The following is a 144,179-nucleotide window of genomic DNA, read 5'->3' on the forward strand; positions in this document are numbered from 1 at the left end:
AAAAAATCACAGCCACAAAAACGATTTTACAAACAAAAATAGGATTTTTGTGCAAAAAAGATTTGTAAACGAAAAAAAATAATATTTTATAATCCAAAACCACAAAAAGTATTTTATAAACCAAATAAAATAATTTGCAATATAAAAAGGATTTCTGAGTTAAAAAAAAAAAAAAAATTATATGAACCTCCCAAAAAGAATTTGCAATATTAAAGGATTTTTGAGAAAACCAAAAAAGCTTCTTTTGGAAAACAAACCACAAAAACGATTTAATAAACAAAATAAAAGATTTGCAAGCACAACAACGATTTTATGAATAAAATAATTTGCAATATAAAAAGGATTTTTGAGTTAAAAAAATAAATAATTACATTTGCAACCAAAAAAAACGATTATATGAAAACAAAACAAAACAAAACAAAAAATCACAGCCACAAAAACGATTTTACAAACAAAAATAGGATTTTTGTGCAAAAAAGATTTGTAACCGAAAAAAATAATATTTTATAATCCAAAACCACAAAAACTATTTTATAGACCAAATAAAATAATTTGCAATATAAAAAGGATTTCTGAGTTTAAAAAAATAAAAAAAATTATATGAACCTCCCAAAAAGAATTTGCAATATTAAAGGATTTTTGAGAAAACCAAAAAAGCTTCTTTTGGAAAACAAACCACAAAAACGATTTAATAAACAAAATAAAAGATTTGCAAGCACAACAACGATTTTATGAATAAAATAATTTGCAATATAAAAATAATTTTTGAGTTAAAAAAAATATATACATATGCAACCAAAAAAAACGATTATATGAACAAAACAAAACAAAAAATCACAGCCACAAAAACGATTTTACAAACAAAAATAGGATTTTTGTGCAAAAAAGATTTGTAACCGAAAAAAATAATATTTTATAATCCAAAACCACAAAAACTATTTTATAAACCAAATAAAATAATTTGCAATATAAAAAGGATTTCTGAGTTTAAAAAAATAAATGAAAATTATATGAACCCCAAAAAAAAGCACTTACAATAAAAAAAGCATTTTGGAGAAAAAGATTTGCAAGCAAAAAAGCTTATTTTATAAACCAAACCACAAAAACTATTTTATAAACAAAATAAAATAATTTGCAAGCACAAAAATTATTTTTGAGTGAAAAAGATTTGCAAGCAAAAAGGCTTATTTTATAAAACAAACCACAAAAAGGAGCTTATAAACAAAATCAAAGATTTGCAATATGAAAAGGATTTTTTGAGTAAAAAAACATTTGCAACCAAAAAAAAAAACATTATATGAACAAAACAAAACAAAAAGCCACCCGAACGCCTCGGGCATGTCCGACCGGTAGGAGGCCACGAGGAAGACCCAGGACACGTTGGGAAGACTATGTCTCCCGGCTGGCCTGGGAACGCCTTGGGATCCCCCGGGAAGAGCTGGATGAAGTGGCTGGGGCGAGGGAAGTCTGGGCTTCCCTGCTTAGGCTACGACCCGACCTCGGATAAGTGGAAGTGGATGGATGGATGGATGGATGTGTGTGACTCGTATCTTCATTGGTATCGTCGAGATCGTTGTTGGATCTATTGTCCTGGGTGAAAGCAACTCTGGGCGGGTGTGTGTCTGGTGAAATGACTTTGTGTTTCTTTGTGTTCCAGGGTGAGTCAGCACAGTAAAAGCACGCTGATGACGGCGGACAACTTGTCCATCTGCTTCTGGCCCACGCTGATGAGACCCGACTTCGAGAACAAGGACACCCTGTCCACCACCAAGCTCAACCAGGCGGTCGTGGAGTCCTTCATCGTGCAGAGCGACTACTTCTTCCACGGCGGCGACGTGGTCGACGGCCCAGCCGGCGGCGGCGGGGGCACCGGAACGCCGCCGCCGCGCTGCCACAACATGGTGGAGGCGCTGCTGCCCCTGCAGCTGCCGCCCCCGCTCCAGCCCCAGCAGATCCAGCACGCCATGGCCCCCGAGCACATCCTCTGAGCGGGGGCCGCGGGCAAACCCCAGCCGACGGTGCCGCCTCTCGCTTCCCAGACTCAAGAACTACAACTTGGAAGCTCTTTTCTGGACGTCCGGCTGACTCCTCCCTTAGCCCCGCCCTGAGCTGAAACCACTTCCGTCTTCCTGCAGGTTCCTCACATTTCACCTGTAACCTTCTTTGACCTCAGCCGAAGACTCCAACTCTTGTAGATAGCCCCGCCCCCCCCCCAGGCCCCCACAATGAAGAGCACAGTGTCAATTTGTGTTTTTATTCTTTTCTTTTTGATATATTTCTATGTTGTCTCATTTCTTAACCTGTCCAGTGTGTGTTTGTTTCAACTCGCCTTCCGCCCAGAAGGTTTGGATTTAGGAGGGAAAAACATTGAAAAAAAAGTTCGGCTTCCGCCGGCCGGCTGATGCTTTTATTTTGAAGGGACAAGCCCCCTCTGCCTCAGCACATGAGCGATGTAACCACTAGGTGGCGTCTGCATGGTTTTACTTCCTCCTCCTGAATGTTCTTTTAGTCGAAAGCTTTTATTTTGTTTTGTTGCCACTAAAAAGAAGTTTATATAAGAATCTAAATAGAAGAATTTATCAGCAGGAAAAGGAAAATGCCGACCGTCTTTGAACGCAGCACGCCGGGTTCTGGAGGTTTGTCAAAAGTGGAACGTGACGAGACGGAGAACGCGGAAGTGGACGGAACAGGAAGTTGTTAGCATGCTAACAAACTGCTAGCGACATGAGGGAACGTAGCAAAGTGCAGTCGGGCGGCCATTTTGTGCCGGTTGCCGCTCTCCAAGTCTATTTGGAAACCTTTGCTGACATTTTGGTTCAAAGGGACGACTTCTTTTAGACTAAAGATGGTTTTGACCAATCCAACTTGAGTTTATTTGACATCTCCAACAACATTTGTCATCATGAAGATCACAGCTGGTGTGTAACATAGTCAGAGAACAGCACCTTCATCCTTTCAAAATAAACTCCCCTTTTTTGCCTACAAAAACCTCTCTTGTCCTTTACCACTCCAAGTACACTTATTTAACACTGCTACTTTATTCAAGTACACTTATTTAACGCTTTAAGTGCACCTACTTTATTAAGATGCACTTATTTATCACTATTACTTAAATATTAAATATATAACATTTATGAAGGATTTAAATTAAAAAAAAAAAAAATTATGAAGGATTTAAATAATACGAATTTAAAACATTTATGAAGGATTTAAATAATAAATTCAATGACAAAAATATACAATTCTTGAAGGATTTAAAAATTTAATATATAATATTTGTAAAGGATTTAAATAATACAAATATAAGATTTATGTGGGATTTAAATATTAGACATTTATAAAGGATTTAAATAATAAAAACAAAACAATTATGAAGGATTTAAATAAATTCAATAGTAAAAATATACGATTCTTGAAGGATTTAAAAATGCAATATACAACATTTATAAAGGATTTAAATAATAAGATTTATGAAGAATTTAAATAAATAAAATAATACAAATATAGGACTTATGAAGGATTTAAATATTAAATATTTAACATTATTGAAGGATTTAAATAATAAAAATACAAGATCTATGAAGAATTTAAATAAATAAAATAAAATATAAGATTTATGAAGGATTAAAAAATTAAACATGTAACATTTATGAAGGATTATAATTAATTTACATTTATGAAGGATTTAAATAATAAATTCAATAATAAAAATGTACGATTCTTGAAGGATTTAAAAATGTAATATAAAACATTTATAAAGGATTTAAATAATAAAAATATAAGATTTATGAAGAATTTAAATAATAAATAAAATACTAAAAATATAGGATTTATGTAGGATTTAAATATTAAATATCTAACATTGATGAAAGATTTAAATAATAAAAATACAAGATTTATGAAGTATTTAAATAAATTAAAAAAATCAAAATATAAGATTTATGAAGGATTAAAAAATTAAACATGTAACATTTATGAAGGATTTAAATAATAAAAACAAAACAATTATGAAGGATTATAATAATTATTTTACATTTATGAAGGATTTAAATACATTCAATAATAAAAAATATACGATTCTTGAAGGATTTGAAAATGTAATATACAACATTTATAAAGGATTTAAATAATAAAAAATATAATATTTATGAAGGATTTAAATCATAAATTCAATAATAAAAATATAACATTTATGAAGGATTTAAATATTAAATATATAACACCTATGAAAGATTTAAATAATAAAAATAGAAGATTTATGAAGGATTTAAATAATACATTAAATAATACAAATATAACATTTATGAAGGATTAAAATAACAAAAATACAAAAATAATGAAGTACTTAAATAATAAAAATGTAACATTTATGAAGGATTATAATTATTTAACATGAAGGATTTAAATAAATTCAATAGTAAAAATATACGATTCTTGAAGGATTAAAAAATGTAATATACAACATTTATAAAGGATTTAAATAATAAAAATAAGATTTATGAAGAATTTAAATAATAAATAAAATAATAAAAATATAGGACTTATGAAGGATTTAAATATTAAATATTTAACATTAATGAAGGATTTAAATAATAAAAATACAAGATTTATGAAGAATTTAAATAAATAAAAAAATCAAAATATAAGATTTATGAAGGATTAAAATATTAAACATGCAACATTTATGAAGGATTTAAATAATAAAAACAAAACAATTATGAAGGATTATAATTATTTTACATTTATGAAGGATTTAAATAATACATTCAATAATAAAAATATACGATTCTTGAAGGATATAAAAATTAAATATATAACATTTGTAAAGGATTTAAATAATACAAATATAAGATTTATGAGGGATTTAAATATTAAACATTTATAAAGGACTTAAATAATAAAAACAAAGCAATTATGAAGGATTTAAATAATAAAAATATAACATTTATGAAGGATTATAATAATTCTTATTTAACATTTATGAAGGATTTAAATAATAAATTCAATAATAAAAATATAAGATTCTTGAAGGATTTAAAAATGTAATATACAACATTTATAAAGGATTTAAATAATACAAATAAGATTTATGAAGAATTTAAATAATAAATAAAATAATAAAAATATAGGACTTATGAAGTATTTAAATATCAAATATTTAACATTAATGAAGGATTTAAATAATAAAAATACAAGATTTATGAAGGATTATTAATATAAGATTTATGAAGGATTAAACAATTAAACATGTAACATTTATGAAGGATTTAAATAATAAAAACAAAACAATTATGAAGGATTATAATTATTTTACATTTATGAAGGATTTAAATAATAAATTCAATAATAAAATATACGATTCTTGAAGGATTTAAAAATTAAATATACAGCAATTGTAAAGGATTTAAATAATACAAATATAAGATTTTTGAGGGATTTAAATATTAAACATTTATAAAGGATTTAAATAATAAAAACAAAACAATTATGAAGGATTTAAAAAATAAAAACAACATCTATGAAGGATTATAATTATTTAACATTTATGAAGGATTTAAATCAATTCAATAGTAAAAATATACGATTCTTGAAGGATTTAAAAATGTAATATACAACATTTATAAAGGATTTAAATAATACAAATAAGATTTATGAAGAATTTAAATAATAAATAAAATAATAAAAATATAGGACTTATGAAGGATTTAAATATTAAATATTTAACATTAATGAAGGATTTAAATAATAAAAATACAAGATCTATGAAGAATTTAAATAAATAAAATAATCAAAATATAAAATTTATGAAGGATTAAAAAATTAAACATGTAACATTTATGAAGGATTTAAATAATAAAAACAAAACAATTATGAAGGATTATAATTATTTTACATTTATAAAGGATTTAAATAATAAATTCAATAATAAAATATGCGATTCTTGAAGGATTTAATAATTAAATATACAGCATTTGTAAAGGATTTAAATAATACAAATATAAGATTTATGAGGGATTTAAATATTAAACATTTATAAAGGATTTGAATAATAAAAACAAAACAATTATGAAGGATTTAAATGATAAAAATATAACATTTATGAAGGATTATAATTATTTAACATTTATGAAGGATTTAAATAAATTCAATAGTAAAAATATACGATTCTTGAAGGATTTAAAAATGCAATATACAACATTTATAAAGGATTTAAATAATACAAATAAGATTTATGAAGAATTTAAATAATAAATAAAATAATAAAAATATAGGACTTATGAAGGATTTAAATATTAAATATTTAACATTAATGAAGGATTTAAATAATAAAAATACAAGATTTATGAAGAATTTAAATAAATAAAAAAATCAAAATATAAGATTTATGAAGGATTAAAAAATTAAACATGTAACATTTATGAAGGATTTAAATAATAAAAACAAAACAATTATGAAGGATTATAATTATTTTACATTTATGAAGGATTTAAATAATAAATTCAATAATAAAATATACGATTCTTGAAGGATTTAAAAATTAAATATATATAGAATTGTAAAGGATTTAAATAATACAAATATAAGATTTTTGAGGGATTTAAATATTAAACATTTATAAAGGATTTAAATAATAAAAACAAAACAATTATGAAGGATTTAAAAAATGAAAATAACATCTATGAAGGATTATAATTATTTAACATTTATGAAGGATTTAAATCAATTCAATAGTAAAAATATACGATTCTTGAAGGATTTAAAAATGTAATATACAACATTTATAAAGGATTAAATAATACAAATAAGATTTATGAAGAATTTAAATAATAAATAAAATAATAAAAATATAGGACTTATGAAGGATTTAAATATTAAATATTTAACATTAATGAAGGATTTAAATAATAAAAATACAAGATTTATGAAGAATATAAATAAATAAAATCAAAATATAAGATTTATGAAGGATTAAAAAATTAAACATGTAATATTTATGAAGGATTTAAATGATAAAAACAAAACAATTACGAAGGATTATAATTATTTTACATTTAAGAAGGATTTAAATAATAAATTCAATAATAAAATATACGATTCTTGAAAGATTTAAAAATTAAATATATAACATTTGTAGAGGATTTAAATAATACAAATATAAGATTTGAGGGATTTAAATATTAAACATTTATAAAGGATTTAAATAATAAAAACAAAACTATTATGAAGGATTTAAAAAATGAAATTAACATCTATGAAGGATTATAATTATTTAACATTTATGAAGGATTTAAATAAATTCAATAGTAAAAATATACGATTCTTGAAGGATTTAAAAAATGTAATATACAACATTTATAAAGGATTTAAGTAATAAAAATAAGATTTATGAAGAATTTAAATAATTCATAAAAACATAAGACTTATGAAGGATTTAAATATTAAATATTTAAAATTAATGAAGGATTTAAACAATCAAAATATAAGATTTATGAAGGATTAAAAAATTAAACCTGTAACATTTATGAAGGGTTTAAATAATAAAAACAAAACAATTATGAAGGAATATAATTATTTTACATTTATAAAGGATTTAAATAATAAATTCAATAATAAAATATGCGATTCTTGAAGGATTTAAAAATTAAATATACAGCATTTGTAAAGGATTTAAATAATACAAATATAAGATTTATGAGGGATTTAAATATTAAACATTTATAAAGGATTTAAATAATAAAAACAAAACAATTATGAAGGATTTAAAAAATAAAAACATCTATGAAGGATTATAATTATTTAACATTTATGAAGGATTTAAATAAATTCAATAGTAAAAATATACGATTCTTGAAGGATTAAAAAATGTAATATACAACATTTATAAAGGATTTAAATAATAATAAGATTTATGAAGAATTTAAATAATAAATAAAATAATACAAATATAGGACTTATGAAGGATTTAAATATTAAATATTTAACATTAATGAAGGATTTAAATAATAAAAATACAAGATCTATGAAGAATTTAAATAAATAAAATAAAATATAAGATTTATGAAGGATTAAAAAATTAAACATGTAACATTTATGAAGGATTATAATTAATTTACATTTATGAAGGATTTAAATAATAAATTCAATAATAAAAATATACGATTCTTGAAGGATTTAAAAATGTAATATACAACATTTATAAAGGATTTAAATAATAAAAATACAAGATTTATGAAGAATTTAAATAATAAATACAATAATAAAAATATAGGATTCATGAAGGATTTAAATATTAAATATCTAACATTAATGAAAGCTTTAAATAATAAAAATAATCAGATTTATGAAATATTTAAATAAATAAAATAATCAAAATATAAGATTTATGAAGGATTAAGAAATTAAACATGTAACATTTATGAAGGATTTAAATAATAAAATCAAAACAATTATGAAGGATTTTGATTATTTTACATTTATGAAGGATTTAAATAATAAATTCAATAATAAAAATATACGATTCTTGAAGGATTTAAAAATTAAATATATAACATTTGTAGAGGATTTAAATAATACAAATATAAGATTTGAGGGATTTAAATATTAAACATTTATAAAGGATTTAAATAATAAAAACAAAACAATTATGAAGGATTTAAAAAATAAAAACAACATCTATGAAGGATTATAATTATTTAACATTTATGAAGGATTTAAATCAATTCAATAGTAAAAATATACGATTCTTGAAGGATTTAAAAATGTAATATACAACATTTATAAAGGATTTAAATAATAAAAATAAGATTTATGAAGAATTTAAATAATAAATAAAATAATAAAAATATAGGACTTATGAAGGATTTAAATATTAAATATTTAACATTAATAAAGGATTTAAATAATAAAAATACAAGATTTATGAAGAATTTAAATAAATAAAAAAATCAAAATATAAGATTTATGAAGGATTAAAATATTAAACATGTAACATTTATAAAGGATTTAAATAATAAAAACAAAACAATTATGAAGGATTATAATTATTTTACATTTATGAAGGATTTAAATACATTCAATAATAAAAATATATGATTCTTGAAGGATTTGAAAATATAATATACAACATTTATAAAGGATTTAAATAATAAAAAATATAATATTTATGAAGGATTTAAATCATGAATTCAATAATAAAAATATAACATTTATGAAGGATTTAAATATTAAATATATAACACCTATGAATGATTTAAATAATAAAAATATAAGATTTATGAAGGATTTAAATAATACATTAACAAATACAAATATAACATTTATGAAGGATTAAAATAACAAAAATACAAAAATAATAAAGTACTTAAATAATAGAAATGTAACATTTATGAAGGATTTAGATAATACAAATATAACAATAACAAAGGATTTAAATTGTCACCAGCTGCTGCCACCTTGTGGTTTCTATTCAGTTTTCCTTTGTTGGTGCAGTTGACCTTGTTAGTTCACTTCATTTCTCCTCTTCCCCTGAGACTTCCTGTCTTCCATCATGTGACGTGCACAGCTGCTCCTAATTGACTATTTAAGCAGCACCTTGGCAGCTGGATGCCACTCCATGATGCCACCCCATGATCTGATGATGCCACTCCTCCCTCGGCCCTCCACATCTGATGAAGCCACTCCATGATGCCACTCCTCCCTTGGCCCTCCACATCTGATGAAGCCACTCCATGATGCCACTCCTCCCTTGGCCCTCCACATCTGATGACTTCCATGCTTGTGATCCTGTGGTGCCTTCCAGCTTGGTGTCTACGTCGGAGGGAGAATCCCACCCAACTTTGTTTTATTTTTATATATATGTACTAGTTTTTATATATGCTAGTTTTTGTGTTCTCCTTTTTGCACCGTCCCCTTTTGTTCCCTCCTGTGAGGAGCATCTTTTGTGAGTACACAACTCAAGTACACTCACCTGTCTGCATCCTGGGGTTCCTCTCAAGTTGGCTTTTACACAATTGTCACATAAATAATACAAATAAAACATTTTTATGAAGAATTTCAATGATAAAAATATAACATTTATGAAGAATTTGAATAATAAAAATATAAGATTTATGGAGGATTTAAATAATAAAAATATAACATTTATGAAGGATTTAAATAATAAAAATAAAACATTTATGAAAGGTTTAGATAATAAAAATATAACAATAACAAAGGATTTAAATAATAAAAATAACATTTTTATGAAGAATTTCAATGATAAAAATGTAACATTTATGGAGGATTTAAATAAATTAAATAATATAAATAGATCTATGAAGGATTTAAATATTAAATACATAACATTTATGAAGAAGTTAAATAATGAAAAATATAATATTTATGAAGGATTTAGCTATTAAGTATTTAACATTTATGAAGGATATAAATAATAAAAATATAACATTTATGGAGGATTTAAATAATAAAAATATAACATTTATGAAGAATTTAAATAATAAAAATATAAAATTTATGAAAGATTTAAATATTAAATATTTACATTTATGGAGGATTTAAATAATAAAAATAAAACATTTATGAAGGATTTAAATAATAAAAATAAAACATTTATGAAGGATTTAGATGGTAAAAATATAACAATAACAAAGGATTTAAATAATAAAAATGAATTTTTTATAAAGAATTTCAATGATAAATATGTAACATTTATGGAGGATTTAAATAATATAAATATTACATTTATGAAGGATTTAAATAATAAAAATAAAACATTTTGAAAGGTTTAGATAATAAAAATATAACAATAACAAAGGATTTAAATAATAAAAATAACATTTTTATGAAGAATTTCAATGATAAAAATGTAACATTTATGGAGGATTTGAATAAATTAAATAATATAAATAGATCTATGAAGGATTTAAATATTAAATACATAACATTTATGAAGAAGTTAAATAATAAAAATATAAGATTTATGAAGGATTTAGATATTAAATATTTAACATTTATGAAGGATATAAATAATAAAAATATAACATTTATAGAGGATTTAAATATTAAAAATATAACATTTATGAAGAATTTAAATAATAAAAATATAAAATTTATAAAAGATTTAAATATGAATTATTTCACAGTTATGGAGCATTTAAATAATAAAAATAAAACATTTATGAAGGATTTAAACAATACAAATAAAACATTTATGAAGTATTTAGATGATAAAAATACAACAATAACAGAGGATTTAAATAATAAAAAATATTTTTTTATAAAGAATTTCAATGATAAAAATGTAACATTTATGAAGAATTTAAATAATAAATTAAATAATAAAAATAGATTTATGAAGGATTTAAATATTCAATATATAACATTTATGAAGAATTTAAATAATAAACATATAAGATTTATGAAGGATTTAAATATTTAACATTTATGAAGGATTTAAATAATAAAAATATAACAATAACAAAGGATTTAAATAATAAAAATAAAAATGTCATGAAGAATTTCAATGATAAAAATGTAACATTTATGAAGAATTTAAATAATAAAAACATAACATTTATGAAGAATTTAAATAATAAAAATATAACGTTTATGAAGAATTTAAATAATGAAAATATAACGTTTATGAAGAATTTAAATAATAAAAATATAACATTTATGAAGGATTTAAATATTATATATTTAACATTTATGAGGATTTAAATAATAAAAAATAAAAAATTATGAACGATTTAGATAATAAAAATATAACAATATCAAAGGATTTAAATAATAAAAATACATTTTTTTATGAAGAATTTCAATGATAAAAATGTAACATTTATGGAGGATTTATATAATAAAAATATTACATTTATGAAGAATTTCAATAATAAAAATATAACATTTAGTCAGTGTACTTGTGTAGAATTGGAAGTAGTAGTGGAGTGTACTTGTGTAGTAGTCAGTGTAGTACATGTCAGCACAGTACAGTATAGTAGAGTGTAGTACATGTCAACATAGTACAGTATAGTAGAGTGTAGTACATGTCAACACAGTACAGTATAGTGGAGTGTAGTACATGTCAACACAGTACAGTATAGTAGAGTGTAGTACATGTCAACACAGTACAGTATAGTAGAGTGTAGTACATGTCAACACAGTACAGTATAGTAGAGTGTAGTACATGTCAACACAGTACAGTATAGTAGAGTGTAGTACATGTCAACACAGTACAGTATAGTAGAGTGTAGTACATGTCAACACAGTACAGTATAGTAGAGTGTAGTACATGTCAACACAGTACAGTATAGTAGAGTGTAGCACATGTCAACACAGTACAGTATAGTAGAGTGTAGTACATGTCAACACAGTACAGTATAGTAGAGTGTAGTACATGTCAACACAGTACAGTATAGTAGAGTGTAGCACATGTCAACACAGTACAGTATAGTAGAGTGTAGTACATGTCAACACAGTACAGTACAGTAGAGTGTAGTACATGTCAACACAGTACAGTATAGTAGAGTGTAGTACATGTCAACACAGTACAGTATAGTAGAGTGTAGTACATGTCGACACAGTACAGTATAGTGGAGTGTAGTACATGTTGACATAGTACAGTATAGTAGAGTGTAGTACATGTCAACACAGTACAGTATAGTAGAGTGTAGTACATGTCAACACAGTACAGTATAGTAGAGTGTAGTACATGTCAACACAGTACAGTATAGTAGAGTGTAGTACATGTCAACACAGTACAGTATAGTAGAGTGTAGTACATGTCAACACAGTACAGTATAGTAGAGTGTAGTACATGTCAACACAGTACAGTATAGTAGAGTGTAGTACATGTCAACACAGTACAGTATAGTAGAGTGTAGTACATGTCAACACAGTACAGTATAGTAGAGTGTAGTACATGTCAACACAGTACAGTATAGTAGAGTGTAGTACATGTCAACACAGTACAGTATAGTAGAGTGTAGTACATGTCAACACAGTACAGTATAGTAGAGTGTAGTACATGTCAACACAGTACAGTATAGTAGAGTGTAGTACATGTCAACACAGTACAGTATAGTGGAGTGTAGTACATGTCAACACAGTACAGTATAGTGGAGTGTAGTACATGTCAACACAGTACAGTATAGTAGAGTGTAGTACATGTCAACACAGTACAGTATAGTAGAGTGTAGTACATGTCAACACAGTACAGTATAGTAGAGTGTAGTACATGTCAACACAGTACAGTATAGTAGAGTGTAGTACATGTCAACACAGTACAGTATAGTGGAGTGTAGTACATGTCAACACAGTACAGTATAGTAGAGTGTAGTACATGTCAACACAGTACAGTATAGTAGAGTGTAGTACATGTCAACACAGTACAGTATAGTGGAGTATAGTACATGTTGACATAGTACAGTATAGTGGAGTGTAGTACATGTCAACACAGTACAGTATAGTAGAGTGTAGTACATGTCAACATAGTACAGTATAGTAGAGTGTAGTACATGTCAACACAGTACAGTATAGTAGAGTGTAGTACATGTCAACATAGTACAGTATAGTAGAGTGTAGTACATGTCAACACAGTACAGTATAGTAGAGTGTAGTACATGTCAACACAGTACAGTATAGTAGAGTGTAGTACATGTCAACACAGTACAGTATAGTGGAGTGTAGTACATGTCAACACAGTACAGTATAGTGGAGTGTAGTACATGTCAACACAGTACAGTATAGTAGAGTGTAGCACATGTCAACACAGTACAGTATAGTAGAGTGTAGTACATGTCAACACAGTACAGTATAGTGGAGTGTAGTACATGTCAACACAGTACAGTATAGTGGAGTGTAGCACATGTCAACACAGTACAGTATAGTAGAGTGTAGTACATGTCAACACAGTACAGTATAGTAGAGTGTAGTACATGTCAACACAGTACAGTATAGTAGAGTGTAGTACATGTCAACACAGTACAGTATAGTAGAGTGTAGTACATGTCAACACAGTACAGTATAGTAGAGTGTAGTACATGTCAACACAGTACAGTATAGTAGAGTGTAGTACATGTCAACACAGTACAGTATAGTAGAGTGTAGTACATGTCAACACAGTACAGTATAGTGGAGTGTAGTACATGTCAACACAGTACAGTATAGTAGAGTGTAGTACATGTCAACACAGTACAGTATAGTAGAGTGTAGTACATGTCAACACAGTACAGTATAGTAGAGTGTAGTACATGTCAACACAGTACAGTATAGTAGAGTGTAGTACATGTCAACATAGTACAGGGGGCGCTGTGCTCTCTGCAGTCATGAGTAGAAGAAGAAGAAGAAGAACTCTTGGCTCTCCCATCCCCCCACCAGGGAAGCACCACGCCCTGCCAGCCAATAGGAGCAAGCCCCGCCCTCTCCATCACATCATCTTCAGTTTCCTAGGCAACGAGGGGGGAGCAGCTCCCATCCCTTCCGTCTCTCTCTCTCTCTCTCTCGCTCTCTCTCTCTTGCTCTCTCTCTCCTCTCTCTTTCTCTCGCTCTCTCTCTCTCTCTCCCCCTCTCTCTCTCTCTCGCTCCCCCCTCTCTCGCTCTCTCTCCTCTCTCTCTCTCTCTCTTTCTCTCTCTTCTCCCCCCCTCTCTCTCCTCTCTCTCTCTCTCTCTCTCCCCTCTCTCTCTCTCTCCCCTCTCTCTCTCTCTCTCGCCCACTGCTGGTGTGAAAGGTGCCGCATCATCGCCGTCGCCCGCTAGCTTGTAGCGTTAGCATCCTCCCCGGACTGTCCCGCCCATCTGGCTGTTCTATTCTGTCCTATCCTGTTCTATCCTGTCCTATCCTGTTCTATCCTGTCCTTTTCTCTCACTGCGGAAGACGAGATGAGGTAGGTTGTGTGTGTGTGTGTGTGTGTGTGTGTGTGTGGAGATGCGGCGAGGTGACACCCTTGTTGTGGCGGCCATGCTGGCGTCCGGAAGGTTCCGGCACGTGTTTCCCCCCCCCCCAAACTTAGCTGACCCGAGTGGTGCAGAGGGGAACGTCTTTTACCCACAATGCACCTGGGCCGGCTTCAAGGTGAGCGTGTTTTTTTTTTGTCGAGGTGGCAAAAATTTTCGCCCCAAAAAGTCACTTCAGGGCGTCCATTTTCAAAAGAGATCTTTGACTCGATGAAAAAAGTTCTCACGCCCCCCACCCCCCTAGATGACATCCTTTTTTCACGCCCCCCCTCAGGTGAATGTTTATTTTTAATGTGTATGTGCCAAAATACATTTGACTAACATGAACAAGACATTAACGCTATGGCATCTCACGCCCCCCCTTCACTCAACACCTAAGGGACCTATTTGTTTCACGCCCCCCATATTAAATATTTAATATTTAAATTCTTCATAAATGTTATATTTTCATTATTTAAATCCTCCGTACATGTTATATTTTTATTATTTAAATCCTTCATAAATGTTACATTTTTATTTAAATCCTTCATAAATGTTGTATTTTTATTATTTAAATTCTTCATAAATGTTATATTTTTATTATTTAAATCCTCCATAAATGTTATATTTTTATTATTTAAATCCTCCATAAATGTTATATTTTTATTTTTTAAATTCTTCATAAATTTTATATTTTCATTATTTAAATCCTTCATAAATGTTAAATATTTAATATTTAAATCCTTCATAAATGTAAAATATTTAATATTTAAATCCTTCATAAATCTTATTTGTATTATTTAAGTCATAAATGTTATATTTTTATTATTTAAATCCTCTATAAATGTTATATCTTTATTATTTAAATCCTCCATAAATGTGAAATTTTTATTATTTAAATCCTCCGAAAAATGTTAAATATTTAATATTTGAATTTTTCATAAATCTTATATTTTTATTTAAATCCATCATAAATGTTATATTTTTTATTATTTAAATTCTTCATAAATGTTATTTGTATTATTTAAATCCTTAATGTTTATTTTAAGTTATTTTAATTTAATGTTTATGTTTTATCTGTATGTGTCAAGCTATACACTATTCAATATAGCCTCTCACGCCCCCCCAAATGTAATATTTATATTTTATTTGTATGTGTCAAGATATACACTAATCAATATAGCCGCTCACGCCCCCCCTGAATTTAATGTTTATTTCATCTGTATGTGTCAAGATACATTTTTAACTAACACTAAGGATGCTACTAGGCTGTTGCCTCTCATGTCCCCCTTATTTTTTATTTGTATGTGTCAAGATATACGCTATTCAATATAACCTCTCACGCCCCCTCAAGATGACATCCCTTTTTCTGCCCCCTCAATTGAATGTTTATTTCTAAAGTGTATGTGCCAAAATACATTTGACTAACATGAACAATACATTAACGCTATTGCATCTCACGCCCCCCCTTCACTCAACACCTAAGGGACAGAATTGTTTCACGCCCGCCCCCCTCTTCCCCAAAGTTAATGTTTTATTTATTTGTATGCATCAAGATAAATTTTCAACCAACACTAAAGATTCTATTAGGCTATTGCCTCTCACGCCCCCTTACTTTTTTATCCTTGTGTGTCAAGAAATACGCTATTCAATATAGCTTTCTCACGCCCCCCCTGAATTTAATGTTTATTTTTTATCTGTATGTGTCAAGATATACGCTATTCAATATAGCCTCTCACGCCCTCCCTGAATTTAATGTTTATATTTTATCCGTATGTGTCAAGATATACACTAATCAATATAGCCTCTCACGCCCCCCTGAATTTAATGTTTATATTTTATCTGTATGTGTCAAGATACACACTATTCAATATAGCCTCTCACCCCCCCCTGAATTTAATGTTTATATTTTATCTGTATGTGTCAAGATATACGCTATTTAATATAGTCTCTCACGCCCCCCCCTGAATTTAATGTTTATTTTATCTGTATGTGTCAAGATACATTTTTAACCAACACTAAAGATGCTACTAGGCTGTTGCCTTTCACGCCCCTCTCATTTTTTTATCCGTATGTGTCAAGATATATACGCTATTCAATATAGCCTCTCATGCCCCCCCCGCCCCAGATGACATTCTTTTTTCTGACACCCCCCCCTCAATTGAATGTTTATTTTTAATGTGTATGTGCCAGAATACATTTGACTAACATGAACAATACATTAACGCTATTGCATCTCACGCCCCCCCTTCACTTGACACATAAGAGAGATCATTTTTTTTACGATCGCCCGTCCCCCCCTTCCCCAAAGTTAATGTTTATTTTGTCTGTATGTGTCAAGATACATTTTTACTAATAATAAAGATGCTATTGCCTCTCACGCCCCCCCCTTCACACGACACCTCACGGCGCACCTGCCCCCAAAAAAGAGGGGCTCGCCGCACTATTAGAGACGCACCGCATCAAAGGGGCCTGTTTGTAACTTGCTCACACTTACATTTTTCTGAGCGACAACATCTTTTCACGCCCCCCCGAGGTTATTGTTTGATTATTTGTATGTATCAAGATACATTTTTAACTAACACTAAAGATGCTATTAGGCAGTTGCCTCTCACGCCCCCCTTATTTTTTAATCTGTGTCAAGTTATACGTTATTCAATATAGCCTCTCACGCCCCCCCAGAATTTAATGTTTATTTTTATCAGTATGTGTCAAGATATACGTTATTCAATATAGCCTCTCACACCCCCCTGAATGTAATGTTTATTTGATCTGTATGTGTCAAGATATACACTATTCAATATAGCCTCTCACGCCCCCCTGAATGTAATGTTTATTTGATCTGTATGTGTCAAGATATACGCTATTCAATATAGCCTCTCACGCCCCCCCTGAATGTAATGTTTATTTGATCTGTATGTGTCAAGATATACACTATTCAATATAGCCTCTCACGCCCCCCTGAATGTAATGATTATTTGATCTGTATGTGTCAAGATATACGCTATTCAATATAGCCTCTCACGCCCCCTGAATGTAATGTTTATTTGATCTGTATGTGTCAAGATATACGCTATTCAATATAGCCTCTCACGCCCCCCCTGAATGTAATGATTATTTGATCTGTATGTGTCAAGATATACGCTATTCAATATAGCCTCTCACGCCCTCCCAGAATTTAATGTTTATTTTTATCAGTATGTGTCAAGATATACACTATTCAATATAGCCTCTCACGCCCCCTGAATGTAATGTTTATTTCATCTGTATGTGTCAAGATATACGCTATTCAATATAGCCTCTCACGCCCCCCCTGAATGTAATGTTTATTTGATCTGTATGTGTCAAGATATACGCTATTCAATATAGCCTCTCACGCCCCCCTGAATGTAATGTTTATTTTATCTGTATGTGTCAAGATATACGCTATTCAATATATCCTCTCACGCCCCCCCTGAATGTAATGTTTATTTTATCTGTATGTGTCAAGATATACACTATTCAATATAGCCTCTCACGCCCCCCCTGAATGTAATGTTTATTTCATCTGTATGTGTCAAGATATACGCTATTCAATATAGGCTCTCACGCCCCCCCTGAATGTAATGTTTATTTGATCTGTATGTGTCAAGATATACGCTATTCAATATAGCCTCTCACGCCCCCCTGAATGTAATGTTTATTTTATCTGTATGTGTCAAAATATACACTATTCAATATAGCCTCTCACGCCCCCCCCTGAATGTAATGTTTATTTGATCTGTATGTGTCAAGATATACGCTATTCAATATAGCCTCTCACGCCCCCCCTGAATGTAATAATTATTTTATCTGTATGTGTCAAGATATACACTATTCAATATAGCCTCTCACGCCCCCCCAGAATTTAATGTTTATTTTTATCAGTATGTGTCAAGATATACGCTATTCAATATAGCCTCTCACGCCCCCCTGAATGTAATGTTTATTTTATCTGTATGTGTCAAGATATACGCTATTCAATATATCCTCTCACGCCCCCCCTGAATGTAATGTTTATTTTATCTGTATGTGTCAAGATATACACTATTCAATATAGCCTCTCACGCCCCCCCTGAATGTAATGTTTATTTTATCTGTATGTGTCAAGATATACGCTATTCAATATAGCCTCTCACGCCCCCCTGAATGTAATGTTTATTTTATCTGTATGTGTCAAGATATACGCTATTCAATATAGCCTCTCACGCCCCCCCTGAATGTAATATTTATTTTATCTGTATGTGTCAAGATATACACTATTCAATATAGCCTCTCACGCCCCCCCTGAATGTAATGTTTATTTGATCTGTATGTGTCAAGATATACGCTATTCAATATAGCCTCTCACGCCCCCCTGAATGTAATGTTTATTTTATCTGTATGTGTCAAGATATACGCTATTCAATATATCCTCTCACGCCCCCCCTGAATGTAATGTTTATTTTATCTGTATGTGTCAAGATATACACTATTCAATATAGCCTCTCACGCCCCACCTGAATGTAATGTTTATTTGATCTGTATGTGTCAAGATATACGCTATTCAATATAGCCTCTCACGCCCCCCCTGAATGTAAAGTTTATTTGATCTGTATGTGTCAAGATATACGCTATTCAATATAGCCTCTCACGCCCCCCTGAATGTAATGTTTATTTTATCTGTATGTGTCAAGATATACGCTATTCAATATAGCCATTCACGCCCCCCCTGAATGTAATGTTAATTTGATCTGTATGTGTCAAGATATACGCTATTCAATATAGCCTCTCACGCCCCCCTGAATGTAATGTTTATTTTTATCAGTATGTGTCAAGATATACGCTATACAATATAGCCTCTCACGCCCTCTTGAATGTAATGTTTATTTTATCTGTATGTGTCAATATATACGCTATTCAATATAGCCTCTCACGCCCCCCCAGAATTTAATGTTTATTTTTATCAGTATGTGTCAAGATATACGCTATTCAATATAGCCTCTCACGCCCCCCCCTGAATGTAATGTTTATTTGATCTGTATGTGTCAAGATATACACTATTCAATGTAGCCTCTCACGCCCCCCCTGAATGTAATGTTTATTTTATCTGTATGTGTCAAGATATACGCTATTCAATATAGCCTCTCACGCCCCCCCTGAATGTAATGTTTATTTTATCTGTATGTGTCAAGATATACGCTATTCAATATAACCTCTCACGCCCCGCGACCCCGAAAGGGACAAGCGGTATAAAATGGATGGATGATAATGCTGCGTCCTCTTCCTCGCTGATGCATTATTTACACCGCGGCCATGTTGGGAACTCCAGGGAGCTTCACGCCCTGTTTGTGTGTGTGTGTGTGTGTGTGTGTGTGTGTGTGTGTGTGTGTGTGTGTGTGTGTGTGTGTGTGTGTGTGTGTGTGCTTTAAATGATTCACTCGGACTAAGTTCACCCTGAAGCCTGTCTGAAGGTTTCCGGAAGTCTAAAGATGACAAAGATTGTTGCCAGGAAGAAATCACAATGAGTTGAGTCTTCAAAAAATGACATCATTGATGACATCACCGATGATGTCATTAATGACATCGTTGCCCACAGCAGAACATGAATCGACAAGGCTGCCATTGTTTTGGTCCACAATGTTATGTTATGTTATGTTGTTATGGAAGTAGTAAATATAACATTATTACTGATAGGAAGTAGTAAATATGACATTATTACTGATAGGAAGTAGTAAATATGACATTATTACTGATAGGTAGTAGTAAATATAACATTATTACTGATAGGAAGTAGTAAATATGACATTATTACTGATAGGAAGTAGTCAATATGACATTATTACTGATAGGAAGTAGTAAATATGACATTATTACTGATAGGAAGTAGTAAATATGACATTATTACCGATAGGAAGTAGTAAATATGACATTATTACTGATAGGAAGTAGTAAATATGACAGTATTACTGATAGGAAGTAGTAAATATGACATTATTACTGATAAGAAGTAGTAAATATGACATTATTACTGATAAGAAGTAGTAAATATGACATTATTACTGATAGGAAGTAGTAAATATGACATTATTACTGATAGGAAGTAGTAAATATGACATTATTACTGATAGGAAGTAGTAAATATGACATTATTACTGATAGGAAGTAGTAAATATGACATTATTACTGATAGGAAGTAGTAAATATGATATTATTACTGATAGGAAGTAGTAAATATGACATTATTACTGATAGAAAGTAGTAAATATGACATTATTACTGATAGGAAGTAGTAAATATGACATTATTACTGACAGGAAGTAGTAAATATGACATTATTACTGATAGGAAGTAGTAAATATGACATTATTACTGATAGGAAGTAGTAAATATGACATTATTACTGATAGGAAGTAGTAAATATGACATTATTACTGATAGGAAGTAGTAAATATGACATTATTACTGATAGGAAGTAGTAAATATGACATTATTACTGATAGGAAGTAGTAAATATGACATTATTACTGATAGGAAGTAGTAAATATGACATTATTACTGATAGGAAGTAGTAAATATGACATTATTACTGATAGGAAGTAGTAAATATGACATTATTACTGATAGGAAGTAGTAAATATGACATTATTACTGATAGAAAGTAGTAAATATGACATTATTACTGATAGGAAGTAGTAAATATGACATTATTACTGATAGGAAGTAGTAAATATGACATTATTACTGATAGGAAGTAGTAAATATGACATTATTACTGATAGGAAGTAGTAAATGTTACATTATTACTGATAAGAAGTAGTAAATATGACATTATTACTGATAGGAAGTAGTAAATATGACATTATTACTGATAGGAAGTAGTAAATATGACATTATTACTGATAGGAAGTAGTAAATATGACATTATTACTGATAGGAAGTAGTAAATATGACATTATTACCGATAGGAAGTAGTAAATATGACATTATTACTGATAGGAAGTAGTAAATATGACAGTATTACTGATAGGAAGTAGTAAATATGACATTATTACTGATAAGAAGTAGTAAATATGACATTATTACTGATAAGAAGTAGTAAATATGACATTATTACTGATAGGAAGTAGTAAATATGACATTATTACTGATAGGAAGTAGTAAATATGACATTATTACTGATAGGAAGTAGTAAATATGACATTATTACTGATAGGAAGTAGTAAATATGACATTATTACTGATAGGAAGTAGTAAATATGATATTATTACTGATAGGAAGTAGTAAATATGACATTATTACTGATAGAAAGTAGTAAATATGACATTATTACTGATAGGAAGTAGTAAATATGACATTATTACTGACAGGAAGTAGTAAATATGACATTATTACTGATAGGAAGTAGTAAATATGACATTATTACTGATAGGAAGTAGTAAATATGACATTATTACTGATAGGAAGTAGTAAATATGACATTATTACTGATAGGAAGTAGTAAATATGACATTATTACTGATAGGAAGTAGTAAATATGACATTATTACTGATAGGAAGTAGTAAATATGACATTATTACTGATAGGAAGTAGTAAATATGACATTATTACTGATAGGAAGTAGTAAATATGACATTATTACTGATAGGAAGTAGTAAATATGACATTATTACTGATAGGAAGTAGTAAATATGACATTATTACTGATAGAAAGTAGTAAATATGACATTATTACTGATAGGAAGTAGTAAATATGACATTATTACTGATAGGAAGTAGTAAATATGACATTATTACTGATAGGAAGTAGTAAATATGACATTATTACTGATAGGAAGTAGTAAATGTTACATTATTACTGATAAGAAGTAGTAAATATGACATTATTACTGATAGGAAGTAGTAAATATGACATTATTACTGATAGGAAGTAGTAAATATGACATTATTACTGATAGGAAGTAGTAAATATGACATTATTACTGATAAGAAGTAGTAAATATGACATTATTACTGATAGGAAGTAGTAAATATGACATTATTACTGATAGGAAGTAGTAAATATGACATTATTACTGATAGGAAGTAGTAAATATGACATTATTACTGATAGGAAGTAGTAAATATGACATTATTACTGATAGGAAGTAGTAAATATGACATTATTACTGATAAAAAGTAGTAAATATGACATTATTACTGATAGGAAGTAGTAAATATGACATTATTACTGACAGGAAGTAGTAAATATGACATTATTACTGACAGGAAGTAGTAAATATGACATTATTACTGACAGGAAGTAGTAAATATGACATTATTACTGATAGGAAGTAGTAAATATGACATTATTACTGATAGGAAGTAGTAAATATGACATTATTACTGACAGGAAGTAGTAAATATGACATTATTACTGATAGGAAGTAGTAAATATGACATTATTACTGATAGGAAGTAGTAAATATGACATTATTACTGATAGGAAGTAGTAAATATGACATTATTACTGATAGGAAGTAGTAAATATGACATTATTACTGATAGGAAGTAGTAAATATGACATTATTACTGATAGGAAGTAGTAAATATGACATTATTACTGATAGGAAGTAGTAAATATGACAATATTAGTGATAGGAAGTAGTAAATATGACATTATTACTGATAGGAAGTAGTAAATATGACATTATTACTGATAGGAAGTAGTAAATATGACATTATTACTGATAGGAAGTAGTAAATATGACATTATTACTGATAGGAAGTAGTAAATATGACATTATTACTGATAGGAAGTAGTAAATATGACATTATTACTGATAAGAAGTAGTAAATATGACATTATTACTGATAGGAAGTAGTAAATATGACATTATTACTGATAGGAAGTAGTAAATATGACATTATTACTGATAGGAAGTAGTAAATATGACATTATTACTGATAGGAAGTAGTAAATATGACATTATTACTGATAGGAAGTAGTAAATATGACATTATTACTGATAAGAAGTAGTAAATATGACATTATTACTGATAGGAAGTAGTAAATATGACATTATTACTGATAGGAAGTAGTAAATGTGACATTATTACTGATAGGAAGTAGTAAATATGACATTATTACTGATAGGAAGTAGTAAATATGACATTATTACTGATAAAAAGTAGTAAATATGACATTATTACTGATAGGAAGTAGTAAATATGACATTATTACTGACAGGAAGTAGTAAATATGACATTATTACTGACAGGAAGTAGTAAATATGACATTATTACTGACAGGAAGTAGTAAATATGACATTATTACTGATAGGAAGTAGTAAATATGACATTATTACTGATAGGAAGTAGTAAATATGACATTATTACTGATAGGAAGTAGTAAATATGACATTATTACTGACAGGAAGTAGTAAATATGACATTATTACTGATAGGAAGTAGTAAATATGACATTATTACTGACAGGAAGTAGTAAATATGACATTATTACTGATAGGAAGTAGTAAATATGACATTATTACTGACAGGAAGTAGTAAATATGACATTATTACTGATAGGAAGTAGTAAATATGACATTATTTACTGATAGGAAGTAGTAAATATGACATTATTACTGATAGGAAGTAGTAAATATGACATTATTACTGATAGGAAGTAGTAAATATGACATTATTACTGATAGGAAGTAGTAAATATGACATTATTACTGATAGGAAGTAGTAAATATGACATTATTACTGATAGGAAGTAGTAAATATGACATTATTACTGATAGGAAGTAGTAAATATGACATTATTACTGATAGGAAGTAGTAAATATGACATTATTACTGACAGGAAGTAGTAAATATGACATTATTACTGACAGGAAGTAGTAAATATGACATTATTACTGATAGGAAGTAGTAAATATGACATTATTTACTGATAGGAAGTAGTAAATATGACATTATTACTGATAGGAAGTAGTAAATATGACATTATTACTGATAGGAAGTAGTAAATAGGACATTATTACTGATAGGAAGTAGTAAATATGACATTATTACTGATAGGAAGTAGTAAATATGACATTATTACTGATAGGAAGTAGTAAATATGACATTATTACTGATAGGAAGTAGTAAATATGACATTATTACTGATAGGAAGTAGTAAATATGACATTATTACTGATAGGAAGTAGTAAATATGACATTATTACTGATAGGAAGTAGTAAATATGACATTATTACTGATAGGAAGTAGTAAATATGACATTATTACTGATAAGAAGTAGTAAATATGACATTATTACTGATAGGAAGTAGTAAATATGACATTATTACTGATAGGAAGTAGTAAATATGACATTATTACTGATAGGAAGTAGTAAATATGACATTATTACTGACAGGAAGTAGTAAATATGACATTATTACTGATAAGAAGTAGTAAATATGACATTATTACTGATAGGAAGTAGTAAATATGACATTATTACTGACAGGAAGTAGTAAATATGACATTATTACTGATAGGAAGTAGTAAATATGACATTATTACTGATAGGAAGTAGTAAATATGACATTATTACTGATAGGAAGTAGTAAATATGACATTATTACTGATAGGAAGTAGTAAATATGACATTATTACTGATAGGAAGTAGTAAATATGACATTATTACTGATAGGAAGTAGTAAATATGACATTATTACTGATAGAAAGTAGTAAATATGACATTATTACTGATAGGAAGTAGTAAATATGACATTATTACTGATAGGAAGTAGTAAATATGACATTATTACTGATAGGAAGTAGTAAATATGACATTATTACTGATAGGAAGTAGTAAATGTTACATTATTACTGATAAGAAGTAGTAAATATGACATTATTACTGATAGGAAGTAGTAAATATGACATTATTACTGATAGGAAGTAGTAAATATGACATTATTACTGATAGGAAGTAGTAAATATGACATTATTACTGATAAGAAGTAGTAAATATGACATTATTACTGATAGGAAGTAGTAAATATGACATTATTACTGATAGGAAGTAGTAAATATGACATTATTACTGATAGGAAGTAGTAAATATGACATTATTACTGATAGGAAGTAGTAAATATGACATTATTACTGATAGGAAGTAGTAAATATGACATTATTACTGATAAAAAGTAGTAAATATGACATTATTACTGATAGGAAGTAGTAAATATGACATTATTACTGACAGGAAGTAGTAAATATGACATTATTACTGACAGGAAGTAGTAAATATGACATTATTACTGACAGGAAGTAGTAAATATGACATTATTACTGATAGGAAGTAGTAAATATGACATTATTACTGATAGGAAGTAGTAAATATGACATTATTACTGACAGGAAGTAGTAAATATGACATTATTACTGATAGGAAGTAGTAAATATGACATTATTACTGATAGGAAGTAGTAAATATGACATTATTACTGATAGGAAGTAGTAAATATGACATTATTACTGATAGGAAGTAGTAAATATGACATTATTACTGATAGGAAGTAGTAAATATGACATTATTACTGATAGGAAGTAGTAAATATGACATTATTACTGATAGGAAGTAGTAAATATGACAATATTAGTGATAGGAAGTAGTAAATATGACATTATTACTGATAGGAAGTAGTAAATATGACATTATTACTGATAGGAAGTAGTAAATATGACATTATTACTGATAGGAAGTAGTAAATATGACATTATTACTGATAGGAAGTAGTAAATATGACATTATTACTGATAGGAAGTAGTAAATATGACATTATTACTGATAAGAAGTAGTAAATATGACATTATTACTGATAGGAAGTAGTAAATATGACATTATTACTGATAGGAAGTAGTAAATATGACATTATTACTGATAGGAAGTAGTAAATATGACATTATTACTGATAGGAAGTAGTAAATATGACATTATTACTGATAGGAAGTAGTAAATATGACATTATTACTGATAAGAAGTAGTAAATATGACATTATTACTGATAGGAAGTAGTAAATATGACATTATTACTGATAGGAAGTAGTAAATGTGACATTATTACTGATAGGAAGTAGTAAATATGACATTATTACTGATAGGAAGTAGTAAATATGACATTATTACTGATAAAAAGTAGTAAATATGACATTATTACTGATAGGAAGTAGTAAATATGACATTATTACTGACAGGAAGTAGTAAATATGACATTATTACTGACAGGAAGTAGTAAATATGACATTATTACTGACAGGAAGTAGTAAATATGACATTATTACTGATAGGAAGTAGTAAATATGACATTATTACTGATAGGAAGTAGTAAATATGACATTATTACTGATAGGAAGTAGTAAATATGACATTATTACTGACAGGAAGTAGTAAATATGACATTATTACTGATAGGAAGTAGTAAATATGACATTATTACTGACAGGAAGTAGTAAATATGACATTATTACTGATAGGAAGTAGTAAATATGACATTATTACTGACAGGAAGTAGTAAATATGACATTATTACTGATAGGAAGTAGTAAATATGACATTATTTACTGATAGGAAGTAGTAAATATGACATTATTACTGATAGGAAGTAGTAAATATGACATTATTACTGATAGGAAGTAGTAAATATGACATTATTACTGATAGGAAGTAGTAAATATGACATTATTACTGATAGGAAGTAGTAAATATGACATTATTACTGATAGGAAGTAGTAAATATGACATTATTACTGATAGGAAGTAGTAAATATGACATTATTACTGATAGGAAGTAGTAAATATGACATTATTACTGACAGGAAGTAGTAAATATGACATTATTACTGACAGGAAGTAGTAAATATGACATTATTACTGATAGGAAGTAGTAAATATGACATTATTTACTGATAGGAAGTAGTAAATATGACATTATTACTGATAGGAAGTAGTAAATATGACATTATTACTGATAGGAAGTAGTAAATAGGACATTATTACTGATAGGAAGTAGTAAATATGACATTATTACTGATAGGAAGTAGTAAATAGGACATTATTACTGATAGGAAGTAGTAAATATGACATTATTACTGATAGGAAGTAGTAAATATGACATTATTACTGATAGGAAGTAGTAAATATGACATTATTACTGATAGGAAGTAGTAAATATGACATTATTACTGATAGGAAGTAGTAAATATGACATTATTACTGATAGGAAGTAGTAAATATGACATTATTACTGATAGGAAGTAGTAAATATGACATTATTACTGATAGGAAGTAGTAAATATGACATTATTACTGATAAGAAGTAGTAAATATGACATTATTACTGATAGGAAGTAGTAAATATGACATTATTACTGATAGGAAGTAGTAAATATGACATTATTACTGATAGGAAGTAGTAAATATGACATTATTACTGACAGGAAGTAGTAAATATGACATTATTACTGATAAGAAGTAGTAAATATGACATTATTACTGATAGGAAGTAGTAAATATGACATTATTACTGACAGGAAGTAGTAAATATGACATTATTACTGATAGGAAGTAGTAAATATGACATTATTACTGATAGGAAGTAGTAAATATGACATTATTACTGATAGGAAGTAGTAAATATGACATTATTACTGATAGGAAGTAGTAAATATGACATTATTACTGATAGGAAGTAGTAAATATAACATTATTACTGATAGGAAGTAGTAAATATGACATTATTACTGATAAGAAGTAGTAAATATGACATTATTACTGATAGGAAGTAGTAAATATGACATTATTACTGACAGGAAGTAGTAAATATGACATTATTACTGATAGGAAGTAGTAAATATTTGGATCATGAGGAAGGTGTAAAATCGAGAGGAACGTATGGACCGTGTGGAACATGTAAATAGTCTAGCAGAGTCTCCTGTCAGAGAGAGTTTCAATTCCCACCTCCGGAAGAACTTTGAACATGTCACGAGGGAGGTGCTGGACATTGAGTCCGAGTGGACCATGTTCCGCGCCTCTATTGTCGAGGCGGCTGATTGGAGCTGTGGCCGCAAGGTAGTTGGTGCTTGTCGTGGCGGTAATCCTAGAACCCGTTGGTGGACACCGGCGGTGAGGGATGCCGTCAAGCTGAAGAAGGAGTCCTATCGGGTTCTTTTGGCTCATAGGACTCCTGAGGCAGCGGACAGGTACCGACAGGCCAAGCGGTGTGCGGCTTCAGCGGTCGCAGAGGCAAAAACTCGGACATGGGAGGAGTTCGGTGAGGCCATGGAAAACGACTTCCGGACGGCTTCGAAGCAATTCTGGACCACCATCCGCCGCCTCAGGAAGGGGAAGCAGTGCACTGTCAACACCGTGTATGGTGAGGATGGTGTTCTGCTGACCTCGACTGCGGATGTTGTGGATCGGTGGAGGGAATGCTTCGAAGACCTCCTCAATCCCACCAGCACGTCTTCCTACGAGGAAGCAGTGCCTGGGGAATCTGTGGTGGGCTCTCCTATTTCTGGGGCTGAGGTTGCTGAGGTAGTTAAAAAGCTCCTCGGTGGCAAGGCCCCGGGGGTGGATGAGATCCGCCCGGAGTTCCTTAAGGCTCTGGATGCTGTAGGGCTGTCTTGGTTGACAAGACTCTGCAGCATCGCGTGGACATCGGGGGCGGTACCACTGGATTGGCAGACCGGGGTGGTGGTTCCTCTCTTTAAGAAGGGGAACCGGAGGGTGTGTTCTAACTATCGTGGGATCACACTCCTCAGCCTTCCCGGTAAGGTCTATTCAGGTGTACTGGAGAGGAGGCTACGCCGGATAGTCCAACCTCGGATCCAGGAGGAACAGTGTGGTTTTCGTTCTGGTCGTGGAACTGTGGACCAGCTCTATACTCTCGGCAGGGTCCTTGAGGGTGCATGGGAGTTTGCCCAACCAGTCTACATGTGTTTTGTGGACTTCGAGAAGGCATTCGACCGTGTCCCTCGGGAAGTCCTGTGGGGAGTGCTCAGGGAGTATGGGGTATTGGACTGTCTGATTGTGGCAGTCCGCTCCCTGTATGCTCAGTGCCAGAGCTTGGTCCGCATTGCCGGTAGTAAGTCGGACACGTTTCCAGTGAGGGTTGGACTCCGCCAAGGCTGCCCTTTGTCACACATTCTGTTCATAACTTTTATGGACAGAATTTCTAGGCGCAGTCAAGGCGTTGAGGGGATCCGGTTTGGTGGCTGCAGGATTAGGTCTCTGCTTTTTAAACATGATGTGGTCCTGATGGCTTCATCTGGCCAGGATCTTCAGCTCTCGCTGGATCGGTTCGCAGCCGAGTGTGAAGCGACTGGGATGAGAATCAGCACCTCCAAGTCCGAGTCCATGGTTCTCGCCCGGAAAAGGGTGGAGTGCCATCTCCGGGTTGGGGAGGAGATCTTGCCCCAAGTGGAGGAGTTCAAGTACCTCGGAGTCTTGTTCACGAGTGAGGGAAGAGTGGATGATGAGATCGACAGGCGGATCGGTGCGGCGTCTTCAGTAATGCGGACGCTGTATCGATCCGTTGTGGTGAAGAAGGAGATGAGCCGGAAGGCAAAGCTCTCAATTTACCGGTCGATCTACGTTCCCATCCTCACCTATGGTCATGAGCTTTGGGTCATGACCGAAAGGACAAGATCACGGGTACAAGCGGCCCAAATGAGTTTCCTCCGCCGGGTGGCGGGGCTCTCCCTTAGAGATAGGGTGAGAAGCTCTGCCATCCGGGGGGAGCTCAAAGTAAAGCCGCTGCTCCTCCACATGGAGAGGAGCCAGATGAGGTGGTTCGGGCATCTGGTCAGGATGCCACCCGAACGCCTCCCTAGGGAGGTGTTTAGGGCACGTCCGACCGGTAGGAGGCCGCGGGGAAGACCCAAGACACGTTGGGAAGACTATGTCTCCCGGCTGGCCTGGGAACGCCTCGGGATCCCCGGGAGGAGCTGGACGAAGTGGCTGGGGAGAGGGAAGTCTGGGCTTCCCTGCTTAGGCTGCTGCCCCCGTGACCTCACCTTGGATAAGCGGAAGAAGATGGATGGATGTAAATAGTGTGGAACGTGTAAATAGTGTGGAACGTGTGGATCTTGTGGAAGGTGGGAGAAGAAGGCTGGCCAAATGTTAGGGAACAGCAGAATCAAGCCCAGGTTCTAGTTTGTTTTCTCCATGTAAGGTTCTTTGTCTCCCTCCAGACTTTGCCCATAAACGCCAGCCAATCACCATGAGTGTCTTGACCCTCTCACCTGTGACCCCCCAGCCGCCCTCCCCCATGTTGACTTCTACCACCCCCACCCTGGACCCCCACACCCCCACCCTGGACCGGGAGGGCGGGTCCTGGGCTGCGACAGGCTCCGCCCACAGGTGAGCCTCCGGCGACCGTGACGCCAGAAAGCGAAGATGATTGTTGCGATGATTGTGTCTGCAGGTCCTCCCACAAGCCGCCGCCCCTCCACTCGGGCGCAGACTGGAAGGTGGTGCTTCACCTGCCTGACATCCACACCTGGCTGAGAGCCACCGCCAGCAGGGTGACGCACCTGTCGCACTCTGTGGGCCAAGATGGCGCCAACAGACACGTGGACGCACACCTGCTGCAGCTCAAGGTAAACCCGAGTGTGTGTGTGTGTGTGTGTGTGTGTGTGTGTGTGTGTGTGTGTGTGTCACTTCCCTTCATGACTGAAAATGCTCTCTTTGGCGTCACCTGCTGGTGGAAAAAGGCAACATTTACTCTGTCAATTGTTTTGGTTCAAACTGGCCCTGTGATGAGGTGGTGACTTGTCCAGGGTGTACACCGCCTTCCGCCCGAATGCAGCTGAGATAGGCCCCTGCGACCCCAAAAGGGACAAGCGGTAAAAAATGGACGGATGGATGTAAACTTAGTAGTGATCAAAGTGAATGGATCCAACAGACAGAGGGCTTTTATTAGGAAGAATGGCGCCATCTGCTGGCTGAAAGACAGAAAAGCAGTCACGCATCAGCGGGGCTTTTCCGCCATCTGCTGGTCATTATGTGGAATTACAACCAGGAATTGTTTTCTAATATTTATAAATATTTATAAATATCAATATTAGCCCTAATCATCCATCCATCCATTTCCTACCGCTTGTCCCTCTCTGGGATTCAATTAAACTCGAGTAGTTTGCATCATTATGAAATGTTATCTGAATATTTGTGAATATCCAGTCAAATTATTATTATTGTTCGTAATATTTATGATATATATGCATTATGTATTTTTTTATTTATTTAAAATATTACAATTATATTGTGACAGACAGTCAGTTAGTCTGCTATGTTGAAATATTTACTACTTCCTATCAGTAATAATGTCATATTTACTACTTCCTATCAGTAATAATGTCATATTTACTACTTCCTATCAGTAATAATGTCATATTTACTACTTCCTATCAGTAATAATGTCATATTTACTACTTCCTATCAGTAATAATGTCATATTTACTACTTCCTATCAGTAATAATGTCATATTTACTACTTCCTATCAGTAATAATGTCATATTTACTACTTCCTATCAGTAATAATATCATATTTACTACTTCCTATCAGTAATAATGTCATATTTACTACTTCCTATCAGTAATAATGTCATATTTACTACTTCCTACCAGTAATAATATCATATTTAATACTTCCTATCAGTAATAATGTCATATTTACTACTTCCTATCAGTAATAATGTCATATTTAATACTTCCTATCAGTAATAATGTCATATTTACTACTTCCTATCAGTAATAATGTCATATTTAATACTTCCTATCAGTAATAATGTCATATTTACTACTTCCTATCAGTAATAATGTCATATTTACTACTTCCTGTCAGTAATAATGTCATATTTACTACTTCCTATCAGTAATAATGTCATACTTACTACTTCCTGTCAGTAATAATGTCATATTTACTACTTCCTGTCAGTAATAATGTCATATTTACTACTTCCTGTCAGTAATAATGTCATATTTACTACTTCCTGTCAGTAATAATGTCATATTTACTACTTCCTATCAGTAATAATGTCATATTTACTACTTCCTATCAGTAATAATGTCATATTTACTACTTCCTATCAGTAATAATGTCATATTTACTACTTCCTATCAGTAATAATGTCATATTTACTACTTCCTATCAGTAATAATGTCATATTTACTACTTCCTATCAGTAATAATGTCATATTTACTACTTCCTATCAGTAATAATGTCATATTTACTACTTCCTATCAGTAATAATGTCATATTTACTACTTCCTATCAGTAATAATGTCATATTTACTACTTCCTATCAGTAATAATGTCATATTTACTACTTCCTATCAGTAATAATGTCATATTTACTACTTCCTATCAGTAATAATGTCATATTTACTACTTCCTATCAGTAATAATGTCATATTTACTACTTCCTATCAGTAATAATGTCATATTTACTACTTCCTATCAGTAATAATGTCATATTTACTACTTCCTATCAGTAATAATGTCATATTTACTACTTCCTATCAGTAATAATGTCATATTTACTACTTCCTATCAGTAATAATGTCATATTTACTACTTCCTATCAGTAATAATGTCATATTTACTACTTCCTATCAGTAATAATGTCATATTTACTACTTCCTATCAGTAATAATGTCATATTTACTACTTCCTATCAGTAATAATGTCATATTTACTACTTCCTATCAGTAATAATGTCATATTTACTACTTCCTATCAGTAATAATGTCATATTTACTACTTCCTATCAGTAATAATGTCATATTTACTACTTCCTATCAGTAATAATGTCATATTTACTACTTCCTATCAGTAATAATGTCATATTTACTACTTCCTATCAGTAATAATGTCATATTTACTACTTCCTATCAGTAATAATGTCATATTTACTACTTCCTATCAGTACTAATGTAATATTTGTAGTACCGCTGTGTGACCACTGGGTGTCAGTAAGACTCCATGGATGTAACGTGACTCTCCCACACTCTTACAAACACTTTATTGACCAGCAGACTTCTGGCCGGCCTTCCAGCTCCTAAGAAAGTCCTAAATCCAGACCAAGACGTGATCCCTCGTTCCTTAGCTCATGTCGGACATTTCCTGACAGTTTCTATCAATCAGTTCTTATCAATCAATATCCATCAATGAGTGTGTATGGATCAGTAGGACTCTGCCGCCATCTTGTGGCCAAAGTGAGTACGACAACAAAGCAGACATGACAACAAAGTCTTTGGAACCTCATTTTAGAACCACTTTCAATACACAACCATCATGGAGCACAATGCACACAACATGCACACAACATGCACACAGCAATCACACAACATGCACACAGCAATCACACAACATTCACACAACATCCACGCAACATCCACATAACATTCACACAAAAGTCACACAACATGCATACAACATTAACACACCATTAAAACAACATGCACACAACATTAAAAAACATGCATACAACATTAACACAACAATACACAACATTCACACATGAATCACACAACAATCACACATTAACACAACATCCACACAACATTACCACAACATGCATACAACATGCACACAACATTCACACGACAATCACACAACATTAACACAACATTCACACAACATATACACATTATTCACACATAACTCACACAACATTAACACAACATGCTTACAACATTAACACAACATTCACACAACATTAACACAACATTCACACAACATTTACACAACATATACACATTATTCACACAAGAATTACACAACATTAACACAACATGCATACAGCATTAACACAACATTAACACAACATGCATACAACAGTAACACAACATGCATACAACATTAACACAACATTAACACAACATTTACACAACATATACACATTATTCACACAAAAATTACACAACATTAACACAACATGCATACAGCATTAACACAACATTAACACAACATTAACACAACATTCACACAACATTTACACAACATATACACATTATTCACACAAAAATTACACAACATTAACACAACATGCATACAGCATTAACACAACATTAACACAACATGCATACAACAGTAACACAACATGCATACAACATTAACACAACATTAACACAACATGCATACAATATTAACACAACATTAACACAACATGCATACAACAGTAACACAACATTCACACAACATGCATACAACATTAACACAACATGCATACAACAGTAACACAACATTCACACAACATGCATACAACATTAACACAACATGCATACAACAGTAACACAACATTAACACAAAATGCATACAAAATTAACACAACATCAACACAACATTCACATAACACTCACACAACATTTACACAACATATACACATTATTCACACAAAAATCACACAACATTAACACAACATGCATACAACATTAACACAACATTAACACACCATGCATACAACATTAACACAACATCCACACAACATTAACACAACATTAACATAACATTCACACAACATTTACACAACATATACATATTATTCACAAAAAAATCACATAACATTAACACAACATGCATACAACATTAACACAACATTAACACAACATAAACACAACATGCATACAACATTAACACAACATGCATACAACATTAACACAACATTAACATAACATTCACACAACATGTACACAACATATACACATTATTCACACAAAAATCACACAACATTAACACAACATGCATACAACATTCACACAACATTAACACGACATGCATACAACAGTAACACAACATTCACACAACATGCATACAACATTAACACAACATGCATACAACAGTAACACAACATGCATACAACATTAACACAACATTAACACAACATGCATACAATATTAACACAACATTAACACAACATGCATACAACAGTAACACAACATTCACACAACATACATACAACATTAACACAACATGCATACAACATTAACACAACATGCATACAACAGTAACACAACATGCATACAACATTAACACAACATTAACACAACATGCATACAATATTAACACAACATCAACACAACATTCACATAACACTCACACAACATTTACACAACATATACACATTATTCACACAAAAATCACACAACATTAACACAACATGCATACAACATTAACACAACATTAACACACCATGCATACAACATTAACACAACATGCATACAACATTAACACAACATTAACATAACATTCACACATTTACACAACATATACATATTATTCACACAAAAATCACATAACATTAACACAACATGCATACAACAATAACACAACATTAACACAACATAAACACAACATGCATACAACATTAACACAACATTAACACAACATTAACATAACATTCACACAACTTTTACACAACATATACACATTATTCACACAAAAATCACACAACAGTAACACAACATGCATACAACATTAACACAACATGCATACAACATTAACACAACATTAACATAACATTCACACAACATTTACACAACATATACATATTATTCACAAAAAAATCACATAACATTAACACAACATGCATACAACATTAACACAACATTAACACAACATAAACACAACATGCATACAACATTAACACAACATGCATACAACATTAACACAACATTAACATAACATTCACACAACATGTACACAACATATACACATTATTCACACAAAAATCACACAACATTAACACAACATGCATACAACATTCACACAACATTAACACGACATGCATACAACAGTAACACAACATTCACACAACATGCATACAACATTAACACAACATGCATACAACAGTAACACAACATGCATACAACATTAACACAACATTAACACAACATGCATACAATATTAACACAACATTAACACAACATGCATACAACAGTAACACAACATTCACACAACATACATACAACATTAACACAACATGCATACAACATTAACACAACATGCATACAACAGTAACACAACATGCATACAACATTAACACAACATTAACACAACATGCATACAATATTAACACAACATCAACACAACATTCACATAACACTCACACAACATTTACACAACATATACACATTATTCACACAAAAATCACACAACATTAACACAACATGCATACAACATTAACACAACATTAACACACCATGCATACAACATTAACACAACATGCATACAACATTAACACAACATTAACATAACATTCACACATTTACACAACATATACATATTATTCACACAAAAATCACATAACATTAACACAACATGCATACAACAATAACACAACATTAACACAACATAAACACAACATGCATACAACATTAACACAACATTAACACAACATTAACATAACATTCACACAACTTTTACACAACATATACACATTATTCACACAAAAATCACACAACAGTAACACAACATGCATACAACATTAACACAACATGCATACAACATTAACACAACATTAACATAACATTCACACAACATTTACACAACATATACACATTATTCACACAAAAATCACACAACATTAACACAACATGCATACAACATTCACACAACATTAACACGACATGCATACAACAGTAACACAACATTCACACAACATGCATACAACATTAACACAACATGCATACAACAGTAACACAACATGCATACAACATTAACACAACATTAACACAACATGCATACAATATTAACACAACATTAACACAACATGCATACAACAGTAACACAACATTCACACAACATACATACAACATTAACACAACATGCATACAACATTAACACAACATGCATACAACAGTAACACAACATGCATACAACATTAACACAACATTAACACAACATGCATACAATATTAACACAACATCAACACAACATTCACATAACACTCACACAACATTTACACAACATATACACATTATTCACACAAAAATCACACAACATTAACACAACATGCATACAACATTAACACAACATTAACACACCATGCATACAACATTAACACAACATGCATACAACATTAACACAACATTAACATAACATTCACACATTTACACAACATATACATATTATTCACACAAAAATCACATAACATTAACACAACATGCATACAACAATAACACAACATTAACACAACATAAACACAACATGCATACAACATTAACACAACATTAACACAACATTAACATAACATTCACACAACTTTTACACAACATATACACATTATTCACACAAAAATCACACAACAGTAACACAACATGCATACAACATTAACACAACATGCATACAACATTAACACAACATTAACATAACATTCACACAACATGTACACAACATATACACATTATTCACACAAAAATCACACAACATTAACACAACATGCATACAACATTCACACAACATTAACACGACATGCATACAACAGTAACACAACATTCACACAACATGCATACAACATTAACACAACATGCATACAACAGTAACACAACATGCATACAACATTAACACAACATTAACACAACATGCATACAATATTAACACAACATTAACACAACATGCATACAACAGTAACACAACATTCACACAACATACATACAACATTAACACAACATGCATACAACATTAACACAACATGCATACAACAGTAACACAACATGCATACAACATTAACACAACATTAACACAACATGCATACAATATTAACACAACATCAACACAACATTCACATAACACTCACACAACATTTACACAACATATACACATTATTCACACAAAAATCACACAACATTAACACAACATGCATACAACATTAACACAACATTAACACACCATGCATACAACATTAACACAACATGCATACAACATTAACACAACATTAACATAACATTCACACATTTACACAACATATACATATTATTCACACAAAAATCACATAACATTAACACAACATGCATACAACAATAACACAACATTAACACAACATAAACACAACATGCATACAACATTAACACAACATTAACACAACATTAACATAACATTCACACAACTTTTACACAACATATACACATTATTCACACAAAAATCACACAACAGTAACACAACATGCATACAACATTAACACAACATGCATACAACATTAACACAACATTAACATAACATTCACACAACATTTACACAACATATACACATTATTCACACAAAAATCACACAACATTAACACAACATGCATACAACATTCACACAACATTAACACGACATGCATACAACAGTAACACAACATTCACACAACATGCATACAACATTAACACAACATGCATACAACAGTAACACAACATGCATACAACATTAACACAACATTAACACAACATGCATACAATATTAACACAACATTAACACAACATGCATACAACAGTAACACAACATTCACACAACATACATACAACATTAACACAACATGCATACAACATTAACACAACATGCATACAACAGTAACACAACATGCATACAACATTAACACAACATTAACACAACATGCATACAATATTAACACAACATCAACACAACATTCACATAACACTCACACAACATTTACACAACATATACACATTATTCACACAAAAATCACACAACATTAACACAACATGCATACAACATTAACACAACATTAACACACCATGCATACAACATTAACACAACATGCATACAACATTAACACAACATTAACATAACATTCACACATTTACACAACATATACATATTATTCACACAAAAATCACATAACATTAACACAACATGCATACAACAATAACACAACATTAACACAACATAAACACAACATGCATACAACATTAACACAACATTAACACAACATTAACATAACATTCACACAACTTTTACACAACATATACACATTATTCACACAAAAATCACACAACAGTAACACAACATGCATACAACATTAACACAACATGCATACAACATTAACACAACATTAACATAACATTCACACAACATGTACACAACATATACACATTATTCACACAAAAATCACACAACATTAACACAACATGCATACAACATTCACACAACATTAACACGACATGCATACAACAGTAACACAACATTCACACAACATGCATACAACATTAACACAACATGCATACAACAGTAACACAACATGCATACAACATTAACACAACATTAACACAACATGCATACAATATTAACACAACATTAACACAACATGCATACAACAGTAACACAACATTCACACAACATACATACAACATTAACACAACATGCATACAACATTAACACAACATGCATACAACAGTAACACAACATGCATACAACATTAACACAACATTAACACAACATGCATACAATATTAACACAACATCAACACAACATTCACATAACACTCACACAACATTTACACAACATATACACATTATTCACACAAAAATCACACAACATTAACACAACATGCATACAACATTAACACAACATTAACACACCATGCATACAACATTAACACAACATGCATACAACATTAACACAACATTAACATAACATTCACACATTTACACAACATATACATATTATTCACACAAAAATCACATAACATTAACACAACATGCATACAACAATAACACAACATTAACACAACATAAACACAACATGCATACAACATTAACACAACATTAACACAACATTAACATAACATTCACACAACTTTTACACAACATATACACATTATTCACACAAAAATCACACAACAGTAACACAACATGCATACAACATTAACACAACATGCATACAACATTAACACAACATTAACATAACATTCACACAACATTTACACAACATATACACATTATTCACACAAAAATCACACAACATTAACACAACATGCATACAACATTCACACAACATTAACACGACATGCATACAACAGTAACACAACATTCACACAACATGCATACAACATTAACACAACATGCATACAACAGTAACACAACATGCATACAACATTAACACAACATTAACACAACATGCATACAATATTAACACAACATTAACACAACATGCATACAACAGTAACACAACATTCACACAACATACATACAACATTAACACAACATGCATACAACATTAACACAACATGCATACAACAGTAACACAACATGCATACAACATTAACACAACATTAACACAACATGCATACAATATTAACACAACATCAACACAACATTCACATAACACTCACACAACATTTACACAACATATACACATTATTCACACAAAAATCACACAACATTAACACAACATGCATACAACATTAACACAACATTAACACACCATGCATACAACATTAACACAACATGCATACAACATTAACACAACATTAACATAACATTCACACATTTACACAACATATACATATTATTCACACAAAAATCACATAACATTAACACAACATGCATACAACAATAACACAACATTAACACAACATAAACACAACATGCATACAACATTAACACAACATTAACACAACATTAACATAACATTCACACAACTTTTACACAACATATACACATTATTCACACAAAAATCACACAACAGTAACACAACATGCATACAACATTAACACAACATGCATACAACATTAACACAACATTAACATAACATTCACACAACATTTACACAACATATACACATTATTCACACAAAAATCACACAACATTAACACAACATGCATACAACATTCACACAACATTAACACGACATGCATACAACAGTAACACAACATTCACACAACATGCATACAACATTAACACAACATGCATACAACAGTAACACAACATGCATACAACATTAACACAACATTAACACAACATGCATACAATATTAACACAACATTAACACAACATGCATACAACAGTAACACAACATTCACACAACATACATACAACATTAACACAACATGCATACAACATTAACACAACATGCATACAACAGTAACACAACATGCATACAACATTAACACAACATTAACACAACATGCATACAATATTAACACAACATCAACACAACATTCACATAACACTCACACAACATTTACACAACATATACACATTATTCACACAAAAATCACACAACATTAACACAACATGCATACAACATTAACACAACATTAACACACCATGCATACAACATTAACACAACATGCATACAACATTAACACAACATTAACATAACATTCACACATTTACACAACATATACATATTATTCACACAAAAATCACATAACATTAACACAACATGCATACAACAATAACACAACATTAACACAACATAAACACAACATGCATACAACATTAACACAACATTAACACAACATTAACATAACATTCACACAACTTTTACACAACATATACACATTATTCACACAAAAATCACACAACAGTAACACAACATGCATACAACATTAACACAACATGCATACAACATTAACACAACATTAACATAACATTCACACAACATGTACACAACATATACACATTATTCACACAAAAATCACACAACATTAACACAACATGCATACAACATTCACACAACATTAACACGACATGCATACAACAGTAACACAACATTCACACAACATGCATACAACATTAACACAACATGCATACAACAGTAACACAACATGCATACAACATTAACACAACATTAACACAACATGCATACAATATTAACACAACATTAACACAACATGCATACAACAGTAACACAACATTCACACAACATACATACAACATTAACACAACATGCATACAACATTAACACAACATGCATACAACAGTAACACAACATGCATACAACATTAACACAACATTAACACAACATGCATACAATATTAACACAACATCAACACAACATTCACATAACACTCACACAACATTTACACAACATATACACATTATTCACACAAAAATCACACAACATTAACACAACATGCATACAACATTAACACAACATTAACACACCATGCATACAACATTAACACAACATGCATACAACATTAACACAACATTAACATAACATTCACACATTTACACAACATATACATATTATTCACACAAAAATCACATAACATTAACACAACATGCATACAACAATAACACAACATTAACACAACATAAACACAACATGCATACAACATTAACACAACATTAACACAACATTAACATAACATTCACACAACTTTTACACAACATATACACATTATTCACACAAAAATCACACAACAGTAACACAACATGCATACAACATTAACACAACATGCATACAACATTAACACAACATTAACATAACATTCACACAACATTTACACAACATATACACATTATTCACACAAAAATCACACAACATTAACACAACATGCATACAACATTCACACAACATTAACACGACATGCATACAACAGTAACACAACATTCACACAACATGCATACAACATTAACACAACATGCATACAACAGTAACACAACATGCATACAACATTAACACAACATTAACACAACATGCATACAATATTAACACAACATTAACACAACATGCATACAACAGTAACACAACATTCACACAACATACATACAACATTAACACAACATGCATACAACATTAACACAACATGCATACAACAGTAACACAACATGCATACAACATTAACACAACATTAACACAACATGCATACAATATTAACACAACATCAACACAACATTCACATAACACTCACACAACATTTACACAACATATACACATTATTCACACAAAAATCACACAACATTAACACAACATGCATACAACATTAACACAACATTAACACACCATGCATACAACATTAACACAACATGCATACAACATTAACACAACATTAACATAACATTCACACATTTACACAACATATACATATTATTCACACAAAAATCACATAACATTAACACAACATGCATACAACAATAACACAACATTAACACAACATAAACACAACATGCATACAACATTAACACAACATTAACACAACATTAACATAACATTCACACAACTTTTACACAACATATACACATTATTCACACAAAAATCACACAACAGTAACACAACATGCATACAACATTAACACAACATGCATACAACATTAACACAACATTAACATAACATTCACACAACATTTACACAACATATACACATTATTCACACAAAAATCACACAACATTAACACAACATGCATACAACATTCACACAACATTAACACGACATGCATACAACAGTAACACAACATTCACACAACATGCATACAACATTAACACAACATGCATACAACAGTAACACAACATGCATACAACATTAACACAACATTAACACAACATGCATACAATATTAACACAACATTAACACAACATGCATACAACAGTAACACAACATTCACACAACATACATACAACATTAACACAACATTCACACAACATGCACACAATATTAACACAACATGTTAGCATGTTAGCTTATAGCATGCTAGCTTGTTAGCATGTTAGCATGTTAGCTTGTTAGCATGTTAGCATGTTAGCACGTGGAGTGTTGCTGAAGCATGAGTGTCTGCTCACACAAGTTTATTAAAAGGCCACACGGTGATGTCATCACTGTGGAATGCTGGGAAGTAGAGAGCAAGGAGACGAGGGAAGGGAACGAGGGAAGGAGACATGTCAGACCCAGCTTTTTTTTGGATCCTTCATGTCTCACAGCTGTCACCACCACTGTGTGTGTGTGTGTGTGTGTGTGTGTCTGTGTGTGTGTGTGTGTGTGTGTGTGTGTGTGTGTGTAGGGTGTGGGTAGAGGTGATCTAAAAATAACCTTTGCAACTGTTGCCCCCCCCCAGCCTCCCCACATACCCCCGTGAAAGAACACACACACACACACACACACACACACACACACACACACACACACACACACACACACACACACACACACTTGCGGGGAGCGTTGACCTCCTGGTGTGCGTCGCTCGTCTTCTTTCTTTGCGTTTACAAAACAATATCGAGGTAAGTGAACTTTGACCCTTTGTGTGTTGCTGTTGTCGAGCGGTTACACAACTTTGACGCGATCATGTGACCTTCCACGCCCTCCGCATGTCTTGTAGGACACGGTTGCCATGGTAACGTTGTCTTCAGGACTAACAACGTGTTGAGGTGCGTCTTGTTGTGTTGCTTCTGTAGGTAAACAACAACAATGGGCTGCTCCGTCACCATGGCAACCAGCAAACACAACAACACAACTTTGGATCCTGATTTTAGATACACTTTCATTTCAGAACCATCATGAATCACACAACAGTCACACAACATTCACACAACACTAAGAGAGCTTTAACACATCATTCACACAAAATTACCACACAACAATCACACAACGTATACACCACACTAACACAACATTCACACAACATTCACACAACATTCATACAACATTCACACTTAACTCCTAAACTTGCTATTTGCCAACATTGGACTCTATATTAGAATGTATATGTGTGTGTGTGTGTAAGTGTATCTGTGTGTAAATGTGTCGTTTAAGTGTGTGTAAATGTGTGTGTGTGTAAGTGTGTGTGTATGCGTGTGTTTAAGTGTGTGTAAATGTGTGTGTTTAAATGAGTCTCTGTGTGTGTGTTTAATTGTATGTAAATGTGTGTGTGTTTAAATGAGTGTGTGTGTGTATGTGTGTGTTTAGGTGTGTACATGTGTGTGTGTTTAAATGACTGTGTGTACATGTGTGTTTAAGTGTGTGTAAATGTGTGTGTGCATGTGTGTGTTTAAGTGTGTGTAAATGTGTGTGTGTTTAAATGAGTGTGTGTATGTGTGTGTGCATCAGTGTGTTTAAGTGTGTGTACATGGGTGTGTGTTTAAATGAGTGTGTGTGTGTGTGTGTTTAAATACGTGTGTGTTCTTGTATATGTGTGTACATGTGTTTTTAAGTGTGTGCAAATGTGTGTGTGTGTGTGTGTGTGTTTAAATACGTGTATGTACATATACGTGTGTGTGCGTGTGTGTTTAAGTGTGTAAATGAGTGTATGTTTTTGTGTGTGTTTAAGTGTGTGTAAATGTGTGTGTGTTTAGATGAGTGTATGTGTGTGTGTTTAGGTGTGTACATGTGTGTGTGTGTGTTTAAATGAGTGTGTGTGAAAGTGTGTGTGCATACGTATGTGTTAGTGTGTGCATGTGTGTGTTTAAGTGTGTGTAACTGCATGTGTGTGTTTAAGTGTGTGTGTAAATGTGTGTGTGTGTGTGTTTAAATGAGTCTGTGTGTGTGTGTTTAATTGTATGTAAATGTGTGTGTGTTTAAATGAGTGTGTGTGCGTATGTGTGTGTTTAATTGTGTACATTTGTGTGTGTTTAAATGAGTGTGTGTAGGTGTGTGTGCATCTGTGTGTTTAAGTGTGTGTACATGTGTGTGTGTTTAAATGAGTGTGTGTGTGTTTAAATATGTGTGTGTTCTTGTATATGTGTGTGCATGTGTTTTTAAGTGTGTGCAAATGTGTGTGTGTGTTTAAATACATGTGTGTACATATACGTGTGTGTACGTGTGTGTTTAAGTGTGTGTAAATGTGTGTGTGTTTAGATGAGTGTGTGTACGTGTTTAGGTGTGTACATGTGTGTGTGTGTGTGTTTAAATGAGTCTGTGTGGGTGTGTTTAATTGTATGTGTGTGTGTTTAAATGAGTGTGTGTGCGTATGTGTGTGTTTAAGTATGTACATGTGTGTGTGTTTAAATGAGTGTGTGTAGGTGAGTGTGCATCTGTGTGTTTGTGTGTGTGTAAATGTGTGTGTGTGTGTGTTTAAATACCTGTGTGTTCTTGTATATGTGTGTGCATGTGTTTTTAAGTGTGTGCAAATGTGTGTGTGTGTGTTTAAATACGTGTGTGTACGTGTGTGTTTAAGTGTGTAAATGAGTGTATGTCTTTGTGTGTGTTTAAGTGTGTGTAAATGTGTGTGTGTGTTCAGATGAGTGTATGTGTGTGTGTTTAGGTGTGTACATGTGTGTGTGTGTGTGTGTGTTTAAATGAGTGTGTGTGAAAGTGTGTGTGCATACATACGTGTTAGTGTGTGCATGTGTGTGTTTAAGTGTGTGTAACTGTATGTGTGTGTTTAAGTGTGTTAAATGTGTGCGTGTTTAAATGAGTGTGTGTGTAGGTGTGTGTGCATGTGTGTGTTTAAGTGTGTGTAAATGAGTGTGTGTGTACATGTACGTGTGTGTGGATGTGTGTGTTTAAGTGTGTTAAATGTGTGCGTGTTCAAATGAGTGTGTGTAGGTGTGTGCACGTGTGTGTGTTTAAATGTGTGTACGTGTATGTGTGTGTTTGAATGAGTGTGTGTGTACATGTGTGTGTTTAAGTGTGTATGTGTGTTTAGGTGTGTGTGTTTGTGTGCATCTGTGTGTTTAAGTGTGTGTACATGTGTGTGTGTTTAAATGATTGTGTGTGTGTGTTTGTACATGTGTTTGTGTGTTTAAATGAGTGTGTAGGTGTGTGTGCATCTGTGTGTTTAAGTGTGTGTACATGTGTGTGTGTTTAAATGATTGTGTGTGTGTGTAAATGTGTGTGTGTGTTTAAATATGTGTGTGTTCTTCTATATGTGTGTGCATGTGTTTTTAAGTGTGTGCAAATGTGTGTGTGTGTTTAAATACATGTGTGTACATATACGTGTGTGTACGTGTGTGTTTAAGTGTGTAAATGAGTGTATGTCTTTGTGTGTGTTTAAGTGTGTGTAAATGTGTGCATGTTTAGATGAGAGACGTGTGTGTTTAGGTGTGTACATGTCTGTGTGTGTTTAAATGAGTGTGTGTGAAAGTGTGTGTGCATACATATTTGTTAGTGTGTGCATGTGTGTGTTTAAGTGTGTGTAACTGCATGTGTGTGTTTAAGCGTGTGTAAATGTGTGTGTGTGTGTGTGTGTTTAAATGAGTCTGTGTGTGTGTGTTTAATTGTATGTAAATGTGTGTGTGTTTAAATGAGTGTGTGTGTGTGTGTATGTGTGTGTTTAAGTGTGTTCATGTGTGTGTGTTTAAATGTGTGTGTGTAGGTGAGTGTGCATCTGTGTGTTTGTGTGTGTGTAAATGTGTGTGTGTGTGTGTTTAAATACGTGTGTGTTCTTGTATTTGTGTGTGCATGTGTTTTTAAGTGTGTGCAAATGTGTGTGTGTGTGTTTAAATACGTGTGTGTACGTATACGTGTGTGTGCGTGTGTGTTTAAGTGTGTATGTCTTTGTGTGTGTTTAAGTGTGTGTAAATGTGTGTATGTTTAGATGAGTGTATGTGTGTGTTTAGGTGTGTACATGTCTGTGTGTGTTTAAATGAGTGTGTGTGAAAGTGTGTGTGCATACGTTTGTGTTAGTGTGTGCATGTGTGTGTTTAAGTGTGTGTAACTGCATGTGTGTGTTTAAGTGTGTGTAAATGTGTGTGTGTGTGTGTGTTTAAATGAGCATGTGTGTGTTTAAGTGTGTACATGTGTGTGTGTTTAAATGAGTGTGTGTAGGTGTGTGTGCATCTGTGTGTTTAAGTGTGTGTACATGTGTGTGTGTTTAAATGATTGTGTGTGTGTGTAAATGTGTGTGTGTTTAAATACGTGTGTGTTCTTGTATATGTGTGTGCATGTGTTTTTAAGTGTGTGCAAATGTGTGTGTGTGTGTGTGTGTGTTTAAATACGTGTGTGTACGTGTGTGTGCGTGTGTGTTTAAGTGTGTAAATGAGTGTATGTCTTTGTGTGCGTTTAAGTGTGTGTAAATGTGTGTGTGTTTAGATGAGTGTGTGTTTAGGTGTGTAAATGTGTGTGTAAATGTGTGTGTGTGTGTGTTTAAATGAGTGTGTGTGAAAGTGTGTGTGCATACGTATGTGTTAGTGTGTGCATGTGTGTGTTTAAGTGTGTGTAACTGTATGTGTGTGTTTAAGTGTGTTAAATGTGTTTGTGTTTAAATGAGTGTGTGTGTAGGTGTGTGTGCATGTGTGTGTTTAAGTGTGTGTAAATGAGTGTGCGTGTACATGTACGTGTGTGTGGATGTGTGTGTTTAAGTGTGTTAAATGTGTGAGTGTTTAAATGAGTGTGTCTATGTGTGTATGTGTGTTTAAATGTGTGTGTACGTGTATGTGTGTGTGGTTTTGTGTGTTTAAACGAGAGTGTGTGTACATGTGTGTGTTTGAGTGTGATAAATGTGTGTGTTTAAATTAGTGTTTATGTGTGTTTAAGTGTGTGTGTTTAATGTGTGTGTACGTGTATGTGTGTGTGGATGTGTGTGTTTAAACGAGAGTGTGTGTACATGTGTGTGTTTAAGTGTGTTAAATGTGTGTGTGTTTAAATGTGTGTGTGTGAAAGTGTGTGTGCATACGTATGTGTTAGTGTGTGCATGTGTGTGTTTAAGTGTGTGTAACTGCATGTGTGTGTTTAAGTGTGTGTAAATGTGTGTGTGTGTGTGTGTTTAAATGAGCATGTGTGTGTTTAAGTGTGTACATGTGTGTGTGTTTAAATGAGTGTGTGTAGGTGTGTGTGCATCTGTGTGTTTAAGTGTGTGTACATGTGTGTGTGTTTAAATGATTGTGTGTGTGTGTAAATGTGTGTGTGTTTAAATACGTGTGTGTCCTTGTATATGTGTGTGCATGTGTTTTTAAGTGTGTGCAAATGTGTGTGTGTGCTTAAATACGTGTGTGTACATATATGTGTGTGTACGTGTGTGTTTAAGTGTGTAAATGAGTGTATGTCTTTGTGTGTGTTTAAGTGTGTGTAAATGTGTGTGTGTTTAAATGAGTGTGTGTGTAGGTGTGTGTGCATGTGTGTGTTTAAGTGTGTGTAAATGAGTGTGTGTGTACATGTACGTGTGTGTGGATGAGTGTGTTTAAGTGTGTTAAATGTGTGTGTGTTTAAATGAGTGTGTCTATGTGTTTATGTGTGTTTAAGTGTGTGTGTTTAAATGTGTGTGTACGCGTATGTGTGTGTGGATGTGTGTGTTTAAACGAGAGTGTGTGTACATGTGTGTGTTTAAGTGTGTTAAATGTGTGTGTGTGTTTAAATGAGTGTGTGTATGTGTGTGCACGTGTGTGTGTGTGTGTGTGTGTGTGTGTTTAAGTGTGTGTGTTTGACAGGCGGCGTGCTTCCAAGCCGAGGGGGCGGAGTTTGATGGTTATTGGACGCAATAGTTCCTCACGTCGCACCTCCTTTGAGCGCCGCCGCTCTGATGGCTTTGATGTCGGCCATGACGGGGGAGAGGCGGGATTGGACCTGACGTCCACGTCCACCGTTAGAACCCGGGCCGAGCGTGTGTGTGTGTGTGTGTGTGTGTGTGTAGAAATGTCATTCAGGACACGCCCCCTCCCTTCCACCCTCCGGGCGCTCTTTGAAGTCCCACAAGAACATTTTTGAGGCGGTGTTGGGAGTTCCAGAGAGAGAACCTGAATCTGCATGTGGTGGAACCGACCGGCCTTTCAAAATAAAACATATTTTGCTACAGGAAAGGGTCAGAATTTCACGTGGACCGGTTGTTGCCCACCCTCGGTGTCAGTTCTGGTCACAGGAAAGGGTCAGAACCTCACGTGGACCGGTTGTTGCCCACCCTCGGTGTCAGTTCTGGTCACAGGAAAGGGTCAGAACTTCACGTGGACCGGTTGTTGCCCACCCTCGGTGTCAGTTCTGGTCACAGGAAAGGGTCAGGACTTCACGTGGACCGGTTGTTGCCCACCCTCGGTGTCAGTTCTGGTCACAGGAAAGGGTCAGAACTTCACGTGGACCGGTTGTTGCCCACCCTCGGTGTCAGTTCTGGTCACAGGAAAGGGTCAGAACTTCACGTGGACCGGTTGTTGCCCACCCTCGGTGTCAGTTCTGGTCCAGCCGGCCGTGGTTTTGCAGTGTGGTAGCTTTATTTTGAAGGAGCCACCAGTCTGCGACCCACATTCCAGTCCAGGCGCCGGTCGGGTCCGGAATGAGAGGAGTGTTGATTGGCTGAGCTCAGACCAGCTTCATGTCTGGGCTCAGAACCAAGAGACCCACTTTTGCTAAAGGTCGTCTAATTTTACTTCCTGTCGCTGATTCACGTCTGCTCCTTTCTATTTATGGTCACATGGCCATCAGCACTTTAGGACCAGAACCTCCATGTGAGTCTAGACCACTATCATGTCCACATGTGCCTTTATTTTGAAAATGTTTTGAGTGTCGGTCGTGTCTAAATGTGGAAACGTCACAAGGTCCACGAAGTTCTGCTTTTTACGTGATTCTGATCTTTTTCAGGACATCTGCGAGGACATCTCGGACCATGTGGAGCAGATCCACGCTCTGCTGGAGACCGAGTTCTCCCTCAAGCTTCTGTCCTACTCTGTCAACATCATAGTCGACATCAGGTCAGAACCAGAACTCATCAGAACCTGCACACAGTTTTTCCAACGCTTCTGTGTGTGTGTGTGTTTCAGGACGGTCCAGCTGCTGTGGCACCAGCTGAGGGTCTCCGTTCTGGTTCTGAAGGAGAGACTCCTGCAGGGTCTGCAGGACCCAAACGGAAACTTCACCAGGCAGACGGATATCCTGCAGGCGTTCAGCCAAGACCAGCATCAGGTTCTTTAACTCCTACCTCCTTATCTTCCTCTCTAGCTTCCTACTCACTCGCCTCTTGCTCCGCAGCCTCGTCGTCTGGACGCCTTGACGGAGGTAGACGACTGCGGCAAGCTGACCATCCGCTGCAGTCAGGACTACTTGTCTCTGGACTGCGGCATCACTGCCTTTGAGCTGAGCGACTACAGCCCGGGGGAGGAGCCTGAGATCGGAGACACGTGCTTGGAGCTAGATCAGGTCCAGGATGTGGACCAGAAAGCAGATTTAGAGAAGATTGAAGAATCCAAACTAGCAAAACACGACCTGCAAAACTGTTTAGCTGAACTAAACGAGGCGGCAAAGCAGTCTCTTTCCTGTCAGAACCAAAACACAGAGCCGTCGATCCCAAAGACAGTCGATCTGGTCTCAGACCAGGTTCAGAAGACCAGAGCAGGTGCGAGAAGTGTTAGTCCAGTCACTGAGTGTAATAATCGGAGCACCCCAAATCTTATGGATCCTCCAGACCGCTCCAAGTTCTGGTTGGAGCTGGGCTCAGTTTGTCCAGAAGACAGATCTCAGTCCCCTGAGAACCTGCAGGTTTGTCCATCTTCAAATTGAGCAACAGTTAAGAAAGTTTTTGTTGTGGCAAGCTGTCCATCAGTCTCTGTCTGGTTCTTCAAGTCTTGGAGAAGTATGTTCGCTCATTGAGTTCTTTCCTGCAGGTCATGAACGGTCACAGCATTCAGAGACGCCACATGAGACCACAGACGGACCACAGGAGTTCCTTTGGAGGAGACATTGTCCCACCTCCACAAGAAGTTGCATCTGAGACATATGAACACAGCGAGGTTGACTCCGACTCCTCGCCCCCATCCCCCATGAGGGAGCAAGTCCTGTCCTCAGACTTGGAGGCAAGTGGGGAGGACTCTGACCACGGACCTTCTGGCAAGATGGCGGACTGGATGGTGAAGGGCAAAGAACATAAAGTCTGTGTTAGTTCTGAAAATAGGTTGATTGTCTTCTGGTCTTTTCTGTGGACAAATAAGATATTCTGTCTGCCTTGCAGGGGGGTTTATCAGAAACCAGTCCAGACCGAGAGCATTGGTTTGGCTCAGAGGAGGACTCTGACCACGGACCTTCTGGCAAGATGGCGGACTGGATGGTGAAGGGCAAAGAACATAAAGTCTGTGTCAGTTCTGAAAATAGGTTGATTGTCTTCTGGTCTTTTCTGTGGACAAATAAGATATTCTGTCTGCCTTGCAGGGGGGTTTATCAGAAACCAGTCCAGACCGAGAGCACTGGTTTGGCTCAGAGGAGTTCTTGGCACTTCCAGCTCAGCTCCACAAGAGCGACATGCTGGTCGTCAATCTGGAGAGTCTGGCCCACACACTGGTGAGTGGACTTGGGAGGGTGTCCCACCCTCAGACCACATCGTCTTCTGGACTAAACCCCCCTGCGTTTGTTGCAGAGGTCCGCCGACGAGGAAGTCACCCACGAGGCTTTGCAGGATGTGGACGACTGGGATCTGACGGAGCTCAGCACGGACTGGGACTCTCCTGAGAGTGCGGATGATGTTCCTTCTCTGTTACTCGTACGTCACGGCAGATTTGATCGAGCTTTGCGACGTCCGTTTTGACAAATTCTTCCCACTCGCCGCCCAAACAGAATCCAAACGGTTGCAGCCACCTGGGCCGCTATAGCCCCGCCTCCTCCAGCGACATCGCGCCTTCATTGGACGACAGCATCGAGTCCGGCCCGCTGAGCGAGCTGCAGTCCGAGGGGGAGGACGGCCGAAAGTCTGCCGACCGCCGCCTGCGACCTGGTGCGTCCCCCCTGGACAGACTCGGCGGTGCGTCTCTGGTGCGACGGCTGCTGGAGGACGTTCCCCAGGACCAAGACTCGGACGTGTGGAAGAAGATCGAGGTAAGAACACCTTAGTCCCATCCTCCGCAAGGCATTTGTGGACTTTTGTGAATCCGAAGCAAACAACACCTAGAATAGTTGGCTTAGCCTGGTCCAGACCGCCAAGACGCTAGGGTGGCCTGAAAGACCGAGGCAAACTTTGCCGGAGACAAAAGAGGACAAGTCCTAAGCCAAATCAGTCTTCCGGTTGCGGACGTGATGGATTAGAGCGTCTCTGTCGGGCCACTAATCCATCATCCCACCTGGAAAGGTCACCTTTGATTGGCAGGTGGATTATTGACCAGACCGTGGACTAATCAGTCATATCTGCCATATTGAATATGGCAACATGTCAATAGCGCTGAGGGTTTGCCGCATGCTTAATTAGACGCCGTTAGACCCGGACTCAAATCGTTACCCGCCAGACTTCTTCTCCCGGAAACCACCGTTGGACCGTCCCAGACTACAAGGGGTCGTCGCTGGGAACGCTCCACTCACGGAAATAAAATACATAATAAAAAAACGGCAGAATTTACAGAGAATTACTGTAAAGGGAAAAGTAGTACCACTCTTACTTTCAAGGTCAAATTCTGGCGACTGAGCTGACGGGTTTTTACTGTAAAATTGAAGGTCGTTTTTACAGTGAATGACTGGTAGTTTTTACAGTGAATTACTGTAAACGGAAGAGCGATATAGATGTTTTTTTTACAGTAAAATTCTGTCCACTGAGGCGCCAGGTTTTTTTTTGGAGAGATTTGATGTTGTTTTTACAGTGAATTACTGTAAACGTAATATTTTTAAAAATCTAAGGTTGTTTTTCGCAATTTTACTTTAAACTCAACAATTGCTGTTTTTACAGCGAATTACTGTAAACGGAAAAACAATATAGCTGTGGTTATTACAGTAAAATTCAGTTGATAGAGGTTTTTTTTGTGTAAAATGTAATGTTTTTACAGTGAATTACTGTAATCGGAATATTGTTCTGTCATTGCCATTTTAACATACACTGATTTTTTTTTTACAAACATTTTTTACACTGAATTTTCACACACTGATATTTTTTTTACATTAATTTTTTTTACACTGGTTTTTCATACACTGATAATTTTTTACAAAAAATATTTTTACACTGAATTTTTATACATTGATCTTTTTTACACATTTTTACACTAGTTTTTCATACACAGATTTTTTATAAAAATTTTTTTACACTGAATTTCATACACTGATTTTTTTTACAAACATTTTTTTTACACTGGTTTTTCATACATTTGTTTTTTTTACACACTTTTTTTTTACTGAATTTTGAATACTTTCACACTGAATTTTTATATGCTGAATTTTACACTGATTTTTTTACAGTCTAAAACACTGGATTTTCATACACTGATTTTTTTTTGCACAATTTAGTTTTTTACACTGAATTTTTATACACTGATTTTTTTTTTTTATAATTTTTTTTACACTGGATTTTCATACACTGATTTGTTTTACACAATTTAGTTTTTTTACACAAAATGTTTATACATCGATTTTTTTTACACTTTTTCTTACACTGATTTTATTTTACACTATTTTTATACACTGATTTTTTTTTTTGAACACATTTTTTACACTAGTTTTTCATACACTTGTTTTTTTTGCACACACATTTTTACACTGAATTTTCATACACTGATTTTTTTCACACTAACCTTTTCACACTGAGGTGTGAAAAAGGTGAAATTGTTTTACACTGATTTTTTACAATTTTTTTTTACAGTGGATTTTCATACACTGATTTGTTTTTGTTTTTACACAATTTTGTTTTTTACACATCATTTTTATACACTGATTTTTTACACATTTTTTTACTCTGAATTTTCATACACTGATTTTTTCACACTATTTCACACTGAATTTCTATAGACTGAATTTTTTTACACTGAATTTTTATACATTGATCTTTTTTACACATTTTTTAAACTGGTTTTTCACAAACAGATTTTTTATTAAAAAAAATTTACACTGAATTTCATACACTGATTTTTTTTTACACATCTTTTTACACAAGATTTTCATACAATGATTTTTTACACACTTGTTTTTTTACACTGAATTTTTATACACTGATTTTCTTTACAAACATTTTTTTACACTGGTTTTTCATACATTTGTTTTTTTTACACACTTTTTTTTTTACTGAATTTTGAATACTTTCACACTGAAATTTTATATGCTGAATTTTACACTGGATTTTCATACACTGATTTTTTTGCACAATTTAGTTTTTTACACTGAATTTTTATACACTGATTTTTTTTACAAACATTTTTTTACACTGGTTTTTCATACATTTGTTTTTTTACACACTTTTTTTTTACTGAATTTTGAATACTTTCACACTGAATTTTTATATGCTGAATTTTACACTGGATTTTCATACACTGATTTTTTTTTGCACAATTTAGTTTTTTACACTGACTTTTTATACACTGATTTTTTTTAAATAATTTTTTTTACACTGGATTTTCATACACTGATTTGTTTTACACAATTTAGTTTTTTTTACACAAAATTGTTATACATCGATTTTTTTTACACTTTTTCTTACACTGATTTTTTTTACACTATTTTTATACACTGATTTTTTTTTCAAACAAATTTTTTTACACTAGTTTTTCATACACTTGTTTTTTTTTTTGCACACACATTTTTACACTGAACTTTTATACACTGATTTTTTTCAAACTAACTTTTTCACACTGAATTTTTATACACTGATTTTTTTTAAATAATTTTTTTTACAGTGGATTTTCATACTCTGATTTGTTTTACACAATTTAGTTTTTTTACACTGACTTTTTATACATAGATTTTTTTTTTTACACATTTTCTTACACTGATTTTTTTTTACACAATTTTTATACACTGATTTTTTTTTTCAAACACATTTTTTTACACTGGTTTTTCATACACTTGTTTTTTTTGCACACACTTTTATACACTGAACTTTTATACACTGATTTTTTTCAAACTAACTTTTTCACACTGAATTTTTATACACTGATTTTTTTTAAATAATTTTTTTTACAGTGGATTTTCATACTCTGATTTGTTTTACACAATTTAGTTTTTTTACACTGACTTTTTATACATAGATTTTTTTTTTTACACATTTTCTTACACTGATTTTTTTTTACACAATTTTTATACACTGATTTTTTTTTTCAAACACATTTTTTTACACTGGTTTTTCATACACTTGTTTTTTTTGCACACACTTTTATACACTGAACTTTTATACACTGATTTTTTTCAAACTAACTTTTTCACACTGAATTTTTATATGGTGACATTTTTTTACACTGATTTTTACACATTTTTTTACAGTGGATTTTCATACACTGATTTGTTTTTTATTTACACAAGTTTGTTTTTTACACTGAATTTTTATACACTGATTTTTTTTACACATTTTTTTACTCTGAATTTTCATACATTGAATTTTTATACACCGATTTTTTTACACACATTTTTTTTTTTACACTGAATTTGTTTACACATTTTCTTTTTTTACACACAATTTCTTTACACTGAATTTGTATACACTGATTTTTTTTTACACATAATTGTAATGCGCTGCATTTTTAAAACACAGATTTTTTTTCTAAATAGTCAGCATAATTTGAAAAAATTTCGTTGCATAAATTCAGCGTAAAAAAATAAATAAAATAAGCTTGGTAATAAAAATGCAAAATAAACTCCATAAAAAAACGACAACACTGATTTTATTGTAACACAATTCTGACAAATAATCTCATTTACTGTCAAACCAAACATTCTATGGACATTTTTAAAATGCATTATCCATCAGCACACACACACACACACACACACACACACACACACACACACACACACACACACACACACACACACACACACACACACACACACACACACACACGTACGGGTGCTTCCTCTCTGTTCGCGGCTAATTAGCTGATTAGCTGCTTAATTAGCATCATGTAATGATGAGTTGCCTAATTGAGGAAGTGAGAGAAGAAGAAGACGACGACCTTCTCTCTCGCCGCAACACACACACACACACACACACACACACACACACACACACACACACACACACACACACACACACACACACTGATCGCAACACCCAGAAGCATATTTCATCTTTTTAAAAATTTCATCACATTTTCTCGCCTCTGTCCTCGGCCGGCCCGCTCGACCTGGAGGTCCCGTCTCGCGGCGCGTCTCGAGCCGCATCTGTGACCCGCGCACGTAAAAAAAGCGGCGGCCGCTTCATGAAAGTTCACGAGGCGCCGAATAAACACGCGGCTCGTCTGACGAGCTGGCGGGGAAGCAGAAGAAGCTTCTGGAAGAGTCGGCGCGCTCGGATCCCCGTCATGTGATCTCGGCCGCCGTCTGGCCGCAGCGTGAGGCGTCTGAGCGGGAGCTGCCGGCGGGGGGTGGGCGGGGCAGCGTCTGATTGGCCCAGCAGGGCGGCGTGGAGGAAAATAAAAGAATGAGACAATGAGGATTACACAAGTCAGACAAAGTCCAAAAGTAACAAAACACCTCATCGTTATCCTCAACAAGTATCCACATTGATATAGTCATGTGTCAACATCGATATTGTCATGTATCAATATTGACATCATCATGTATCAATATTAATATCATGTAATCATGTATCAGCATCTATATCGTCATGTATCAACATCGATATCATCATGTATCAACATCGATATTGTCATGTATCAATATTGACATGCATCAACATTAATATCATCATGGATCAGCATCTGTATCGTTATGTATCAACATCGATATCATCATATATCAACATCGATATCATCATGCATCAACATCGATGTCATCATGTATCAACATCGATATTGTCATGTATCAATAATGACATCATGTATCAACATTAATATCATCTTGTATCAACATCGATATTGTCATGTATCAATATTGACATCATGTATCAACGTTAATATCATCATGTATCAACATCGATATGATCATGTATCAACATCGATATTGTCATGTATCAATAATGACATCATGTATCAACATTAATATCATCTTGTATCAACATCGATATTGTCATGTATCAATATTGACATCGTGTATCAACGTTAATATCATCATGTATCAACATCGATATCATCATGCATCAACATCGATATCATCATGTATCAACATCGCTATTGTCATGTATCAATATTGACATCATCATGTAGCAACATTAATATCATCTTGTATCAACATCGATATTGTCATGTATCAATATTGACATCGTGTATCAACGTTAAAATCATTATGTATCAACATCGATATCATCATGTATCAACATCGATATCATCATGTATCAACATCGCTATTGTCATGTATCAATATTGACATCATCATGTAGCAACATTAATATCATCTTGTATCAACATCGATATTGTCATGTATCAATATTGACATCGTGTATCAACGTTAAAATCATCATGTATCAACATCGATATCATCATGTATCAATATTGACATCATCATGTAGCAACATTAATATCATCATGTATCAGCATCTATATCGTCATGTATGAGCATCTATATCGTCATGTATCAACATCGATATCATCATGTATCAACATCAATATTGTCATGTATCAATATTGACATCATGTATCAACATCAATATCATCATGTATCAACATTGATATTGTCATGTATCAATATTGACATGCATCATTAATATCATCATGGATCAGCATCTATATCGTTATGTATCAACATCGATATCATCATGTATCAACATCGAAATCTTCATGTATCAACATCGATATCATGTATCAACATCTATATTGTCATGCATCGATATTGACATCATCATGTATCAACATTGATATCGTCATGTATAAACATCGATAACATGTTTTACCACGATATAATTATGTATCACAATTGATATCATCATGCATCAACATTGATATTGTCATGTATTAACATCGATATCATCATGTATCAACAAACATATAATTATGTATCACAATTGATATCATCATGTATCAACATCGATATCATCATTTATCAACATTAATATCACAACCACACAAACTGATCGTTGTCATGTATCAACATCTATATCGTCATGTATCAACATTTATATCACAAAGACACAAACTGGTTGACATGTGTCGACATTGATATTGTCATGTATCAACATCGATATCGTTATGTATCATATCAATATCATCATGTATCAACATCGATATAATTGTTTCACAAATGATATCATCATGTATCAAAATCGATATCGTCATGTTTTAACATTGATATTGTCATGTATCAACATTGATATTGTCATGTATCAACATTGATATCGTCATGTATCAATATCGACATCATCATGTATCAACATCGATATAATTTTGTATCACAATTGCTATCGTCATGTATCAACATTGATATCATCATGTATCAACATTGATATCACAACCACACAACCTGATCGTCATCATGCATCAACATTGATGTTATCATGTATCAACATTGATATCACAACCACACAAACTGATCGTCATCATGCATCAAAATTGATATCATCATGCATCAACATCAATATCGCAACCACACAACTGATCATAATATATCAACATTGATATCACAACCACACAAATTGTTCGGAGTCATGTATCAACATCAATATCACAACCACACAAACCGGTCGTCATCATGTATCAACATCGATATCATCATGTATCAACATTGATATCACAAACAGATCGTCATCATGCATCAACATCAATATCACAAATACACAAACTGATCGATATCATGTATCAACATTGATGTCATCATGCATCAACATCAATATCGCAACCTCACAAACTGATCATCGTGTATCAACATTGATGTCATAACTACACAAACTGATCGTCTCCATGTATCAACATCAATATCACCATGTATCAACGTCGATATCAAAACCACACAAACTGATCGTCATGTATCAACATGAGCGTTAAGTTGTCTCATTTGCATAAGGCCTCCTACAAAACAAAACCATTTGGCCACTTAATCAACGTAAGGACTTAATTGAAGTTGCGACATAATCGATGTAACGACTTAATCGACTGTGACTTAATCGACGTTGCGACTTAATCAACGCAACGACTTAATCGATGTAATGACTTAATCGACGCAACAACTTAATCGACGTTGCGACTTAATCAACGTAACGACTTAATCGATGTAATGACTTAATCGACGCAACAACTTAATCGACGTTGCGACTTAATCAACGTAACAACTTAATCGATGTAATGACTTAATCGACGCAACAACTTAATCGACGTTGCGACTTAATCAATGTAATGACTTAATCGATGTAACGACTTAATTGACGTTGCGACTTAATCGATGTAATGACTTAATTGACTGTGACTTAATCGACGTTGCGACTTAATCAACGTAACGACTTAATCGATGTAATAACTTAATCGACGCAACAACTTAATCGGCAGTGCGACTTAATCGATGTAATGACTTAATCGTTGTAATGACTTAATTGACTGTGACTTAATGGACGCAACAACTTAATCCACGTTGCGACTTAATCAACGTAATGACTTAATCGACGTAACGACTTAATCGATGCAACGACTTAATCAATGTAACGACTTAATCGACTGTAACTTAATCGACGCAACAACTTAATCGACTGTGACTTAATCAACGTAATGACTTAATCGATGTAACGACTTAATCGATGTTGCGACTTGATCGATGTAACGACTTAATCGATGTTGCGACTTAATCAACGTTGCGACTTAATCGATGTTGCGACTTAATCGACTTAGCGGCTTAATCAACGTAACAACTTAATCGACGTTGCGACTTAATCGACGTTGCGACTTAATCGATGCAACAACTTAATCGACGTTGCAACTTAATCAATGTTGTGACCTAATCGACTTAGCGGCGTAATCGACGCAATAACTTAATCGACGTTGCGACTTAATCGATGTAATGACTTAATCGATGTAATGACTTAATCGATGTAACGACTTAATTGACTGTGACTTAATCGACGCAACAACTTAATTTATGTTGCGACTTAATCAACGTAATGACTTAATCGACGTAACGACTTAATCGATGTAGCGACTTAATCGACTGTGCGACTTAACGTAATGACTAAATCGATGTAACGACTTAATCAATGTTGCGACTTAATCGACGTTGCGACTTAATCAACGTAATGACTTAATCGATGTAACGACTTAATCAATGTTGCGACTTAATCAACGTTGCGACTTAATCGATGTTGCGACTTAATCGACTTAGCGGCTTAATCGACGTAGCAACTTAATCGACGTTGCGACTTAATCGATGCAACAACTTAATCGACGTTGCGACATAATCAATATTGTGACTTAATCGACTTAGCGGCGTAATCGACGCAACAACTTAATCGACATTGCGACTTAATCGATGTAATGACTTAATCGATGTAACGACTTAATTGACTGTGACTTAATCGACGCAACAACTTAATTTACGTTGCGACTTAATCAACGTAATGACTTAATCGACGTAACGACTTAATCGATGTAGCGACTTAATCGACTGTGCGACTTAACGTAATGACTTAATCGATGTAACGACTTAATCAATGTTGCGACTTAATCGACGTTGCGACTTAATCAACCTAATGACTTAATCGATGTAACGACTTAATCAATGTTGCGACTTAATCGACTGTGCGACTTAATCAACGTAATGACTTAATCGATGTAACGACTTAATCAATGTTGCGACTTAATCAACGTTGCGACTTAATCGATGTTGCGACTTAATCGACTTAGCGGCTTAATCGACGTAGCAACTTAATCGACGTTGCGACTTAATCGACGTTGCGACTTAATCGATGCAACAACTTAATCGACGTTGCGACTTAATCAATGTTGTGACTTAATCGACTTAGCGGCGTAATCGACGCAACAACTTAATCGACATTGCGACTTAATCGATGTAATGACTTAATCGATGTAACGACTTAATTGACTGTGACTTAATCGACGCAACAACTTAATCCACGTTGCGACTTAATCAACGTAATGACTTAATCGACGTAACGACCTAATCGATGTAGCGACTTAATCGACTGTGCGACTTAACGTAATGACTTAATCGATGTAACGACTTAATCAATGTTGCGACTTAATCGACGTAGCGACTTAATCAACGTAATGACTTAATCGATGTAACGACTTAATCGATGTTGCGACTTAATCAACGTTGCGACTTAATCGATGTTGCGACTTAATCGACTTAGCGGCTTAATCGACGTAACAACTTAATGGACGTTGCAACTTAATCGACGTTGCGACTTAATCGATGCAACAACTTAATCAACGTTGCGATTTAATCAATGTTGTGACCTAATCGACTTAGCGGCGTAATCGACGCAATAACTTAATCGACATTGCGACTTAATCGATGTAATGACTTAATCGATGTAATGACTTAATCGATGTAATGACTTAATTGACTGTGACTTAATCGACGCAACAACTTAATCCACGTTGCGACTTAATCAACGTAATGACTTAATCGACGTAACGACTTAATCGATGTAGCAACTTAATCGACTGTGCGACTTAATCAACGTAATGACTTAATCGACGTAACAACTTAATCGACGTTGCGACTTAATCGACGTTGCGACTTAATCGACGTTGCGACTTAATCGATGCAACAACTTAATCGACGTTGCGATTTAATCAATGTTGTGACCTAATCGACTTAGCGGCGTAATCGACGCAATAACTTAATCGACATTGCGACTTAATCGATGTAATGACTTAATCGATGTAATGACTTAATCGATGTAACGACTTAATTGACTGTGACTTAATCGACGCAACAACTTAATCCACGTTGCGACTTAATCAACGTAATGACTTAATCGACGTAACGACTTAATCGATGTAGCGACTTAATCGACTGTGCGACTTAATCAACGTAATGACTTAATCGATGTAACGACTTAATCAATGTTGCGACTTAATCGATGTTGCGACTTAATCAACGTAATGACTTAATCGATGTAACGACTTAATCGATGTTGCGACTTAATCAACGTTGCGACTTAATCGATGTTGCGACTTAATCGACTTAGCGGCTTAATCGACGTAACAACTTAATCGACGTTGCGACTTAATCGACGTTGCGACTTAATCGATGCAACAACTTAATCGACGTTGCGACTTAATCAATGTTGTGACCTAATCGACTTAGCGGCGTAATCGACGCAATAACTTAATCGACGTTGCGACTTAATCGATGTAATGACTTAATCGATGTAATGACTTAATTGATGTAACGACTTAATTGACTGTGACTTAATCGACGCAACAACTTAATCGATGTTGCGACTTAATCAACGTTGCGACTTAATCGATGTTGCGACTTAATCGACTTAGCGGCTTAATCGACGTAACAACTTAATCGACATTGCGACTTAATCAATGTTGCGACTTAATCGACGTTGCGGCTTAATCGATGCAACAACTTCATCGACGTTGCGGCTTAATCAATGTTGTGACTTAATCGACTTAGCGGCGTAATCGACGCAACACCTTAATCGAAGTTGCGACTTAATCGATGTAATGACTTAATCGATGTAATGACTTAATCGATGTAACGACTTAATTGACTGTGACTTAATCAACGCAACAACTTAATCCACGTTGCGACTTAATCAACGTAATGACTTAATCGACGTAACGACTTAATCGATGTAGCGACTTAATCGACTGTGCGACTTAATCAACGAAATGACTTAATTGATGTAACGACTTATTCAATGTTGCGACTCAATCGATGTTGCGACTTAATCAACGTAATGACTTAATCGATGTAACGACTTAATCGATGTTGCTACTTAATCAACGTTGCGACTTAATCGACGTAGCAACTTAATCGACGTTGCGACTTAATCGACGTTGCGACTTAATCGATGCAACAACTTAATCGACGTTGCGACTTAATCAATGTTGTGACTTAATCGACTTAGCGGCGTAATCGACGCAACAACTTAATCGACATTGCGACTTAATCGATGTAATGACTTAATCGATGTAACGACTTAATTGACTGTGACTTAATCGACGCAACAACTTAATCCACGTTGCGACTTAATCAACGTAATGACTTAATCGACGTAACGACTTAATCGATGTAGCGACTTAATCGACTGCGACTTAATCAACGTAATGACTTAATCGACGTAACGACTTAATCGACGTAGCGACTTAATCGACGTAGCGACTTAATCGACGTAGCGACTTAATCAACGTAATGACTTAATCGATGTAATAACTTAATCGATGTTGCGACTTAATCGACATTGCGACTTAATTGATGTTGCGACTTAATCGACTTAGCGGTTTAATCGACGTTGCAACTTAATCAATGCAACAATTTAATCGATGTTGCGACCTAATCAATGTTGCGACTTAATCGATTTAGCGGCTTAATCGATGTAATGACTTAATCGACGTTGCGACTTAATCGATTTAGCGGCTTAATCGACGCAACAACTTAATCGACGTTGCGACTTAATCGATGATGAGACTTAATCAACTTAGTGGCTTAAATTACTTAGCGGCTTAATCGAGGTTGCAACTTAATCGACGTTGCGACTTAATCAACGTTGCGACTTAATCACCGTTGCGACTTAATCGACGTTGCGACTTAATCGACTTAGCGGCTTAATCGACGTTGCAACTTAATCGACGTAACAATTTAATCGATGTTGCAACCTAATCGATGTTGCGACTTAATCAACTTAGCGGCTTAATCGACGTTGCAACTTAATCGACGTTGCGACTTAAACGATGTAACAACTTAATCGACGTGGCTGATGAATCCACGTTGCAACTTAACCAACGTTGCAACTTAATCGACGTAATAAATTAATCGACATAACGACTTAATCGACGTAGCGACTTAATCAACGTGGCGTCTTTATCGATTGAGTGAACTGATCGACGTAGCAACTTAATTAACGTTGCGACTTTATTGATGTAGTGACTAAATCTACGTAGCAATTTACCGCAGCGACTTAATTGACAAAGTGACTTAATCCACCTAATGATCTAATCCTCGGAGTGACTTATTCCTTAGACGGATTTAATGAATGTAGCGACTTAATCCTTATATGGACTTAATGAACGTAGCGACTTAATCCTTATATGGACTTAATCAACGTAGCGACTTAATCGATGTAATGACTTAATCGACGCAACAACTTAATCGACGTTGCGACTTAATCAATGTAATGACTTAATCGATGTTGCGACTTAATCAACGTAACGACTTAATCGATGTAATGACTTAATCGACGCAACAACTTAATCGACGTTGCGACTTAATCAATGTAATGACTTAATCGATGTAATGACTTAATCGATGTAACGACTTAATTGACGTTGCGACTTAATCGATGTAATGACTTAATCGACTGTGACTTAATCGACGTTGCGACTTAATCAACGTAACGACTTAATCGATGTAATGACTTAATCGATGTAACGACTTAATTGACGTTGCGACTTAATCGATGTAATGACTTAATCGACGCAACAACTTAATCGGCAGTGCTACTTAATCGATGTAATGACTTAGTCGTTGTAATGACTTAATTGACTGTGACTTAATGGACGCAACAACTTAATCCACGTTGCGACTTAATCAACGTAATGACTTAATCGACGTAACGACTTAATCGATGTAACGACTTAATCAATGTAACGACTTAATCGACTGTAACTTAATGGACGCAACAACTTAATCGACTGTGACTTAATCAACGTAATGACTTAATCGATGTAACGACTTAATCGATGTTGCGACTTGATCGATTTAGCGACTTAATCGATGTTGCGACTTAATCAACGTTGCGACTTAATCGATGTTGCGACTTAATCGACTTAGCGGCTTAATCGACGTAACAACTTAATCGACATTGCGACTTAATCAATGTTGCGACTTAATCGACGTTGCGGCTTAATCGATGCAACAACTTCATCGACGTTGCGACTTAATCAATGTTGTGACTTAATCGACTTAGCGGCGTAATCGACGCAACATCATCGAAGTTGCGACTTAATCGATGTAATGACTTAATCGATGTAATGACTTAATCGATGTAACGACTTAATTGACTGTGACTTAATCGACGCAACAACTTAATCCACGTTGCGACTTAATCAACGTAATGACTTAATCGATGTTGCGATTTAATCGATGTTGCAACTTAATCGACTTAGCGGCTTAATCGACATTGCAACTTAATCGATGCAACAATTTATTCGAAGTTGCGACTTAATCGACGTTGTGACTTAATCGATGTTGCGACTTAATCGATGTTGCAACTTAATCGACTTAGCGGCTTAATCGACATTGCAACTTAATCGATGCAACAATTTATTCGACGTTGCGACTTAATCGACGTTGTGACTTAATCGATGTTGCGACTTAATCGATGTTGCAACTTAATCGACTTAGCGGCTTAATCGACATTGCAACTTAATCGATGCAACAATTTATTCGACGTTGCGACTTAATCGACGTTGTGACTTAATCGATGTTGCGACTTAATCGACGTTGCGACTTAATCGATGTTGTGACTTAATCAATTTAGCGGCTTAAATTACTTAGCGGCTTAATCGAGGTTGCAACTTAATCGACGTTGCGACTTAATCGACGTTGTGACTTAATCAACGTTGCGACTTAATCGACGTTGCGACTTAATCGACTTAGCGGCTTAATCGACGTTGCAACTTAATCGACGTAACAACTTAATCAATGTTGCGACCTAATCGATGTTGCGACTTAATCAACTTAGCGGCTTAATCGACGTTGCGACTTAATCAACGTTACGACTTAACCGACATTGCGACTTAATCGATGTAACAACTTAATCGACGTAGTGGATGAATCCACGTTGCAACTTAACCAACGTTGCAACTTAATCGACGTAATAAATTAATCGACATAACGACTTAATCGACGTAGCGACTTAATCAACGTGGCGTCTTTATCGATGGAGTGAACTGATCGACGTAGCAACTTAATTAACGTTGCGACTTTATTGATGTAGTGACTAAATCTACGTAGCAATTTACCGCAGCGACTTAATTGACAAAGTGACTTAATCCACCTAATGACCTAATCCTCGGAGTGACTTATTCCTTAAACGGATTTAATGAATGTAGCGACTTAATCCTGATATGGATTTAATGAACGTAGCGACTTAATCCTTTTATGGATTTAATCAACGTAGCGACTTCATCCTTATATGGACTTAATCAACGTAGCGACTTAATCCTTATATGGACTTAATGAACGTAGCGACTTAATCCTTTTATGGATTTAATCAACGTAGCGACTTCATCCTTATATGGACTTAATCAACGTAGCGACTTAATCCTTATATGGACTTAATGAACGTAGCGACTTCATCCTTATATGGACTTAATCAACGTAGCGACTTGATTATGGACATAGTGACTTAAATGTGGCCACACATTATGGACATAGTGACTTAAATGTGACCACACATTATGGACATAGTGACTTAAATGTGACCACACATTATGGACATAGTGACTTAAATGTGACCACACATTATGGACATAGTGACTTAAATGTGGCCACACATTATGGACATAGTGACTTAAATGTGACCACACATTATGGACATAGTGACTTAAATGTGACCACACATTATGGACATAGTGACTTAAATGTGACCACACATTATGGACATAGTGACTTAAATGTGACCACACATTATGGACATAGTGACTTAAATGTGACCACACATTATGGACATAGTGACTTAAATGTGACCACACATTATGGACATAGTGACTTAAATGTGACCACACATTATGGACATAGTGACTTAAATGTGAGCACACATTATGGACATAGTGACTTAAATGTGACCACACATTATGGACATAGTGACTTAAATGTGACCACACATTATGGACATAGTGACTTAAATGTGACCACACATTATGGACATAGTGACTTAAATGTGACCACACATTATGGACATAGTGACTTAAATGTGACCACACATTATGGACATAGTGACTTAAATGTGACCACACATTATGGACATAGTGACTTAAATGTGACCACACATTATGGACATAGTGACTTAAATGTGACCACACATTATGGACATAGTGACTTAAATGTGACCACACATTATGGACATAGTGACTTAAATGTGACCACACATTATGGACATAGTGACTTAAATGTGACCACACATTATGGACATAGTGACTTAAATGTGACCACACATTATGGACATAGTGACTTAAATGTGACCACACATTATGGACATAGTGACTTAAATGTGACCGCACATTATGGACATAGTGACTTAAATGTGACCGCACATTATGGACATAGTGACTTAAAATTGACCACACATTATGGACATAGTGACTTAAATTTGACCACACATTATGGACATAGTGACTTAAATGTGACCACACATTATGGACATAGTGACTTAAATGTGAGCACACATTATGGACATAGTGACTTAAATGTGACCACACATTATGGACATAGTGACTTAAATGTGACCACACATTATGGACATAGTGACTTAAATGTGACCACACATTATGGACATAGTGACTTAAATGTGACCACACATTATGGACATAGTGACTTAAATGTGACCACACATTATGGACATAGTGACTTAAATGTGACCACACATTATGGACATAGTGACTTAAATGTGACCACACATTATGGACATAGTGACTTAAATGTGGCCACACATTATGGACATAGTGACTTAAATGTGACCACACATTATGGACATAGTGACTTAAATGTGACCACACATTATGGACATAGTGACTTAAATGTGACCACACATTATGGACATAGTGACTTAAGTGTGACCACACATTATGGACATAGTGACTTAAATGTGACCACACATTATGGACATAGTGACATAAATGTGACCACACATTATGGACATAGTGACTTAAATGTGACCACACATTATGGACATAGTGACTTAAATGTGACCACACATTATGGACATAGTGACTTAAATGTGACCACACATTATGGACATAGTGACTTAAATGTGGCCACACATTATGGACATAGTGACTTAAATGTGACCACACATTATGGACATAGTGACTTAAATGTGACCACACATTATGGACATAGTGACTTAAATGTGACCACACATTATGGACATAGTGACTTAAGTGTGACCACACATTATGGACATAGTGACTTAAATGTGACCACACATTATGGACATAGTGACTTAAATGTGGCCACACATTATGGACATAGTGACTTAAATGTGACCACACATTATGGACATAGTGACTTAAATGTGAGCACACATTATGGACATAGTGACTTAAATGTGACCACACATTATGGACATAGTGACTTAAATGTGACCACACATTATGGACATAGTGACTTAAATGTGACCACACATTATGGACATAGTGACTTAAATGTGGCCACACATTATGGACATAGTGACTTAAATGTGACCACACATTATGGACATAGTGACTTAAATGTGACCACACATTATGGACATAGTGACTTAAATGTGACCACACATTATGGACATAGTGACTTAAATGTGACCACACATTATGGTCATAGTGACTTAAATGTGACCACACATTATGGACATAGTGACTTAAATGTGACCACACATTATGGACATAGTGACTTAAATGTGACCACACATTATGGACATAGTGACTTAAGTGTGACCACACATTATGGACATAGTGACTTAAATGTGACCACACATTATGGACATAGTGACTTAAATGTGACCACACATTATGGACATAGTGACTTAAATGTGACCACACATTATGGACATAGTGACTTAAATGTGAGCACACATTATGGACATAGTGACTTAAATGTGACCACACATTATGGACATAGTGACTTAAAAGTAACCACACATTATGGACATAGTGACTTAAATGTGACCACACATTATGGACATAGTGACTTAAATGTGACCACACATTATGGACATAGTGACTTAAAAGTAACCACACATTATGGACATAGTGACTTAAATGTGACCACACATTATGGACATAGTGACTTAAATGTGACAACACATTATGGACATAGTGACTTAAATGTGGCCACACATTATGGACATAGTGACTTAAATGTGGCCACACATTATGGACATAGTGACTTAAATGTGACCACACATTATGGACATAGTGACTTAAATGTGACCACACATTATGGACATAGTGACTTAAATGTGACCACACATTATGGACATAGTGACTTAAATGTGACCACACATTATGGACATAGTGACTTAAATGTGACCACACATTATGGACATAGTGACTTAAATGTGACCACACATTATGGACATAGTGACTTAAATGTGACCACACATTATGGACATAGTGACTTAAATGTGAGCACACATTATGGACATAGTGACTTAAATGTGACCACACATTATGGACATAGTGACTTAAATGTGACCACACATTATGGACATAGTGACTTAAATGTGACCACACATTATGGACATAGTGACTTAAATGTGACCACACATTATGGACATAGTGACTTAAATGTGACCACACATTATGGACATAGTGACTTAAATGTGACCACACATTATGGACATAGTGACTTAAATGTGACCACACATTATGGACATAGTGACTTAAATGTGACCACACATTATGGACATAGTGACTTAAATGTGACCACACATTATGGACATAGTGACTTAAATGTGACCACACATTATGGACATAGTGACTTAAATGTGACCACACATTATGGACATAGTGACTTAAATGTGACCACACATTATGGACATAGTGACTTAAATGTGACCACACATTATGGACATAGTGACTTAAATGTGACCACACATTATGGACATAGTGACTTAAATGTGACCACACATTATGGACATAGTGACTTAAATGTGACCACACATTATGGACATAGTGACTTAAAAGTAACCACACATTATGGACATAGTGACTTAAATGTGACCACACATTATGGACATAGTGACTTAAATGTGACAACACATTATGGACATAGTGACTTAAATGTGGCCACACATTATGGACATAGTGACTTAAATGTGGCCACACATTATGGACATAGTGACTTAAATGTGACCACACATTATGGACATAGTGACTTAAATGTGACCACACATTATGGACATAGTGACTTAAATGTGACCACACATTATGGACATAGTGACTTAAATGTGACCACACATTATGGACATAGTGACTTAAATGTGACCACACATTATGGACATAGTGACTTAAATGTGACCACACATTATGGACATAGTGACTTAAATGTGACCACACATTATGGACATAGTGACTTAAATGTGAGCACACATTATGGACATAGTGACTTAAATGTGACCACACATTATGGACATAGTGACTTAAATGTGACCACACATTATGGACATAGTGACTTAAATGTGACCACACATTATGGACATAGTGACTTAAATGTGACCACACATTATGGACATAGTGACTTAAATGTGACCACACATTATGGACATAGTGACTTAAATGTGACCACACATTATGGACATAGTGACTTAAATGTGACCACACATTATGGACATAGTGACTTAAATGTGACCACACATTATGGACATAGTGACTTAAATGTGACCACACATTATGGACATAGTGACTTAAATGTGACCACACATTATGGACATAGTGACTTAAATGTGACCACACATTATGGACATAGTGACTTAAATGTGACCACACATTATGGACATAGTGACTTAAATGTGACCACACATTATGGACATAGTGACTTAAATGTGACCGCACATTATGGACATAGTGACTTAAATGTGACCGCACATTATGGACATAGTGACTTAAAATTGACCACACATTATGGACATAGTGACTTAAATTTGACCACACATTATGGACATAGTGACTTAAATGTGACCACACATTATGGACATAGTGACTTAAATGTGAGCACACATTATGGACATAGTGACTTAAATGTGACCACACATTATGGACATAGTGACTTAAATGTGACCACACATTATGGACATAGTGACTTAAATGTGACCACACATTATGGACATAGTGACTTAAATGTGACCACACATTATGGACATAGTGACTTAAATGTGACCACACATTATGGACATAGTGACTTAAATGTGACCACACATTATGGACATAGTGACTTAAATGTGACCACACATTATGGACATAGTGACTTAAATGTGGCCACACATTATGGACATAGTGACTTAAATGTGACCACACATTATGGACATAGTGACTTAAATGTGACCACACATTATGGACATAGTGACTTAAATGTGACCACACATTATGGACATAGTGACTTAAGTGTGACCACACATTATGGACATAGTGACTTAAATGTGACCACACATTATGGACATAGTGACATAAATGTGACCACACATTATGGACATAGTGACTTAAATGTGACCACACATTATGGACATAGTGACTTAAATGTGACCACACATTATGGACATAGTGACTTAAATGTGACCACACATTATGGACATAGTGACTTAAATGTGGCCACACATTATGGACATAGTGACTTAAATGTGACCACACATTATGGACATAGTGACTTAAATGTGACCACACATTATGGACATAGTGACTTAAATGTGACCACACATTATGGACATAGTGACTTAAGTGTGACCACACATTATGGACATAGTGACTTAAATGTGACCACACATTATGGACATAGTGACTTAAATGTGGCCACACATTATGGACATAGTGACTTAAATGTGACCACACATTATGGACATAGTGACTTAAATGTGAGCACACATTATGGACATAGTGACTTAAATGTGACCACACATTATGGACATAGTGACTTAAATGTGACCACACATTATGGACATAGTGACTTAAATGTGACCACACATTATGGACATAGTGACTTAAATGTGGCCACACATTATGGACATAGTGACTTAAATGTGACCACACATTATGGACATAGTGACTTAAATGTGACCACACATTATGGACATAGTGACTTAAATGTGACCACACATTATGGACATAGTGACTTAAATGTGACCACACATTATGGTCATAGTGACTTAAATGTGACCACACATTATGGACATAGTGACTTAAATGTGACCACACATTATGGACATAGTGACTTAAATGTGACCACACATTATGGACATAGTGACTTAAGTGTGACCACACATTATGGACATAGTGACTTAAATGTGACCACACATTATGGACATAGTGACTTAAATGTGACCACACATTATGGACATAGTGACTTAAATGTGACCACACATTATGGACATAGTGACTTAAATGTGAGCACACATTATGGACATAGTGACTTAAATGTGACCACACATTATGGACATAGTGACTTAAAAGTAACCACACATTATGGACATAGTGACTTAAATGTGACCACACATTATGGACATAGTGACTTAAATGTGACCACACATTATGGACATAGTGACTTAAAAGTAACCACACATTATGGACATAGTGACTTAAATGTGACCACACATTATGGACATAGTGACTTAAATGTGACAACACATTATGGACATAGTGACTTAAATGTGGCCACACATTATGGACATAGTGACTTAAATGTGACCACACATTATGGACATAGTGACTTAAATGTGACCACACATTATGGACATAGTGACTTAAATGTGACCACACATTATGGACATAGTGACTTAAATGTGACCACACATTATGGACATAGTGACTTAAATGTGACCACACATTATGGACATAGTGACTTAAATGTGACCACACATTATGGACATAGTGACTTAAATGTGACAACACATTATGGACATAGTGACTTAAATGTGGCCACACATTATGGACATAGTGACTTAAATGTGACCACACATTATGGACATAGTGACTTAAATGTGACCACACATTATGGACATAGTGACTTAAATGTGAGCACACATTATGGACATAGTGACTTAAAAGTAACCACACATTATGGACATAGTGACTTAAATGTGACCGCACAGTTGGCAAACACTTCTCCTCCTGCTGTGTCTTCTTATTCTCTGACACTTGTACACATTAGCAGTTAGCAGGGAGGTAGGGGGCGCTATTACCTCTCTTGTTTTGTCTCCTTCCTCACCTCCTCCTTCCTCACCTCCTCCTTCCTCACCTCCTTGTCCTCTGGTCAATACTTTTCATTTCCATTTCTCCTCCGACGCTCCACCGTATCGACTCTTTTTTGGAAGGGTCACGCTTGTAATTAACATACCACCGCTCAATCGGTCAAGGCTTGCACACACACACACACACACACACACACACACACACACACACACACACACACACACACACACACACACACACACACACACACACACACACACACACACACACACACACACACACACACACACACCTCTATCAGCACATGTTCTTAAATGTTACTAATTTTCTTAAATACTGTTAAATATTCTTAATTGTCTTTAATAGTCTTTAAATGTTCTTAAATATTATTCATGGTCCTTTGTCTTTAAATTCAGCAAAATATTTTCAAATGCTCCTTTTAATCTTTAATGGCTTTTAAATATATCTTAAATGACTTTAAAGTCCTCCTCTCAGAGCTGCCACCTTACCGTGGTAGAGGAGTTTGCGTGTCCCAATGATCCTAGGAGCTATGTTGTCCGGGGGCTTTATGCCCCCTGGTAGGGTCTCCCAAGACAAACTGGTCCTAGGTGAGGGATCAGACAAAGAGCAGCTCGAAGACCTCTATGAAGAACACTAACAAAGGACCCAGATTTCCCTCGCCCGGACGCGGGTCACCGGGGCCCCCCTCTGGAGCCAGGCCCGGAGGTGGGGCACGATGGCGAGCGCCTGGTGGCTGGGCCTGTCCCCATGGGGCCCGGCCGGGCACAGCCCGAAGAGGCAACGTGGGTCCCCCCTCCAATGGGCTCACCACCCATAGCAGGGGCCATAGAGGTCGGGTGCAGTGTGAGCTGGGCGGCAGCCGAGGGCGGGGCACTTGGCGGTCCGATCCTCGGCTACATAAGCTGGCTCTTGGGACGTGGAACGTCACCTCGCTGGGGGGGGAAGGAGCCTGAGCTAGTGCGTGAGGTGGAGAAGTTCCGGCTAGATATAGTCGGACTCACTTCGACGCACAGCAAGGGCTCTGGAACCAGTTCTCTCGAGAGGGGCTGGACTCTCTTCCACTCTGGCGTTGCCGGCAGTGAGAGGCGACGGGCTGGGGTGGCAATTCTTGTTGCCCCTCGGCTCAAAGCCTGCACGTTGGAGTTCAACCCGGTGGACGAGAGGGTAGCTTCCCTCCGCCTTCGGGTGGGGGGGACGGGTCCTGACTGTTGTTTGCGTTTACGCGCCAAACGGCAGCTCAGAGTACCCACCCTTTTTGGATTCACTCGAGGGAGTACTGGAGAGTGCTCCCCCGGGTGATTCCCTCGTTCTACTGGGGGACTTCAACGCTCATGTTGGCAGCGACAGTGAAACCTGGAGAGGTGTGATTGGGAAGAATGGCCGCCCGGATCTGAACCCGAGTAGTGTTTTGTTATTGGACTTTTGTGCTCGTCACAGATTGTCGATAACAAACACCATGTTCAAACATAAGGGTGTCCATATGTGCACTTGGCACCAGGACACCCTAGGCCGCAGTTCCGTGATCGACTTTGTAGTTGTGTCATCGGATTTGCGGTCTCATGTTTTGAACACTCGGGTGAAGAGAGGGGCGGAGCTTTCTACCGATCACCACCTGGTGGTGAGTTGGCTGCGATGGTGGGGGAGGATGCCGGACAGACCTGGCAGGCCCAAACGCATTGTGAGGGTCTGCTGGGAACGCCTGGCAGAGTCTCCTGTCAGAGAGAGTTTCAATTCCCACCTCCGGAAGAACTTTGAACATGTCACGAGGGAGGTGCTGGACATTGAGTCCGAGTGGACCATGTTCCGTGCCTCTATTGTCGAAGCGGCCGATTGGAGCTGTGGCCGCAAGGTGGTTGGTGCCTGTCGTGGCGGTAATCCTAGAACCCGTTGGTGGACGCCGGCGGTGAGGGATGCCGTCAGGCTGAAGAAGGAGTCCTATCGGGTTCTTTTGGCTCATAGGACTCCTGAGGCAGCGGACAGGTACCGACAGGCCAAGCGGTGTGCGGCTTCAGCGGTCGCGGAGGCAAAAACTCGGACATGGGAGGAGTTCGGGGAGGCCATGGAAAAAGACTTCCGGATGGCTTCGAAGCAATTCTGGACCACCATCCGCCGCCTCAGGAAGGGGAAGCAGTGCAGTGTCAACACCGTGTATGGTGAGGATGGTGCTCTGCTGACCTCGACTGCGGATGTTGTGGATCGGTGGAGAGAATACTTCGAAGACCTCCTCAATCCTACCAGCACGTCTTCCTATGAGGAAGCAGGGCCTGGGGAATCTGTGGTGGGCTCTCCTATTTCTGGGGCTGAGGTTGCCGAGGTAGTTAAAAAGCTCCTCGGTGGCAAGGCCCCGGGGGTGGATGAGATCCGCCCGGAGTTCCTTAAGGCTCTGGATGTTGTGGGGCTGTCTTGGTTGACAAGACTCTGCAACATCTAGTGGACATCGGGGGCGGTACCTCTGGATTGGCAGACCGGGGTGGTGGTTCCTCTCTTTAAGAAGGGGAACCGGAGGATGTGTTCCAACTATCGTGGGATCACACTCCTCAGCCTTCCCGGTAAGGTCTATTCAGGTGTACTGGAGAGGAGGCTACGCCGGATAGTCCAACCTCGGATTCAGGAGGAACAGTGTGGTTTTCGTCCTGGTCGTGGAACTGTGGACCAGCTCTATACTCTCGGCAGGGTCCTTGAGGGTGCATGGGAGTTTGCCCAACCAGTCTACATGTGCTTTGTGGACTTGGAGAAGGCATTCGACCGTGTCCCTCGGGAAGTCCTGTGGGGAGTGCTCAGAGAGTATGGGGTAACGGACTGTCTTATTGTGGCAGTTCGCTCCCTGTATGATCAGTGTCAGAGCTTGGTCCGCATTGCCGGTAGTAAGTCGGACACGTTTCCAGTGAGGGTTGGACTCCGCCAGGGCTGCCCTTTGTCACCCATTCTGTTCTGAACTTTTATGGACAGAATTTCTAGGCGCAGTCAAGGCGTTGAGGGGATCTGGTTTGGTGGCTGCAGGATTAGGTCTCTGCTATTTGCAGATGATGTGGTCCTGATGGCTTCCTCCGGCCAAGATCTTCAGCTCTCACTGGATCGGTTCGCAGCCTAGTGTGAAGCGACCGGGATGAGAATCAGCACCTCCAAGTCCGAGTCCATGGTTCTCTCCCGGAAAAGGGTGGAGTGCCATCTCCGGGTTGGGGAGGAGATCTTGCCCCAAGTGGAGGAGTTCAAGTACCTCGGAGTCTTGTTCACGAGTGAGGGAAGAGTGGATGGTGAGATCGACAGGCGGATCGGTGCGGCGTCTTCAGTAATGCGGACGCTGTATCGATCCGTTGTGGTGAAGAAGGAGCTGAGCCGGAAGGCAAAGCTCTCGATTTACCGGTCGATCTACGTTCCCATCCTCACCTATGGTCATGAGCTTTGGGTCATGACCGAAAGGACAAGATCACGGGTACAAATGAGTTTCCTCCGCCGGGTGACGGGCTCTCCCTTAGAGATAGGGTGAGAAGCTCTGTCATTCGGGGGGAGCTCAAAGTAAAGCCGCTGCTCCTCCACATGGAGAGGAGCCAGATGAGGTGGTTCGGGCATCTGGTCAGGATGCCACCCGAACGCCTCCCTAAGGAGGTGTTTCGGGCACGTCCGACCGGTAGGAGGCCACGGGGAAGACCCAGGACACGTTGGGAAGACTATGTCTCCCGGCTGGCCTGGGAACGCCTCGGGATCCCCCGGGAGGAGCTGGACCAAGTGGCTGGGGAGAGGGAAGTCTGGGCTTCCCTGCTTAGGCTGCTGCCCCCGCGACCCGACCTCGGATAAGCGGAAGAAGATGGATGGATGGATGGACTTTAAAGCCTTGCTTATTCCTTCTCCTTTTCGAACATGTTGTAAAAAGAAATGATATCAAATATTGTATTGATTGTTTTAAGTGTATTTGTGTTTGAAATAAACTCAACTCAACAATATTTGAAAATGTTCTTAACAGGCTTTTATTGCTGATGCTCTTCATTTTCCCAAATACTGTTTAGTATTTAAAATGGTCTTTAATAGTGTCTAAATGCTGTTAAATATCTTAAATACTTTTAAATATTTCTAATTGTCTTAAATAGTGTTACATATTTTAACCGTCTTTCATCATATTTAAATGGCCAATATTTTAAGTGTCTTTAACATTTTTTTAAATTTTTTTTTTTACATATAATTGAATTTGTGTAAATGAAATGAAATGTGTGCTACTATTAATCTTTAAATGCTTAATATATTTTAAAAGTTCATTATTCCCTTTAAATGTGGTAAAGTATTTTCAAATGTTCTTAAAATGTTTTATATATTATTATATTATTATTTATATATTCAAAATTGCTTTTGAATATTTTAAAATGTTCCTGACACTCTTCAATTGCTTTAAGTGCTTTTAAATGATCTTAATAGTCATAAATTGCTTTTGAGTAGTTTTAATCTTTTTTAATATTCTTAAATGCTATTAAACATTTAAAACTGACTTTAATTGTCTCGAAATTATGTTGAATATTTTAATTGTTTTAAAATAATGTTAAACATTTGTAATCGTCTTATTTTTTATTATTTAACCGTCTTTCATCATATTTTTAAATTTTCAATATTTTTAATCGTCTATAATCGTCTCTAATTATTTAAACAGTTTTTAAATGCTTTTGAATATTTAAAAAGAATAGTCTACAAATTTTAATTTGTCTTTTAAATTATTTGAATATTTTTAAATATTTGTAACTGTCTTTAAATGTGGTTAAATATTATTCCAGCATATTCATATTTTTTCTTGTTATGATAAAAAAAAAAAAAAAAATAAAAAAAAGTTTTTCTGGTCTACTCCGCTCATCCTGTTAAAAAAGTCGGAACTTCAAAATAAAAGTCAGAACTTCAAAATAAAAGCCTTGCAGTATGGTGAGGGACAACCCAGAAGAAGACCTTTCAAAGATTGGTGTAAATATTTGGAGAAGAAAAACGTTTTTTTTTATTGGTGGAACAAAGACGTGACAGTAACAAACGTGTCTGCATGACCCACAGACGTTTGTGCAGCAGCTGGATCACTTCATCTCCTGGCTGCAGGGGGCGCTGCTCAGCACCCACAACTGGACTCAGCCCCGGCAAGACCTGGACCGACTCACAGTCTACCTGGACACACACCTGGTCAGCACGCACACACACACACACACACACACACACACACACACACACACACACACACACACACACACACACACACACACACACACACACACACACACACACACACACACACACACACACTTACATACATACACTTACATACACACACTTACATAGAAACACACTTACATACACACACACACACACACACACACACACTTACATACACATACTTACATAGAAACACACTTACATACATACACACTTACATACACACACTTACATAGAAACACACTTACATACACACACACACACACTTACATACACAACCTTACATAGAAACACACTTACATACACACACACACTTACATAGACACACACTTACATACACACACACTTACATAGACACACACTTATGTACACACTTACATACAGATGCACTTACATAGAAACACACTTACATACACACGCACTTACATAGAAACACGCTTACATACATACACACTTACGTGCACACGTATACTTACATACACACACTTACATAGAAACACACCTACATACACACACACACACACACACACACACACACACTTACATACACATACCTACGTACACACACTTACATAGACACACACTTACATACACATACCTACATACACACACTTACATAGACACACACTTACATACACACACACTTACATAGACACATACTTACAGTACATACACACACACTTACATAGACGCACACTTACATACACACTTACATACACACGCACTTACATACACACGCACTTACATAGAAACACGCTTACATACATACACACTTACGTGCACACGTATACTTACATACACACACTTACATAGAAACACACCTACATACACACACACACACACACACACTTACATACACATACCTACGTACACACACTTACATAGACACACACTTACATACACACACACTTACATAGACACATACTTACAGTACATACACACTTACGTGCACACGTATACTTACATACACACACTTACATAGAAACACACCTACATACATACACACACACACACACACACACACACACTTACATACACATACCTACATACACACACTTACATAGACACACACTTACATACACACACACTTACATAGACACATACTTACAGTACATACACACACACTTACATAGACGCACACTTACATACACACTTACATACACACACACTTACATACACACACACTTACATACACACACACTTACATACACGCACACTTACATAAAAACCCGCTTACATACGCACACACTTACATAGACACACACACACGCTTACATACACACTCACTTACATAGACACACACACACGCTTACATACACACTCACTTACATAGAAACACGGTTACATACACACACTTACGTACACACTCACTTACATACACACCTACACACACACCCACACACACTTACATACACACACACACTTACATAAACACACTTACATAGACACACACTTACATACACACTCACTTACATAGACACACACACACTTACATACACACTCACTTACATAGAAACACGCTTACATACACACACTTACATACACACTCACTTACACACACACACTTGGCCTATTACATTCACACTCACTTACATACACACACACTTACATACACACACACACACACTTACATACACACACACACACTTACATACACACTTACACACAATTGGCCTATTACACACACACACACACACACACACACACACACACACACACACACACACACACACACACACACACACACACACACACATACATACACACAAACACACACACACTTACATACACACACACACATATACATACACACTTACACACACACACACACACACACACACACACACACACACACACACACACACACACACATACATGCACATTCTTACATACACACACTTACATAGACACACACTTACATACACACACACTTACATAGACACATGCTTACAGTACATACACACACACTTACATAGACGCACACTTACATACACACTTACATACACACACACGCACTTAGATACACACGCACTTACATAGAAACACGCTTACATAAACACACTTACATACACGCACACTTACATAGAAACATGCTTACATACACACACACTTACATAAACACACTTACATAGACACACACTTACATACACACTCACTTACATAGACACACACACACTTACATACACACTCACTTACATAGAAACACGCTTACATACACACACTTACATACACACTCACTTACACACACACACTTGGCCTATTACATTCACACTCACTTACATACACACACACACTTGCATACACACTCACTTACATAGAAACACACTTACATACACACACTTACATACACACTCACTTACACACACACACTTGGCCTATTACATTCACACTCACTTACATACACACACACTTACATACACACACACACACTTACATACACAATTACACACAATTGGCCTATTACACACACACACACACACACACACACACACACACACACACACACACACACACACACACACACACACACACACACACACACACACACACACACACACACAGAAATACATACCTACACACACACACACACACACACACACACACACACACACACACACACACACACACACACACACACACACACACACACACACACACACACACACACACACACAGTTGGCCTATGAGTATATTTGAGCTCAGAGTGTGTGTTTGTGTCGGCATTGTTGTGCTGGCAGCAGTGCTAGCGTTAGCTTCAATTAGAACGTGCGTCTGCTAATTGGCTTCTCTCGTTAACTAAAGCAGTGTGTGTGTGTGTGTGTGTGTGTGTGTGTGTGTGTGTGTGTGTGTGTGTGTGTGTGTGTCAGTGCTGATAGTCACACTTGCATTTTGTAGCTTTGAGTGTGTCTAATTGTGTGTTTTGTTGATTGATGTTGACTTCTTTGTTGTCTACTTTACTGCAGTAACTGTGTGTACTAATACTGCAGTAACTGTGTGTACTGAGACAAAATACTGCAGTAACTGTGTGTACTGACAGAATACTGCAGTAACTGTGTGTACTGACAGAGAATACTGCAGTAACTGTGTGTACTGACAGAATACTGCAGTAACTGTGTGTACTGACAGAGAATACTGCAGTAACTGTGTGTATTGAGACAAAATACTGCAGTACATTTGTGTAGTGACAGAATACTGCAGTATTTGTGTGTACTGACAAGATATTGCAGTACTTGTGTGTAGTGTAAAAAGCTAAAAAAAAAAAAGCTAACCCCCCCCGCATGCTAACAATAGGATGCTAACACTTAACATGTTTAAAGTGACCATTTTTACTCTTAAAATCACTTAAAACAGCTAGCATGCTAACAGTTAACATGCTAACAGTTAACATGTTTAAAGTGACACACATTATTCCTCTTAAAATCAGTTGAAACAGCTAGCATGCTAACAGTTAACATGCTAACAGTTAACATGTTTAAAGTGACACACATTATTACTCTTAAAATCAGTTGAAACAGCTAGCATGCTAAAAATAGGATGCTAACAGTTAGTATGTTTAAAGTGACCATTTTTACTCTTAAAATCAGTTAAAACAGCTAGCATGCTAACAGTTAACATGCTAACAGTTAACATGTTTAAAGTGACCATTTTTACTCTTAAAATCAGTTCAAACAGCTAGCATGCTAACAGTTAACATGCTAACAGTTAACATGTTTAAAGTGACACACATTATTACTCTTAAAATCAGTTGAAACAGCTAGCATGCTAAAAATAGGATGCTAACAGTTAGTATGTTTAAAGTGACCATTTTTACTCTTAAAATCAGTTAAAACAGCTAGCATGCTAACAGTTAACATGCTAATAGTTAACATGTTTAAAATGACACAAATGTTTACTCCTAAATTCAGTTAAAACAGCTAGCCTGCAAACAGTTAGTATGCTAACAGTTAACATGTTTAAAGTGACCATTTTTACTCTTAAAATCAGTTAAAACAGCTAGCATGCTAACAGTTAACATGCTAATAGTCAACATGTTTAAAATTATACAAATGTTTACTCCTAAATTCAGTTAAAACAGCTAGCCTGCAAACATTTAACATGCTAACAGTTAGCATGTTTAAAGTGACACAAACATTTACTCTTAAAATCAGATAAAACACTAAGCATGCTAACACTTCACATGCTAAAAGTTAACATGTTTAAAGTGACAATTGTTACTCTTAAAACCATTTAAAACAGCTAGCATGCTAACAGTTAACATGCTAACAGTTAACATGTTTAAAGTGACACACATTATTCCTCTTAAAATCAGTTGAAACAGCTAGCATGCTAACAGTTAACATGCTAACAGTTAACATGTTTAAAGTGACACACATTATTACTCTTAAAATCAGTTGAAACAGCTAGCATGCTAAAAACAGGATGCTAACAGTTAGTATGTTTAAAGTGACCCTTTTTACTCTTAAAATCAGTTAAAACAGCTAGCATGCTAACAGTTAACATGCTAATAGTTAACATGTTTAAAATGACACAAATGTTTACTCCTAAATTCAGTTAAAACAGCTAGCCTGCAAACAGTTAACATGCTAACAGTTAACATGTTTAAAGTGACACACACATTTACTCTTAAAATCAGATAAAACACTAAGCATGCTAACAGTTCACATGCTAAAAGTTAACATGTTTAAAGTGACAATTTTTACTCTTAAAACCATTTAAAACAGCTAGCATGCTAACAGTTAACATGCTAACAGTTAACATGTTTAAAGTGACACACATTATTACTCTTAAAATCAGTTGAAACAGCTAGCATGCTAAAAATAGGATGCTAACAGTTAGTATGTTTAAAGTGACCATTTTTACTCTTAAAATCAGTTAAAACAGCTAGCATGCTAACAGTTAACATACTAATAGTCAACATGTTTAAAATGACACAAATGTTTAATCCTAAATTCAGTTAAAACAGCTAGCCTGCAAACAGTTAGCATGCTAACAGTTAACATGTTTAAAGTGACAATTTTTACTCTTAAAATCAAATGAATTAGCTAGCATGCTAACAGTTAACATGCTAACAGTTAACATGTTTAAAGTGACACACACATTTACTCTTAAAATCAGATAAAACACTAAGCATGCTAACAGTTCACATGCTAACAGTTAACATGTTTAAAGTGACACAAACATTTACTCTTAAAATCAGATAAAACACTAAGCATGCTAACAGTTCACATGCTAACAGTTAGCATGTTTAAAATGACAATTGTTACTCTTAAAATCAGATAAAACACCAAGCATGCTAACAGTTCACATGCTAACAGAAAACATGTTTAAAGTGACAATTTTTACTCTTAAAATCAAATGAATTAGCTAGCATTCTAACAGTTAGAATGCTAACAGTTAACATGTTTAAAGTGACACACACATTTACTCTTAAAATCAGATAAAACACTAAGCATGCAAACAGTTAACATGCTAACAGTTAACATGTTTAAAGTGACACACATTATTACTCTTAAAATCAGTTGAAACAGCTAGCATGCTAAAAATAGGATGCTAACAGTTAGTATGTTTAAAGTGACCGTTTTTACTCTTAAAATCAGTTAAAACAGCTAGCATGCTAACAGTTAACATGCTAATAGTCAACATGTTTAAAATGACACAAATGTTTACTCCTAAATTCAGTTAAAACAGTTAGCCTGTAAACAGTTAGCATGCTAACAGTTAACATGTTTAAAGTGACACACACATTTACTCTTAAAATCAGATAAAACACTAAGCATGCTAACACTTCACATGCTAAAAGTTAACATGTTTAAAGTGACCATTTTTACTCTTAAAATCAGATGAATTAGCTAGCATGCTAACAGTTAACATGCTAAAAGTTAGCATGTTTAAAGTGACACACACATTTACTCTTAAAATCAGATAAAACACCAAACATGCTAACAGTTAGCATGCTAACAGTTAACATGTTTAAAGTGACACACACATTTACTCTTAAAATCAGATAAAACACTAAGCATGCTAACAGTTCACATGCTAAAAGTTAACATGTTTAAAGTGACAATTTTTACTCTTAAAACCATTTAAAACAGCTAGCATGCTAACAGTTAACATGCTAATAGTTAACATGTTTAAAATGACACAAATGTTTACTCCTAAATTCAGTTAAAACAGCTAGCCTGCAAACAGTTAACATGCTAACAGTTAACATGTTTAAAGTGACACACATATTTACTCTTAAAATCAGATAAAACACCAAGCATGCTAACAGTTGAAATGCTAACAGTTAACATGTTTAAATTGACAATTGTTACTCTTAAAATCAGATGAATTAGCTAGCATGCTAACAGTTAACATGCTAACAGTTAGCATGTTTAAAGTGACACACATATTTACTCTTAAAATCAGATAAAACACCAAGCATGCTAACAGTTCACATGCTAACAGTTAACATGTTTAAAGTGACAATTTTTACTCTTAAAATCAAATAAATTAGCTAGCATTCTAACAGTTAACATGCTAACAGTTAACATGTTTAAAGTGACACACATATTTACTCTTAAAATCAGATAAAACACTAAGCATGTTAACAGTTCACATGCTAACAGTTAACATGTTTAAAGTGACAATTGTTACTCTTAAAATCAGATGAATTAGCTAGCATGCTAACAGTTAACATGCTAACAGTTAGCATGTTTAAAGTGACACACATATTTACTCTTAAAATCGGATAAAACACCAAGCATGCTAACAGTTGACATGCTAACAGTTAGCATGTTTATAGTGACAATTTTCACTCTTAAAATCAGTTAAAACAGCTAGCATGCTAACACATGCCAACAGTTAGCATGTTTAAAGTGACACACATTTTAACACCTAAAATCAGTTCAAACAGCTAGCATGCTAACAGTTAACATGCTAACAGTTAGCATGTTTAAAGTGACACACACATTTACTCTTAAAATCGGATAAAACACCAAGCGTGCTAACAGTTGACATGCTAACAGAAAACATGTTTAAAGTGACAATTGTTACTCTTAAAATCAAATGAATTAAAAAAAAAAAAAAAAAAAAAAAAAAAAAAAAATCAAACTAGCATGCCAACAGTTAACGTGCTAACAGTTAGCATGTTTATAGTGACAATTTTTACACTTAAAATGAGTCAAAACAGCTAGCATGCTAACACATGCCAACAGTTAGCATGTTTAAAGTGACACACATTTTAACACCTAAAATCGGTTCAAACAGCTAGCATGCTAACCGTTCACATGCCAACATTTAACATGCTTAAAGTGACACACACGTTTACTCTTAAAATCAGACGAAGCGGCTAGCGTGCTACGAGCAGAATTAAAAAGTCGTAAGTTAGCATCGGAGGAGACGCCGCCCCCTGCTGGTCACGTGAGAGAAGGACACTTTATTTTGAAGTGTTTCCTGTTTAGACGGCATCTTCATCTGGGCTTGCACTCCATTTGATCATCTTTATTGCAAACACTTTGATTGGATCATCAGACCCCTGCCCCCCCTCCTGTCCTCCCCCCTCCCTCCCACACACACACACACACACACACACACACACACACACACACACACACACACACACACACACACACACACACACGCACACAATGTCAAAGTCGCGCCTCAATGTCATCTGCCTATCAGTGCTGCACACCCGCCTCGCTAATATGCTAATGCTAAGGGCTAAAGCGTAGCTATACGGTCCGGCGCTCCAGGCTAATATGCTAATGCTAACAGGTAATCTGATGCGCCAGGCTTTGAAGCGCCTCCACTCTACGCGGTTATGTAAATTAGCTTAAGGAGTTTCAACCTTTTTTTTTTTTTTTTTAGCCCGCCAGCCACCGACGATCAGAAATCCCGCAAGTCGCCAAGCTAGCTCCGCTGAGTACGTGTGCCGCCACACCTTTTTTTTAAATTTTTTTTTTACACGCTTAGTACATCTCGCCACGCTAAAACTGACATGTTTTATTCAACAGCGGCACACTTGTTTTCTCTCACCACATCACACTTCCAACTTCTTTGAACAATTTGGCATGCTAACAGTTAACACGCTAACAGGTAACACGGGTGAAGTCGCAACATGAGCTAAACCAGCTAGCCTGCTACCAGCTAACGTGTGAGGTAACCTAATAGTTAACTCTGAGGCATTTGCCTGCAATATTTGCTAAAAAAAAAAAGCTAGCATGCTAACAGCTAACATATGTGAAGTAACCTAATATTTGACTCGGAGTCATTTACCTGCAAAGTGAGCTAAAAAAAAAGCTAGCATGCTAACAGTTAACATGCGGGAAGTAGCAACATATTTGTGATATGATTCCAATATGTGAAAATTTCCAGAAAATAAAATATTCTTAAATCTTGAATCTAAAAAAATCTAAAAAATTAAGAAATATAAATTCAAATATTCCATTAAGTAAAATATCTGAAAATAAATCCAAATATTTAAAACATTTTTTTTTTTTTAGCAATCTAAGAAAAATATCTAAAAAAAATATAAGGAAATAAAAAGATCTAAAACTTCAAGAAATACAATTTGCTAACAGTCTGAGACAATACAAATAACTTATAGTCCAACAATTAAAAAATACTTAAATATCTTAGTAATAAAACAACAGAAAAATCAATGAATCTAAAAAAAATAAAAAAATCTAAAAAAGATTTATTTAAAAAAACACAAAGTAAAAAATGTCTAAAACATAAATACTAATATCTAAATACAAAATAAACATTTAGAAAAAATTAAGAAGTGTAAATTAAAATATTACATCAAGTAAAATATCTGAAAATAAATCCAAATATCTAAAACATATATATATATATATATATATATTCTTTTAGCAATCTAAAAAAATATCTAAAAAGATATGAGGAAAAAAACGATCTAAAACTTCAAGAAATACAATTTGCTAACAGTCTGAGACAATAAAAATAACTAAAAGTCCAACAATTAAAAAATACTTAAATACCTTAGTTATAAAACAACAGAAAAATCTATGAATCTAAAAAAAAATATATAAAAAAGATTTATTTTAAAAACACAAAGTAAAACATTTCTAAAACATAAATACTAAATACAAAATAAACATTTAGAAAACATTAAGAAATATAAATTCAAATATTACATTAAGTAAAATATCTGAAAATAAATCCAAATATCTAAAAGATTAAAAAAAATAAAAATATTTAGCAATCTAAGAAAAATATCTAAAAAAAATTACAAGGAAATAAAAAGATCTAAAACGTAAAGAAATACAATTTGCTAACAATCTGAGACAATAAAAATAACTAAAAGTCCAACAATTAAAAAATACTTAAATATCTTAGTAATAAAACAAAAGAAAAATCTATGAATCTAAAAAAATTATAAAAAGAGATTTATTTTATAAAACACAAAGTAAAAATTGTCTAAAACATAAATACTAATATCTAAATACAAATTAAACATTTAGAAAACATTAAAAAGTGTGAATTCAAATATTACATTAAGTAAAATATCTGAAAATAAATCCAAATATCTAAAACATAATTTTTTTCTTTTTTTTTTTAGCAATCTAAGAAAAATATCTAAAAAAAATATAAGGAAATAAAACGATCTCAAACTTCAAGAAATACAATTTGCTAGCAGTCTGAGACAATAAAAATAACTAAAAGTCCAACAATTAAAAAATACTTAAATATCTTAGTAATAAAACAGAAAAATCTATGAATCTAAATTAAAAAAAAATCTAAAAAAGATTTATTTTAAAAAACACAAAGTAAAAAATGTCTAAAACATAAATACTAATATCTAAATACAAAATAAACATTTAGAAAACATTAAGAAGTGTAAATTAAAATATTACATCAAGTAAAATATCTGAAAATAAATCCAAATATCTAAAACATAATTTTAAATTTTTTTTTTAGCAATCTAAGAAAAATATCTAAAAAAAAATATAAGGAAATAAAAAGATCTAAAACTTCAAGAAATACAATTTGCTAACAATCTGAGACAATAAAAACAACTAAAAGTCCAACAATTAAAAAATACTTAAATAGCTTAGTAATAAAACAACAGAAAAATCAATGAATCTAAAAAAAAAAATAAAAAAAATAAAGAGATTTATTTTATAAAACACAAAGTAAAAATAGTCTAAAACATAAATACTAATATCTAAATACAAAATAAACATTTAGAAAACATTAAAAAGTGTGAATTCAAATATTACATTAAGCAAAATATCTGAAAATAAATCCAAATGTCTAAAACATTTTTTTTTTAGCAATCTAAGAAAAATATCTAAAAAAAACAGCTAACGTGTGAGGTAACCTAATAGTTAACTCTGAGGCATTTGCCTGCAACATTTGCTAAAAAAAAAAGCTAGCATGCTAACAGCTAACATATGTGAAGTAACCTAATATTTGACTCGGAGTCATTTACCTGCTAAGTGAGCTAAAAAAAAGCTAGCATGCTAACAGTTAACACGCGGGAAGTAGCAACATATTTGTGATATGATTCCAATATGTGAAAATTTCCAGAAAATAAAATATTCTTAAATCTTGAATCTAAAAAAATCTTAAAAATTAATAAATATAAATTCAAATATTCCATTAAGTAAAATATCTGAAAATAAATCCAAATATTTAAAACATTTTTTTTTTTTTTTTTAGCAATCTAAGAAAAATATCTAAAAAAAATATAAGGAAATAAAAAGATCTAAACTTCAAGAAATACAATTTGCTAACAGTCTGAGACAATAAAAATAACTAAAAGTCCAACAATTAAAAAATACTTAAATATCTTAGTAATAAAACAGAAAAATCTATGAATCTAAAAAAAAAAAATCTAAAAAAGATGTATTTTAAAAAACACAAAGTAAAAAATGTCTAAAACATAAATATCTAAATACAAAATAAACATTTAGAAAACATTCAGAAGTGTAAATTAAAATATTACATCAAGTAAAATATCTGAAAATAAATCCAAATATCTAAAACATAATTCTTTTTTTTTTTTTTTTTTTTTTTAGCAATCTAAAAAAAATATCTAAAAAAATATAAGGAAATAAAAAGATCTAAACTTCAAGAAATACAATTTGCTAATAGTCTGAGACAATGAAAATAACTAAAAGTCCAACAATTAAAAAATACTTAAATATCTTAGTAATGAAACAGAAACATCTATGAATCATAAAAATATATATATTCCATTGAGTAAAATACCTGAAAATAAATCAAAATATCGAAAACATTAATTTTTTTTTTTTTTAGCAATCTAAGAAAAATATCTAAAAAAAATATAAGGAAATAAAAAGATCTAAATTTCAAGAAATACAATTTGCTAACAGTCTGACACAATAAAAATAACTAAAAGTCCAACAATTAAAAAATACTTCTATATCTTAGTAATAAAACAACAGAAAAATCAATGAATCAAAAAAAAAAAAATCTAAAAAAGATTTATTTTAAAAAACACAAAGTAAAAAATGTCTAAAACATAAATATCTAAATACAAAATAAACATTTAGAAAACATTAAGAAGTGTAAATTAAAATATTACATCAAGTAAAATATCTGAAAATAAATCCAAATATTTAAAACATTTTTTTTTTTTAGCAATCTAAGAAAAATATCTAAAAAAAAATATAAGGAAATAAAAAGATCTAAACTTCAAGAAATACAATTTGCTAACAGTCTGAGACAATACAAATAACCAAAAGTCCAACAATTAAAAAATACTTCTATATCTTAGTAATAAAACAACAGAAAAATCAATGAATCAAAAAAAAAATATCTAAAAAAGATTTATTTTAAAAAACACAAAGTAAAAAATGTCTAAAACATAAATATCTAAATACAAAATAAACATTTAGAAAACATTAAGAAGTGTAAATTAAAATATTACATCAAGTAAAATATCTGAAAATAAATCCAAATATCTAAAACATAATTTTTTTTTTTTTTTAGCAATCTAAGAAAAATATCTAAAAAAAAACAGCTAACGTGTGAGGTAACCTAATAGTTAACTCTGAGGCATTTGCCTGCAATATTTGCTAAAAAAAAAAAAAGCTAGCATGCTAACAGCTAACATATGTGAAGTAACCTAATATTTGACTCGGAGTCATTTACCTGCAAAGTGAGCTAAAAAAAAGCTAGCATGCTAACAGTTAACATGCGGGAAGTAGCAACATATTTGTGATATGATTCCAATATGTTAAAATTTCCAGAAAATAAAATATTCTTAAATATTGAATCTAAAAATATCTCAAAAATGAAGAAATATAAATTCAAATATTCCATTAAGTAAAATATCTGAAAATAAATCCAATTATCTAAAACATTACTTTTTTTTTTTTTTTTAGCAATCTAAGACAAATATCTAAAAAATAAATAAATAAATAAATAGATCTAAAACTTCAAGAAATACAATTTGCTAACAATCTGAGACAATAAAAAAACTAAAAGTCCAACAATTAAAAAAATACTTAAATATCTTAGTAATAAAACAGAAACATCTATGAATCAAAAAAAAATAATCTAAAAACGATTTATTAAAAAAAAACTAAGTAAAAAATGTCCAAAACATAAATACTAATATCTGAATACAAAATCAAACTTATAAAAATATAAGGAAATAAAAGATCTTAAAATTCAAGAAATAACATTGCTACAAATCTGTGGAAAAAAAACTAAGAAATTATAATATTTCAAAATAACTAAGACTATCTAAACATCTAAGAAACATATGTTTTAGAAATCCAATAAGTAAAAAAAAACTAAATATAAAAATATCTAAAAACATAAGAATTACAAGTATTTAAACAAATCTAAGAAAAACATATTCAAAAATCCAAAAAATAAAAATAAATTATAGTGTGACTAAAAAAAAAAGAGAAAATCTGGGAAATATAAATGTAAACATTTTTTTTTAAAATATTATTTTTTTTGTACTTATTTTATACAGTGATCAAAGCTGTTGTTGTAGCATGCCACTTGTGGGAAAGTGGCACACACACACACACACACACACACACACACACACACACACACACACACACACACACACACACACACACACACACACACACACACACACACACACACACACACACACACACACTTTAGGACCAGCCTTTCTAGATATATAAACAAGTGTATTTACAACATTAATAATATATACAAACTATGCAAATATAAAAAAGCTTGTTGTGAAAAATGAGTTGGAATTTCACAAGAAAAAGGTCACAATTTCACAAGTAAAACTTAAAATTTTGGCAGTATTATAATAAAAGTCCTCATTTTACTCAACGCAAGTCAAAATGTTACAAGAAAAACTGAACATTTGTGCAATATTATGATAAAAGTTGCAATTTTACTCAATAACAGTCGCAATTTTACAAGAATAACTAAACATTTTGGCAATTTTATGAAAAGATACGTAATTTTACTCGACAAAAGTCACAATTTTATAAGAAAACTTTAAAATGTTGGCAATGTTTTAATCTGGATTTCACTCTGCAAAATTATGACAAAAGTCGTAATTTTACTCAAAAAAATGTCACTATTTTACAAGAGCAACAAAAAAGTGGGCAATATTGTGATAAAAGTTTGAATTTTATATGACGAATGTCAACATTTTGCATTAAAAAGTAATAATTTTACATGAAAAAAGTAACAATTTTAGGAGAAAACATTGCAATATTACAGAAACAGAAAGAATATGAGAAATTGTTCCCAATTTTATAAAAAAAAGTCTACACATTGTGAGAACAAGACTACTTTTAGTTAATTTTTTTGTTAGTAATTGGTTTTTAATCTTCATTATTTACTTCAAGTTATTACAGTATGTCTCTATTTACATATTTATTTTATTTATTAATTTTGGCCAAAGGGGGCGCATTTCAATTTCTTACTCACACTTGTTATTTCATATGTTGACCAGAGGGGGAGCACTTTACATTTCTTACACACACTTGTTATTTATTATGTTGACCAGAGGGGGAGCAGTTCACATTTCTTACACACACTTGTTATTTCATATGTTGACCAGAGGGGGAGCACTTCAAATTTCTTACACACACTTGTTGTTACATATGCTGACCAGAGGGGGAGCACTTCACATTTTTTACACACACTTGTTATTTCATATGTTGGCCAGAGGGAGAGCATGTCAAATTTTTAAACACACTTGTTAATTCATATGTTGACCAGAGGGGGAGCACGTCAAATTTTTTAACACACTTGTTATTTCATATGTTGACCAGAGGGGGAGCACTTCACTTGCACTTCACATTTCTTACACACACTTGTTATTTCATATGTTGACCAGAGGGGGAGCACTTCACATTTCTTACACACACTTGTTATTTCATATGTTGACCAGACGAGGAGCACGTAAAAATTTTCACACACACTTGTTATTTCATATGTTGACCAGAGAGGGGAGCACTTCACATTTGTTACACACACTTGTTATTTCATATGTTGACCAGAGGGGGAGCACTTCAAATTTCTTATACACACTTGTTATTTCATATGTTGACCAGAGGGGGATCACGTCAAATTTTTACACACACTTGTTATTTCATATATTGACCAGAGGGGGAGCACTTCAAATTTCTTATACACACTTGTTATTTCATATGTTGACCAGAGGGGGAGCACGTAAATTTTTTTACACACCCTTGTTATTTCATATGTTGACCAGACGAGGAGCACGTCAAATTTTTACACACACTTGTTATTTCATATGTTGACCAGAGAGGGGAGCACTTCACATTCGTTACACACAATTGTTATTTCATATGTTGGCCAGAGGGGGAGCACGTACATTTTTTTTAACACACTTGTTATTTCATATGTTGACCAGAGGGGGAGCATGTCACATTTTTTAACACACTTGTTATTTCATATGTTGACCAGAGGGGGAGCACTTCACTTTTTCAAAAATTTTTTTACACACACTTGTTATTTCATATGTTGACCAGAGGGGGAGCACTTCACTTTTTAAATTTTTTTTTTTACACACACTTGTTATTTCATATGTTGACCAGAGGGGGAGCACTTCACATTTCTTACACACACTTGTTATTTCATATGTTGGCCAGAGGGGGAGCACTTCAAATTTCTTACACATGCTTGTTATTACATATGTTGACCAGAGGGGGAGCACTTCACATTTTTTACACACACTTGTTATTTCATATGTTGACCAGAGGGGGAGCATGTCAAATTTTTAAACACACTTGTTATTTCATATGTTGACCAGAGGGGGATTACGTCAAATTTTTTAACACACTTGTTATTTCATATGTTGACCAGAGGGGGAGCACTTCACTTGCACTTCACATTTCTTACACACACTTGTTATTTCATATGTTGACCAGAGGGGGAGCACTTCAAATTTCTTACACACACTTGTTATTTCATATGTTGACCAGAGGGGGAGCACTTCACATTTTGTCTTACACACACTTGTTATTTCATATGTTGACCAGAGGGGGTGCACTTTACATTTTTACACACATTTGTTATTTCATATGTTGACCAGAAGGGGAGCACTTCAAATTTGCTACACACATTTGTTATTTCATATGTTGACCAGAGAGGGAGCACGTAACATTTTTTTACGTCAGCGCCGAAAGTCGTAAAATCCTGGCGGGTTTTTTTGCGGGGATGAATAGGGAAGTCCTTCTTTAGCCGCCATCTTGTTTGATCATATATTGCTGCCTTTGTTTACTTTTGTATGCACATTAAATCAACCCCCCAAAAAAATCCCGACTTTGGAGCAATGTTCACGGACTCTAGTATTTGGCTCTCTATTAGATGCAATGTTATTGATTTATGTCCTCACTTGTTCACACCTCCTCATATGGAAGATGCTTTTCCTTCTTCATGTCTCAAGAAGGCTAGAAATACAAGAACACACACACACACACACACACACACACACACACACACACACACACACACACACACACACACACACACACGCACGTAAATCCCCACCAAGCGGAGTGTGACGTGCGTGAAGGCGTCTCGGTCGCTGGCCTTATCGCGGCGTGATTGATGGCTAGCGGCTCGCTGGCGTCTTATCGATTGAATGCTCTCCATAAATTCAGCGCAGGAATACGACGCCTCTCAGATAGCGCACGCTAATTCTCCGCCGCAGACGGGGCGTTTATTAGCCGCCGTCTTCCGCGTCTTATCTGAGCGCTGCTAGGAAAAAGTGACTCCGTCACGTTTGTAATGACTCTGATCATGTACTTAGTCTTTATCTTGCCGGGGGTTTGAATTGTAATCGTTTTGTTAGCATGCTAACGTGCTAGCTGATATTTTTTTTTACCTCATTTGCAGGAATAGGACACGGTCAACTCTGTAATAAGCGAATGTTATCTGTTAGCATGCTAACATTAGCATGCTACCATGCTAAACTCATTACACACTTCAGTCAAACATTTTGTCACCTCATGCATGTGAATTAGCATGTTAGCTTTTTCAACTCATTTTGCAAGTAAAATATTTTTTTATTTCAAGTATGCTAAATGCTAGCATGCTTGCTTTTTAATCTCATTTGGCAAGTATACGCCTCAGTTAAACCTTTTGTTACTCTACGCATGTTAGCACGCTAATTTTTTAGCATTTTAGCTCTTTTAAATTAAATTTACAAGTATACACCCGAGTCAAATAATTTGTTATTTCAAGTTTGCTAAATGTTAGCATGCTTACTTTTCCATCTCATTTCACAGGCATCTTAGTTAAATAGTATGTTACTCTACGTATGTTAGCACGCTAATTTTAGCATTTTAGCTTTTTTAAATTAAATTTGCAAGAATACACCCGAGTCAAATCTTTTTTCATTTCAAGTGTGCTAAATGTTAGCATGCTTGCTTTAATCTCATTTGGCAAGTATACGCCGCAGTTAAACCTTTTGTTACTCTACACATGTTAGCACGCTAATATTAGCATTTTAGCTTTTTTAAATTAAATTTACAAGTGTACACCCGAGTCAAATAATTTAAGTATGCTAAATGTTAGCATGCTTACTTTTCCATCTCATTTCACAGGCATCTCAGTTAAATCTTTTGTTACTCTACGTATGTTAATTGTTAGCACGGCAATTTTAGCATGCTAGCTTTTTAAACTAATTTTGCTATTATACACCCGAGTCAAATATTTTATTTCAAATTTGCTAAATGTTAGCATGCTTGCTTTTCAATCTCATTTCGCAGGCATCTCAGTTAAATCTTTTGTTATTCTATGCATGTTAACTGTTAGCTCTCTAATTTTAGCATGATAGCTTTTAAAACTAATTTTGCAAGTATACAACTGACTCAATTATTTTGTTATTTCAAGTATGCTAAATGTTAGCATGCTTGCTTTTCAATCTCATTTGGCAGGTATACGCCTAAGTTAAATAATTTGTTACTCTACGCATGTTAACTGTTAGCACGCTAATTTTAGCGTGCTGGCTTAATAAACTAATTTTGAAAGTATACACCCGAGTCAAATATTTTGTTATTTCAAGTATGCTAAATGTTAGCATGCTTGCTTTTCAATGTCATTTGGCAGGTATACGCCTAAGTTAAATATTTTGTTACTCTACGCATGTTAACTGTTAGCACGCTAATTTTAGCATGCTAGCTTAATAAACTAATTTTGCAAGTATACGCCCGAGTCAAATATTTTGTTATTTCAAGTATGCTAAATGTTTGCATGCTTACTTTTCCATCTCATTTCACAGGAATCTCAGTTAAATATTTTGTTACTCTACGTATGTCAACTGTTAGCGCCCTAATTTTAGCATGATAGCTTTTAAAATAAATTTTGCAAGTATACAACTGACTCAATTATTTTGTTATTTCAAGTATGCTAAATGTTAGCATGCTTGCTTTTCAATGTCATTTGGCAGGTATACGCCTAAGTTAAACCTTTTGTTACTCCACGCGCGTTAACTGTGAGCATGCTCATTTTAGCATGCTCGCTTTTTAAACTAATTTTGCAAGTATACACCCGAGTCAAATAATTTGTTATTTCAAGTATGCTAAATGTTAGCATACTTGCTTTTTAATCTCATTTCACAGGCATCTCAGTTAAATCTTTTGTTACTCTACACATGTTAACTGTTAGCTCTCTAATTTTAGCATGATAGCTTTTAAAACTAATTTTGCAAGTATACAACTGACTCAATTATTTTGTTATTTCAAGTATGCTAAATGTTAGCATGCTTGCTTTTCAATGTCATTTGGCAGGTATACGCCTAAGTTAAATCTTTTGTTACTCCACCCGCGTTAACTGTGAGCATGCTCATTTTAGCATGCTAGCTTTTTCAATTAATTTTGCAAGTATACACCCAAGTAAAATAATTTGTTATTTCAAGTATGCTAAATGTTAGCATGCTTGCTTTTCAATCTCATTTCGCAGGCATCTCTATTAAATATTTTGTTACTCTACACATGTTAACTGTTAGCACGCTAATTTTAGCATGCTAGCTTAATAAACTAATTTTGCAAGTATACACCCGAGTCAAATATTTTATTATTTCAAGTATGCTAAATGATAGCATGCTTGCTTTTCAATCTCATTTGGCAGGTATACACCTCAGTTAAATCTTTTGTTACTCTACGCATGTTAGCACGCTAATTTTAGCATTTTAGCTTTTTAAACTAAATTTACAAGTATACACCCAAGTCAAATAATTTGTTATTTCAAGTATGCTAAATGTTAGCATGCTTACTTTTCCATCTCATTTCACAGGCATCTTAGTTAAATATTATGTTAGTCTACGTATGTTAATTGTTAGTACGGTCATTTTAGCATGCTAGCTTTTTAAACTAATTTTGCTATTATACACCCGAGTCAAATATTTTATTATTTCAAGTACCGGTATGCTAAATGTTAGCATGCTTGCTTTTCAATCTCATTTGGCAGGTATATACCTCAGTTAAATATTTTGTTACTCTACGCATGTCAACTGTTAGCACCCTAATTTTAGCATGCTCGCTTTTTAAACTAATTTTGCAAGTATACACCCAATTATTTTATTTCAAGCATGCTAAATGTTAGCATATTTGCTTTTCAATCTCATTTGGCAGGTATACACCTCAGTTAAAACTTTTGTTACTCCGTTAACTGATAGCACGCTAATTTTAGCATGTTAGCTTTTTAAACACATTTTGCAAGTATACACCTGAGTCAAATATTTTGTTATTTCAAGTATGCTAAATGTTAGCATGCTTGCTTTTCAATGTCGTTTGGCAGGTATACACCTCAGTTAAATATTTTGTTACTCTACGCATGTCAACTGTTAGCGCCCTAATTTTAGCATGCTCGCTTTTTAAACTAATTTTGCAAATATACACCCAATTATTTTATTTCAAGCATGCTAAATGTTAGCATGTTTGCTTTTCAATCTCATTTGGCAGGTATACACCTCAGTTAAATCCTTTGTTACTCCGTTAACTGTTAGCACGCTAATTTTAGCATACTCGTTTTTTAAACTAATTTTGCAAGTATACACCCGAGTCAAATATTTTATTTCAAGTATGCTAAATGTTAGCATGTTTGCTTTTCAATCTCATTTGGCAGGTATAACACCTCAGTTAAATCTTTTGTTACTCCGTTAACTGATAGAATGCTAATTTTAGCATGTTAGCTTTTTAAACACATTTTGCAAGCATACACCCGAGTCAAATATTTTGTTATTTCAAGTATGCTAAATGTTAGCATGCTGGCTTTTCAATGTCATTTGGCAGGTATACACCTCAGTTAAATCTTCGCATGTTAACTGTTAGCACGCTAATTTTAGCATGGCGGCTTTTTAAACCCATTTTACAGGTTTGAACCTCAGTCAAATCTTTTTTGGTACTCCACGCATATTAGCCGTTAGCATGCTGCCTTTTTAAACAAATTTTGCTAGTATACACTTGAGTCAAATATGTTCTTACTTCAAGCATGCTAACTTTTAGCATGCTATCTTTTTTTTTTTGGGCTAATCTTAGAGGTGTACACCTCAGAGTCAAATATTTTGTTACTTTACACATACTGACTGTTAGCGTGCTATCTTTTTTAGCACCATTTTTTTTGGTATACACCTTGGAGTCAAATATTTGTGTTAAAAGGTGTTGTTTTTGTGGTTTCAGACGTTCAAACTAAACGTGGACAGTCACGGCGCCCTCAAAGACCGCATCATGGAGGACGGCACAGCGCTGCTCGACACCATTCCTGCCCACCAATCGGGTAAACACACACAATAGTGTTGGTTTTTCCCAACAGACCCCGAGAGGGGTCCTGAAAAGGTCCCAAAAGAACCCAAGTGCTACCAATGATAAATGGGGTTGCCCAAAACGTTAGAAATGCACTCAAAAGGTCCCCCGGGTCTGCCCCCAGGCTCTTTGGTCATATTCCAGAACTTTTAGAACAACGGGACTCTTAGGGCTCAGTTCGTTTCGGGGTCTTTTGGGGCCTTTATTGGGAAGAAGTTCCTTTTTAGGGTACTTTGGGACCTTTAGGAGTTAACTAAGTACGTACAGTATATGGACTTTTTACAATAAAAGTAGATTGGCCGCAATCTTTTTTGGGAGATTCTTGTTATTTATCTACGAGGTTCAACCTGAATCATTCCAGTCCAAGCGGGAACCTGGAAAACCCCCCTAAATACCCAAGTGGTCCCAAAGATGAATGGGTTCCGAAATCACCCCAAAATGCCCCGACCATTTCCGGCCGAGTCTTTGGGTAAATGTAGCTATCTTTAGAAGACTGGGACTTTTAGGGGTTTGACCGTTTTGGGGTATTTTTTTAATATCTACAAATAAATAAACAATAAAATAGCTAATTTTCTAAGAAAACATAAAGGTCTAAAAAAAATTCCAAGAAATACAATTGGCTAAAAATCTGGAAAGAAAAAAAAAAATCTGAGATTTAATTTAGCTGAAAATCTGAGAAAATGGATCTGAAAATAGCTAAAAAAAAATAAAAAATTCTCTAAATTCTAGAAATGAAATCTGCTGAAACAAAGCTGAAATCTAAAAAGGACTAAAAATCCACTAATAAAAATATCAAAAAATCTTTAAAATAGCCAAAAATCTGGGAGAATAAAAACATCTAAAAATGTAAGAATTTGAAAAAAAAAAATCGAAGAACGTATAACGATCTAAAAAAAATCAATATATAAAATCAAGCTGTAAATCTGATTGAAAATATTAAAAAAATCCAAGAAATAAAATTTGCAATTAATTTGAATTTTTTTTAATATCTACAAATAAATAAACAATAAAATAGCTACATTCTAAGAAAACATAAAGGTCTAAAAAAAATTCCAAGAAATAAAATTTGCTAAAAATTTTAAAAAAAATCTGGAAAAAAAATAAAAAAATCTGAGATTTAATTTAGCTGAAAATCTGAGAAAATTGATCTGAAGATAGCTAAAAAAATAAAAATAATAAAAAAAAAAATTCTCTAAATTCTAGAAATGAAATCTGCCAAAACAAAGCTGAAATCTAAAAAGGACTAAAAATCCACTAATAAAAATATCAAAAAATCTTTAAAATCGCCAAAAATCTGGGAGAATAAAAACATCTAAAAATAGGATATAAATAAGAATTAAAATAAAATCGAAGAACGTGTAACGATAAAAAAAAAATCAATATATAAAATCAAGCTGTAAATCTGATTGATAATATTTAAAAATTAAAGAAATAAAATTTGCAATGAATTTGAAAAACTTAAAATATCTACAAATAAATAAACAATATACTAGCTAAAAATCTAAGAAAACATAAAGCTCTAAAAAAATTCCAAGGAATAAAATTTGCTAAAAATCTGGAACGACAATCTGAAAATCAAAGATTTCTCTACGAGGTTCAACCTGAATCATTCCATTGGCTAAAAATCTGTAAAGAAAAAAAAAATATCTGAGATTTAATTTAGCTGAAAATCTGAGAAAATGGATCTGAAAATAGCTAAAAAAAAAAAAAAAATTCTCTAAATTCTAGAAATGAAATCTACTGAAACAAAGCTGAAATCTAAAAAGGACTAAAAATCCACTAATAAAAATATCAAAAAATCTTTAAAATTGCCAAAAATCTGGGAGAATAAAAATGTAAGAATTTGAAAAAAAAAAATCGAAGAACGTATAACGATCTAAAAAAATCAATATTAAAAGCTGTAAATCTGATTGAAAATATTAAAAAATCAAAGAAATAAAATTTGCAATTAATTTGAATTTTTTAAAATATCTACAAATAAATAAACAATAAAATAGCTACATTTCTAAGAAAACATAAAGGTCTAAAAAAAATTCCAAGAAATAAAATTTGCTAAAAATTTGGAAAGAAAAAAAAATAAATCTGAGATTTAATTTAGCTGAAAATCTGAGAAAATTGATCTGAAGATAACTAAAAAAAATAATAAAAAAATAAATAAAAAATCTCTAAATTCTAGAAATGAAATCTGCCAAAACAAAGCTGAAATCTAAAAAGGACTAAAAATCCACTAATAAAAATATCAAAAAAATCTTTAAAATCGCCAAAAATCTGGGAGAATAAAAACATCTAAAAATGTAAGAATTAAAATAAAATCGAAGAACGTGTAACGATAAAAAAAAAATCAATATATAAAATCAAGCTGTAAATCTGATTGATAATATTTAAAAATTAAAGAAATAAAATTTGCAATGAATTTGAAAAACTTAAAATATCTACAAATAAATAAACAATATACTAGCTAAAAATCTAAGAAAACATAAAGCTCTAAAAAAATTCCAAGGAATAAAATTTGCTAAAAATCTGGAACGACAGATTTCTCTACGAGGTTCAACCTGAATCATTCCAGTCCAAGCGGGAACCTGGAAAACCCCCCTGAATACCCAAGTGGTTCCAAAGATGAATGGGTTCCGAAATCACCCCAAAATGCCCCGACCATTTCCGGCCGAGTCTTTGGGTGAATGTAGCTATCTTTAGAAGACTGGGACTTTTAGGAGTTTGACCGTTTTGGGGTATTTTTTAATATCTACAAATAAATAAACAATAAAATAGCTAATTTTCTAAGAAAACATAAAGGTCTAAAAAAAATTCCAAGAAATACAATTGGCTAAAAATCTGGAAAGAAAAAAAAAAAAATCTGAGATTTAATTTAGCTGAAAATTTAAGAAAATGGATCTGAAAATAGCTAAAAAAAAAAAAAAAATAATTCTCTAAATTCTAGAAATGAAATCTGCTGAAACAAAGCTGAAATCTAAAAAGGACTAAAAATCCACTAATAAAAATATCAAAAAATCTTTAAAATTGCCAAAAATCTGGGAGAATAAAAACATCTAAAAATGTAAGAATTTGATGAAAAAAATCGAAGAACATATAACGATCTAAAAAAATCAATGTATAAAATCAAGCTGTAAATCTGATTGAAAATATTAAAAAATCAAAGAAATAAAATTTGCAATTAATTTGAATTTTTTTTAATATCTACAAATAAATAAACAATAAAATAGCTACATTTCTAAGAAAACATAAAGGTCTAAAAAAAATTCCAAGAAATAAAATTTGCAAAAAATTTGGAAAAAAAATAAAAAAATCTGAGATTTAATTGAGCTGAAAATCTGAGAAAATTGATCTGAAGATAGCTAAAAAAAAATCAAATAAAAAAAAAAAAAATCTCTAAATTCTAGAAATGAAATCTGCCAAAACAAAGCTGAAATCTAAAAAGGACTAAAAATCCACTAATAAAAATATCAAAAAATCTTTAAAATCGCCAAAAATCTGGGAGAATAAAAACATCTAAAAATGTAAGAATTAAAATAAAATCGAAGAACGTGTAACGATAAAAAAAAAAATCAATATATAAAATCAAGCTGTAAATCTGATTGATAATATTTAAAAATTAAAGAAATAAAATTTGCAATGAATTTGAAAAACTTAAAATATCTACAAATAAATAAACAATATACTAGCTAAAAATCTAAGAAAACATAAAGCTCTAAAAAAATTCCAAGTAATAAAATTCAAAAATCTGGAACGACAATCTGAAAATCAAAGATTTCTCTACGAGGTTCAACCTAAATCATTCCAGTCCAAGCGGGAACCTGGGAAACCCCCTAAATACCCAAGTGGTCCCAAAGATGAATGGGTTCCGAAATCACCCCAAAATGCCCCGACCATTTCCGGCCGAGTCTTTGGGTAAATGTAGCTATCTTTAGAAGACTGGGACTTTTAGGGGTTTGACCGTTTTGGGGTATTTTTTAATATCTACAAATAAATAAACAATAAAATAGCTAATTTTCTAAGAAAACATAAAGGTCTAAAAAAAATTTCCAAGAAATACAATTGGCTAAAAATCTGGAAAGAAAAAAAAAAAATCGGAGATTTAATTTAGCTGAAAATCTGAGAAAATGGATCTGAAGATAGCTAAAAAAAAAAAAAAAATTCTCTAAATTCTAGAAATTAAATCTGCTGAAACAAAGCTGAAATCTAAAAAGGACTAAAAATCCACTAATAAAAATATCAAAAAATCTTTAAAATTGCCAAAAATCTGGGAGAATAAAAATATCTAAAAATGTAAGAATTTGAAAAAAAACCCCGAAGAACATATAACGATCTAAAAAAATCAATATATAAAATCAAGCTGTAAATCTGATTGAAAATATAAAAAAATCAAAGAAATAAAATTTGCAATTAATTTGAATTTTTTTTAATATCTACAAATAAATAAACAATAAAATAGCTAAATTTCTAAGAAAACATAAAGGTCTAAAAAAAATTCCAGGAAATAAAATTTGCTAAAAATTTGGAAAAAAAAATAAAATCTGAGATTTAATTTAGCTGAAAATCTGAGAAAATTGAGCTGAAGATAGCTTAAAAAAAAAAAAAAAAAAAAAAAAAAAAAAAATTCTCTAAATTCTAGAAATGAAATCTGCCAAAACAAAGCTGAAACCTAAAAAGGACTAAAAATCCACTAATAAAAATATCAAAAAATCTTTAAAATCGCCAAAAATCTGGGAGAATAAAAACATCTAAAAATGTAAGAATTAAAATAAAATCGAAGAACGTGTAACGATAAAAAAAAAAATCAATATATAAAATCAAGCTGTAAATCTGATTGATAATATTTAAAAATTAAAGAAATAAAATTTGCAATGAATTTGAAAAACTTAAAATATCTACAAATAAATAAACAATATACTAGCTAAAAATCTAAGAAAACATAAAGCTCTAAAAAAATTCCAAGGAATAAAATTTGCTAAAAATCTGGAACGACAATCTGAAAATCAAAGATTTCTCTACGAGGTTCAACCTGAATCATTCCAGTCCAAGCGGGAACCTGGAAAACCCCCCTAAATACCCAAGTGGTCCCAAAGATGAATGGGTTACGAAATCACCCCAAAATGCCCCGACCATTTCCGGCCGAGTCTTTGGGTGAATGTAGCTATCTTTAGAACACTGGGACTTTTAGGGGTTTGACCGTTTTGGGGTATTTTTTAATATCTACAAATAAATAAACAATAAAATAGCTAATTTTCTAAGAAAACATAAAGGTCTAAAAAAAATTCCAAGAAATACAATTGGCTAAAAATCTGGAAAGAAAAAAAAAATCGGAGATTTAATTTAGCTGAAAATCTGAGAAAATGGATCTGAAAATAGCTATAAAAAAAAAAAAATTCTCTAAATTCTAGAAATGAAATCTGCTGAAACAAAGCTGAAATCTAAAAAGGACTAAAAATCCACTAATAAAAGTATCAAAAAATCTTTAAAATTGCCAAAAATCTGGGAGAATAAAAACATCTCAAAATGTAAGAATTTGAAAAAAAAAAATCGAAGAACGTATAACGATCTAAAAAAATCAATATATAAAATCAAGCTGTAAATTTGATTGAAAATATTAAAAAATCGAAGAAATAAAATTTGCAATTAATTTGAATTTTTTTAAAAAGCTACAAATAAATAAACAATAAAATAGCTACATTTCTAAGAAAACATAAAGGTCTAAAAAAAATTCCAAGAAATAAAATTTGCTAAAAATTTGGAAAAAAAAAAAAAAATCTGAGATTTAATTTAGCTGAAAATCTGAGAAAATTGATCTGAAGATAGCTTAAAAAAAAAAAAAAAATTCTCTAAATTCTAGAAATGAAATCTGCCAAAACAAAGCTGAAATCTAAAAAGGACTAAAAATCCACTAATAAAAATATCAAAAAATCTTTAAAATCGCCAAAAATCTGGGAGAATAAAAACATCTAAAAATGTAAGAATTAAAATAAAATCGAAGAACGTGTAACGATAAAAAAAAAAAAATCAATATATAAAATCAAGCTGTAAATCTGATTGATAATATTTCAAAATTAAAGAAATAAAATTTGCAACGAATTTGAAAAACTTAAAATATCTACAAATAAATAAACAATATACTAGCTAAAAATCTAAGAAAACATAAAGCTCTAAAAAAATTCCAAGGAATAACATTTGCTAAAAATCTGGAGCGACAATCTGAAAATCAAAGATTTCTTTACGAGGTTCAACCTAAATCATTCCAGTCCAAGCGGGAACCTGGGAAACCCCCTAAAAACCCAAGTGGTCCCAAAGATGAATGGGTTCCGAAATCACCCCAAAATGCCCCGACAATTTCCGGCCGAGTCTTTGGGTAAATGTAGCTATCTTTAGAACTCTGGGACTTTTAGGGGTTTGACCGTTTTGGGGTATTCTGAGACCTTCAGGGTTGTTAGTCGTTTTCTAAGTCCATGGACGTTTTCCCAGTAAAAGTAGATAGACCCCATTCCCTTTTGGGACACTTTTGGTAAAAAGGTGCACCTAAAAGTCCCGGCCCCATTTTATAAGTGCCCTGACCCGCCACAGGAGGTTGTCTTCCCCTTACCCTAATTCGGTTCTCCATGTATCTAGGAGGTTCAGATTTAACTCATTGTGGTCCCAATGATACAGAGGATTGCCCAAAAGTCAGAAATGCACCCGAAAGGACCCAATCCGTGCTCTCAGTTATTTTGGAGTACCAGGCCCCTAGGGGCTTTTGGACCATTGAAACTGTTTAGGGGTCTTCTGGGACCTGTAAGAGGAAGACTGATCTTTTAGAGCACGGACTTATAGGGGTAAGATAGTTTTGGAATACTTGGGGACCTTCAGGCCTGTTTGTCTTTTCCTGGGGTCCGGTAAAAAGTAGATAGGCCCCGATCCTTATGGGGACACTGGTAATAAAAAGGTGTGCCTAAAAACCACAGCCCCTTTTCGATACATACTAGTGGGAGTCCAGTCCATAGTGGATCTCACATAATATTGTGAGAGTCCAGTCCATAGTTGATCTAACATAATAGTGAGAGTCCAGTCCATAGTGGATCTAACATAATAGTGAGAGTCCAGTCCATAGTTGATCTAACATAATAGTGTGAGAGTCCAGTCCATAGTGGATCTAACATAATAGTGAGAGTCCAGTCCATAGTGGATCTAACATAATAGTGTGAGAGTCCAGTCCATAGTGGATCTAACATAATAGTGTGAGAGTCCAGTCCATAGTGGATCTAACATAATAGTGAGAGTCCAGTCCATAGTGGATCTAACATAATAGTGTGAGAGTCCAGTCCATAGTGGATCTAACATAATAGTGAGAGTCCAGTCCATAGTGGATCTAACATAATAGTGAGAGTCCAGTCCATAGTGGATCTAACATAATAGTGAGAGTCCAGTCCATAGTGGATCTAACATAATAGTGTGAGAGTCCAGTCCATAGTGGATCTAACATAATAGTGAGAGTCCAGTCCATAGTGGATCTAACATAATAGTGTGAGAGTCCAGTCCATAGTGGATCTAACATAATAGTGTGAGAGTCCAGTCCATAGTGGATCTAACATAATAGTGTGAGAGTCCAGTCCATAGTGGATCTAACGTAATAGTGTGAGAGTCCAGTCCATAGTGGATCTAACATAATAGTGTGAGAGTCCAGTCCATAGTGGATCTAACATAATAGTGAGAGTCCAGTCCAAAGTGGATCTAACATAATAGTGAGAGTCCAGTCCATAGTGGATCTAACATAATAGTGAGAGTCCAGTCCATAGTGGATCTAACATAATAGTGTGAGAGTCCAGTCCATAGTGGATCTAACATAATAGTGAGAGTCCAGTCCATAGTGGATCTAACATAATAGTGTGAGAGTCCAGTCCATAGTGGATCTAACATAATAGTGTGAGAGTCCAGTCCATAGTGGATCTAACATAATAGTGTGAGAGTCCAGTCCATAGTGGATCTAACATAATAGTGAGAGTCCAGTCCATAGTGGATCTAACATAATAGTGTGAGAGTCCAGTCCATAGTGGATCTAACATAATAGTGAGAGTCCAGTCCATAGTGGATCTAACATAATAGTGTGAGAGTCCAGTCCATAGTGGATCTAACATAATAGTGAGAGTCCAGTCCATAGTGGATCTAACATAATAGTGAGAGTCCAGTCCATAGTGGATCTAACATAATAGTGAGAGTCCAGTCCATAGTGGATCTAACATAATAGTGAGAGTCCAGTCCATAGTGGATCTAACATAATAGTGAGAGTCCAGTCCATAGTGGATCTAACATAATAGTGTGAGAGTCCAGTCCATAGTGGATCTAACATAATAGTGTGAGAGTCCAGTCCATCCATAGTGGATCTAACATAATAGTGAGAGTCCAGTCCATAGTGGGGCCAGCAGGAGACCATCCCGAGCGGAGACAGGTCAGCAGTGCAGAGACGTCCCCAACCGATCGATGCACCCAAATGGACTCTATCCCTGCCCTTAGATCCTTTGGATGCCATTCGACCTTTAGGAACACTGGGACTTTTAGGGGTAAGTCTGTTTTGGGGTACTTTGGGACCATGAAACTATCCGGGGAATGGTGGACCTTTATACCTGTTAGTCTTTTCCCCGAGTCCATAGAATCTTTTTCCAGACCAAGTAGAACTAGACCCGAATCCTGTTCACAATGATGTAACTAACGCCAGGTGTTTTTAGTCCTGACATGGTTCCACTGAAAACTCCCCGTGGTTCCTCCAGGGCTCCGGGAGATCCTCCACATGGTCTCCAGCCAATGGGAGCAGCTCCAGCTCCAGATCCGCCGCCAACACGGCTGGATGCTCCAGGCCGTCCGCGGCGTCCGGACCCGCCTGCTCCAACCCGACCAATCAGGAGAGCCCCCAGGAGAGCTGACAGCCAATCGGCAGTCGCCGTTTCCAACGGACCAACTCCAGGTAAAATACTCCAGAGTTTTGACTTTGACCCACTTCCTGTTTGGCTTCCTTTTATTCTTGTCTGCCCCTCCTTGGCGTCCTTGGTCCTCATCAAGCGTCTTCATTTCCCGCTCCTAATGACATGCGTGCATAATTAGTGCGCCGCTAACTCTTGTCCGTACACCACACCCCTGTGAATGAATGAATGTGACCTTGGCTGAAGGGCAAATTGCATGGCAAGCATCACACGACGAGAGCTCCTACAATATTTATTAGCAGCAGATCATTACTGCAGATTAAAAAGCAACTTGTATCAATAATTCATCCTCTCATCTTCACTCTGGGCTCAGAGAAGACGTGCACCGACATCACTCCACCTAACAGCGACACACATGTTTATTGTAGCGGCAACATATTCAAACCTTACTACAGCTTCTACGGTAGATTCTAAAAATATCAAAAAATCTTTAAAATCGCCAAAAATCTGGGTGAATAAAAACATCTAAAAATGTAAGAATTTGAAAAAAAAATCAAAGACCGTATAACGATCTAAAAAAAAATCAATATATAAAATCAAGCTGTAAATCTGATTGAAAATATTGAAAAATCAAAGAAATAAAATTTGCAATGAATTTGAAAAAATTTAAATATGTACAAATAAATAAACAATAGAATAGCTACATTTCTAAGAAAACATAAAGATCTAAAAAAAATTCCAAGAAATAAAATTTGCTAAAAATCTGGAAAGAAAATAAAAAAATCTGAGATTTAATTTAGCTGAAAATCTGAGAAAATGGATCTGAAAATAGCTTAAAAAAAAAAAAAAAAAAAAAAAATTCTCTAAATTCTAGAAATGAAATTTGCCGAAACAAAGCTGAAATCTAAAAAGGACTAAAAATCCACTAATAAAAATATCTAAAAATCTCTAAAATCGCCAAACATCTGGGAGAATAAAAACATCTAAAAATGTAAGAATTTGAAAAAAAATCCAAGAACGTATAGCGATCTAAAAAAAATCAATATATAAAATCAAGCTGTAAATCTGATTGAAAATATTAAAAAATCAAAGAAATAAAATTTGCAATGAATTTGAAATTTTTTAAATATCTACAAATAAAAAAATAATAAAATAGCTACATTTCTAAGAAAATATAAAGGTCTAAAAAAAATTCCAAGAAATAACATTTTCTAAAAATCTGGAAAGAAAATAAAAAAATCTTAGATTTAATTTAGCTGAAAATCTGAGAAAATGGATCTGAAGATAGCTTAAAAAAAATAATAATAATAATAAAAAATTCTCTAAATTCTAGAAATGATATCTGCCGAAACAAAGCTGAAATCTAAAAAGGACTAAAAATCCACTAATAAAAATATCAAAAAATCTTTAAAATCGCCATTAATCTGGGAGAATAAAAACATCTAAAAATGTAAGAATTTGGAAAAAAAATCGAAGAACGTATAACAATCTAAAAAATCAATGTATAAAATCAAGCTGTAAATCTGATTGAAAGTATAAAAAAAATCTGACAATTTTTTAATATCTACAAATAAATAAACAATAAAATAGCTACATTTCTAAGAAAACATAAAGGTCTAAAAAAAATTCCAAGAAATAAAATTTGCTAAAAATCTGGAAAGAAAACAAAAAAAATCTAGGATTTAATTTAGCTGAAAATGGATCTGAAAATAGCCGAAAATAAAATTAGAATTTTTTTCCCTCTAAATTCTAGAAATAAAATCTGCCGAAACAAAGCTGAAATCTAAAAAGACTAAAAATCCACTAATGAAAATATCTAAAAATCTCTAAAATTGCCAAAAATCTGGGAGAATAAAAACCTTTAAAAATGTAAGAATTTGAAAAAAAATCGAAGAACGTATAACGATCTAAAAAAAATCAATATATAAAATCAAGCTGTAAATCTGATTGAAAATATTAAAAAAATCAAAGAAATACAATTTGCAATGAATTTGAACATTTTTTAATATCTACAAATAAATAAACAATAAAATAGCTACATTTCTAAGAAATCATAAAGGTCTAAAAAAAATTCCAAGAAATAAAATTTGCTAAAAATCTGGAAAGAAAAAAAAAAAATCTGAGATTTAATTTAGCTGAAAATCTGAGAAAATAGATCTGAAGATAGCTAAAAAAAAAAAAAAAAAAAAAAAAAAAATTCTCTAAATTCTAGAAATGAAATCTGCCGAAACAAAGCTGAAATCTAAAAAGGACTAAAAATCCACTAATAAAAATATCAAAAAATCTTTAAAATTGCCAAAAATCTGGGAGAATAAAAACATCTAAAAATGTAAGAATTTGAAAAAAAAAATCGAAGAACGTATAACGATCTAAAAAAATCAATATATAAAATCAAGCTGTAAATCTCATTGAAAATATTAAAAAATCAAAGAAATAAAATTTGCAATGAATTTGAAAATGTTTTAATATCTACAAATAAATAAACAATAAAATAGCTAAATTTCTAAGAAAACATAAAGGTCTAAAAATAATTCCAAGAAATAAAATTTGCTAAAAATCTGGAAAGAAAAAAAAAAAATCTGAGATTTAATTTAGCTGAAAATCTGAGAAAATGGATCTGAAAATAGCTAAAAAAAAAAAAAAAAAAAAAATAGAAATAAAAATTCTCTAAATTGTAGAAATGAAATCTGCCGAAACAAAGCTGAAATCTAAAAAGGACTAAAAATCCACTAATAAAAATATCAAAAAATCTTTAAAATCGCCACAAATCTGGGAGAATAAAAACATCTAAAAATGTAAGAATTTGAAAAAAAATCGAAGAACGTATAACGATCTAAAAAAATCAATGTATAAAATCAAGCTGTAAATCTGATTGAAAATATTAAACCATCAAATAAATAAAATTTGCAATGAATTTTAAAAATGTTTAATATCTACAAATAAATAAACAATAAAATGGCTAAATTTCTAAGAAAATATAAAGGTCTAAAAAAAATTCCAAGAAATAAAATTTGCTAAAAATCTGGAAAGAAAATAAAAAAATCTGAGATTTAATTTAGCTGAAAATCTGAGAAAATGGATCTGAAAATAGCTAAAAAAAAAAAATTCTCTAAATTCTAGAAATGAAATCTGCTGAAACAAAGCTGAAATCTAAGAAGAACTAAAAATCCACTAATAAAAATATCAAAAAATCTTTAAAATCGCCAAAAATCTGGGTGAATAAAAACATCTAAAAATGTAAGAATTTGAAAAAAAATCGAAGACCCTATAACGATCTAAAAAAATCTATATATAAAATCAAGCTGTAAATCTGATTGAAAATATTAAAAAATCAAAGAAATAAAATTTGCAATGAATTTGACAATTTTTTAATATCTACAAATAAATAAACAATAAAATAGCTACATTTCTAAGAAAACATAAAGGCCTAAAAAAAATTCCAAGAAATAAAATTAGCTAAAAATCTGGAAAGAAAAAAAAATTATCTGAGATTTAATTTAGCTGAAAATCTGAGAAAATGGATCTAAAAATAGCTAAAAAAAATAAATAAAAAATTCTCTAAATTCTAGAAATGAAATCTGCTGAAACAAAGCTGAAATGTAAAAAGGACTAAAAATCCACTAATAAAAATATCAAAAAATCTTTAAAATTGCCAAAAATCTGGGAGAATAAAAACATCTAAAAATGTAAGAATTAGAAAAAAAATCGAAGAACGTATAACGATCTAAAAAAAATCAATATATAAAATCAAGCTGTAAATCTGATTGAAAATATTAAACAATCAAATAAATACAATTTGCAATGAATTTGAATTTTTTTTAATATCTACAAATAAATAAACAATAAAATAGCTAAATTTCTAAGAAAACATAAAGGTCTAAAAAAATTTCCAAGAAATAAAATTTGCTAAAAATCTGGAAAGAAAAAAAAAAAAATCTGAGATTTAATTTAGCTGAAATTGGATCTGAAAATAGCTAAAAAATAAATAAATTTTTTTTAATCTAAATTCTAGAAATGAAATCTGCCGAAACAAAGCTGAAATCTAAAAAGGACTAAAAATCCACTAATAAAAATATAAAAAAATCTTTAAAATTGCCAAAAATCTGGGAGAATAAAAACATCTAAAAATGTAAGAATTTGAAAAACGTATAACGATCTAAAAAAATCAATATATAAAATCAAGCTGTAAATCTGATTGAAAATATTAAACAATCAAATAAATAAAATTTGCAATGAATTTGAATTTTTTTTAATATCTACAAATAAATAAACAATAAAATAGCAAAATTTCTAAGAAAACGTAAAGGTCTAAAAAAAATTCAAAAAAATAAAATTTGCTAAAAATTTGGAAAAAAAAATAAAAAAATCTGAGATTTAATTTAGCTGAAAATCTGAGAAAATGGATCTGAAAATAGCTAAAAAAAATAAAAAATTCTCTAAATTCTAGAAATGAAATCTGCCGAAACAAAGCTGAAATCTAAAAATAACTAAAAATCCACTAATAAAAATATCAAAAAATCTTTAAAATTGCCAAAAATCTGGGAGAATAAAAACATCTAAAAATGTAAGAATTTGAAAAAAAATCGAAGAACGTATAACGATCTAAAAAAATTAATATATAAAATCAAGATGTAAATCTGATTGAAAATATTCAAAAATCAAATAAATAAAATTTGCAATGAATTTGACATTTTTTAAATATCTACAAATAAATAAACAATAAAATAGCTAAATTTCTAAGAAAACATAAAGGTCTAAAAAAAAATCCAAGAAATAAAATTTGCTAAAAATCTGTAAAGAAAATAAAAAAATCTGAGATTTAATTTAGCTGAAAATCTGAGAAAATGGATCTGAAAATAGCTAAAAAATAAAATAAAAATAAATAAAATTCTCTAAATTCTAGAAATGAAATCTGCCGAAACAAAGCTGAAATCTAAAAAGGACTAAAAATCCACTAATAAAAATCTAAAAAAATCTTTAAAATCGCCACAAATCTGTGAGAATAAAAACATCTAAAAATGTAAGAATTAAAAAAAAATAAAAAAATCGAAGAACGTATGACGATAAAAAAAAAAATCAATATATAAAATCAAGCTGTAAATCTGATTGATAATATTTAAAAATTAAAGAAATAAAATTTGCAATGAATTTGAAAAACTTAAAATATCTACAAATAAATAAACAATATACTAGCTAAAAATCTAAGAAAACATAAAGCTCTAAAAAAATTCCAAGGAATAAAATTTGCTAAAAATCTGGAGCGACAATCTGAAAATCAAAGATTTAAATTAGCTGAAAATCTGACAAAATGGATCTGAAAATTCAAAATAGCTAAAAATTAAAAATATTATTTTTTCCCCCCTAAATTCTGGAAATGAAATCTGCCAAAACAAATTTGAAATCCAAAAAGGACTAAAAATCCAATAATAAAAATAGCTAAAAAAAACAAAGAAATTAAAATATTCAAAAATACCAAAACTTTACATTTCTAAATAATCTATGAAATATATATTTCAAAAATCCACTAAATAAAATGATATAAAATATAATTAATACAAGTATATAAAACAATCATAAAAATGTTAAAAAATAAAAAACAAGATATGCAAATCCCCTAAAATAGAACAATTTTTGAATTTTACAATCCATCTATTCATTCATTCATTGGCCGTCTTTTATCCATTCATTCAACCATTCTACTTCATCCGTTCATTTCCTCATGTGTTTGAGCGTGCGTTCGTTTTTGCATCCATTATCCATCCCCCAGCATCTGTGATGGTATGGGGGTGAATGGATGAATGAACGAATGGATAGTACAATGAAAGGATGATGGATGCACAAACAAACATATGACCAAATTAACACATACAAGTCGAATGGTTGAATGAATGGATAGATAGATGGTTAATGAATGAATGAATGAACATATGGATAGTCGAATGGATGTATGGACACATGGACAAATGAATGAATGAATGAATTAACCGATGGAATTAGATTGATTGAATGGATGGATGGACAAATGAATGAATGAACAAATGGCTAGTACAATGAATGGATGATGGATGAATTGATAATGGATGCACAAACAAACAAACACACGACCAAATTAACACATAAAAGTAGAATGGTTGAATGAATGGATAGATAGATGGTTAATGAATGGATTAACAGATGGATAGTCGAATGGATGTATGGACAAATGAATGAATGAATGAATTACCGGATGGAAGTAGATTATTTGATTGAATGGATGAATGGATAGACAGACGAATGAATGAATGAACAAATTGTTCGTACAATGAATGGATGATGGATGTATTGATAATGGATGCACAAACAAACGAACACACAACCAATTTAACACATAAAAGTAGAATGATTGAATGAATGGATATACTGTATAGATGGTAAATGAATGAATGAATGAATGAACAGATGGATAGTCGACTGGATGTATGGACGGATGGACAAATGAATAAATGAATGAATGAATTACCGGATGGAAGTAGATTATTTGATTGAATGGATGGGTGGACAGATGGACAAATGAATGAATGAACAAATTGCTCGTTCAATGAATGGATGATGGATGGATTGATAATGGATGCACAAACAAACAAACACACAACCAAATTAACACATACAAGTAGAATGGTTGAATGAATGGATATATAGATGGTAAATGAATGAATGAATGAATGAACAGATGGATAGTCGAATGGATGTATGGACAAATGGACAAATGAATGAATTAATGAATAAATTAACGGATGGAAGTAGATTGGTTGATTGAATGGATGGATGGACAGACAGACAGACAGACGAATGAATGAATGAACAAATTGCTCGTTCAATGAATGGATGATGGATGGATTGATAATGGATGCACAAACAAACGAACACACAACCAAATTAACACATACAAGTAGAATGGTTGAATGAATGGATATATAGATGGTAAATGAATGAATGAATGAATGAACAGATGGATAGTCGAATGGATGTATGGACAAATGGACAAATGAATGAATGAATGAATAAATAACGGATGGAAGTCGATTGGTTGATTGAATGGATGGGTGGACAGACGGACAAATGAATGCATGAACAAATTAATAGTACAATGAATGGATGATGGATGGATTGATAATGGATGCACAAACAAATCAACACATACAAGTAGAATGGTTGAATGAATGGATAGATAGATGGTAAATGAATGAATTAACATATGGATAGTCGAATGGATGTATGGACAAATGAATGAATGAATGAATTACCGGATGGAAGTAGATCATTTGATTGAATGGATGGATGGACAGACGGACAAATGAATGAATGAACAAATGGCTTGTACAATGAATGGATGGATTGATAATGGATGTACAAACAAACAAATTAACACATCTGTTCATTCATTCATTCATTCTTCTGTTCATTTGTCAATCATTTAACTTGCTCATCCAATCATTGCTTTCTTTGTGTGCTCAGCCATCATTCATTCATTTGCTCCTTTGCCATCCACCCGTTCGTCCGTCCATCTACTCTTATATTCATCAAATCCCCTGAAGAGCAGTGAAAACCTGCGAAACAGGCTTGCAGGGATGAAACAGCCTCTGTGTTTTCTTTCTCCCCTGACCTAACGTATATTCTTCCGTTCATCCACGAGTCGTCCATTCACCCGTTCATTTGGCCGGCCGGCAGTCGCTCCGTCGTGTTGGCGTTCTTCCCGCTCCTCTTCGCGGTCACGTGACGCCGGCGAGCTGCTTCATGTAAATGTCAGCAAATATCAAAGTGGAGGTGGCGGGATTAGGTGGCGAGCACCAGATACACTGATAGCGGCAAATATAACGCTCTGACAAGACCACCGGCGCCGGGGATTAGGGGCCACACACACACACACACACACACACACACACACACACACACACACACACACACACACACACACACACACACACACACACACACACCTTTTGCACAGTGGTATGAGACGACTGCGGTGTGTCGCCGCATTTTAAGGATTTGTTGTGCGTGTGTGAGGATTGTCAAGTGACATCTGTAGTGTTTTGTTGCATATTGAGGATTGTGTGTGTGTGTGTGTGTGTGTGTGTGTGTGTGTGTGTGTGTTCTTGTATTCCTACCCTCCTTGAGACATGAAGAAGGAAAAGTATCTTCCATATGAGGAGGTGTGAACAAGTGATGACATAAATCATGGTCCCATTAACATTGCATCTAATAGAGAGCCAAATACTAGAGTCCGTGAACATTGCTCCAAAGTCGGGATTTTTTTGGGGTTGATTTAATGTGCATACAAAAGTAAACAAAGGCAGCAATATATGATCAAATAAGATGGCGGCTAAAGAAGGACTTCCCTATTAATCCCCGCAAAAAACCCGCCAGGATTTTACGACTTCCGGTGCTGACATATGAAATAACAAGTGTGTGTAAAAATTTTTTACGTGCTCCCCTTCTGGTCAACATATGAAATAACAAGTGTGTGTAAAAAATTTAACGTGCTCCCTCTCTGGTCAACATATGAAATAACGAGTGTGTGTAACAAATTTGAAGTGCTCCCCCTCTGGTCAACATATGAAATAACAAGTGTGTGTAAAAAAAAAAAGTGAAGTGCTCCCCCTCTGGTCAACATATGAAATAACAAATGTGTGTAAGAAAAAATGTGAAGTGCTCCCCCTCTGGTCAACATATGAAATAACAAGTGTGTGTAAAAAATTTAACGTGCTCCCTCTCTGGTCAACATATGAAATAACGAGTGTGTGTAACAAATTTGAAGTGCTCCCCCTCTGGTCAACATATGAAATAACAAGTGTGTGTAAAAAAAAAAGTGAAGTGCTCCCCCTCTGGTCAACATATGAAATAACAAATGTGTGTAAGAAAAAATGTGAAGTGCTCCCCCTCTGGTCAACATATGAAATAACAAGTGTGTGTAAAAATTTTTACGTGCTCCCTCTCTGGTCAACATATGAAATAACAAGTGTGTGTAAAAGATTTTACGTGCTCCCTCTCTGGTCAACATATGAAATAACGAGTGTGTGTAACAAATTTGAAGTGCTCCCTCTCTGGTCAACATATGAAATAACAAGTGTGTGTAAAAAGAAAAAAAAAAAAAGAAAAAAAAAAAGTGAAGTGAAGTGAAGTGCTCCCCCTCTGGTCAACATATGAAATAACAAATGTGTGTAAGAAAAAAAGTGAAGTGCTCCCCCTCTGGTCAACATATGAAATAACAAGTGTGTGTAAAAAAAAAAATTGAAAAAAAGTGAAGCGCTCCCCCTCTGGTCAACATATAAAATAACAAGTGTGTTAAAAAAATTTGACGTGCTCCCCCTCTGGTCAACATATGAAATAACAAGTGTGTTAAAAAAATTTTACGTGCTCCCAATAACAGAGAGCCAAACACTAGAGTCCGTGAACATTGCTCCAAAGTCAGGATTTTTTGGTTGATTTAATGTGCATACAAAAGTAAACATTGACAGGTGCAAAGGCAAATTGACTGTGTGTCGCTTTTAAAAGTACTCCCACTCTGGTCAACGTATGAAATAACAAATGATAAATGATAAATGAGTGTGTGTAAGAAATGTGAAGTGCACCCCGTCTGGCCAACATATGAAATAACAAGTGTGTGTAAAATATTTTTAAGTGCTCCCCCTCTGGTCAACATATGAAATAACAAGTGTGTGTAAAATATTTTCAAGTGCTCCCCCCTCTGGTCAACATATAAAATAACAAGTGTGCGTAAATGATTTTCAAGTGCTCCCCCCTCTGGTCAACATATGAAATAACAAGTGTGAGTAAGAAGTTGCAATGCGCCCCCTTTGGCCAAAATTAATTTAAAAAAATATGTATATAGAGACATACTGTAATAACTTGAAGTAAATAATGCAGATTAAAAACCAATTAAAAACAAAAAGATTAACTAAAATCTTACCTTTTTTATATTTGCATAGTATGTATATATTATTAATGTTGTAAATACACTTCTTTATATATCTAGAAAGGCTGGTCCTAAAGAGGGAGGCTTTTTTCTCAGGTCCCAAGAAGTTAATATTACAAGAATATGTGTGTGTGTGTGTGTGTGTGTGTGTGTGTGTGTGTGTGTGTGTGTGTGCTGCACTGCTGCCAGCACAACAAAGTCAACACAAGCACACACTCTGAGGTGGGAGAAATATCCTCATAGGCCAAGTGTGTGGGTGTGTGTGTGTGTGTGTGTGTGTGTGTGTGTGTGTCTTGTATTTCTACCCTTCTTGAGACATGAAGAAAGAAAGGTATCTTCCATATGAGGAGGTGTGAACAAGTGATGACATAAATCATGGTCCCATTAACATTGCATCTAATAGAGAGCCAAATACTAGAGTCCGTGAACATTGCTCCAAAGTCGGGATTTTTTTGGGTTGATTTAATGTGCATACAAAAGTAAACATTGACAGGTGCAAAGGCAGCAATATATGATCAAATAAGATGGCAGCTAAAGAAGGACTTCCCTATTCATCCCCGCAAAAAACCCGCCAGGATATTACGACTTCCGGTGCTGACATATGAAATAACAAGTGTGTGTAAAAAATGTTACGTGCTCCCTCTCTGGTCAACATATGAAATAACAAGTGTGTGTAACAAATTTGAAGTGCTCCCTCTCTGGTCAACATATGAAATAACGAGTGTGTGTAACAAATTTGAAGTGCTCCCCCTCTGGTCAACATATGAAATAACAAGTGTGTGTAAAAAAAGAAAAAAAAAAAGAAAAAAAGAAAAGTGAAGTGAAGTGCTCCCCCTCTGGTCAACATATGAAATAACAAATGTGTGTAAGAAAAAATGTGAAGTGCTCCCCCTCTGGTCAACATATGAAATAACAAGTGTGTGTAAAAAAAAAAAATTAGAAAAAGTGAAGCGCTCCCCCTCTGGTCAACATATAAAATAACAAGTGTGTTAAAAAAATTGACGTGCTCCCCCTCTGGTCAGCATATGAAATAACAAGTGTGTTAAAAAAATGTACGTGCTCCCAATAACATTGCATCTAATAGAGAGCCAAACACTAGAGTCCGTGAACATTGCTCCAAAGTCGGGATTTTTTTGGGTTGATTTAATGTGCATACAAAAGTAAACATTGACAGGTGCAAAGGCAAATTGACTGTGTGTCGCTTTTAAAAGTACTCCCCCTCTGGTCAACGTATGAAATAACAAGTGTGTGTGTAAGAAATGTGAAGTGCTCCCCGTCTGGCCAACATATGAAATAACAAGTGTGTGTAAAATATTTTTAAGTGCTCCCCCCTCTGGTCAACATATGAAATAACAAGTGTGTGTAAAATATTTTCAAACGCTCCCCCTCTGGTCAACATATGAAATAACAAGTGTGTGTAAGAAATGTGAAGTGCTCCCCCTCTGGTCAACATATGAAATAACAAGTGTGTGTAAAATATTTTTAAGTGCTCCCCCTCTGGTCAACATATGAAATAACAAGTGTGTGTAAGAAATGTGAAGTGCTCCCCGTCTGGCCAACATATGAAATAACAAGTGTGTGTAAAATATTTTTAAGTGCTCCCCCCTCTGGTCAACATATGAAATAACAAGTGTGTGTAAAATATTTTCAAGCGCTCCCCCTCTGGTCAACATATGAAATAACAAGTGTGTGTAAGAAATGTGAAGTGCTCCCCCTCTGGTCAACATATGAAATAACAAGTGTGTGTAAAATATTTTTAAGTGCTCCCCCTCTGGTCAACATATGAAATAACAAGTGTGTGTAAGAAATGTGAAGTGCTCCCCGTCTGGCCAACATATGAAATAACAAGTGTGTGTAAAATATTTTTAAGTGCTCCCCCCTCTGGTCAACATATGAAATAACAAGTGTGCGTAAATGATTTTTAAGTGCTCCCCCTCTGGTCAACATATGAAATAACAAATGTGTGTAAGAAAAAATGTGAAGTGCTCCCCCTCTGGTCAACATATGAAATAACAAATGTGTGTAAGAAAAAATGTGAAGTGCTCCCCCTCTGGTCAACATATGAAATAACAAATGTGTGTAAGAAAAAATGTGAAGTGCTCCCCCTCTGGTCAACATATGAAATAACAAATGTGTGTAAGAAAAAATGTGAAGTGCTCCCCCTCTGGTCAACATATGAAATAACAAGTGTGTGTAAAAAAAAAAATTAAAAAAAGTGAAGTGCTCCCCCTCTGGTCAACATATAAAATAACAAGTGTGTTTAAAAAATTTGACGTGCTCCCCCTCTGGTCAACATATGAAATAACAAGTGTGTTAAAAAAAATGTACGTGCTCCCAATAACATTGCATCTAATAGAGAGCCAAACACTAGAGTCCGTGAACATTGCTCCAAAGTCGGGATTTTTTTGGGTTGATTTAATGTGCATACGAAAGTAAACATTGACAGGTGCAAAGGCAAATTGACTGTGTGTCGCTTTTAAAAGTACTCCCCCTCTGGTCAACGTATGAAATAACAAGTGTGTGTAAGAAATGTGAAGTGCTCCCCGTCTGGCCAACATATGAAATAACAACTGTGTGTAAAATATTTTCAAGTGCTCCCCCCTCTGGTCAACATATGAAATAACAAGTGTGCGTAAATGATTTTTAAGTGCTCCCCCTCTGGTCAACATATGAAATAACAAGTGGGAGTAAGAAATTGAAATGCGCCCCCTTTTGGCCAAAAATAATTTAAAAAAACATGTATATAGAGACGTACTGTAAAAACTTGAAGTAAATAATGAAGATTAAAAACCAATTAAAAACAAAAAGATTAACTAAAGGCTTACCTTTTTTATATTTGCATAGTATGTATATATTATTAATGTTGTAAATACACTTCTTTATATATCTAGAAAGGCTGGTCCTAAAGAGGGAGGCTTTTTTCTCAGGTCACAAGAATTTAAGTATTACACGAATATGTGTGTGTGTGTGTGTGTGTGTGTGTGTGTGTGTGTGTGTGTGTGTGTGTGTGTGTGTGTGTGTGTGCTGCACTGCTGCCAGCACAACAAAGTCAACACAAACACACACTCTGAGGGGGGAGAAATATCCTCATAGGCCAAGTGTGTGTGTGTGTGTGTGTGTGTGTGTGTGTGTGTGTGTGTGTGTGTGTGTGTTCTTGTATTTCTACCCTTCTTGAGACATGAAGAAAGAAAGGTATCTTCCATATGAGGAGGTGTGAACAAGTGATGACATAAATCAATAACATTGCATCTAATAGACAATGTCTCATTTGCACCCCTGCTGGTCAAAATGAGGGTGGTCCCAAAAAGGAGGGAATTTTTCACATTGACTGTGTGTCGCTTTTATAAGTGCTCCCCCCTCTGGTCAACATATGAAATAACAAGTGTGCGTAAGAAATTCGAAGTGCTCCCCCTCTGGTCAACATATGAAATAACAAGTGTGCGTAAGAAATTCGAAGTGCTCCCCCTCTGGTCAACATATGAAATAACAAGTGTGTGGAAAAAATGTGAAGTGCTCCCCTCTTTGGTCAACATATGAAATAACAAGTGTGTGTAAAAAATGTGAAGTGCTCCCCTCTCTGGTCAACATATGAAATAACAAGTGTGTGTAAAAAATGTGAAGTGCTCCCCCTCTGGTCAACATATGAAATAACAAGTGTGTAGAAATTGAAATGTGTCCCCTTTGGCCAAAATTAATGAAAAAAAAAAGAAGTAAATATGTATATAGATACATACTGTAATAACTTGAAGTAGATAATTAAAAAACAATTACAAACAAAACATTAAAAAAAAGAATTATTGAATTTTTCTCACAATGTGTTGACTTTTTTCGTATAAAAATGTGAAACATTTCTGTAAAATTGCAAAATTTTCTCATAAAATTATTACTTTTTTTATGTAAAATTATTACTTTTTAATGCAAAATGGTGACATTTGTCATAGAAAATTCGGACTTTTATCACAACATTGTAAATGTTTTTGTTGTTCTTGTAAAACAGTGACTTTTTTTGAGTAAAATTATGAGTTTTGTCATCATTTTGCCAAGTAGAACTCCGATTATTATTATAACATTGCCAACATTTAAAAGTTTTCATATAAAATGTGGACTTTTGTCGAGTAAAATGACGACTCTTTTCATAAAATTGCCAAAATGTTAAGCTTTTTCTTGTGAAATTCGAAGTGCTCCCCCTCTGGTCAACATATGAAATAACAAGTGTGCGTAAAAAATGTGAAGTGCTCCCCCTCTGGTCAACATATGAAATAACAAGTGTGCGTACGAAATTTGAAGTGCTCCCCCTCTGGTCAACATATGGAATAACAAGTGTGTGTAAAAAATGTGAAGTGCTCCCCCTCTGGTCAACATATGAAATAACAAGTGTGCGTACAAAATTTGAAGTGCTCCCCCTCTGGTCAACATATGAAATAACAAGTGTGTGTAAAAAATGTGAAGTGCTCCCCCTCTGGTCAACATATGAAATAACAAGTGTGCGTAAGAAATTTGAAGTGCTCCCCTCTCTGGTCAACATATGAAATAACAAGTGTGTGTAAAAAATGTGAAGTGCTCCCCCTCTGGTCAACATATGAAATAACAAGTGTGCGTAAGAAATATGTGTGTAGAAATTGAAATGTGCCCCCTTGGGCCAAAATTAATGAAAAAAAAAAGTAAATGTGTATATAGATACATACTGTAATAACTTGAAGTAGATAATTAAAAAACAATTACAAACAAAACATAAAAAAAAAGAATTATTAAATTTTTCTCACAATGTGTTGACTTTTTTCGTATAAAAATGTGAAACATTTCTGTAAAATTGCAAAATTTTCTCGTAAAATTATTACTTTTTTTTATGTAAAATTATTACTTTTTAATGCAAAATGGTGACATTTGTCATAGAAAATTCGGACTTTTATCACAACATTGTAAATGTTTTTGTTGCTCTTGTAAAACAGTGACTTTTTTTGAATAAAATTATGAGTTTTCAAGTAAAATTCCGATTATTATTATAACATTGCCAACATTTAAAAGTTTTCTTATAAAATGTGGACTTTTGTCGAGTAAAATGACGACTCTTTTCATAAAATCGCCAAAATGTTAAGCTTTTTCTTGTGAAATTGCGACTGTTATTGAGTTAAATTGCAACTTTTATCATAACATTGCACAAATGTTCAGTTTTTAGTAAAACGACGACTTTTATTATTATACTATTATTATAATATTATGTACGTTTTTCTTGTGAAATTTTGACCTTTTTCTTGTGAAATTCCAACTCATGTTGTAAATACACTTCTTTATATATCTAGAAAGGCTGGTCCTAAAGAGGGAGGCTTTTTTCTCAGGTCCCAAGAATACAAGAATGTGTGTGTGTGTGTGTGTGTGTGTGTGTTCTTGTATTTCTACCCTTCTTGAGACATGAAGAAAGAAAGGTATCTTCCATATGAGGAGGTGTGAACAAGTGATGACATAAATCAATAACATTGCATCTAATAGACAATGTCTCATTTGCACCCCTGCTGGTCAAAATGAGGGTGGTCCCAAAAAGGAGGCCTTTTTCACATTGACTGTGTGTCGCTTTTATAAGTGCTCCCCCCTCTGGTCAACATATGAAATAACAAGTGTGCGTACGAAATTCGAAGTGCTCCCCCTCTGGTCAACATATGAAATAACAAGTGTGCGTACGAAATTCGAAGTGCTCCCCCTCTGGTCAACATATGAAATAACAAGTGTGCGTAAGAAATTCGAAGTGCTCCCCCTCTGGTCAACATATGAAATAACAAGTGTGCGTAAGAAATTCGAAGTGCTCCCCCTCTGGTCAACATATGAAATAACAAGTGTGCGTACGAAATTCGAAGTGCTCCCCCTCTGGTCAACATATGAAATAACAAGTGTGTGTAAAAAATGTGAAGTGCTCCCCTCTCTGGTCAACATATGAAATATGTGTGTAGAAATTGAAATGCGCTCCCTTTGGCCAAAATTAATGAAAAAAAAAAGTAAATATGTATATAGATACATACTGTAATAACTTGAAGTAGATAATTAAAAAACAATTACAAACAAAACATTAAAAAAAAGAATTATTGAATTTTTCTCACAATGTGTTGACTTTTTTCGTATAAAATTGGGAAACATTTCTGTAAAATTGCAAAATTTTCTCGTAAAATTATCATTTTTTTTAATGTAAAATTGTTACTTTTTAATGCAAAATGGTGACATTTGTCATAGAAAATTCGGACTTTTATCACAACATTGTAAATGTTTTTGTTGTTCTTGTAAAACAGTGACTTTTTTTGAGTAAAATGATGAGTTTTGTCATCATTTTGCCAAGTAGAATTCCGATTATTATTATAACATTGCCAACATTTAAAAGTTTTCTTATAAAATGTGGACTTTTGTCGAGTAAAATGACGACTCTTTTCATAAAATTGCCAAAATGTTAAGATTTTTCTTGTGAAATTGCGACTGTTATTGAGTAAAATTGCAACTTTTATCATAATGTTGCACAAATGTTCAGTTTTTAGTAAAACGACGACTTTTATTATTATACTATTATTATATTATTATATACGTTTTTCTTGTGAAATTTTGACCTTTTTCTTGTGAAATTCCAACTCATGTTGTAAATACACTTCTTTATATATCTAGAAAGGCTGGTCCTAAAGAGGGAGGCTTTTTTCTCAGGTCCCAAGAATGTGTGTGTGTGTGTGTGTGTGTGTGTGTGTGTGTGTGTGTGTGTGTGTGTGTGTGTGTGTGTGTGTGTGTGTGTGTTCTTGTATTTCTACCCTTCTTGAGACATGAAGAAAGAAAGGTATCTTCCATATGAGGAGGTGTGAACAAGTGATGACATAAATCAATAACATTGCATCTAATAGACAATGTCTCATTTGCACCCCTGCTGGTCAAAATGAGGGTGGTCCCAAAAAGGAGGCATTTATCACATTGACTGTGTGTCGCTTTTAAAAGTGCTCCCCCCTCTGGTCAACATATGAAATAACAAATGTGCGTACGAAATTCGAAGTGCTCCCCCTCTGGTCAACATATGAAATAACAAGTGTGCGTAAGAAATTCGAAGTGCTCCCCCTCTGGTCAACATATGAAATAACAAGTGTGCGTAAGAAATTCGAAGTGCTCCCCCTTTGGTCAACATATGAAATAACAAGTGTGTTTAACAAATGTGAAGTTCTCCCCCTCTGGTCAACATATGAAATAACAAGTGTGTGTAAAAAATGTGAAGTGCTCCCCCTCTGGTCAACATATGAAATAACAAGTGTGCGTAAAAAATGTGAAGTGCTCCCCCTCTGGTCAACATATGAAATAACAAGTGTGTGTAAAAAATGTGAAGTGCTCCCCCTCTGGTCAACATATGAAATAACAAGTGTGTGTAAAAAATGTGAAGTGCTCCCCCTCTGGTCAACATATGAAATAACAAGTGTGTGTAAAAAATGTGAAGTGCTCCCCCTCTGGTCAACATATGAAATAACAAGTGTGTAGAAATTGAAATGTGCTCCCTTTGGCCAAAATTAATGAAAAAAAAAAAAGTAAATATGTATATAGATACATACTGTAATAACTTGAAGTAGATAATTAAAAAACAATTACGAACAAAACAGAAAAAAAAAGAATTATTAAATTTTTCTCACAAGGTGTTGACTTTTTTCGTATAAAAATGTGAAACATTTCTGTAAAATTGCAAAATTTTCTCGTAAAATTATTACTTTTTTTAATGTAAAATTATTACTTTTTTAATACAAAATGGCGACATTTGTCATAGAAAATTCGGACTTTTATCACAACATTGTAAATGTTTTTGTTCTTGTAAAATAGTGACTTTTTTTTGAGTAAAATTATGAGTTTTGTCATCAAGTAAAATTCTGATTATTAATATAACATTGCCAACATTTAAAAGTTTTCTTATAAAATGTGGACTTTTGTCGTGTAAAATGACGACTCTTTTCATAAAATCGCCAAAAATGTTAAGCTTTTTCTTGTGAAATTGCGACTGTTATTGAGTAAAATCCCAACTTTTATCATAACATTGCACAAATGTTCAGTTTTTAGTAAAACGACGACTTTTATTATTATACTATTATTACATTATTATGTACGTTTTTCTTGTGAAATTTTGACCTTTTTCTTGTGAAATTCCAACTCATGTTGTAAATACACTTCTTGATATATCTAGAAAGGCTGGTCCTAAAGAGGGAGGCTTTTTTCTCAGGTCTCATGAAGGTAGGAAATTCAAGAATCCGTGTGTGTGTGTGTGTGTGTGTGTGTGTGTGTGTGTGCGTGTGTGTGACAAGAGCGCACACGAGAGGAGAGGCAGAGAGGTGTTTAATACGAGTGCGAAAGCAGTGTAATATTTAACAGCTTAGTGGGATTTGTCTGTCGCATTACACACACACACACACACACACACACACACACACACACACACACACACACACACACACACACACGCACACACGCACACACGCACGCGCACGGAGACGGAGGATAGACGGCGTGTTCTGCTGCAGAGATGGAATCTTTCTCGGCGGTTTCATCACTCAGACGTCATTAAAGCGTCTCATGTTTGACACGAAGAACACCAAGAATATCCTCCTTCCGATCTTCCGCGCCGCAGACACGGGAAGTACACACTTTTGTACTCGCGTCGCGAGACCGAAACGCCACCGCCGCGTCCTACCCGTGAAAGTATCATCGTTGACTCGACCCGAACCGGTCCGTTTCCCGTCCTGCAGGACTCAATCGTTGATGGTTTTTTTCCCCCCATTAAAAAAGGTACCAGGTAGTATCTGTTAGCATACGACATCATCACTTTCTCTTTCAGTCTTATCGAGGAAAAAAAAACGCCATCACTCACTCGATGAGGCAAAAACTGGCCCAGACACACTTTATCTTGTTAAATATGATAACTTGTCTGCTATCAAACTCATCTCAACACACACACACACACACACACATAGGTGATGTCACACTGTTAAACATTACACACTTGTAGTGTGTTTGTGTGTGTGTGTAGACGGAGAGCAGCAAATATTAAGGTAAAAAGTGATAAGTGACTCCCTAGGTAGTGCTTCACATAGCCTCAGCTCACCTAAATTGTGTGCGCGGGCGTGTGTGTGTGCGTGTGTGTGTGTGTGTGTGTGTGTGTGTGTGTGTGTGTTTCTTATCAGTGTAGCTGGTGGAGACAGCTTGTTGGCCTAAGGCTTCTATTTCACCTCACAGACCACAAAGAGCTGTGTTTTGTGTGTGTGTGTGTGTGTGTGTGTGTGTGTGTGTGTGTGTGTGTGTGTGTGTCAGGTGGGGGTGGATGAAGGTGAAGAGGGAAAGAAAAAAAAAAAAAAAAAAGCGCCAGCAGAAATAAAAGTGTGTTTGCCAAAACGAAGCATATTAGCATTAGCATGTGTTAGCACTATTAGCTGAGATGCTAGTTTGTCATGAAGCGGACTTTTGTTACACTTTGAAACAAATGGACAAAAATCACCACCTGGAAGGTTTTCGTTATTGAAGGCTGACATGCACAGCTGAAATGCGTCCGTGGTTGATTGTGCCAATGAAAGCAGGTGCGCTCACAGCCCTATGTGCTGTGTGGCGTGAGCGCATAAACCAAGTTCTTGTCTACCGTGCGTTTTTCATGATTATTATACAATGTCGCTTAAATGGTGGTTTCTTTTAGTAATCGAGTATTCTATCGACTAAATCATATTTTTGCTTAATGAAGGTTTAATTATACATGTTAAGATGTGCCCTAACATGAGACAAATTGATATGTGAAATATTTTCCTGCAAACACGACTTTAATCCCACGTATAGAGGAGTTGACATCAGTTTACTAACTTCCGTACTTTTAACTTGGATTTTTTTTGTCATGTTTGCCTGCAAAACTTCAACTATTTTGGTGGCAAAAACTTTTGTTTTATAAGTGCGTCAATGAACAAAAAAAAACAGAGTCTGTACGAACCTAAACAAACAGAGTCCGTACGAACGTAAACAAACAGAGTCCGTACAAATGTAAACAAACAGATTCTGTACAAACGTAAACAAACAATGTCCGTACAAATGTAAGTTTGCGTGTGCGGAGACAGAGTCTGTACGAACGTAAACAAAGTCTGTACAAACGTAAACAAACAGAGTCCGTACGAACGTAAACAAACAGATTCTGTACAAACGTAAACAAACAGAGTCCGTACGAACGTAAACAAACAGATTCTGTACAAACGTAAACAAACAATGTCCGTACAAGTGTAAGTTTGCGTGTGAGACAGAGCCTGTACGAACGTAAACACAGTCCGTACAAACGTAAACAAACAGAGTCCGTACGAACGTAAACAGAGTCCATACGAACGTAAACAGAGTCCGTACAAACATAAACAAACAGAGTCTGTACAAATGTAAACAAACAGAGTTCGTACAAACGTAAACAAACAGAGTCCGTACAAACGTAAATAAACAGAGTCCGTACAAACGTAAACAGAGTCCGTACGAACATAAACGGAGTCCGTACAAACATAAACAAACAGAGTCTGTACAAATGTAAACAAACAAGAGTCCGTACAAACGTAAACAGAGTCCGTACAAAAGTAAACAAACGTAAACAAACGTAGTCCGTACGATCATAAACAAACAGAGTCCGTACGAATGTAAACAGTATGTGCGTGCGGAGACAAACAAAGTCTGTACAAACGTAAACAAACAGAGTCGGTACGATCGTAAACAAACAGAGTCCATTCGAACGTAACCAAACAGAGTCTGTGCGTGCGGAGACAAACAAAGTCTGTACAAACGTACACAAACAGAGTCCGTACGAACGTAAACAAACAGAGTCCACATGAACGTAAACAAACATAATCTGTGCGTGCGGAAACAAACAGAGTCTGTACAAACGTAAACAAACACAGCCCGTATGAACGCAAACAAACAGAGTCTGTACAAACGTAAACAAACACAACCCGTACGAACGCAAACAAACAGAGTTTGTGCGTGCGGAGACAAACAGAGTCCGTACAAACGTAAACAAATGTAAACAAATGGAGTTTGTACAAACGTAAACAAACAGAGTCCACATGAACGTAAACAAACATAATCTGTGCGTGCGGAAACAAACAGAGTCTGTACAAACGTAAACAAACACAGCCCGTATGAACGCAAACAAACAGAGTCTGTACAAACGTAAACAAACACAACCCGTACGAACGCAAACAAACAGAGTTTGTGCGTGCGGAGACAAACAGAGTCCGTACAAACGTAAACAAATGTAAACAAATGGAGTCTGTACAAACGTAAACAAACGTAAACAAACGGAGTCCGTACGATCGTAAACAAACAGAGTCCATTCGAACGTAACCAAACAGAGTCTGTGCATGCGGAGACAAACAAAGTCTGTACAATCGTACGCAAACAGAGTCCATACGAACGTAAACAAACAGAGTCTGTACGAACATAAACAATTAGAGTCCGTTTGAACGTAAACAAACAGAGTCTGTACGATCGTAAACAAACAGAGTCCGTATGAATGTAAACAGAGTATGTGCGTGCGGAGACAAACAAAGTCTGTACAAGCGTAAACAAACAAAGTCGGTACGATCGTAAACAAACAGAGTCGGTACGAACGTAAACAAACAGAGTCCATTCGAACGTAACCAAACAGAGTCTGTGCGAACGTAAACAATTAGAGTCCGTTTGAACGTAAACAAACATATTCTGTGCGTGCGGAAACAAACAGAGTCTGTACAAACGTAAACAAACACAGCCCGTACGAAAGCAAACAAACACAGCCCGTACGAACGCAAACAAACAGAGTCTGTACAAATGTAAACAAACAATGTCCGTACAAGTGTAAGTTTGCGTGTGAGATAGAGCCTGTACGAACGTAAACAGAGTCCGTACAAACGTAAACAAACAGAGTCCGTACGAACGTAAACAGAGTCCGTACGAACGTAAACAGAGTCCGTACAAACGTGAACAAACAGAGTCTGTACGAACATAAACAGAGTCCGTACGAACGTAAACAGAGTCCGTACAAACGTGAACAAACAGAGTCTGTACGAACATGAACAGAGTCCGTACGAACGTAAACAGAGTCCGTACGAACATAAACGGAGTCCGTACAAACGTAAACAAACAGAGTCTGTACAAATGTAAACAAACAGAGTCCATACAAACGTAAACAGAGTCCGTACAAATGTAAACAAATATAAACAAATGGAGTCTGTACAAACGTAAACAAACGTAAACAAATGGAGTCCGTACGATCGTAAACAAACAGAGTCCATTCGAACGTAAACAAACAGAGTCTGTGCATGCGAAGACAAACAAAGTCTGTACAAACGTACACAAACAGAGTCCGTACGAACGTAAACAAACAGAGTCCAAAGGAACGCAAACAAACAGAGTCTGTACAAACGTAAACAAACAGCCCGTACGAACGCAAACAAACAGAGTTTGTGCGTGCGGAGACAAACAGAGTCCGTACAAACATAAACAAATGGAGTCTGTACAAACGTAAACAAACGTAAACAAACGTAAACAAACGTAGTCCGTACGATCGTAAACAAACAGAGTCCGTACGAATGTAAACAGAGTCTGTGCGTGCGGAGACAAACAAAGTCTGTACAAACGTACACAAACAGAGTCCACACGAACGTAAACAAACAGAGTCCACACGAACGTAAACAAACAGAGTCCACACGAACGTAAACAAACAGAGTCCACACGAACGTAAACAAACAGAGTCCACACGAACGTAAACAAACAGAGTCTGTACGAACGTAAACAATTAGAGTCCGTTTGAACGTAAACAAACATATTCTGTGCGTGCGGAAACAAACAGAGTCTATACATACGTAAACACACACAGCCCGTACGAACGCAAACAAACAGAGTCTGTACAAACGTAAACAAACACAGCCCGTACGAACACAAACTTAAAATTGCAGTATTTTTTTCATTAAAAAATGACTTTTTTCCTCATATTTTGTCACAAAAATATACATTTTTCACAAAGTAATGCTTCTTTAAAGCTAAAATTGCAGTATTTTCTAAAATAAAAATGTCATTTTTTTCCATAGTTTGTCACAAAAATATATATTTTTTTCACAAACTTAAAATTGCAGTATTTTCTTCATGAAAAATTCACTTTTTTCCTCATATTTTGTCACAAAAAGATACATTTTACACAAAGCAATGCTATTTTTAGTTAAAATTGCGGTATCGGGGGCGCCATAGAGCCATGCCGTAAATAAATGATAAATGGGTTGTACTTGTATAGCGCTTTTCTACTTTTTTAAGGAACTCAAAGCGCTTTGACACTATTTCCACATTCACCCATTCACACACACATTCACAAAGGGGGCGGAGCTTTGTGCATTTTTACAACACGTGTGTCAAATGAGGGAAATATGGTCGTCTTGTCTCGTGGTCAATTTTTATGAAATATTTGTGTAGAAAGCGTCCCGCACAGTGCGCCCCCCCCCCGTCAGATGAAATAAATAAATGCTTTTTTAAAGTTCAAATTGCAGTATTTTCTAAAATAAAAATGCCATTGTTTCCCATAGTTTGTCACAAAAATAAAACATTTTCACAAAGTTATGCTTTTTCAGTTAAAATTGCAGGGTTTTTTTTCCATGAAAGATTCATTTTTTCCCTAATATTTTGTCACAAAAAGATACCTTTTTCACAAAGTAATGCTTTTTTAGTTAAAATTGCAGTATATTTTTTATATATATATATATATATATATATATATATATATTTTTTTTTTTCATATTTTGTCATAAAACTAAACATTTTTCACAAAGTAATGCTTTTTCAGTTAAAATTGCAGTATTTTATTATTTTTTTTCATTTAAAAAAAAAATCAAAATGTTCCTTATATTTTTTCACAAAAATATAATATAATTTTTTCACAAGGTAATGCAATTTTAAAGTTAAAATTGTGATTTTTTTTCATGAAAAATTCCCTTTTTTCCTCATTTTGTCACACAAATATAAATTTTTCACAAAGTAATGCTTTTTCAGTTAAAATTGCAGTATTTTATTTTCTTTCATTTTAAAAAAATCAAAATTTTCCTTATTTTTTCACAAAAATATAATTTTTTCACAAAGTAATGCAATTTTAAGTTAAACTTGTGATATTTTTTTCATGAAAAATTCCCTTTTTTCCTAATTTTGTCACACAAATTTACATGTTTCACAAAGTAATGCTTTTTCAGTTAAAATTGCAGTATTTTTTTCATGAACTTTTTTTTCCCTCATATTTTGTCAGAAAAGTTAAATTTTTCACAAAGTAATGCTTTTTTTTTTTTGGTCATATTTTGTCATAAAACTATACATTTTTCACAAAGTAATTTTTTTTTAAAGGTAAAATTGCAGTATTTTCAAAAATAAAAATTTAATTTGTTCCCATAGTTTGTCACAAAAATTTATTTTTTTCACAAAGTTATGCTTTTTCAGTTAAAATTGCAGGGTTTTTTTTCATGAAGGATTCATTTTTTTCCTAATATTTTGTCACAAAAAGATACCTTTTTCACAAAGTAATGCTTTTTTTAGTTAAAATTGCAGTATATTTTTTATATATGTATATATATATATATTTTTTTTTTCATATTTTGTCATAAAACTACATTTTTCACAAAGTAAAAAAAAAAAATCAAAATTTTCCTTATATTTTTTCACAAAAATATAATATAATTTTTTCACAAGGTAATTCAATTTTAAAGTTAAAATTGTGATTTTTTTTTTTCATGAAAAATTCCCTTTTTTCCTCATTTTGTTACACAAATATACATTTTTCACAAAGTAATGCTTTTTCAGTTAAAATTGCAGTATTTTTTTCATTTAAAAAAATGACTTTTTTCCTCATTTTGTCACAAAAATATACATTTTTCACAAAGTAATGCTTTTTTAAAGCTAAAATTGCAGTATTTTCTAAAATAAAAATTTCATTTTTTTCCATAGTTTGTCACAATTTTTTTTTTTTTTTTTCACAAACTTAAAATTGCAGTATTTTCTTCATGAAAAATCCACTTTTTTTCCTCATATTTTGTCACAAAACGATACATTTTTCACAAAGCAATGCTATTTTTAGTAAAAATTGCGGTATCGGGGGCGCCATAGAGCCATGTCGTCCGCACAAAGGGGGCGGAGCTTTGTGCATTTTTACAACACGTGTGTCAAATGAGGGAAATATGGCCGTCTTGTCTCGTGGTCAATTTTTATGAAATATTTGTGTAGAAAGCGTCCCGCACAGTGCGCCCCCCCCCCTGTCAGATGAAATAAATAAATGCTTTTTTAAAGCTAAAATTGCAGTATTTTCTCAAATAAAAATGGCATTGTTTCCCATAGTTTGTCACAAAAATAAAAAATGTTCACAAAGTTATGCTTTTTCAGTTAAAATTGCAGTATTTATTTCCTGATATTTTGTCACAAAAGATACATTTTTCTCTAATTAATGCTTTTTTTTAGTCAAAATTGCGGTATATTTTTCATAAAAATTTACGTGTTTTTTTTGTCATATTTTGTCATAAAACTATACATTTTTCACAAAGTAATGCTTTTTTAAAGGTAAAATTGCAGTATTTAAAAAAATAAAAATTTCATTTTTTCCCACAGTTTGTCACAAAAATTTATTTTTTTCACAAAGTTATGCTTTTTCAGTTAAAATTGCAGGGTTTTTTTCATGAAAGATTAATTTTTTTCCTAATATTTTGTCACAAAAAAATACATTTTTCACAAAATAATGCTTTTTTAATTAAAATTGCGATATATTTTTTATAATTTTTTATTTTTTTTTCACATTTTCTCTAAAATCTATAAATTTTTCACAAAGTAACGCTTTTTCAGTTAAAATTGCAGTATTTTATTTTTTTTCATTTAAAAAAATCACTTTTTTCCTCATATTTTTTCACAAAAATATAATTTTTTCACAAGGTAATGCAATTTTAAAGTTAAAATTGTGATTTTGTTTTCATGAAAAATTCCCTTTTTTCCTCATTTTGTCACACAAATATACATTTTTCACAAAGTAATGCTTTTTTTTAGTTAAAATTGCGGTATATTTTTCATAAAAATTTCCGGTTTTTTTTTGTCATATGTTGTCATAAAACTATACATTTTTCACAAAGTAATGCTTTTTTAAAGGTAAAATTGCAGTATTTTCAAAAATAAAAATTTCATTTTTCCCCCATAGTTTGTCACAAAACTTTATTTTTTTCCACAAAGTTATGCTTTTTCAGTTAAAATTGCAGTATATTTTTATATATATATATATATATTTTTTTTTTCATATTTTGTCATAAAACTATACATTTTTCACAAAGTAACGCTTTTTCAGTTAAAATTGCAGTATTTTATTTTATTTTTTCATTTAAAAAAAAAAAAAATCAAAATTTTCCTTATATATATAAGGAATTATATAATTTTTTCACAAAAATATAATATAATTTTTTCACAAGGTAATGCAATTTTAAAGTTAAAATTGTGATTTTTTTTTTCATGAAAAATTCCCTTTTTTCCTCATTTTGTCACACAAATATACATTTTTCACAAAGTAATGCTTTTTCAGTTAAAATTGCAGTATTTTTTTCATTTAAAAAAATGACTTTTTTCCTCATATTTTGTCACAAAAATATACATTTTTCACAAAGTAATGCTTTTTTAAAGCTAAAATTGCAGTATTTTCTAAAATAAAAATGTCTTTTTTTCCCATAGTTTGTCACAAAAATATATTTGTTTCACAAAACTATGCTTTTCCAGTTAAAATTGCAGTATTTTTTTCATGAAAAATTCACTTTTTCCCTCATTTTGTCACAAAAAGATAAATTGTTCACAAAGTAATGCTTTTTTTAGTTAAAATTGCGATATATTTTTAATAAAAATGTAGGGGTTTTTTTTCTCCATATTTTGTCATAAAACTATACATTTTTCACAAAGTAACGCTTTTTCAGTTAAAATTGCAGTATTTTATTTTCTTTCATTTTAAGAAAATCAAATTTTTCCTTATTTTTTAACAAAAATATAATTTTTTCACAAAGTAATGCAATTTTAAAGTTAAAATTGTGATATTTTTTTCATGAAAAATTCCCTTTTTTCCTAATTTTGTCACACAAATTTACATGTTTCACAAAGTAATGCTTTTTCAGTTAAAATTGCAGTATTTTTTTCCCCCTCATATTTTGTCAGAAAAAGTTACATTTTTCACAAAGTAATGCTTTTTTTAGTTACAATTGCGGTGTATTTTTCATTAAAATTTACGGTTTTTTTTGGTCATATTTTGGCATAAAACTATACATTTTTCACAAAGTAATGCTTTTTTAAAGGTAAAATTGCAGTATTTAAAAAAAAAAAGTCATTTTTTCCCATAGTTTGTCACAAAAATTTATTTTTTTCACAAAGTTATGCTTTTTCAGTTAAAATTGCAGGGTTTTTTTCATGAAGGATTCATTTTTTTCCTAATATTTTGTCACAAAAAGATACCTTTTTCACAAAGTAATGCTTTTTTTAGTTAAAATTGCAGTATATTTTTTATATATGTATAGATATATATTTTTTTTTCATATTTTGTCATAAAACTATATTTTTATTTTTCATTTAAAAAAAAATCAAAATTTTCCTTATATTTTTTCACAAAAATATAATATAATTTTTTCACAAGGTAATGCAATTTTAAAGTTAAAATTGTGATTTTTTTTTCATGAAAAATTCCCTTTTTTCCTCATTTTGTCACACAAATATACATTTTTCACAAAGTAATGCTTTTTCAGTTAAAATTGCAGTATTTTTTTCATTAAAAAAAATGACTTTTTTCCTCATATTTTGTCACAAAAATATACATTTTTCACAAAGTAATGCTTTTTTAAAGCTAAAATTGCAGTATTTTCTAAAATAAAAATGTCATTTCTTTCCATAGTTTGTCACAAAAATATTTTTTTTCCCCCAAACTTAAAATTGCAGTATTTTCTTCATGAAAAATTCACTTTTTTCCTCATATTTTGTCACAAAAATATAAATTTTTCACAAAGTAATGCTTCTTTAAAGCTAAAATTGCAGTATTTTCTAAAATAAAAATGTCACTTTTTTCCATAGTTTGTCACAAAAAATCTTTTTTTCACAAACTTAAAATTGCAGTATTTTTTTCATTAAAAAATGACTTTTTTCCTCATATTTTGTCACAAAAGTATACATTTTTCACAAAGTAATGCTTCTTTAAAACTAAAATTGCAGTATTTTCTAAAATGAAAATGTCATTTTTCCCATAGTTTGTCACAAAAATAAATTTGTTTCACAAAACTATGCTTTTCGAGTTAAAATTGCAGTATTTTTTTCATGAAAAAGTCACTTTTTTCCTCATTTTGTCACAAAAAGATACATTTTTCACAAAGTAATGTTTTTTTTAGTTAAATTTGCAATATATTTTTAATAAAAATGTAGGGTTTTTTTTCTTCATATTTTGTCATAAAACTATTAATTTTTCACAAAGTAACGCTTTTTCAGTTAAAATTGCAGTATTTTATTTTTTTCCATTTATAAAAAAAAAACACTTTTTTACTCACATTGTTTCACAAAAATATAGTGCAATTTTTAAGTTAAAATTGTGATACTTTTTTTCATGAAAAATTCCCTTTTTTTTTACTAATTTTGTCACACAAATGTACATTTTTCACAAAGTAATGCTTTGTCAGTTAAAATTATTTAAAAAAAAGAAGTATTTTTTTCATTTAAAAAATGACTTTTTTCCTCATATTTTGACACAAAAATAAAAAAAATTCACAAAGTAATGCTTTTTTTAAGCTAAAATTGCAGTATTTTCTAAAATAAAAATATCATTTTTTTCCATAGTTTTTCACAATAATATATATTTTTTTTCACAAACTTAAAATTGCAGTATTTTCTTCATGAAAAATCCACCTTTTTCCTCATATTTTGTCACAAAAAGATAAATTTTTCACAAAGCAATGCTATTTTTAGTAAAAATTGCGATATCGGGGGCGCCATAGAGCCATGTCGTCCGCACAAAGGGGGCGGAGCTTTGTGCATTTTTACAACACGTGTGTCAAATGAGGGAAATATGGCCGTCTTGTCTCGTGGTCAATTTTTATGAAATATTTGTGTAGAAAGCGTCTCGCACAGTGCACCCCCCCCCCCCCCCCCCCCATGTCAGATGAAATATGCAAATAAGGTGAAAATAATTAAGGCTGTGTTGTGTCGCTGGTGGCAGGTATTAACATGCCAAAGCTCTCCAGAATGTCATTTACAAAGTGAATTATAAAAATTGAGATTCGGAGAAAGAGGGCGATCTTTGTGCGTGTTTGCTGGCGGCGGCGTGACGCGTTTAATGCCAACAACTTGAGCTCTCTCTGTCTGCCTTCAATTTCTCCCGCCCTGATATTTACCCAACTTTTAATTAGCTAAACGGGAAAAAGACTTTTCGACAGTTTGATGAAAGCTGTCGCCGAGTTAACAAGAGTCGGCGCGTGACGCCAGGATGAAAGTTTACATATTCTTCATTTTTAATTGAAACTTTTTAATGGAGGGAGTTACCACTTCCTGTTTGTACAGCTTCCTCCTTTCCCCCCCCCATGGACACTAAGTAGCCAACTGTAGTAATCACTAACTGACTACTTTTTTGGAAGTGGTGATTAGTCAGGAAGTATAATTGTCAGGCTGTTGTTGTCATGGAGTCTCCACAGGCGCTCGAGGACGGACCTCAGATGCGCTGTAGCTGGCTGTGGAAGGCAAAGGACCTCGTCAAAAGAGCTGCAGCTATCCAATTTTTTAGTCATCCACTATTCTATCCAATAAATCATAGTTTTGCTTAATTAAAGTTGAATTATACATGTTAAGATAATTATTGTCTTTTTTCCTAAACGCCTATTTTCATTATTGAAGGCTGACACGCACAGCTGAAATGCATCCATGGTTGATTGTGCCAATTTGTGTGCGCTAAAAAAAAAACAGGTGCGCTCACAGCCCTATGTGCTGTGTGGTGTGACCGCATAAACCAAGTTATTGTCTCTCGCTGCGTTTTTGATGATTATTATGCGGCGCCGTTTAAACGGTGGTTCCTCGACGCAAATCCGCTGAGCTGTTTTCAACCTGCCAACGATACATAAACAATATAAAAATACAAACCACTTAATAATGACGACAAGAAGGACCATCAAGACAGAATGGGAATATTATCAAGATGCAATTTTAAAGTTAAAATTGTGGTATTTTTTTCCATAAAAAAATGTAGTTTTTTTACTCATATTTTGTCATAAAACTATACATTTTTCACAAAGTAATGCTTTTTTAGTTAAAATTGCAGTATTTTTTTCACTAGAAAATCAACTGCAATTTTTCAGTTAAAATTGCAGTTTTGTTTTCCATTTGAAAAACATATTTTTTCCTATTTTTTTCACAAAAATATACATTTTTCAAAAAGTAATTAGATTTTAAAGTTAAAATTGTGATATTATTTTCATGAAAAAAATCTCTTTTTTCCTAATTTTGTCACAAAACTATAAATTTTTCACAAAGTAATGCTTTTTTAGTTAAAATTGCCGTATTTTTCTTCATGAAAAATTCACTTTTTTCCTCATATTTTGTCATAAAACTATACATTTTTCAAAAAGTAATTAGATTTTAAAGTTAAAATTGTGATATTATTTTCATGAAAAAATCTATTTTTTCCTAATTTTGTCATAAAACTATACATTTTTCAAAAAGTAACACTTTTTTTAGCTTTAAAAAAGCATTACTTTGTGAAAAATGTATATTTTTGTGACAAAATATGAGGAAAAAAGTCATTTTTTTAAATTAAAAAAATACTGCAATTTTAACTGAAAAAACATTACTTTGTGAAAAATTTATATTTTGTGACAAAATATGAGAAAAAAAAGTGATTTTCTAATGAAAAAAATACTGCAATTTTAACTGAAAAAGCATTACTTTGTGAAAAATGTATAGTATTATGACAAAATATATATTATTTTACAAAGTAATGCTTTTTTAAAGTTAAAATTGTGGTATTTTTTTCCATAAAAATGTAGTTTTTTTACTCATATTTTGTCATAAAACTACATTTTTCACAAAGTAATGCTTTTTTTAGTTAAAATTGCAGTATTTTTTTCACTAGAAAATCACTTTTTTCCTCATATTTTGTCACAAAAATATATATTTTTCACAAAGTAATGCTTTTTTAAAGCTAAAATTGCAGTATTTTCTAAAATAAAAATGTCATTTTCCCCCCAGGGTTTGTCACAAAAATAAAGAATTTTTACAAAGCAACACTTTTTCAGTTAAAATTGCAGTTTTTTTTCCATTTGAAAAACATATTTTTTCCTAATTTTTTCACAAAAATATACATTTTTCAAAAAGTAATTAGATTTTAAAGTTAAAATTGTGATATTATTTTCATGAAAAAATCTCTTTTTTCCTAATTTTGTCACAAAACTATACATTTTTCACGAAGTAATGCTTTTTTAGTTAAAATTGCCGTATTTTTTTTCATGAAAAATTCACTTTTTTCCTCATATTTTGTCATAAAACCATACATTTTTCACAAAAGTAATACAATTTTAAAGTTAAAATTGTTGTATTTTTTTCATGAAAAATTTCCTTAGTTCCTCATATTTTGTCACAAAAATATAAAAATGAAAAAATCTCTTTTTTTCCTAATTTTGTCACAAAACTATACATTTTTCACGAAGTAATGCTTTTTTTAGTTAAAATTGCAGTATTTTTTTCATTTGAAAAAAATCACTTTTTTCCTCATTTTTTTCTTCACAAAAATATACATTTTTCACAAAAGTAATACAATTTTAAAGTTAAAATAGTTGTATTTTTTTCATGAAAAATTTCCTTTGTTCCTCATATTTTGTCACACAAATATATATTTTTCACAAAGTAATGCTTTTTTAAAGTTCAAATTGTGGTATTTTTTTACATAAAAATGTAGGTTTTTTTTTTACAAATATTTTGTCATAAAACTATACATTTTTCACAAAGTAATGCTTTTTTAGTTAAAATTGCAGTATTTTTTTCATTAGAAAATCACTTTTTTTTCTCATATTTTGTCACAAAAATATAAATTTTTCACAAAGAAATGCTTTTTCAGTTAAAATTGCAGTATTTTTTTCATTCAAAAAATCAAATTTTTCCTCATTCTGTCACAAAAATATATATTTTTCACAAAGTAATGCTTTTTTAATGCTAAAATTGCAGTATTTTCTAAAATAAAAATGTCATTTTCCCCCCATGGTTTGTCACAAAAATAAACAATTTTCACAAAGCAACGCTTTTTCAGTTAAAATTGCAGTTTTTTTTCCATTTGAAAAACATATTTTTTCCTCATTTTTTCACAAAAATATACATTTTTCAAAAAGTAATTCGATTTTAAAATTAAAATTGTGATATTATTTTCATGAAAAAATCTCTTTTTTCCTAATTTTGTCACAAAACTATACATTTTTCACGAAGTAATGCTTTTTTAGTTAAAATTGCCGTATTTTTTTTATTCAAAAATCAAATTTTTCCTCATTCTGTCACAAAAATATATATTTTTCACAAAGTAATTAGATTTTAAAGTTAAAATTGTGATATTATTTTCATGAAAAAATCTCTTTTTTCCTAATTCTGTCACAAAACTATACATTTTTCACGAAGTAATGCTTTTTTAGTTAAAATTGCCGTATTGTTTTTCATGAAAAATTCACTTTTTTCCTCATATTTTGTCATAAAACTATACATTTTTCAAAAAGTAACACTTTTTTAGTTAAAATTGCAGGGTTTTTTTCATTTGAAAAAAAATCACTTTTTCCCTCATTTTTTTTCTTCACAAAAATATAAATTTTTCACAAAAGTAATACAATTTTAAAGTAAATTGTTGTATTTTTTTCATGAAAAATTTACTTTGTTCCTCATATTTTGTCACAAAAATATATATTATTTTACAAAGTAATGCTTTTTTAAAGTTAAAATTGTTGTATTTTTTTCCATAAAAATGTAGTTTTTTTGTACTCATATTTTGTCATAATACTATACATTTTTCACAAAGTAATACTTTTTCAGTTAAAATTGCAGTATTTTTTTCATTTTAAAAAATGACCTTTTTCCTAATTTTTTCACAAAAATATACATTTTTCAAAAAGTAATTAGATTTTAAAGTTAAAATTGTGATATTATTTTCATGAAAAAATCTCTTTTTTCCTAATTTTGTCACAAAACTATACATTTTTCACGAAGTAATGCTTTTTTAGTTAAAATTGCCGTATTTTTTTTCATGAAAAATTCACTTTTTTCCTCATATTTTGTCATAAAACCATACATTTTTCACAAAAGTAATACAATTTTAAAGTTAAAATTGTTGTATTTTTTTCATGAAAAATTTCCTTAGTTCCTCATATTTTGTCACAAAAATATAAAAATCTCTTTTTTTCCTAATTTTGTCACAAAACTATACATTTTTCACGAAGTAATGCTTTTTTTAGTTAAAATTGCAGTATTTTTTTCATTTGAAAAAAATCACTTTTTTCCTCATTTTTTTCTTCACAAAAATATACATTTTTCACAAAAGTAATACAATTTTAAAGTTAAAATAGTTGTATTTTTTTCATGAAAAATTTCCTTTGTTCCTCATATTTTGTCACACAAATATATATTTTTCACAAAGTAATGCTTTTTTAAAGTTCAAATTGTGGTATTTTTTTACATAAAAATGTAGTTTTTTTTTTACAAATATTTTGTCATAAAACTATACATTTTTCACAAAGTAATGCTTTTTTAGTTAAAATTGCAGTATTTTTTTCATTAGAAAATCACTTTTTTTTCTCATATTTTGTCACAAAAATATAAATTTTTCACAAAGTAATGCTTTTTCAGTTAAAATTGCAGTATTTTTTTCATTCAAAAAATCCAATTTTTCCTCATTCTGTCACAAAAATATATATTTTTCACAAAGTAATGCTTTTTTAATGCTAAAATTGTAGTATTTTCTAAAATAAAAATGTCATTTTCCCCCCATGGTTTGTCACAAAAATAAACAATTTTCACAAAGCAACGCTTTTTCAGTTAAAATTGCAGTTTTTTTTCCATTTGAAAAACATATTTTTTCCTCATTTTTTCACAAAAATATACATTTTTCAAAAAGTAATTAGATTTTAAAATTAAAATTGTGATATTATTTTCATGAAAAAATCTCTTTTTTCCTAATTTTGTCGCAAAACTATACATTTTTCACGAAGTAATGCTTTTTTAGTTAAAATTGCCGTATTTTTTTTATTCAAAAATCAAATTTTTCCTCATTCTGTCACAAAAATATATATTTTTCACAAAGTAATTAGATTTTAAAGTTAAAATTGTGATATTATTTTCATGAAAAAATCTCTTTTTTCCTAATTCTGTCACAAAACTATACATTTTTCACGAAGTAATGCTTTTTTAGTTAAAATTGCCGTATTGTTTTTCATGAAAAATTCACTTTTTTCCTCATATTTTGTCATAAAACTATACATTTTTCAAAAAGTAACACTTTTTTAGTTAAAATTGCAGGGTTTTTTTCATTTGAAAAAAAATCACTTTTTCCCTCATTTTTTTTCTTCACAAAAATATAAATTTTTCACAAAAGTAATACAATTTTAAAGTAAATTGTTGTATTTTTTTCATGAAAAATTTACTTTGTTCCTCATATTTTGTCACAAAAATATATATTATTTTACAAAGTAATGCTTTTTTAAAGTTAAAATTGTGGTATTTTTTTCCATAAAAATGTAGTTTTTTTGTACTCATATTTTGTCATAATACTATACATTTTTCACAAAGTAATGCTTTTTCAGTTAAAATTGCAGTATTTTTTTTCATTTTAAAAAATGACCTTTTTCCTAATTTTTTCACAAAAATATACATTTTTCAAAAAGTAATTAGATTTTAAAGTTAAAATTGTGATATTATTTTCATGAAAAAATCTCTTTTTTCCTAATTTTGTCACAAAACTATACATTTTTCACG

General features: G+C 33.2%; 2 protein-coding genes across 2 annotated transcripts in view; both read left to right on the forward strand.

The window, feature by feature from the left end:
* arhgap5 (Rho GTPase activating protein 5) overlaps positions 1 to 2,979 on the forward strand; it is a 52,809-nt gene extending 49,830 nt beyond the window's left edge. The window contains exon 7 of the mRNA XM_061987691.1: positions 1,658 to 2,979. Within this exon, the coding sequence (XP_061843675.1) occupies positions 1,658 to 1,988 (331 nt within the window). The 3' untranslated portion in view covers positions 1,989 to 2,979. The remainder of the gene's footprint in view (positions 1 to 1,657) is intronic.
* Positions 2,980 to 31,167: 28,188 nt separating this feature from the next.
* LOC133624080 (A-kinase anchor protein 6-like) lies at positions 31,168 to 109,898 on the forward strand. Its single transcript, XM_061987690.1, has 13 exons — positions 31,168 to 31,330; positions 31,395 to 31,569; positions 51,356 to 51,465; positions 51,535 to 51,676; positions 51,743 to 52,249; positions 52,375 to 52,638; positions 52,719 to 52,835; positions 52,916 to 53,044; positions 53,121 to 53,243; positions 53,318 to 53,575; positions 79,927 to 80,049; positions 100,221 to 100,317; positions 109,094 to 109,898. Exons 1-13 carry the CDS (start codon positions 31,191 to 31,193, stop codon positions 109,402 to 109,404), a joined length of 2,496 nt encoding a protein of 831 aa, XP_061843674.1. The 5' UTR covers positions 31,168 to 31,190; the 3' UTR covers positions 109,405 to 109,898.
* Positions 109,899 to 144,179: the final 34,281 nt, after the last annotated feature.

Source organism: Nerophis lumbriciformis, linkage group LG26 (assembly GCF_033978685.3).
Source record: "Nerophis lumbriciformis linkage group LG26, RoL_Nlum_v2.1, whole genome shotgun sequence".
Lineage (NCBI taxonomy): Eukaryota > Metazoa > Chordata > Actinopteri > Syngnathiformes > Syngnathidae > Nerophis > Nerophis lumbriciformis.

Coding starts and splice junctions, on each gene's coding strand:
- LOC133624080 (XM_061987690.1), top strand. CDS start 31,191: ATGAGTGTCTTGACCCTCTCACCTGTGACCCCCCAGCCGCCCTCCCCC. Junction 51,677..51,742: donor TCAGCCAAGACCAGCATCAG/GTTCTTTAACTC, acceptor CTTGCTCCGCAG/CCTCGTCGTCTGGACGCCTT. Junction 52,639..52,718: donor TGAAGGGCAAAGAACATAAA/GTCTGTGTTAGT, acceptor TCTGCCTTGCAG/GGGGGTTTATCAGAAACCAG.